Genomic DNA, 136,332 nt, shown 5'->3' on the forward strand with positions numbered 1-136,332 from the left:
CTGTGGTGTCAGCTGTGCTCTGGCCCCAGCCAGAGGACGGGCACACGACTTGTTTTTTCGGCCTGCTGAGCCTATTTGCTGCCTGCGGTGAAGGGACAGCATGCTGGGGTTTAATTGAGGGCTGCTTTCCCAGGGGAGGGATTTTTGTCAGGGATATTAACTCCCTGCTGGTTCAAGCCGAGTGCTTTGAGTGGTTCTCATTCATATCTTAAAGATAGAGATATTCTTATTAATATATTCCAAAGACTGAGGAATTCTTTGGTCTTCAGCAAAATACATTCTTGCCCACACACCAAGCACCATCTTTCCCACCAAAGCCTTGTGTGTTGGGCAGGAATTTGCCTGCTTTTTCCCAGGTGGCCATTACTTTGTCACAGAAGACTTTGGGCTCGTTGAAACCCTAAGGGATTTCACACACCTTGGAATTATTTTGATGCCTCTGAAGAAAGCCAATGAGTTACATCTTTGTGTTCCCCTGTGTGTTACAGTGAACGGGCTGGTGACCAGTTGGCCTTCACACCTGGCCACTTACAAATGGCAAGCATGGAAGAACAAGCTGTGGGTGAAGTGCTACCTCTCTTCTCTGCCCAGATTGCACCTGGGATCATCAGCTCAAGCTTTGAGAACAGCCAGGGATGGGGCGGTGTGGGGGGCTCAAGGAGGACGGTTACTGGCCCCAATGGGGCTAAAGCACCCGTGACTTTTAGGTTTCTCCACACCTTCAGATGTCTCTTCTCTCTCTAAAACAATGCACGTAAATGAAGTCTTCGTCACAGGCAAAAATCACCTGTTGAGCAAACATATAATGGCTCTGCTTGGTCTTGTCTCCTGCCTGACCGCAATTTATTTAATTTTGTCAGGAGGAGCAACTTATTGCCTTGATGTAATCCTATTCTCAACAATATCTCTACTGCCTGAATGGGGAGTCAGCTGAAGATATTTTTCCTTCTGTACTAGGGCAGGGTACTGCTGCCGTGTGTCCCACCTGCTGTAACGGGTCTGCTGGGGAGAGAATTGGCTTCCAAGTCCACAAAGATCACCCCTGGAACCAGTCTTGACTATGGTACAGTTCTGTTTCAATTGCCTCCTTTTCTGTATCGTCAGAGCAAGTTACTTCAGACCAGGTTTCCCAGGTCCAGAAATGCTGATGGATGAAAATGCTTGGTGTGTTTTCCATCAAAGTCTTGGCCAAATCATGCCATGAATTACCACTGAAAGATGCAACAGCTTCTAGATGTGTCTGCCTGCCTCTTCCAGACACATAAAATCATGCACCCCCTTTCATATTGATGCGAGTGTACCAGGGATGCCCGTGGAGATTTTTCTGCATGCAAACTGAATTGCATGATGGAAATGCATGTGAGGGTCCCAGTGGGTGTCTGGGAGGGACTGGTCCTGTGGCAGCCCTCAGAGGCAAGGTTTTCTCTGTCATCCGAGGAGAGGCAGCAGCATGGGGAAGGGGAGGCTGAATTTGGGGTGCTGACTGCAGTCAGAGGTCCATCCTCCTTGCCTCTTACTTGCTGGTTTTGGCCAGCTCTGCACCTGTCTGGGTCCTCAAGAGCCCAGCTTTGGGTGTAGGGGCTCAGGTGTGCATGGGAAAGGGCTCTGTCTGCATGGTAGAAGAGCTGTGGCCAGCCTTCACATATTGTTTATCTAAATTTCCACCCCCAGGATTTTGCATTATTTTTGTCCTCCATTCACATTTACTGTCTCTCCTAATCTTCTCTGCTTTACAGAGGCACTAGGTGGGTATTTCAAGCACCTAGTTGCAGCTCTGACCCCCAAAGACTAAACCCCATGGAGAAATGCCCTGGCTGGTTTGGCTGCGGGCTCTTTAGGCTTTGAGTGTTGGAAACTGGCAATCCTAGCAATGGGCCCAGCTGCTGTTCCCAGTTTATGCAGTTCCTAGTGACCAGTTCATGCTGTGGAGATGCCAGGTATCCCAATTGGAACACTGAAGGAGGGAGCTTAGAAATACCTTCTTGGATGCATGCTTACAAGATTCCTAGATGGAAGATGCTAAGTGTGTCACCATGCTTTTGCATGATCAGCTTTTAAGGCAAAGCTGTCCACAATTAGGTTTCCTCCCAGCTTTGCACCAAAATAGAGGTGTAAGGGCTGGGGGAAGCAGTGCTCCCCTGGGTCTGTGTACCAGGACCTCTGCAGGGAGATGTGGTTTTCCAGCTTTTTTCCCACCACAAATTCCATATGGCCAAAGAGGATGTCCCAAAAGCTCCACGCCCCAGACTTCTGAGGCTGGCCAGGAGCAGAGTGAAGGGCCAGCGTTCACTGGGCTAGGATTTCAATGCTGTATATAAAAAAGGGCGTTATAACGGTTAGAGATGGTCTGAAGGGCCTCATTCTATGCATATAACAAAAGGAATCTTTCAAGGAAATAATACAGTGGAGGAAAAAAATACTTCTTTCTCTGACATGTGGTGGATGGGGATGGCTCTGCCCCTCCAGAGCTGCTGGTGCTTTCTACTGCCCTGAAGCAGCACATCAGTTTGTGACCCTCTAGGAGATGCCTAGGGGTGAGAGGGAGCTTGCCCTACCCAGGAGAAAAGATGTTCAGCAAATGCAGAGGCTACCTCTCTCGAGGATATTCCCCAAACTGAGGAAAAATTAGGGATACTACATCTATTACAGGCAAAACGAAAGTAAAAGTTTGGGAACATCTCCTATGTGGGAAACATGAGAGCTGTGGGATTTCTTTCCTGTTGCATACATAGTCTTTCTTAAACCACAAGCTTCATCCATGTTTATTTCTGTTGTTAACTACTTTCTAACAATACTAAAATGAAGATGGCAGGAGAAGGAAAGCCAGTCTCTGAAACAAATGGTGGACGAGAGCAGGCAGGAAGACTTGTGTGATCCCACCCCAATGAGCTGCAGGAGCTGTTGGAGGGGAACAGGGAATCCGATAGCCCCTATCCCTAGCAGCAGCTCCTCGACTCCTCCCACACACACGTTCCCTGGGGTTTGGCAGGATCTTTGCTGTGGGCAGCACTTCTGAGCAGCTGCCTTTGGCCAGGGGCTGGAGGTGGCATGAAGTTTGGGCACCTGTGTTGAGTAAGATGAGTCGCATAAACAGAGCAGAAAACCCATCATGACCTTGACTTCACTTAACCTCAACTTCCTGCAAGTGCTTTCTCTGTCTGCTCAGAGCCCTGCAGTGGCTGTGCTTTTCCTCAGTGTAGATGCAAAGGGATCTGGTAGATATGTAGCCAAATATGCACTGAAGTAGCTCGATTGTGCCGAGACCTCAGCAGCCTGGCCATCAGCAAAAGGCATTTTTGTGTCTCGCCAGTGCTGTCCCAAACAAGCAGCAGCTGTTGAACCTCCCCAGTGATGTTGGTGCATCTTCTTCTGTCACTTCCCCAGGCTCAACAGGGAGCACAGCACAGGAAGTTATGGAAGGCTGCTTTATTAGTAGTTTTCTTGTTAACTCCTGGAAGATGAGCTTGGACCGTTCCCCATCTGGAAAAGGCAGCAGGGCTGCAGCCAAGGGAATAACAGGATGAACGCTGTGTCCTTGGCAGCTCTGGATTTTGAGTTACTACCTTAGGGAGGCATTATCCTGTGAAAAATGCCTCTAAAATCCAGTTCTCAGATAACCATCAGGTGAAGCAAGATGAAGCTTGGGTCACCTGCCTTGCAGTTGAGTACCAGGGCTGCTCTCCACAGCTGACTCTCACCCAGCAGGAGCGTAGCTCCCCTTTGGTGAACAGGTGGTGTAGCTGGCACTGCCACAGGGTGCTTGGCTCCCAGTGCTGCTGCCGCTCTCCTGCCCCCACCACCTCCTCGTGAGCCAAGCTCCTCACACAGGGGAAAAAGGTCTCCTCTCCCAGCCAAGGTGGCTGAGATACGCATAATGGGGTGGGGGGCAGAGAGCACCCCAGTCCTGCCCCATGCTTAGACTTGAGATCTCTTGGCAGCACTTGCCCATGTTATCTTATCTAATGTGTGGGTATGGGGAAAAAACAAATAACTAAAAATATCTGCATGCTGTGCAATGTCAGCTTGCCCCTCTCCAGGAACAGCTGCTGCGGAAAGCCGTCCTTCTCAGGGAACCACCGTTACAGCACAGTCAAGGGCCCAGTGGCTGGGAAATCGCAGGAAGGAATAGTAAATTAGGAATCGGCACCCCTCCAATTTAATTTTAGCAGCAGCCAGTGGTGTTTACGGGAATTTCTTCTTTCTCTGTGTTGCTGTTGACTTCCTTCTTGGTGATGTTAACAGCTTAGGAAAGTGTGACCTGCAAGCAAATGAAAGGCAGTGAACAAGCCTTTGCTTTGCCATGGGGAGGCATGGGACAAGGGGCTCTAGTGGGGTCACCGATGTGGGATGCTTCTGTCTTTTGGGCACTCACTCTTAGCCTGAAGGGTTTAATCCTCAGAGAGGCTGATCACAGCTTTCCTCAAATCAGATCTTTATAAGAATTCAAATTGTCCCCCCCAAACAGTAAATGTCTTCAAATCTCAATCCCCACCTGCCTGTGAGAGACAGTGAGCCAAAGCAAACGCTGGCTGCAGGAGGTGTTCATGCCCCGGCCCTTGGTCACTGGTGGCAGTAGGGGATGCTCCATCAGGATGCTCTTTCCGGGCACAAATGGAAAAGTAATCACAATTTTCCAATGTGTTCACTGCAGAGGGAACAAGGCTGGAAATGCACCTGCAGCTGCCCTGCACCTACCCACGGGCCTTGTCTGGTGCAGGCAAAGCCCAGAAGCAGCCCCTGCACGCAGGCAGTGTGAGGAAGGCAGATCTGCTCTCAGCCCAGTCTCTGCACAGTGCCAGCCATGTTTTGCTATTGCATCTACCTGTTGTTACTGATCAGGTAACATACGCTTACCTTACCTCCTGCTGGGCTTTGCTCCGGGTGCTGCAGAGGGAGTGCACAGAATTACAACAAGGAAAAACTCCACCTCCACCTCCACCCCCATCCCATCCCATCCCCCCCCCCCCCTAGGTCCAGAGCACTTCCCTGCTTCTTTCTGGCCCAGGGCATCCCCTCCTAGCTCAGAGATCTTGACACCTTTCTGGGGTGGTGATTGTGAATTACTGCTGACCTCCATCAGCTGGGACTTAATCCTCAGCAGATGCTGGCTGTGGGGATGGGTTATATAGGGATGTGAAGACCCTCTCCTAGGTAAGAGTTAGAGGTTGTTTTAGTGTTGTGCGTGAGTTTTTAAGTCCACTCAGTGCTGTTGTACTGGAGACCACAGGAGAGATAATTCAGCACCTGAGAGCAGTGATGGCAGGTAAGTCGCTCTGCAAAAAGCACTGGAGAAATGGAAGGTTTTAGACCAAAAATGTTGGTTCTCATATTTGTTCCCTACAGGCTAAACCCTAGAACTTTAGATGTTTCTGTTCTTGTTTTAAATGCTCTTCGTGAAAGGTTTGGGATGTGAGCTGTTGTGTTAAATCTCATGCAACACGTTTTACCCTCTGTCTGTCTGGGGGTCATTGTGCCTGCAATGGAAGCCAAAACACAAGCAGATGGTGGGGCTTGGTGGTAAAATGAAGAAGTGATGTCTAAGGTTTCAAATACCTCCTTCTGTGGGGCAGCTGGCACACAGCTCAATACCTGGCCTGTGGGGAGTGAAAGGGTTTATCTGCCATGAGGAGGAAGGGATGGAGGGTGTGATGGGATGCTTTGTGGCTCACCAGGAAACCGTTTCAGACAGATGTAAGGAGTAACAACTTTCTGCCTGAGCAGAGAGGATGAAAATAATCGTTTGTAAAACGGCCTTTGGGGGTGAATAGGAGGTTTCTTCATGTGCCAAACCACCTGTTGGAACGCAGCATAGCTGGAGGAGTGTTTGAAGAGGTTTTGGCAGCGCTCCCAACCAAGAGGTGTGGAAGAAGCTACATACCTGGATACATATTTCTGTGCAGCTGAACTTGGAAAGCCACTGATTTGTCTGCTCTGATTACCTGGCCCAGCTGGTTCCATGTAGCTGTGTAAACTCCTAGTGGCTTTCTGTCCTCTGGAGAATTCTTTCTTTCTTCCCCACCCTAGTAAAGCAGTAAAAGCTTTCGGCATAATGATTTGGATCATGAAGGTTGGTGAGCGGTCCTGGGTGGAATTTTGTGGAAAAAGTCACCTGTGCTCCTTGTCTCTTTTCTGTGGATAGATACTGTGGGGAAGGCATGGTCATGTGTCCATGCCTGTGAAATATGCAAGAGCTGTATAAATCACAGGGCATGCCTGCTGTATTCAGCACCAGATCCTCTTACTGATTTGAGCCTTTGGACACAAACAGTTGTGTTGGCATTGATGGCTAAGTCCCTTTGGTGGCTGAGGTTTTCATTCACAGGTTTGTGTACAGCTCCTGGATGCTGGGTTTGGGTAAGGCTTTTAAGCTGCTTTTGGAATAAGAACAACTAGCTGCTTCTGGTATTGTGCAGAGTGAAAAAAACTCTTATGCCCAGCTTTTATGGGGAGAAAAGGGAGCAGTGGTTTGTCTTTTTTTCAGATATTGCAATGACAAAGCTCCCCGCTGTGGTGAGCAATGCTGTCACGCCTGCTCTGCTCACTGAGTCACAAGGGCACAGAAGAGTTGTTTTGGTGGGAGGTTCTGGCTATGTTACTCTCTTTCTTTAAAGTGTTTTGGGATCATCATGTTCCAAGTTGCTACTGGATGGAGGACAAAAGGGACCTTGAAAGCCCCTGTGCTGAGGTCAGTCACCTCTTGACTGAGTGGGTCATGAAACAAACTGCCCTTGAGCCTGCTCAGGGGAGGCTGTCATAAAATATTGCCTCACCTGCTGTGCCCAGGGGATCTCTGCTGTCCCACGCCCTACAAACAAGTGCAGGGCTCTAGGTGAACTTAGGAGCAATAACAGCAAAACAAGTCCTACCACCCCTCCAAAAGAAGTCTTGTTTGGGCAAGAAACAGAGTCTTTCCCTGTCTGCACCACTCACCAGCTCCTGGCACCTTGTTGCCCTTCTTGCAAGCAAGAAGCACAGACTTGTTTTTTTGGAAAACACTGGTGTTTTGTAATTTTTTTGGCAAGCGAGACAAGTTATTTGCAATTGTCTGAACTTTGCATCTGTTTAGGGTGTTTACAGCCATGTCCCTCAGAGGGGTCATTTGTCCGAACCTAAATAGCTGCAGGGTCAGAGAATAGCTGTTGGCCTCTCTGCTCTTGCCTCTGCCCAGGTATTGGCCAGCTGCGGGTGATGTGAGATGAGCTTAGCTTCACCCTATTTGCTTAATGAGTCAATGAACCCCATATCTCTCCTGACTTCTGGTGTGACCTTTAAAATGATCGCTGGTCTCCCTGGCCTGCCTGTCCCCTGGGTGCAGGTGGCACTGGGAGCCATGAGCCCCAGTGCAACAGTGGGGTAAGCAGAAAGCCTGGTTCTGTGGTCCCAGAAAAGGCCAAGGTTACATGGTAACCTGTCCCCAGAGGCCTTGCAGCAGTTGTTTTTTATTCTAAATAAAGCCACTTTGGAGATGGTGACAAACAGAACTATTAAGCACTTGCAGGCAGGAAAGGCTTGTGCCAGAGCCAGGATCGGAGCACCTTTGTTCTTGTTCACAGGCCAAGGCTGATTTTCTCTGGGTCTTGTAACCATCTTTGTCCCTACGAGAAGCCTTTAAAATCTGCAGGAAATCTCTTTTACCACATCCTCCAGGTCAGAGACAAAACCTCTGCCAGGTGTGTAGGGATACTTCGGATGGCGCTTTTTCTGAGACCTAAAGTGACAGCCTGGGTGAATCGTCTTTATCCATGAGATGGAAATATCATCAACTAGCACAGGGTTGTTCAATATTTATAGATACATAAATAATTGCTGATGTTATTGAGCACTATTACTACTTAGAGATCAGGCAGCTTTAGGACTGGTGGTGTCCTGCTGTTTCACTCCAGAAAGGGCTGCCTCAATGCAGCAGCATCTCTCAGAGCATGCAGACAAGACTCCCTATCGCTTGCCATTTATAACTAGCAGAGCCCTGATGATAGTGACTTCTCAGCTTAAAATAAGAAGGAACCATCTGAAGCTAGTAGGCTGTGCTGGGCAGTAAGACCCACAGCTTTGATGGTGCAGTGTACTTCACTGGCTGACGAGCTACGTGTTTGCTGATTTGGGACCCCTTTTGTGTCCCAGCTGCACCGCAGAGCCCAATTTCAGCAATATGCTCTGTGGCTGAAAAGCAAAAGACTGGCTACCCTGAAAATTGCCAGGCTGCTCAGCTAGTTTGCATGCCAAAAGGACATAGGGCTTCCCCAAAATACCTTCAGTGCATCTCTCTGCAGCTAGTGCAGGGAAATGAAACCTTTCTCAGATGCATATGCTTCCACATGTATACGTCTGCACGCACACGCACGTCTCCTGCCTGCCACAACAGACAGCACACCAGCAGAGGATGGGCTGAGTGAAATATAGAACTGGGCTTCTTGCTTTATGTTGAGCCAAGCCCTAACTTCTGCTTTGCACCGTGTCAGGTAGCACTGCTCCCCTGTCCCACTTGGTAACTTAGATCTTGTGGTGCATGCCAGGAGAGAAAAACCCAAAGCTTGTAAAACCCTCCCAGCTGGCTGACACTCTTCACTTGCAGTTCATGAATCTTTTTTGGGTTTATGAAGCAGCGTGGTGGCAGCATCTCTGCAGGTACCTCTTTGCCACTACTGTGTGCTGTTTGCAGTGTTATGCCCTATATGTTTTTAGGTCTCCCACATGGAGTGGCACAGAAGCAGAGGCACAACTTGCCTTATGGATGTGCTAGAACACAGTAGAAGGCGCACAGGTCCTTTTGGTCTCTTGAAATGAGTGCAAGGTGCCTGTGATGGACAAAGAATAATGTGGGAGGTGTTTCTGGCTCTTGCAGAATGACCACAACAGCGTCAGGGAATGCATAGAGCTCCCCGTGCCACCAGTGGCAAGATCAGAGCCGCCAGTGTGACTCAGGGCTGTGGAAGTAGCACAAATCACTGGTGAGAGCTCAGACTGTGCAATGTCTCATCAGGGCAAGAAGGAAATAACATGAACACTCACCTCATTAAACCCCCCAGGAAAAGTCCCGGATTTTTTTCTAGCAAGACTGAAACCCCAATGTGCACAGCACAATGCCAGCCTGGCACGCTGCCCAGTAGCATATTTGCGAGCCCTGAACTGGCAGGAGAGCCCCACTCCCCCAGAACATTGCTCCATGCAGGTAAGCTTTGCAACCAGGCAGCCTTCCTGCAGCCTCTGTATAACAGACACGTAACTACAGCACCTGATTCCAGATGTGCAGCCTCCAACATGCCACAAATGGGACGCTTTGGCTTTACCAAGAAAAACAATGCTCTGCTCATGCATGTGGCAAGCTGGGGTTTCTGTTCCAGCCCCAACAGGGCTGGTGACTCATGATGCTGCTTTGAAAACTGTGGCTGGATTAGTTGCAACAGGCTAATTGGTTGTTTTTAGACTTGTCCTTTGTGCTTAACTTACCAGTTTATTGTCCCTTCCGAGGCTACCTCTGTATCTATCCTCCATCCAGAGTCCTGCAGAGGCCTTTTACCCCATCTTCCTGCTGTGGCTTTGCCTTGACAAACCTTATTTACTCATTCCACTCCCGTTTGTTGACTCTTTTGCATCATTCTCTGGTCCGTTTCAGTAAAAAGTCACTTGGGGGCTTCTAGAAACCCCCCTCTAGGAAAAGAGAGAAGGTGTCAGGGTGCATCTGTCCACTCAGGGACACGAATACACTACTCCACGGACAGTCCTGGCACAGAGCACGGGGCTGTGTATGGGGCAATGTGCTGGCAGGGCTCTCGGGGAGGCTGAGGCTGGTTTTCTCAGGAGGGATTTATGAGCAAGCGCGACCGGGCTTGCTCTGCTAAGGGCAAATTGCTACTTTTGCTCTTATCTGCCCTCTTGCCACCTGCTATGCAACAGCGGTACTGAAACTAGTTGTCTAGTCCTTCAAATTTTCCTACGTAGACTTGTATGGCAAAACCATATTGTGATGTGTTTTGGGAAGAGGAATCGGACATTTCTCAAGTGAGTATTGCAACCCCTCTTCATGAGCAGGGCTGCTGGTGCCTAGCCAGTGCCACACTGCGTGGTTTGCTACTTCAGCAGAGCAGGAAAGGGGGTGGGTTGCCAAAGTGCTGCCACAGAGAGAGAAAAGTCACATGATTTAAAAAGAAAGAAAGAAGACAAATGCAACAACGCATCTGGGGACCTGGTACCTACAGAAACAGTGTCCAGACTTAGCCCACGCTCTCCCCTCTCTCCAGGAGAAGAGCCTCCAGATGTCAGGAAATATTCTCCATCAATGGCTGAGGCCAATGGAGATGGTTGCTCAGGCCATTATTGGGACCCCAGGAATGTGCTTCCTACTGTGCGCATACTCATGTTTGACATCCCTTGTAGCAAATGGAGAATTGACACTCTAGCAAGCACCCGGGCGGTTATTGCCCTTGGTCTGAAGCAGAGTCAGTGGTCAGATGTAGATGATGAATGACCTGTTCAGGAGATAAACATGCCATTAGGTCAATGGCCAGAGCATTATTTAGCATTTACGTGAGGAGAGTTCAGACCCACAGAAGATGGTGTGTGACTGATGTAATCAAAAGCACAGGGACAGGCAGACCTGAGAACAATGTCTGCTGGCTTTGTCTGCAGGAGGATTTTCTCTAAGCACAGCTGGCAGATCCCGTACAGCTTATCCAGTCCTCCAGGAAGCATCCGAAGTGGCGAGACACTGGATCTGGAAACATGATACGTGGAAGCAAAGGTCTTTCTGAGCTGAATAAAGCTGCAAAAGAAGCCAGATGCCTATGTTATTACAAGGTTTAGCGAGCTTGTGTTTTAGGAGTCTTTTTCTCAAAACACATGCTACCCTTCCTGAGCAATAAGCTGGGCATGCACCAGACCCTTGCAAGGGAGACCCATCTATATTATCACAGCTACTATGATTATCTTCCACAGTTACTGGCTGTGTGTATCTCTGCAAGCAGCAGAACTCAGAGATGCGATGCTGCAAAAGAAGAAAGGCGCATTTCACAGCTGGGGAAGCAAAAGCAGGCAGGAAGGCTGGTGCTCAAGGGTCACTAAACTCTTCTCCCCCATGTCTCCATCCTCTGATGGGCCCCACTACTGGCTGCTGCTCTAAAGCAAGAACAGCTGTTGCCTGTCATGGGATCAGGAGAGTGGGGCAGTGTATTGATGCTTCTTAATTAACGGAATTGTCTGAGTTTCTTTGCTGGCCTTGGAATGGATTCTTCACATAGCTGCGTTCTCTGCATTGCAAAATGGTTGCTGCAGCTATTTTTATCTATCTTTTCCCAACAATTGCTTATTTTTCTGTGTATCTGCTCCTTGCCTGATTTTGCTGGGTAGCCAGAAGCAAGGATGAAGTAAGAAAAGGGAAAATGATGCAGTTTTCCATTTGGGCAGCTGTCTAGAGGCTTTCTTAAAATGTTAGGTAGCTCTTGAAACTTTGATATTTTTTAACTGTTTATGCTGGCTGCCCCCCAAAATGGCATCATCTCAACTCATGGCTGTCTTTGGAAAGTGAAGGCCAGGCTGTGATGGTTAGCAGAGATGGCTGACAGTAGGCATGGTAACTGGTGCAAACGTCCCTCCAAAACCCTTATGGGCCCTCTGCTTCTCCCACTTTCTTGTTGCTCTTCTCCACCAGCTGCTGTATGAAGGGGTGAAGATGAGGGGAACTGGATGTAACTCGTTTAAACTTACATCCTTGTTCATAGCTACTCCTCCAATGTGACAACCTGTTCTTGGTAAAAGGAAGAGCTGCACAATGAAGGCTCTTTCAGTCCATGTGTGATGTGCCTCTGTGTGGTGGGAACTGGGCTTGTGTTGGGTGGGAGATGCCACCTTGCCAAGCACTTGAGATACTGCTCTTGGGGAAAAGCAGCCCTAGGAGCGAGGCTATGCTACCTATTTCAGAGCAGAATGCCAAAACACAGATGGGCCTTCTCCCTCCCTCTCTTGTACTTTTTCTTTATAAGGGATTTTGATTTCTTGGGAGCAAACAGTATATGATATTTCTTTACTAGGATGGCCCTGATGTATCCTGTGGCTGGCAGATCTTGACATTTTATATGTGTGAGCGAGTCTACCTGCTACCAAACATTTCACAAGCGACTATTTTCCTCACAAATTGCCTTCAGGCACAGGATGTTGCCAGGTCCCATCCGTAGCTGATGGAGAGACATTCCTCCTGCGCGTGATTCCTTCTCAAAATAATGCTTTAATAATTTTTCCCTTCACATATTGCAATCTTTAATAATAACAACTAAAAATAATCTCTAACAAGAATGATTAAATCGTTGCCTTGGTCTCCTAGGCTAAATTCAGCCTCTGTACATTCAGGAGGTGCCCTTTAGTAATTCAGTCCCAGCAAAGCACTGGCAGGAAGCCATCGCAGCAGAGGCTGCAGCACAGAGTAGAGCCACTTGGCTTTTTCTAGTACAGAGTGGCACAGACGCTGCTGTGCAGTGTGGCAAGAAAGACTGAAGAAGCTGGAGGTGAAGACTGGCTGCATGGCAGCAGATAACTTTGGAAATCATTGGCGGAGTGTGGGGAAGTTTTGATTTTACGTACAAGTGGTGATACCTGCAGGGAAAGTGCTGGGCTCGTCTATGCAATTCTGTCACTGTCTGACTTCTGAAGGGGGAATTATTTCTTCACTCAGCCTGTATTGCTATCCAGGCTTGTATTTCAGACTTGGTTCAGGGAGAGTGGAAACCTAGACAAAATGCTGAGAGGCTCCTTACCATAACCTCTGTATCGGAGGAGCTCAGAGATGGACTTTTTTGCCCTGCTCTGTCTTCTAAGGCTTTTTCACACTCCCTGTGGGCACAACACAAGCATGCTTGTTTGCATTCTTCCCTTGTCTCTTCAGAGCTGTGCACAAAGTATGGTTTGTTCCCTTAAGACAAAAGGACAAAGAAACTAAAGTTACTCGGCCATAAAGTTGCTCAGCCACAGACATATAAAGTATCTGTCAAACTCGACTTTTCTATTGCTGGCGATTCCAGCACTTGGTTAGGACTGGTTCACAAACCAAAGCTTCAATCTAGGCTTTGGTCCCAGAGGACTTTTGGTCCCAGCAGTTTAACTTCTCACTGTCTCAGAGGGAGGGAATAAACCTCCTCATCCCGAGTGAGAGCTCCCCATATTTAGGGGTAAAGGCAGGAGAGTGGTACATCTCTGAACTCAAGGAAAGAGTTTGGAAAGCACAAAACGTCGGCTTGACTCTGGTACCCCTACAGTCAGGTGTAAAACTCCAGCTGACTTTCCTGGAAATTGTTAGGCCAATGCTCAGCAGTTTTGAAAAATACTGCTCCTTTGAAGCCATCTTCTCTGTGGGCATCTCCGATTGTCACAGTTATTTCAGCCTTTGCTCTTAGAGTGGTGAGCAATGGGAGGTCTGCATGGTCAGGAGAATGACTGAGGTTGGTGGCCTTACGCACTCATTTCCATGCAGTGTGGCAAGAGCTCAGCCCTGGATGCTGCATGGCTGGGGCTGAATTGGCTCTGCCCAGATCTGCTGCTGTGGCTCTCCATGTCTGAAAGAGCACAGAGAACGCACTGTATGGCCAAAGCCTTCCCGACAAACATCAGGCTCTCATGGCAGTGGGTTGCCCTGCGCTGCTGTTGAACATGCACACTTCTATGTGGGATGAGGAGGCTCTGAAAGTAGCTTTCCACATGGCATCTTTGTTGTTAGCGAACTAACCCAAGACACAACATCACAACAGGAAAGAGAAAAGGGGAGATGTCTATTTGAAAGGAAAGCGGAATTTCACGGGGCTTTATTTCATCAGGAATTATTAATATTCCCTTGCTGGTATAGCTCCTCTGGGGCTATTTCTTCCTGCCTTGATATTAATTCAGCAAGTTTTTAATGCACTCTGTCTATATCTGCTATCTATGTTAGAAAGATACCTCTGCAATACATAGCAAACAGGCAACTAAAAGAGGGAAGAGGAGGAAGATGGAGAGGTGTGAGCACAGATGCCTTTTCAAAGTGCACTGGGTGGCTGGCTCTGCTAGAAAGGACTGGCTGGCAGGTAGTCCTGGGAAGCTGGTGAAAAGCTTCCCACATGGCATGCTGAGCTGTAAGCCAGCAGGCAGGGACCTGGGAGCACGGCAGGCACTTCAGCATGTCCCAGTTGACATCTGGTGCAGGGAAAGAGTGGGAGGAGAGGAGGGAGAAAAGCAGCCTGATTTCTTAGAGTTACGTGCCAACTAATTTGCCTTCGCCGCCTTGCCAACTCCTAGCATTCAAAGTCGTGAGGCAGCCCGTCCTTTGCTTGAAACCATAAGATGTTTTTACAACATAAAATATCCTAATCTCCTTAGCAAAAAAGCAATAGTAAATGCCTGCCTCTTTCTGGTGTGAGAGGTAAGGGCACATTTTTAAGCTCTGCTCTGCAAGTAGGAGGGCCAGAAAGGCAGGGGTGACGATTGAGAGCTGATATCCTCTCAGAGCGGACGTAGCAACCAAGCCCCACTGCTGGGGAGCTGCCTGCCAGTCAGGGAAGCAGCATAGATTTCAGGCAGTATGTGTTGCATGGGTGTCCAGATCCTCCATACATCCTTCAGATTTCTTGGATTTGGATGGCCCCAACCCAAAAGTCTGACATACTAAAACTCTGAAGTTGTATATAGATGTACTCCAAGATGGAGTGAGGGCAGAAATGTGGCCTTGTTTCTGTACTTCTAACACCAACACAATTTCTGACAAGGCTGAGGGGTTTTGGTATTAAAATTTCTCTCTGCTTTCAATGAAATTTTGTTTCTAAGCAGTAAACACTGTGTTTGATCAACTGTTCCTGTCTGCTGCTGCCTCCTCCGCATCTTATGTTTCCAGCACCTGCCAGCACAGCCAAAATCTGTCAGCAGAAGTCCAAGTGCACTTCCTGACCTGCCAGCCCACCCAAAACATCCTAGCCATCCCAGCTGGCTTTCCTTGACCTTCACGCAGGGCTTACTGGAGCAGATAAATTTCTTTTTGTTGATGATCTATATCTAAATGGGAAACCAATGCAAGCCTGAAAATTATGTACAAAAAAAAAAAAAAAAAACACAAAACCCCTAAGTGTCAGCCACTGGGAGTAAAGGGTCTCCTTGGTAATTCCAGGAACAGTGTGACATTATAACGCTCTTCTTTTGGAAAAGAGATTGTGGTCAATTCTGTACCCCCAGTGCAGGGTTAGTAAGTGTCTGTGATTGCCCTTTTTCACTCCCTGCCAGCAGGGACAAGGCGAGGGTCTTTCAACCTTCATGTGCAAATCTGTTGATGTTATTCCTGTTTGTTTGTGGGTTTTGCTCCTCTTCATCTCCTCCAATGAATGCTGTGTTTTAGCAGATGCATGTGTGTATTACAGACCACCTCTGTATATAGAACTGAGCTGCAGACTATATAACAGATCTTTTATGCAGATATTCACATCACTGCAGCTTTTGAGAACAGAGATACCAACAATATCTCTGGGATAAATCTAAGTTGTAAAGGATTTGCAGCAGTCTTGAAGAAAATCAGCTGTAGCCTTATGTTCCTCACTTATTTCTGGGCTGAAATACTGAGAGCAAGATTTGGTTCAAGGGGCCACGATGTTTACCGTCACTGGCTACGTACTGAAAAACAAGCCTATTTGGTCATTCATTAACCAGAAAGAAGCGAACAAAATAGAAAACTGTTCATTCAAGAGCAGTTTATGCTCACCCAGTTGAAACAAATGTCTCTATTTCATTTTGTGAAGTAATTTTCTAAGCAATTAGTTTCATCCTCAGCCCTTATAGTCATGATATGCTGACAAACGTTTTCCCACAGCCCAGATATTTGTTGTTGGCAAATGACTTTTCCATAAACCCCCAGCTGGCTTACTGGGAATCCTGCTTTATAAGAAGATAACAGTTGAGTGAAAACTGTTTCCCCAAACACTTTTTACAATTTTAGCTTGGTTGGACAACATTGTTGGAGACAATTTGTTCATCAGTTTCAAGAATTCCTGCAGACACTTGAGCTTGTGGGATAATGAATAATTCAGCTTGATGTGGTTACATCCACCAGAGCTCTACTGCTGCTCTTGTAAGACCTTTAGTTTGTAGGAGAAGGTTTGGGGCCTTTTAATCTGTGTGTAACTCATACACTGAATAAAGTTTTGGAGTGCTGAAGCACTTGAGCACATTCATTGACTTGAGTCTTATTAGTCAAAATACGTAATGTGTTTAATGTCAAGGTGGTCTCCAGGAAACATTTATTTCTAAGAGACTTTATTAGGGGCCTTTGGAAACCAAAAGTCCCTCTCTGTAGGAAGAGCACTGCAGTAATCTTTGTGTGATGATGGGCAACTTCAAAGGTAATCTTGTTCTCAGGGGCTGTGTTGGATCAGGGCTCAGGAAAATGCGGAAGAATGTTTTCTGTTATTGAAGACTTGTTGCTACTGAAGACCTGCTGCAGCAGCTTTTACAGCAAAGATGCTCACACTGTGCAATGTGCCTTGTGTGAAGTTCATGGGTATGGTAATGAAAATGTTAGTTCTTGCAGGCAGACACTAGGGTCACCCAAGGCAGGGCAACCTTCTTACATGAAATCTGTTGAATATCGATCACACATCCTTCTTTTAAGAACATTAAATGCTGGCAGATTTTGATGGAGGAAAAGTAAACAAGAAAGGGTTGGATCCAGCACACTGATGTTTCACCATGAAATTTTTAGTTTACTTGATTCTGGGAAAATACCAGTGTTTTAACTGTTGCCTAGAGACTGGCAAAGACAGTGCTTATACCTGAGGAGTTTACGCCTGAGGGGTTTGCAGGATTCCTGTCTTTTGTTTTTTTAATTGAGAAAAATTAACAAATAAGACAATCCCTAGAAATTTCTCAAGTTTGTACCAAAATGAATGGCAGCTGAAGGCAAATGTCTTGATCTCTTCTTGACATCTGTGGTGGTGGATCACCTAAGGAATGGACCAACTCCCTGTCAGTTAGCTGTGTGGGTAGCCAGGTACTGGTACCTACTGGGAGCCAGCCGGGATGAGTTCAATCCAGAGGCATGGGAAGGAGGAGGTAACATGGGCAGTGAGACTTGGGCTTCTTGATGAGGATCCCCTCCTGCATAGCTCAGCTCTGGCTATGCACCCCGTAGGCTCACCCCCCAGCCTTTGCCTTCGGTCTCCTGTCCCCGTGTTTCCAGATACCCAGCATACTGGAAGCAGAGGATGGTGACTCCGTAAGGGCAACAGAGATCTATTTTGGGGAAGCAAGTCAGATTTATGAGCACGAGTGCATTGATTCCCTGCATGTCTGCCATGGTAAAGCCCACGGATGGGCTGACATTTCGGTGCATCCTGTTTACACTGCAGCCCAGACAGTGGGAGAAGTATTTTTAAACAAAAATGCAGATTGCATTGTAATCACTCTCTGTTAAGGAAGCAAACATTTTTGCCACAATGCAAAAACAAACATTTGCTCAAGATTTAGGATTCCTTTCCCTTAAGCTATCTGCAAAACAAACACTGACATTTTTCCTCCTCTTCCACCAGTTTCCTCACTGCAGTCCTGTGATACATCCGATGAAGAAATGTTTGCCATAGGTGAAGGTTTAACATTTTTGCATTTTATAGCATGCCAGGAATTTGATTGCTGAGCATTCCTTGTTTTGAAATGTCAGTTGTATCTATCCAAATCGACTGACTGCTGCATGCCCCATGAGCAATGCCTGTATTCTGACTATGTCTTTAGACTGAAAGAGGGGAAAAAAAAAAAAAAAAAAGGCTAAAAATGACCCTGCTTGCTAAAAATACTGCAGACAGGAATAGAGAATTCACCACACTGTTTTGCAGACTCACGTGTGCTTTGGATTTATTATAGGATTAGAGCTGCCAACCTATGCTGAAGGCTGTGGTTAAGCTCCCATTATAAGTCTGCTTTTGGCTTCTCCTCCAAACGGGGGAAGGTTTTACAGATGTTGCAAAACCCACGTGTAGGGAGTCTTTAAGATGAAGGTGTGGGTGTATCGGAGTTGCTTTGCTTTCTCTGGCTAAATGTTGAACCAGAGTGCTTGGAGCATCCCAGCTGCATGGAGCACTGTGCCACAGTGTGTGCCTTACTCATGACCACTTGGCCAGGGACCAACTGCTGCCTTCCACTTTGGATGGAAAGAGCTCTTGTCCCCACAACGGGGGAAAAACTCATCTGAAAATTGGTCTTTAGGAGGACCTTTGTCCTCCCAATGCTGGTGAAAGGCAGGTGGGTCAAAAGACCCTTTTGTAGAAGACAATTAATTGGAACACATAGAAAAAAAAAAAAAAAAAAAAGAAGAAAAGGATATATTAAAAAAAACCCTCATGCCATTGTTGCCTCTTCATATGACAAAGTTGAAGCAGTAAAAGTTTCAGAATACCTTCCAAGTGGAGATCCCCTTGGGGTGCTGCATTGGTCTGATGCTGCCTCATCATCCTTCCTGCTTTCCCATTTTATTAAGATGTGGGTTTATTTTTCAATACACAGAATACACTATTTTGCAAGAGCTTAATCTATAAAAAGCAACAAGTATGCTGAAGTCTGACTCAGCTGGGAACAGCTCTGCCACTCCAAGTTATCCATCTCCATTTTCAGAGCATGTGCAGAGAGGGGAAGCAGCAATACTAGAGGGGACTAACCCAGATAATTCAAACAGCACCGTCTCTTTTGTTACTAGCAATGAAAAATAGCTGCTGCAGGTCATTACTGTAAAAAGCCAAGCAGGAAGACTGGTGCCATCAGCTTTCCCAGTGTTGAAACTGCTTAGAAGCCAGCTCATCACCCTCACTTGCGCTATAATATCTCTTGGTCTGGCTAAAACTGCAGTGCACAAGGGATTTGAAACACCTTGCAGCTGGCAGTAATGATAATAAGGTTAATAAATGGATACGTTGCTTGCAAAATAATCATTTGTTCAAAAATTGTCCTTATTAGTGGCACAGGGGTGGCAGTGGTCATCTGGGGCCTCAGCTATGCAAACTGCTACAAGAATTTGTTCCAGCTTTTCTTCGCTCTGCCACTGGTGGGGAGTTACAGTTGCTGCTGTTTTTGTCTTAGGTCAAATGAGTGCCAAAATTGTGGAATATTTCCTTGATGAAATCTATTTCCAGTCAAAATATCTACTTGTTGCTCTACATATTTCATAACATGGCCACAAAAAGCATGAAGGAGAATATTGACCCCCTTGAGTAACGCAGCTGGCTCCAGACTTACCCTCTTGACAAACTTGGCCTGCTTTATTTCTTACTGGCATTTTGGAGCTAATTAAAACTCTCCCAGGCAGATAAGCAAGAAGTGTGGGGTAGAGGGGGAGTATCCCCAAGTCTCCCCCAAAGTTCAAGTGACACCACAAGCTATTATGAATGAGTCCACTTGTCACCTTGAGCACGAGGCTATCCAGAGCCATGACATTTCCCCAGTAAAAGTCAATAGCAAGTCTGAGGTTTGTAATGCAGCATATCACCTGCCTGCCTTTTCTTTCTCCTTCTCCTGTTTCCAGTTTAAAGATGTGATAGTCTGTAGCAATCCCCATCTCTCTACCAATGACATCAGCTGCCCTCATGCGTGTGGGATACGGAGAGCTGCAGGAACACCCCAAAGAGACCTGCTCTACCCAGGACATGGCAGGACTGAGGAACCAGCTGCTGGGACAGGGCAGATCTGTGCCTCCAGTTTAACTGTGGATGCGGGCAGTTATATGCAAGCACTGTGTATTAGCAACAGCATGGAGCCAGGGCCTGTGTCTTTCTGCTTGACGCCCATTTTCCTCCAGAGCAGAGATGCAAGTTTGAGAGCCTGGGGATGCATCTCCTTTGCCTCTTGTTCACCCTGTGGTTTGAAGCAGTTGTGTGTTGGGATGTGAGCACTGGATGCACTGACAGAGTACTTTGGTGTATGTGATCCAGCCACCTGGGGAGGAAACCAAACCAAAAGCTGCCTCCACGTGCATATCAAAATTGGTCCAGCTCTATCTGGCGTTGCCCAGAACAATTCTCAGTCCTTGTGGCAGGGACACCCAGTCGGCGGGACCAGACCAGACCTCATCTGAAATAAAAACCTCTGAGCTGCTTATAGCTGGGAGCACCAGCTGCTTTGGCCCTTTAACCCATTCCAATTGTGTTGAATTACTTGCTAATTATAGCGAGGAGGCAGATCTTTCCTTTCCCTGCCCTGCTGAGCTATGCCAGTCCTCCCAGTGAGCTGCTGGTAAAGTTTACTGATATCTGTTACTGTCAAGTTGCCAGGACTTCATCCCAGTTCACAGCTGGCTCTGCCTGCGCTATGCCAGAGAGGACCTATCACATTTAAAGCTTGCCAGGTTTTAGTTTTAGAAGCAAAGGCTGAAGCTCTGAGGCCTTCTTACACTCCCCACTTCCCCCTGGAATATGGCTACGGGGATGCCTGAAGAGATTCATGGGGAAGTGATGGCAGGAGGGGAGACAATTAGAACAGGAGGGGGAAAAAAAATTCAATGGCAAGTGAGAAGTGTGTGAGTAAACCCAGAGCTGTGTCACTACCCCCACTTCTCTGCACCCTCGGTGTCTGTTTTGGGAGATGTTAAAAAGAGACACGAGCTTTTCTATAGTTGAAGTCAAAGCTGCCTGCCAATAATAGATACACTCTTTCTCTTCCTTTCACCCACGCAGGTTGATCTGTGTTTTTTTTATTAAATATCAAGGGAAGCATTTTAAAGTTACAATGATTAAAAAAAAAAAAACAAAAAAAACCAAAGGCCAACCAAACCCACCACTGAATTATTCCTCATGTTGTTATGTTTGGGGTTTATTTGGCTCAACCATATTTTTGGCTTGGTTTAGAAAGTCTGTGCTTGTCTGGTCTGCTGCTTTGGCCTTTCTGAGAATACAGGCTTTGCACACAGTGGAGAAAATGAATAGCAAAATGTAGTTTTCCCCAGGGTTTCTGAACCATGTCTAAGCGTGTGCTTCGACCCAACTGGCAAGAAGCAGGTTAGCTGCTGTGGTAAGCTGGCAGGAGGCGGTATCTTTATTTTCTCTTCTTTCTGTGGCTGCCACCTCTGTTATAGTAGCTGGGAGCTGCTTTTCTGGGCACACAACGTCACTGAGGGATTGCATGGGAAGGGCTACAAGAGGCGGTACACTGAAGCCTAGACAAGGATGAAAGGGATGAGAGAAACGGGAATGGGCTAAGTGAAGTGAAAAGGAAGGAAATACGGGTGAGAGTACAAAGAAATGGGGGCCTCAGAGCTGCATAACACACTTTCAAGTAGAGGTTAATGGGGGTACCATGCAGACAGATATATATGCATGCCGTCTACAGACACACCTACAGATGCATGCAGATAAATGTCTCTGAAGACATTATAAATGATATGAGCACAATGTATCTACATACACACACATCATCTAATAACAAATGACTTTTGAAATTGGTACTTGCCAGTGCTCACATCAGTACTGATCTATAAATCCAGCACAACAGGTCCATTGTTCTCTAAATAGCTGCTTATATTGACCCTCTATAATGTCTGTAAAAATTGAGAGACGATGTAATGTAGGTAAGTGAAGGAAATTACATTGAAATAGGGATGAATGATGCCCTACAGGGCATGTGCTGGAGGAAACTCAGTGCTTGCAATCCTTTATCTCTGGACACTCTGAAGATGATGTCTCTAACTGCATGAAACGTTGTGAGGGAAGGACCTATTTGAGACATTAGCTGGGCACTTTAGACTTCCTCACTGAAATCTATTCTCTGGCTGCACGCCTTGTTCACCTGAGAGCCCCCAGGGATTGGAGAAATTAAAATCATTGGGGGAAAAAAATAGCAAAGCAAAGGAAAAAAAAAAAGCTCTAAAGCACTAGCTAGGCTGAACACACTTTTCAGGTATCCTCTGATGTTTGCTTACAAGAGGCTGTTTTAGAAAAAGGTGAAACAAGGTGCCCAAATTCTAGTGTCTATTCTGCAGAGAGATTCCTGCAGCAGGGACAAAGCTGTCCCTCACAGGGGGAGATACTCTGTGCCAGAGCAGACAGCCATTTGTAATTAAAGGACAGCAAATACAGTGGGATTTGATCCTTTTCTCAGAATCCAAGGAAGCTCCTGAACTGGTAGTAAATTAATACTCAAAATTTCAAGTGTCTATTATTTATTGCCTGTGCTCTAGTAGGATGTAGGAATTTTGCCAGGGCTCTGAACAAGCAGAAGAGAAAGATGTCTTATACTTCCAAGAGCTTATGCAGGGGTAAAAACTTACTGGTATACGCAATGTTGCCCATAAAGAGACACAAACCCCCAGAGAAGTTTAATCCCATTGTGTGCAGAGTAAGAAAGTATAGGAAATGGAGAGATTTTCTGTAAGACCCACCTTCTGAGCTATGGAAATGATGTCCCCTGAGGACCCGAGTTCTTCATTTTGACAAAAATGGTTTCACAGCAGTGCCTGAAGCAGGGGCTGAGGCTCGGGATGCCCATGTCGGGCTTCCTTACAGAGGGAGAAACTTGTACCAGGATGCAGGTATCTTCTGCAATGAAATATGCAAATGATTTAAATTGTTTTTACCGTATTGGTTTTGCTTCTTTATGAAGAAACGCTCTGAGGACCCTTCCCTTTTTTTGTTACAAACTTGTGTTTTGATCCTATATCTCCTTCTTTCAAAGAAGGACCCCAGTGCCTGGCTCATGCCTTTAGCTCTTTACTCGCTGAAGGTAGAAGTAAAACATTGAAATCACAAGGTAATCCTGACCTAGCATCTGCCTGTTTGTCACTGAGATATATTATCTTTGAAGAAGTGCTTCAATTAAATATGAAAGCCCTCTGGTCTTTTTAATACAGTTGTTTAAGACTCTTTTAATACACAGGTATATATATATATATATATTTTATTATTGCTTTCTTTAATGCCTGTCCAAAACAATCTGTCCCCCCTGTTTTTGCATTTTGGCCATGGGTCAGCATTTCCTTTCTGGCTTGAGAAAAGCTGATGTCAAAATCTGGGCTGCAGCCAGGTAATCAGGTCACCGAGGCAAAATTAAATCAAATGTCTTTTTGGTCAGTGTCACTCTGGCCCCTGAACCCACAGCTGCCTGGCAGGTCTTGACCCCGGTAAGCTCAGTTTTGGCATCCATTTAACTGTTTAGCTCTTGCTGCATGGGTTTCAGTGATGGGTTTGCCTTGCTCTGCTCACACAGGGGATTGGTAGCAGATAGAGTCCCCATCCGGGGCTGTGCTGCCCCATCCCTAGCTCAGTTCATAGCTCTAAACTGATCTGACATACAGGCTATTTGGCCATCTCATGAGTCTTTGTGAACTGATAGGGTCTGTACTATTAGGCAGCAAGAGATGACATAGCTTGATGAGGCTTTGCATGAAGGACTGCTTCTTTTTCTTCATCTTAAAGCTGCCACCTTCATTTAATGTCCAGAAAAAAGTAGCAAAGGGGCTGCATGGCTCATGCACCTCAACAGATTTCGAAGTGATACTTTCTTCTTCTGTCAGTGACTTGAATTTTGCTCTCCAGACTGGCCCTGTCAGGAAAATTAGCTTCTCCTGCTAGCGTCTAATCTGGAGCCAAAGCTGAAAGATGAGACAAGTCAATTTCCCGCAGGGTGCATCTTAATATTTCATTGCCAGCATTGCACAAGCTGCGGTTCCCCTGCATTATAAAGCAGCATAAGAAGGATGCAGCTCACAGAAACAGTCTTTCTTAACTTACATCTCACAAGTATTGTTTGTCAAATACAACTGTAGTAATTGCTTGCTTTCTATTTTTATAAAGTGTTAACAATAAACTGAAAATATAATAGGATACATATATTTGGCAAGCTCTTTCCAAGGTTTTGTGTCAGACCCACTGCTGAATTCAATGACTGCAGATGATTTGAATTTTTCACTCAAATTCTTCTTAAAAATGTCTCCTTTCAAAATCAAAGCCCTCAAAATAATTTGTGAAAACATTTGAGGTGTTTTAAACCTTTTCCAAAGTTTTTCATGTAGCGTGAAATTGGATTTTTTGGTAAGTGGAAAACAGTGTTCTTGTTAGATTAGAACATCTCCAGCATTTCTGGTTAAATGTGTATGTACTGAGCCAGAGGAAAATGGAATTAATTTCTTAACATCCTCCTCCTCTGGTGCATTGTAATGAAATAGCTAGTCAGCATCCAGCTGCATTGCCCATTGCAGCTTGAGCACTATCCAGATAGATACTTTCCCAAATTAATTATCAGAGCACCCGATGGTGAATTTAGAAAACCAGGAACCTGTGATTAAAGGCTAGCTTTTCTAAGGTGTGAGGATCTTGCATTTGCAAAAAAAAAAAAGTGTTTGCTGGGGTGCTCAAAAGCATTATAACTTCTACTGAAATAGGTAATACCTCTGAGAATCGTGCATTGGGCCATTTTGGTGTTTATTGCAATTCCCAGAGGGTGGCTTGGAGGACATCAGAAGTCTTACAGTCTGCTTATCCTTTTGGTTTACCTCCTTAGTGAGGCTTTGAGTTAATTTGCTTTCTGAAAAGATGTTGTTTAAAGTGAATGAAGCAGTCATCACTCATCCTAATTGATTGTAGGAAAAGTTAACAGTGCTAATTATCTCCCTCACACCTCTTTCCTATTTTTATCCACTGCTGTTGAATGCAGCAGAGAAGCCATCAGATGAAAGTCCTACAGTATGGTGGATTTCTCTGCTTAAACCTCTCCTGTGCAGTGAGGCGATTAATAGTAGATGATGTTATTAGCTGTAAAACCAAGTCCCCAGGCTGGGTCTACTTCAGTACGACTGAATGTTCCCTTTTACCACTCGGCTCTTCTCTCTCTGTAATTTTTAACTAATACCACCCCACCCATTGCTGATCCTCTTTTATAACAGGCTGTCTCTCAAGGCAGATCTGACCAGTGACCTACATGACAGGGAAGGCAGCAAGGATGTTAGTACACTGCACCCTCAGGGTCTGCATAAGGGTGTCTCTCCAGCTGTGGGCACGCAGCACAGCTGTTCTGATCACCTCTCTCATCAGCTCTTCCATGTTTGGTCACCACCATATGTGCTGCTATGAAAACCTGAGCTTCCAGTCAAACACATTTCTCCTTTACCTGTTTCCCGTCACTGGCAGGTTATAATTTTAAAGGTCACATAGGCACAGAGTGAAATATGAAACTCCTGCCTGTTGCAGCTTTGGGCAGTGCTGGTGGAGATGTCTAATTTCTCTGGGAAAGGCAAGGAGAGGGGTGGGCTGGGGGCAGGGCTGTAAATTTTCCTGCTAGAAGCACAACCACTTGAGAGAGAAAATGCAGGGAGAAGAAAAATAACATAGCATTGCAATATATAACAGTCCTGCAGAGATGATCGCTTCTTGTTCAGCCTTTATTTGCTGATTGATATCACTAGTGCCTCCCTGATGCAATATTTAAGATTCCTATGGCATTCCATGTCCATATGCCATGCATTTCCCTACCATTTATCTCTGCAGATGTGGACACATAAAAGGTGAAATGCCCTTGCCAAGGTCACAGAGCAGATGTAGAAATTTGGAACAGAAGGTGGTTTCTCTGATACTTTCTCCTTTGAAGCAGGACAAGGCAATGAATTTTGATCAAGGCCCTCCAGATGGTTTTAGTGGGGCAAACACAGCAGCTCCTGCTCCGTTAGATGCTTCCTACTTCTGTTGTGCAGCTTTCTGAGATGCTGAAATAAAGGTAACCATAAGGAAGGTTCCACAGGCATGAAAAGGGTTATCACATGTATCTGGAAAATATAACCTTGGGAGCAGTGTTGCAGGGCTTACCAATCCCACCTGAGCATTGTGTGAGGTGGGACATGGGATCCCATGTGATACACAGGTCTGGGTGTGGGATATGTCAAAATACTCCAACGGACAGATTTGGAGACAAAAAGCTTTGAGATTTGTCTGGTGGCAACAGCAGTTTGCCCACATCACAGGCTTGGTCCTTGATCTTACTTTCCAGTAATTTAGAAAGGTCCCTGCTTCAAAGAACTAGAAGTTTCTGGTGAGAACTTTTTGTGGCTGAAGTTCAGGGAGAAAGAGCACTCCATCAGCCCAAACAGAGTAATCTCTGACAATTGTCATGGGCTGTGGTTGAGAAGAAGGATTAGGGTTTGCTAGAGTGGAAAGTGAGATTTTACATGGTGACCAGGCTTAATTGAAAACAAACAAAAAAAAATGATGGGCTTTGGTTTTTTTTTACAAAATCTTTGAAGAATTAAAGAAAGGTCCTAATTAAAAACAAAACAGCAAGGAAAAATAAACTAAATATTCAAAGAGTTAATAAACATCAGAAAAAGATAAGAATGGCCTTTGCTTTTCTTTTTAAAGAGCACAGGTGAGCATGAGGTGGGCAGAATGAGCATACCCTAAATTGGAAGGAGCCCTAATGCCTGTCCCCCTGCAGCCCCGGGCAGTGCTGGACCCACCACTGCAGAAGGCTCAGTCTTCTTCCTACCACTTCATCCAAAGAGAGAGGGAAAGACATCCCAGTGCACCAAGGTGGTCTGCAACGCCTTTATGGTCAGCTGAATAATGAAATACAGCTTCATTTTTGCAACTGGATCAAATCTCTTGTGTGCGCAGCTACCGATAATTCAGCACCAGGGGAATTTTGCCACTCTATGCAGGCAATGAATTGGGCTTGAATTGTATGTTTATTGTGTCCTTTTGTCCCAAGTCTTTTAATCTACTCTTTTCCATAAGCTTTGTACTTTCTTCCTGGACCTTATATGTTTAATGTGTTTCTCAGGTTTTGTCTTTGGAGGGAAGCAATAGGCACACTTACACAAGTACTTATGTAGGCTTACTTTGGTATCTAATGCAGACTGCTTTATTCCAACCTGTGCTCTTTGGGAGGGGGGTTAAGATAAACCACAACTAGGCTGCTCTAGAACACATAGAATATGTATTCTGTCACAGTTATACCAGTATAACTTCTATTAATAAAGTTAAACATATTTCATATAAGTGGCAAAACTTGCCCAGAGAGCTGAGCCTTTGGTGTATTCTCCCCTGAGGCTGCCCTTCAGTTTGTTTCTTCTAATTCAAAGTCGACACACAAATGTTCTGAGCCACGAATGAAACTATAATGAAAAAAAGCAGAACACAGAGAAACTCTGTTATCAGACTGACCTTTCCCGGCAGAGATTCCGAGTGACAGAGGCTGGAAGGACTGACCCTGTGGCTTTGACTACAATATCTAACCTCAATATCTTGAAACTCACTTTTTTGGCACAAATTACAGGAGTAAACTTCTGAGTTCAGGGAAGCCAGCAGATACTTTTCAGCTCCTTGATGGGAAAGCAGCATCCAGACATCTCGTTAAGCACAGGGATATTTTTGTGTAGTTTCTATCAGATGTAAGGGAATTTGTAAAATTTAGTTCATAGGTGCATGAGGCAGCACTCAGGAGATTAAAAGAAAAACGAACTAGAGGCACTTTCTTGCCCTGGGTCTCTTGTAACTACAAAAATGTGCAAAGGAGAGCAGGGAGAGAACTTAAAAATGCGCACAGGGCTGTAGGGGTGTTCCCACAGTATCTGCCCCACAGTGATGACATCAATGATAGAATTATTTTCTCCTCTTCTGATCTGGCTGCAGGACCGCTGACTGCCTTGGGAGGTGACTTGAAGTGGGTTCATAGAAAATGGACTGCAAAGGCTTCAGTGGCACAGGGCTTTCTGTCTTTTGGCACATCTCTGAGTCTGGTCCTTGGACATGCAGCAGGGAGAGAAGTGTAGCCACATTATGAAATCTTAACCTGACTGTATCACCGGGCTGTATTTGATCCCTTCATGTTGCACCGTGACGTTAAGCTCTACAGGCTAAATACTAATTTTAAAATCAGCTGCAATTCTGCGGTTTGTAGATTAGGTTCCCTTTAAAACAGTGTAAGCCTTAAAGAGTTTTAAAAATGAGAGAATCTGCCGGATTGGGCAAAGCCAGCAAAGATTTATAACCCAGTGATTTTTTTAAATTTCCCTTTGTTCCAATGTTAAACATTTTCCCTTACAGTCACTTTCACTGGGTTACCAGTGCCAAAAGGAAGGAATAGGAGGACTCCAGGGCATTAACTGGCACTGATTTGAGTCTTCCTTCACCTTACACATGCTGAGCTTAAGAAGTGGTGACTTTCCATCCTGGACCTCCTGAGTTTTTCAGTTGGGTTTAGAAACTCGTGTGAAGTTCAAATGAGAATGTGGGTCTGGAAGGTACGAAGTACATTGTGGAAACAGGAGTGAGGTGGAAGCCACCCAGCTTTCTATATTTGGAAATGAGAGTATGTGCACTTCCAGCAGCTGTGAGTAATTATATTATAGGGGCGGGAAGAAAGGCCTAATTGTTTCCAGCCTGCCTGTGGCTGCACCGCACTTTTGAACAGCCAGGGTACAAATTGCAGTGGCTCCAAATTTTCATTTATAACCCAGGGGTCGGCTGGAAATTTGCAGGATGTACCACTAGCGTACAGCCATGTGCTGCCAAAAGTGTCCACTGTCCTTCTAATGAATCGCTGTCAGAAAGATTCTGTTTGCCTCTGGAGTAGGGACAAAGCTTGCTACTGCCACGGTTCTGTGCTTAGCCCTTTCTCACATCTCCAATTAATGAATTTGAGGACAAGTATAGTTGTGGTTTGTCAGGGCTTTTTTTTCCTCTTGGAAGGCAAGTTTTACGTTCCTACTGTAACGTGCCATGCCTTCAGATTTCAAGGTGCAAAGCACTAGCAAGAAAAGGAGGAATGTGTATAACATTTTTGGGAGGATGTCAGTCTGGCAAGTTGAGATGTACTTAGTGGGGCCAGGTTTGTGGTAATCTCATGATCTTTACTGTGCCTAACATAACCGTGAGTGTTGGGATGCCAAAGACTTCTGAGCAGCTAAACCTTAGTGACAAAGGAATGGCTTGGGGCTGGGGGGTGAATAAATGAAAAAAATCCATCTAGCAGATGACCAGCTGCAAAAAAGTCAGTGCAGAATTTTCTAACTGCCCATAATAAAAAAATCTTAAAAAGTGAAAAATTATATTTGTATAGAATCCGCATGATGAAAACTATCTGTCTGGTTTGCCTGAAAGCTGGAAGCAAACCCACAGCCCAGCACAGCGACACCCTCCTCTTCTGTTTTCATGCTCTCCTGCCTGCCCAATCCCATCACAGCTAGTGATGGGCACTGTGACTCCTAACCTCATCTCCTGGCTACTGCCAGCCGCAGATAATGGAGGGCTTTATTTTATTTAGCATTAAATGAGTGTTTCTGGCATTGACGACATTAAATTGAGCTCAAATATAGCTCCCCCTCCCTGGGATGCATCGGAGGATTATGTGCCTTCTGCCTCCATTGTTAACGCTGTTTGAACTTTTTGGACCATTCTGTCCACGCGGAACTACAGTCGACCAACAGACGTCATCTTTTTGCTCAAAGGTTATCATCATAATGTGGGTAAGTGGGTGTTGGAGAGCAATGTACTAACAGATCATCCTGGCCCCAGAGAGCCTAGTTCTGCTCTTCATACCCTTGCTGAACTCATCAAGCCATGACCCAGCCTGTACAGGTCCTAAGAGCCTGCAGCCACAGGTAAGCTGGATTTTCAGACTAACCATGGGAGCTGGTAGGTATCCTGCCCAGATAGGAGAAAGGCATCTGCCCAGATAGGAGAAAGGTCCTTGGTGCAGGACCCGCAGTAGGAGTCCAGGGGCCGAGCACCAGAGTAGAGGCAGCTGCAGGAGGACGCATTTAGCCGTCAAAGCACCGTGGGTCATTAGAAAAGCATTAGAAAAGCTAGTAGGGCTTTAAATATAACGAAGCACAACTGTATGGCTTTAAAATTGAAAGGTATGTTTTTATCTGGGAAAAAGGTAAGCTGTGGAGAAATCAGCTGGGTGAAAATGGAGGTATTTAGGACAGTCAGTGATCAGAGGGACTCTGGAGAGGAGAATTTCCTTCTTGCTTAATGAAACTTTATACACTGCCATCTACCCAGGTAGACTCATATTTCAGGGAAGCGCTAAAGACCAGACAGATCTTCTTTTTAACTTCACTTCAATTTCTTTCACCAGACATACAAGGCTGTAACAAAATATATTTTGGAGAAAAAGATCTCTGGCATGACAGAACTGAAGCAAAATTACTTCAATTTTTTTTATGGCCTATGTTTCTATAAATATAAATGACTAATAGAAATCATAAAATATTCACAAAAGTCAGTAATCCACATTTACAGATGATGCCAAATTACCTTCAAAGAAATTCTTGAATGGGAATTTAATGGATGTTTTTGAACATAATGAGCAGCTTTCTTCTCCTAAGCTTCAGTCCTCAGAGGGAATTGCTAAAGACTATCTTAGCCTTGCCAAGAGCCATCACACAGTCCTGAGCAGCACATCATGCTACAGCCACAGAGCACCTCCTGCAACAAGAGCTGGCTGCCTATTTAGCTGGTCCTGTACGGTGCCGGTGACTTTGGCAGCACACAAATTTCCCACTATAAGGGAATGTAAAATAGCACTTTACTTTTCAGCACCAGTGGATGAGAAGAAATTTGTACCAAGGTATCACCAGATGTTAGATTGCGACTTTGGGACAGAGAAGCAGCTCCGATGTCGCTCTCCACTCCTGTGCAGGCTGTCCGGCTTTGGGGCTGTTGTAGGATGGGAAGGGCTGCTATCCTGAAGAGTTCCTGCTGAAGGGTCCTAAGCAGACGGATGTGTGCAACTGGCTACCCTGAAGCAAGTTCCATTTCAGAGCAGAAAGTATCAACCTGGACTTGTAAAGCCCTGGATTTGCTATCAGGTCCTGTCCCTGACCAGCCGTGTAGCTTTAAGCAAGTGGCTGCACTTCCCCACAACTCACTTTTTCACCTGCAAAACCTACCTGACTGAGATTTGCATCCCCCAGTGGGGGTGAAGTACTGCCGGAAGTCACCTGTGACTTGAGAGTAGGGAAGCAGTGAGCACTAGCCTGATCCAGGGCACTGTGGGGAATCAGGCTGGCCCAGGACTACAGATGCTGCTGGGGAAGAGTCTCAGGAAGACTGACTGAAAATTAACTTCAAAGGAGCAAGCTACCTCAGTGACTGTGTGTTTTCATTACCAAAATTCTGGTACTGAAAGTAGATATTTTGGAACACATGGCTTTACAAACTGCTCAAAATGCTATTTGAAGAGGACTGCAAATCTACTTAGCTTTCAAAATGTTGTGTCTTATGGTTTCTATGGTGCTCCATTAATCTGGAATGAGAATGTGCTCTAGCTAGAGGAAAGATGATGATCCAGGGGTGAAATAACCTTCCTTTTTCCTTCTGAGAGCCAATACCTGTTCTCCCCAGGGCACAGGTAATTAGGGTTTTATTAGACTGTTTCTCTTTCCTCTTTTGGCTTCTAATTTCATAATAATTTTTATACTGTTTGCTTCATAGGCTGAGTACCATTTTCCTCTGCATTCTTTCCTCCTTGTTTACTTTTTATTAATCTGCATCTAGAAAAGCATCAGTCTGAGCCAAACTTTCCAATCCACCATACCCGAGGGGACCTGAAATGGGGGCAGACAAGTTCACCCACTTGTACAGGGTAATCCTGCTGCTCTACAACATTTCTGGATGTACTGCAGATGCCACAGGCTACTGTTGGAGATTGTTGTCCGCAGGACTGAAAAGAGAAACAGGGACATATTAAATAGAGATAGTTCAAGCATGGGAAACCCAGCTGCAATCCTGCTGCTGGGGAGTGTGTGCTCTAGTCATCCCCTTTCTGGAAATGATGCTGTGCTGAACTTCTCTGCCTTCCTTGCAGTAAATCTGGAAATGACACTGCTGTAGCAAACCAGTCAGATGGGTCTTAGTGGTTGTCACACCACTGCATGCTAAAGTCATTCAGAAAGTCACTACTGACAGACAGGGAAAAGCAGTTACAGGCTGCTGCCGTTGGAGCTAGCTTCTCTTCTTCACACTGGGCCTGGGTGCTTGCCACCAAGCATGAAAGCAAATCTGCAAACTAAGTCAATGTTTGCTGTTTCAGAACACAAGGAATAATTTCCTCCACTGTTGCCAAGGCAGGACTGAAGGCAAGAAACTGAATGGCACTGACTCCCTCCAGCCAAGGGCAGCAGCAGGCACTTGCCTCACTTGTTGCTTTGCAAGATAAACCGCTACCATTTCTGATGTTGGGCATTGGCTGCTTCTGGAAGCACAGTGTCAAAGGAAATTGCAGTATGTTACCAAGGTCCAATGCTTCCCTTAAGGAAATACATAGCTCTGAAGAAAGCTTCATATTGCATTCAAAGCAATGCAGCAATAAAACACACGCACTGGCTGGAACAGACCTTGATGTTGGATGCAGATGCACACAGTTAGGGCTGAGGCTGCCTCAGACGGTCCTGGCAGTTTCCAAATGCTCACTTAAAGAGGTATTTCCGCCCCTTTTTGGGTGTCCCTCCTGGTGGCCCAGCCTGCTTAAGCCAGGGTCAGTGGAACCCACCAACCTCCTTTTCTCTCTTGGGCTAACCTTCCCCCATGCCCTCTCTGTGGGGCTGGTAACACTGCTTGTGAGGGCATGGGTTAGCCCTTCGTAGCAGTGATGGGAGTTAAAAATAGCCCCCCAGAGAAGCCTCTGGGGAGAGGGAGGCTAATGGAAGATTTGGCACTGAAACTGATTATTATAAACCAGTTTTTATTCACTCCAGGGAGATGGAGAAGCCTCCAAGTCTTTTTTTTTCCCAATTTTTCTTTATCTTTTTCTCTTCTTCTTCTTTCTTCATCCCTTAGGATCTGGACTGTTTCTGAGAGGTAAGGTAGTTGCTGTTTGGCAAATCAGAAAGCCTTACTGGGCCATGAAAATGCATTGTTCCCATCCAGGAGACATCAGTGAGATCAGATAGGAAATCTCCTGTTCTTGCACAGTTTCCAAAACACACAAGCTTCTCTGAGAAGGACCATGCTGATGAACAAGATAAATGCATGGATTTTTGAAAACTCGAGCAGAGTTCACACCTCGTTACACACTGCCAGCTTGAGTGAAGTCAGAGCTATTTTCTCCATTTTGGATCTGATGCTCTATCTGTATTGCCCCTCGCAGGTCAAATCTTGGTACCTGGACATTGTGGTGGGCTCAGGCATTCACAGAGGTTACCGGAGTTTGCCAAAGGGTAACTTAAGTGACACAGACTTGAACATAAAGCAGAAGAAGGATGGTGGCTGCCATTTGGTTGAGAAAGCAAGATTTTGGCAGAGCAGCTCCACTCTGTTGCTGCCATGAAGTGTAAGTGGGAATGCATGTGTCGGAAGGAGGAATACGCAGCTCTTCCCTACTTAAGGAAAGGTCTTTAAGCTCTGAAAGGCAGTTCTGGGTCAAGCAGTGGAAGGATTGATCATTTAGCTTTACAATTGAGCTAAGACACAATTCTAAACCAGTTTGGTCCAATATATCCTGTCTGAGGAAATTGCATCAACTAGACTAATGTTTTTTAAAAAAGAAGGAACTGTGCTCCACACACACTACAAAACACATTCTCCCACCCCTTCCTAGTAGCAGGATAAAGTCACCTTCCTTCAACCCAAATCTCTTCTTGGATCTGTTGGTGAAAGAAGACCTCCTTAGCAAATTAACCCAGTGACACTCAACCTTTGGAGAAGATCCAGCTTGCCAGTGAAGCTGAATGGCTAACAAACAACACCCTCTCTTGCCAGGGAATGCTGTGGGCGACAGCACCCTGTTGTGGGCGACAACTGTGTTTTCATAAATGAGCCACAGCCTTGAGGTTATGCAGAGGACAGCTGAGACATTGTGGTGAACCCACAGTGAAGAAGAGCGCTGCACCCTCTCCTTCAGAGGTGCCACTGTGGTTGTGCCTGTGGTCAGGTGGAATCCACAAAGATGGCAAGCTATGTCCAGCCTAAAAGCTGCAGCAGCCCAGGCTGTCTGTTCATCTCACCCAGTAAGTCCAAGCCCAAAGTGGAAAAAATCTGCTTCCAAGAAGAAACTCCAGACTTACTTGAATATTTTGTGCCATTCATACTGCTGATAGGAAGACTTGTACACATGGGATCTACATTTTTGCCTCCTACTTCTATTGCTACAGTAAAGAGCATCAAAAGCTGGTGTATAGTTCAAAGCAGTTGCTTTGACACAGTTTTGGGTCTTCACGGATTCGGATATTAAATTTTAGTTTTCAGTAATAGGTCACACTATGTTTGCAGATTATATTAACTTGACTAAAATAAGATAAATCTTATTTAGCTTTCACAATGTACCCACCATGCAAATGCCAAGTGATCTGGGTTTAAAAACAATCAAAACCTCCAAAAAAAAAAGGAAGATAAGTATTTATAGCTCTGCTTCAGTGCACAGAAGCAAGACCCCTGCATATCAAAACTAGGAGGGAGGAGAGAGACAGGGATGAACAGACTTGGAGAAAAGAGTGAAAATAAAGGAGAAGAGGAACTTCTTAAGCTATTATTGCTGCTGCAGTCTTCTTATCTTGAACCAAGTATGAGAAACAATTGAATTACAGTGAAATAATTATTGCGCTAATGAGGGCAGACAGGCAATTGCAATATTCCCAGAGTTTTCTTCCTTCCCTTTCCTGAAAATACTTAAAAATAATGGTAAACAAAGTTGGGTTATTTATAAATACAGACAGACTATACAGCCCAACCAGGACAGATAAGCAGGGAAAATGGACAACATTATTTGCCTGGAATTTTGAGTGATTTAAAGGAAAAACTTCCCTTAAGGAAATGGTGCTGTATACCCTCAGCACTAAGTTCCCAGCTCGGCATCAAACAACCAAGCTACATTAAAAAACAACTTGGAGATGCTGAATATATAGTCTTAACTCCTAAAGAGGTGTTAAGCAGCCCAGTAATTTATTTCTTTCCCATGGGCTAACTATCATGTTTGAAGGGAAAGGGCAGCTACCAGCTTTGACATTTTGGTGATCCCCATAAAGACAGGAAGCGTTTTTATTGCCTTGTTTACCACAGGGCAATGAGCTCACCTGGTGTCAGCAGCACAGTGGGATTTTTTTTTCTTATTCATATCATAGCAGCCTCTGTTATTCCTATCCAGGGCTAAACACTGCAGGAAGGATGACAAAGTGGGGAAGCTTGTCAGGCAATCTCAGCAAGATGAGGAGCTCCCACTGAAAGCCAATGCTGTGCCAGCTCGTTAGGCACTAGGGGGAAAACATCTCCTAATGACATGAGATGCTACCTACTTGCCGCTTTTTTAAGCATCAGGTTTTCTAACTCAGTGCAGGCCCTCTCTAATCACTGTGGTTTTTAAGCCTCAGCTGTCAGCTGCTTTTGAGTAAAGCCTCTGAGAGCAAAGCTGGGAAGGGTTTGCAAAGGCTCTTAGCACAGACTAGGCTGAAGTCAGGAGGAGGTAAATATTTCATTTTGTTTCGGTTGTCTTGCACCTATGTAGGTGCTGCTTTGCTGAAACATAGTCTAGTGGGCCAAGCAGCAGGGTTTGTAGCCTTGTCTGGCCTTGGATCTCTATCGGAGTTTCTCTGTCAGAGCTGGCCATTTGGTGAGATGAGGCTGGATGTTAATGATTTCTGTGATGAGGGCAATACAAGAAGTCAGTTTGCCTGCAAGGTTGGAAGCACCTTGAAAAAGTTACTACTAAATTATACTCATAATGATGAAGTACAGGTAAGTTCTTGTTGTTCTGGACTTTTTCTTGACTCTGTAAAGACGAGCTGTGTGAGCTCTCATATATGTTCTCCCTTGGTGATAAGGTAAAGGTAGCCTGTTGTGCTGACACCTAATACTTTATGTGCTCTTCAGAGTGTGATTGTGTACAGTCATGTTTGCAGATGGGACTCTAAATGGGAATCTGCAAACAGAAGCCAGCTGCCTAGGACAGAAGATTGCTGAAAGGTGAATATCCAGATCAGAAATAGGTTGAGCTTTTTCCCCTTTTTTCTGTTTTCTTTTTTTTTTTTTCGTGTACCCTATGACTCGTGTCTTCTGTTTATAACTGGTTTCTAGGAAATTGCCAGCATGAAACATCACTAAGGTTCTGAGTCTTAAAATGAGGTAGCTTTGGTGGGACCGGTATTAACTTCAGAGAAAGAAGAATGTGGCCTCCTGATTTCCCCAGGTTAGATAGGCTTTCTCCATGCTGTGTTGTTTGGCAGAGTCATCCTCTCCTACAATAGACTCTGGCCCAATAAAGATAACATCACAGTAAAGGCCTGTCATACCTTTTGTCTAATTATGTCAGTCTGTTAAAACAGTTCCAAGAGAAAAAAGAGTTTTGATGATATGAATTGTAGTGCTCTGTTTTATGACTAATTTCAGTGCCTTCTTGTGATAACTTCGATGCTGTCACAGTTAACACTATATAATACCTTGGTAACAGGTATAAAATCCAGGGTTAGGCCTATCTCAGCTCTTTCTGTGCTTCTGAAATGGACTTGGCCAAATGTCTTTTCTACCCTGCAGTCTAAGCTAGGAAGAGATTTAGTATTTTTCCTCCTCTATCATCACAGGCATTTAAAAAGTGTCATTTATTGACTTTAATCCATCTGTCCCCCAGTTCTGACTGCTTTTTTCACCTCATAGACTGTTTCTCCCAGAGGACAGTGCCAACAACTGTTCCACACGTTGCTTGGTACCCTGGTGAAAATCTCAGCTCCTATAACTTAGTAAGTCATGTTGCTGAGATCACCCAGCCTCTTAAAAGCCAGGAAAAGACAGATGTCTGAAGAAGACTTCTTCCATCAAAAGAAACACAAGCACACACTCAGGACCAATAAGTCAGTAAAGCCAATGGGACCAAACACATGCTGCAAAATGAGCAGCTGCTTGGAAGTTTTCTTGCGTGGAGAGTGGTGTCTCATCTAAGACAGATCTTCCAACTTATTCAAATGCACTTTATGATCTTGAGTGACTTCACGGAGAGCGGCACCAGGATGGGAGATTGGTGTATGGAGGGCATCTTTGTGTTGTGCAAAGAAACAACCCCTGCCACAGAACTGGATCAAAGTTCTCATTTGGACTATTCCCTTTGGTGGTCTGTGGTATGGTTCCGTGCGAGCAGCATATTGCATGAACATAGCTGAGGACGTTGGCTTTCACTTGGTTGCTTGCCTACTTAGTCATGGGGTTAGAGGGTGCCAACTTCAAGGGGTATATTCCTTTTTTTAATTGCCTCTGCATTACTCATTTGTACTCTGTCATTTATTGCACTGCGGGAGACTGTTTTCCAGTAACTATGCTCCATTCTGTTGCATGTCACCTCATCTAAAATTAAACTCCAAAATAAAATAAGTATTATCCTATCTGTTGAGCATTAAGTATTGAATAGGGGTTTTAGCTGAAGGGTTAGATGCTACAATTAACTCTGACATAGGGAAGGATAAAAAGGATAATAGGAAGCCCCCACATAGCTAAGCTTTTTATTTAAGCCTTATGGTATATAGTTTTTTCTTGTTAATATATTAATCTAAGAGTCAGGTGGCCAAGATTTCACAGTTCAGAAATAAAAAAACATTATAAGCAATGATTCAAATGCAATGCACGTCCACGCCAAAAGCTATTACAGCTCAATAATGTTTCATTTTTGTATCCCTACAGATATTCCAGCCTATGGATATTGCCTTGGGGAGCTGGCAGGAGAGAGTGCTGAGGGATGAAAATATTTGCTTTAAGTCATACAGGTTAAATGCAGCATCTGGATGATGTTTCTCAAAACAAACAGCTCTCCCCACTCTCTCTCCTGTCTGTCTTGACTTTACATAGTGGTCTGTATACAGCATATGTGATGGAGTAGTTACATGGACAAGGGGAAATTCTGGGACAGATCAAGCTCTGTGATTTCAGAAATTTTATTTATTTTCTAGTTTTTCATTTGTGAAAAGAAATTAATGACACTTCCATGATACTATGAGGAAAGATTTCTGCGATGTTCCTGAGGCACTGAGGGGGGACAACCACAGCAGATGGCTTCCAATCCCATATTGCTAGCTTCTTATTTCTCAGACCAGCTCCTTTTTAAGGTGTAGCCGAGCAGGTATCTCTGAGCATTTGTTCTGTGACCTCGGCTCATCAGACATTTCCAGGGAAACAATTTCACTTCTGTTTTCCCAAAGGGTTTCCTCCTTCCGTGTCCTATCCTGGAAGTACAGGAGACACATGTAGTACATCTGAACCTTGCTGTTAGGAGAAAGGAGAGGAGATGAAATGCTTTGTGTGAACCTATGTTAAGCCTCTGGCTATTTTCAGAGATCCATCATTCCCTGCTTCACTTGCATTAGCACTGGTCACTGCCCTGCTCACCACGATCTGCAAGAGATCCTTCTTGGGGTTTTCTGTACACTCAGAAGACATATCAAGGCCATAGGGTCCTTCGCCCCACTCAAAAACATTTATTCTCAAATCTTCCAGGCAGTTTACTTTCCTTATTATCCACCACTATCAAATAATTTCTGAAGTGAAGAGACTGAAAACCTGACATCTTTCTAGCAGAGGAACACTGAGGCATCTCTGTTCTTCCAAGGCTCAGGGGCTCATTACAGGGGCAGTAGGCTGGGAACAGAAGTGAAAAGACAAAGCTCTGAGTGTTTAATGTCTTCATTAAAAATGAATGTATTTTATGAATGTTCTCTTCTATGTGCAACTTCACACTTTGCTATGAAATCCCAAGTTCTCAGCAATGTGATCCTGCTGGAGTAGCATTCCTCAAGCAACACAAAGGCTTTTACTGAAATTTCTAGGGCTGTATGGATTTCTGGTGTCTGGCAGACTGAACTGAGTACAGCAGATACTTTACAGGAATCCCCACAGATTTGAGGAGATGGCAATAACAATTTAAAAAAAAGTACTCAAGAAGAGCCTCGCAAAAGAATCCATCTGGCCTTTATGTAAGAGAGAACCAGGACCACAGTCTTCTGTACAGCCTGCTGGTTGGAGAAATTGCATGATTAAAAGAACTACAGCGTAGGACTCCTTCTGCTAGCAGGGACCGTACGTGTATCCAGTTTCTGTATTCTCTCAGCTGGAAGCACCATGTGTCTAGTCTCAGTCTGACAGATCATGAGTGTCCTGAAGGTACAAGTTTCTGAGCTACGTGGCTCAAGAAACAAGGAGCTGAATGTAAGCAGCAGCTCTCTACAGTCGCTCTTATCGTGCAGGCAGAGCACTAGCTATGTCAGCCCCAAGTGCATCTACTCCTTGCAAAAGACTGAAAGCTCCTCCCCAAACAACTACTAAGGTTAAATGGAGCATGGTTGGTAGTCCGGAGGCATCAGAAGAGATCCGTTTTATCCCCGCCATGATTTTAATTATCAAACAACATTCCAGTCAACAAAATATGTTGGAAGTGGTAGCTAAATTTGATTAGCTTCAACTGTTTAGAAAGCTGGAGGCAAGGGGATTTCAAGACTGAACACACTAATGTTTTGTTGATAGTATAGCATGAGCAAGAAAAATGGAGTTGGTTCTTCACTGGGAATCCAAATCAGGCATTTAACTTGTATGCGTTTCATCTGTCTCCATTCTCAGTTCCGACTTTTTTTCTTTCTCAGTCCTTTCTTGACATTTTTAAGCGTTAAATGTTAATGTAATTAAATGCTAATTTGACTGCAGCCTCTAACAAGCCCAGCATGCATATTTTTCATACTCGGAAAGCTTCATAGGAATGTGGGAGTTTCCTTATTTTCCTTCAGTTTCCTCAAGTTTTGGAATCTCTCTATTCAAAAGTGGTGTCAGGAACCAGTACGTGTATTACCAGCCTGCGATGTGACCATGAAAGAGTAGAGGAGTGTAGCTATGGAATGAACTGTGGACTTTTTAAGCTTGCAAAACCTGGCCAGAGTGATGTATTGTATCACGTGTGTTGATCCCTGGGCTATCCTATTAATGGAACTACTCATAATCCGATTATCTGTCACAGGCGCTACCAAATACAATGGCCACAAGCTAGCAAGGACTGCTTCATCTGGCATTGAGCAGGATCTTAACATGACTTTAGTATTTGATATCTGCTCTAAGTTATAGCAGATCCTTTTTACAGTAGGAGATGGAGATCCATTTGTGGTTACTTCTCATCTGGACCGTGCTCTCAAATGAAGAAACGATCCCTTTCCTGAAGCAGAGGTAATTGTCCCTTCCTGTAATGCTGTAGTATACCACACATTGACTATGCACACATCATGGTATCTGTGTTTGGTCCTTAAGACTAGGAAGTTAAAGGAAAACATTCCTGTTCTCAATTATGGAAATTTATACAAAGTAGCTGGCTGAAGTTAAACCCAACTATATTGCTAGGACACCTAAAGGCACACATCCCCTTCACATAGTAATCACAGCAACAAAGAAAACCCTCAAACTTTTTTAGTAAGGAAATGTTCTATTGTTTCAATTTGTTGTAATTAAAGCCTTCTCTTTGCATTAGAAAATCAAATTCTATTTAGAAGATGAATAATTCCCTTGAGTTCTCTTTTCTTCCATTGTTCTGAAGCGTTCGAACTTCTCCCTACCTGGCAAAAAAAAAAAAAAAAGCACACCATTGTTTTTTTCTCTCTTAAAATGAACCCCATATATCATGGAGAGTGACAGCAGAATAAAAGCCCGCTGATGTTGGTTGAAGGCTGCCTTGTTCCTCCCTCCCTAGAGAAGCACCTCTCCTTGACTAGGGAATCTCCTTGCTGGACTTTCATTTCAACTGAGCTTTTGTTCAGGACTCATGGATTTACTTGTACAGTATTAACAACCCAACTATTTCTGTAGAATCAGAAAAAAAATCTTAATTATTTGAGAGCAGATGGATGAGGATTTTTTTCATTTTTTTATTGATCCAGTTTAGATCACACATCATCTTTAACTATCAAAAATAACATACAACTGTAAGCTACTTCAGAATAACTGAGGTCAGAAGGGAGATAATCTAATCTGACCCCCTGATCAAAGTTGGTCAGGACCACATATGGTTGAGTTTTAAATATGTCCAAGGATGATGATTCCTCAGGTTCTCTGGACTCCTGCTCCAGGGTTGCACAACTCTAATGGGGATATTTGGTGGGGAAAGACTGCTCAGAATTTTCTCCTGAAATTGAATACACTGAAAGACTTAAATAATATTAAACTATTATAGTTTTATTAGTTTTAATAAAAACAGCTAGATTCTGGCTAGCAGTGACAGATTTTATCTTCTTGTACCCAGAAACAAGAACCTCTCCCTTATTTTAGCAATCCTAGCACTGAGTTTAAATCTTAACACAGCTTTAATGTTTCAGAGGCATGGAAAAGGGTCTCTCAGTTGACAGTAAGAACCAAAAAAACCACAGCAGTGAGCAGAGCTGTGAAAATGAGATAAAACCGAGGCAATTAGGTGCTGAGAGGCTTGTGCTTTCTGATGCTTCCTCACCCAGCTCAACCTTTGCTGCTGCTCCTCTGCTAGCTCCATGTCATAAACAGCTCTAAAGGGTGGAAGTGGATGCCAAGACAAAGGAAAGCAGGTGGCACAGAAGGTGGGAAGCAAAGAAAATAGTTTCTCCTGGATAATTTACTGCTGGAACTAAAATGCCTCTCAATGGGCCTAACTATGAGCCCCTTGCTGTGCTATCATATGAGTCAGGGAGCTGTTAAGTGAAGCCATAGGTAACTCAGAAGACAGCATGGAGAGTGTTGGATATCACATCTGTGGGCAGTCCCTGTGCTTTATTCACAAATGTCTGACACTGTTAGCAAGAGGCCCATTTCTAATCACGGAAATTTTATTGGGATATTCCATTTTTCAAAGTTTTTTTTTTTTAAAGCTTAATTCAACATTTAAAATCAAGATTATAGTTGAGTTTTTATGACACGTTCCAGTTTTGGAAAGTGAAAAAACATGATACATTCTTTTTGAACATTTTGATTTAAAAATGTAAGTCTTGGCTTTTATTGTTGTTTGGATGATGGTTTTTTTTTTCTTTTCTTTGATTGGATTTTTTTCTTTCCTTTTTTAAATTTTTTTTCCTATCCACTTGATTTAAGGTAATGCCAATTGTTATCTGGCCTAGTCTGATTTCCTGGGAATCTCTAACACTTCCTGAGACCCAAAGGGAAGTATGCTCCTGGTACTGCCAAGGGACTTGCGAACACTTCAGAGAACTTGTCTCTGTGTATTGTATTTACTTTGGTTTATGATCCTGCAGTAAGTTGGTTGGAAAATTTCTACTGGACACTGCACCTGCCAGAGCTTCTGCCCAGGAAAATCAAATGCAATGAGGAGCTTAACGAAGGAGAAAATACAGAGCCTTCCCCGACTTGAGAGTTTTCCTCTCTAACAATGTTTCTTTCATCATTTGTTCTCATGATACAGAGTCATCATTGTGCCTTAAACAATGACCAGCTTAAATCCAAAGGGAGTCAGCAAATTTGTGTCACCTTATCTAAAAGCAGTGAGGATAAAAGAATAGAGATGGAGCAAAAATCCTCCATTTCTTTCTCTATCTCCCACAAAGACAGCAAGTTGTCTTTGGCAGAATTAGCCCTTTCAAAACCAGATGGTATCAAGATCAGTTGATGTGAATGCAATCCAGCATCCCTGCCAACTATTAGCATGTGTGGCTGCCTATCTCAAACACGTCCTATGAAGGCCACGTGCTGATATCTTTCTTCATGTTGGGCAATTCTCTACTCTCCCACTAGTCATAATCACACTAGAGAAAGCTGGATTCAATGAGGAACCGTGCAGATGGCAGATCCTCATGCACAGCATGCAAAGGCAGACTCGGGTCCAAAGACCTCGCTGAGCCTGGCCAGCAGCCACTAGGAACCTGCAGACCCCTATATGGTAGAAAATTTCTGTATTGAAGTTCTCTGAAATAAATTCCACATTCTCTTTTAACCTGCCTTTCTAAACCCCTACTGTCCTATGCTATTAGGAGTAATGGCTGTAAGCAGTCAAATGCAATGGAAAAAACTCCAGGGAATAAACCAACGTGAGTGATGCCTTGATTTGCTGAAAATCAGTCTCCCCATCCTTGTGCAGCATGAAGGCTGTAATGCACCTAATAACAACTGTTTGCTTAGTTTGGGTAACTCATACCTGCCAAATATAATGGTCTGAGAGGTGAACTGTGAGCAGCTTGACAATTTGCCTAGAAGGGATGGGTATCAAGCAGACCAAGGGAATCAACACATCCAGAAGAGGTACATGACACCCTGAGGTCCAAGCCAAGAATTTCACCATGCAGTCAGCCCTAAGTTAAGTGCAGCATTAGTTCACGCCCAGTTTGGAATGACAGTATGGTATATACACTGAAGGAGCAACATTTGTGTTTGAGGTGTTTGACTGCCACCGCTTGCATGTATGTGCACATGAAAAACAGTCAGATTCAGCAGATGGCACCTTTGGGATGGGGTCTTAGTCAGCTTAGGCAAGTCATTCATCCAACTATTTAGCTGAGCTTATTGTCCTTGACTGAGTGTCCTATCTTTCTTTTGTCCTGTCTTAGGAGTCACACTGGTGAGATAGGAGCATTCATTCCCTGGTGTCACTTGGTAGGCGGCAGGATAGGAACATCCAGCACCTTGCAGTGTCAGGAGAGAAGAATGTTTCCTGAGTCAAGGGAGGAGAACCCCGTGACCCATAATTGTGTGCCACCGCATAGGTTAAAGGCAGATGTGATCCATGACTAACACAGGAAGAATGTGGTTCGTGTACCTGCTGGCAGGGGTATGTATGTGACACAGCTATCTGTGACATGAAAGCAGAATTAATAAAGTGCCTACTTTGGGACACATGGGAAAAGGATTAATATCTGATTTCAGAGTAAGTAGTGAGATAGTTTGCAAAGCAGGAGGTGCTGGGAGCCATTCCCGAACTACAGCAAAGTCTGAGAATCCAACACACGAAAACCAAAAGTCCCACAGTATTCAGAACAATGTTTGCATAGAAATTACAGCCAACCAATATCAGCTGTGTTGTTTTCATATTGAGTCACACTAACGAATATACCAGGTAAATAAGAATGAATGTCCTGCAGAGTGCATGAAGCTCACGCTGCTGACACAACGCAAAAGCTTGTGTAAGATGGTTACAGCTGTCTTTCTTCATGGCTCTTCAAACTTTGGAAAAGCTTCTCCAAAGCAGATGATGTTTGCTAGAACAGGGTTTTGAGTTGTTGACATGACCTCAGCCATAACATGACATACAGTAAAAAGAACACTCTGAAATCATATGTAATTTAAGCCCTTATTAAGGAAGCAAACTGCTTACCCCAGGCCATGTCCTGTCCTTTATTCCTGTCCAGCAGTGCTTCATAATCCCTGTGATTCCAATTAGGCTGTTTATCAGAGTATACATTATTTGGTATAAGCAAGGATAGAACTTAGGATTAAAATAGGAAGGACTTCAGGCCTGCAGGTTTTGTTTTGGGGTAACTGTTAGGGTTTTGCAGTAATGAGTTGGCAGGAATTCATCAATACTTTGGTATGGTGGCTCTAAGCATCATGTTCTTGACAGTAATTGTGTCATTGCATAGCTATCTTCCTGATCATGTTGTTAGGATTCATGAGATCAGCTACAAACAGCCTTTAGTCTCTACCTAATTGCCCACTCTGCTGACTCCCGCTTATGCTGTTGATCTTTTTCTGCCCCATCTGTGGCTCAGTTATTCCTCAGTTTGAATGGATGTTGTGGATTTCTCTTCCCTAGTTCTCTAACAAAAGTCATCTTGTCAGTTATGGAACATCCCTCTGATCTGTGAAGACTGTTTGGAATTTTGATCCCACCCACCAAAGTCCTTGTTGGCCCTCCAGCCTGGTGCCACCCACACACTTTGTAAGTATACTCTCTTCCACCCCCTCTGTCATTAACGTCCTGTTTCTGTCCTATCCCTCAAGCCAGTTGCCCTGTTGAAGGAAAATCTCAGTTTTGTAAAGCCATGCTGATGAGGTTTTTTTTTTAACACTTAGTTATCTTCCAAGTACTTAAAATCCTTATTTATGTCAGGGTCTTTCCAGAGATCAAAGCTGGGTTTAATGGGTCCTTTGTTTTCTATTTTAAATAGCTCAGTGGTGTTCACCTCCAGGTGCTTAGGGACTTGCTTGTCCTCCAGTGGTCCAGTACTGCTCAGATGCTCTGCTGCAAATTCCCTGAGATTCTGCTGATCCGAGCTCACCTGCCTCCTCCAAGTAGCAATCCTACAGGACCTGATTCTAGAGGAAGACCTACGTACTGTCCTGCTCTCCTACCTTATTTATGCTCTTATTTGAACAAACCTGACTTTCTGATGGAGACCCACATGAGTCCACTCCACCAACAGTGCAGGTTCACCTGCTCGTGTAAATCAGCAGAGCACCCTTTTGAATCGTTCTGGGCATCCTTCCTCTGTCTTTATGGGAACTGGATTAAACCTGCACAGAAGTTGTACCGATTAGGCAGCTAGGTGTCACTCGCCAGGGAGGTTCCTCAGAGAAGTTCAAAGTTTGCTAGGAGTGGTTGAGATCATAAAACCATTTTAATTATTGGTGCAGGACTTAAAATGTGAGAGACAGATTTTCTCAAGATAGTAGTGCAGAGATGCTCATTTATGCCAGATGCTATGTTTTAGTGAAAAGTCTTACGAAACAGTAAGTGTTTTGTTTAAACCGATGACCTGATCCTTTGCACAGCTATGGCTTTATACTGAGGCTCTGTCTTCTGCAGATCTCCTCTGAGAATTTGGGGCTAAGGGAAAATTTGGCTCTGTTTTGAGGTTTATTTTCTTCTTAACAAAGAGAAATTTACACATGAAGAGGCAGACACAGGAAACAAACGAATCTTAGCACAAGTAAACAACACTGAGACCTGACTGACTCCTCTTTAAAACAACTAAGAGTCCAGGTTTTTTATTTCTGAATAATTTCAGGACCTGAAGCACAACTGTTCACGTGAATGAGACATATAGACTGAGCTCTTACACCTTTATTAAAAAAGGCTCCAAAGCAAAACCTGCAAATAGCAGAATTTATAAGCAATACTAAAGTCTGGGCAGAATTGCATTGGCTGCTAGAGTAACTGCAGAATGGCACTGAGTTAAAAAACTGCTGTAGGAGCTTACTAATTAACATTCATTAAACTCTTTGAGAAGTCAAAAGTAAACATGAAATGGATTTTTCTTAACATTTCTTTAAAATCTGTTAACAAGACAATTACGTTTTCACATAGTAGAAGGTAGCCTAGAAACTACAGGTAAGGTATAAATGACAAATAATGCATAATAACAATTTATTCAGTGAAACAACGGAATGATCAGGAGACAGGACTCGATATTTATCATTATTTCTGGCACTAAGCATCAACAAATTATACCGCTTTTCAAATGCAAATGTTTAGAAACGACTAATGAAACACACTGCCTGTAAAGTCTATGGTTCACTATAAGTTAGCAAGCTGACTTGCTTGCACTTGAAATTCCTATCTGCCACCAAGAGGCATCATCTGAAGACAGGGTAAAGAATTCTTTAGACATCAACTAAAGAAAGGTAAAAGGTCTTTATGAGAGGCAATGTTTGAGAGGCTGTCTGTCCAATTGTAAGTTGGTACTGTATGAAGTACTGGATGCTATACATAGAACATCCCTTTCCAGCATGTTGGCTTATCTTTCTTCTCCTCTTGGCTGGCTCTCGAGGTGCCTAAAGTCTCATTTCCCGCATCTTCCTCACAAAAATCCACTTGATGCTTGCTTCTGTGTGGAACAACTGAAAGCTTGCCCAGGCTGAGAACTCAGACACCAACCTCCCAAGTCACAGAGTCTGACTTTCTTCCCTGACAAAATCACATAGTGATTTGCGGGCATTTTTACAAGTCTTGCCAGATTGGACCTCAAAGAAAACATTAATTGTGACTCAGGTCCACTGTGTTCCCCATCTCTCATCCAGGAAGTTCAGGAGATGCCAGGGTTGGAGACCCAGAGGATGGAAGTCTCTACAAGCATAGCTTTGGTAATTCTGCCTGGGGTGAAGGAAGGACTAGATTTTTTAATTCCTTTCTGGCCCTGTGACCGAAGGGATATCTGAATAACTGACAGTGTCACCTCAGATATAGAGGATGGGAATCAAATTCCCCTGCTGTCTAAAGAAGCTGGAAACCACACCTAAAGCTCTGCTGGAGAACGTCCTCTCTAGCGTGGCTTTCTCTTATTTCCCTCCAGGAAAAGCTATTCCCACACACACTGATGAAAGAAAATGGTGACCCAGTGGTTGGGATCTCCTGTGGGAGGGAGAGGTCCGATTTCAGACCCAATAATAACCAAAAAGAGGCTCTAATCAGGGTGTAAGATGAGTCACTTCTGCTCACCCTTCTGACTGTATTTCTCTGTAGGACGTGACACTCGTAACTTGGCAAACCAGCACCGGTGACATCACTTAATCTTTTTACAACAAGTCTGGCAGCCATATAAAATGCCTTACAGGAAAAAGAGCTCACAACATAGACATTAGATTCCTAAGAAAAAACTCATGTGATTGTGTTCTCTGCTATTCTGCTTGTCATCCCCTCCCTAGGGATTTTAGTAACGTGTGGGATAATTCCGAGAAAATTTGACAGAGAGGTTAAATATCTCAAAAAATGCAGAGTTCCTATGAGTGCCACAAAAATTGATGGCTACGTAGAACAGAGACATCCAAATTAGTGACCCCACTGAGAGACTTAATGGATAGTCAGCTTTATTATTTTACATCAGAAAATCAACAGAGGAAAGAGTCACCGGAAATCAGACTTCATAAATCCCACTGCTCAAGAAATTTCTAATTCCTACTTGTTATTACTTGTCTTTGTAAAAACACTGTCTGTCTTCTGCCTCAGGCATCTGTTACAAGTGTTACTGAAGACGTCCTCTCAGAAGGAAAACAATTATTTTAACAGCTCCTTTAAATAAAAATACAGGCATTGCAGTTAATCAGCTGCCTTTTCAAGTCCTTGCCCATTTAAGAGCTTCGTGCAGCAGGTCTGAAATCATAGTCCCTGGGAGGGTGACTGCTCCTCAGTGCCAAGTCCTCAGCTCCCAAAAAACATGTGAATGAGAACGGGAAAGGGTGCTGCTATCACATGGTGCGCTGGTAGGAATTGCAATTGCAAAAGCAAATTGAAGGCAAACTCTGTGGTATTGTGTTGAGCAACATCTCCTGGCTCCCTCTAGCCCTTACCATGAAAAAGAGTTTATTTGTTTAGAGTCCCTGCAATGTAGGTGATGCATTTTGGGAAATGTGAAAATAGATTAATATGTGTATTTTTAAGACCATCTTAAAATACTGAGAAGTTAAGCCTTTAAAATGTAGTGCCCTCTAGGCTGATTTTTTTGCCTGACTTAAGACAAAGGACATTGACCAGCAGTATCTGCATCCACCCCATCATTAAATGTTCAAGCAATTCCGTATCTTTCTTAAGCATTGCATTCAAAAGTTTTAATAGCTGGAGAACCGCTTCCCTATGGAAAAATTTTAGGTTTCTTCTTTCCATTTTGAACAATTCCTCCAGAGAAGAGGAATTTGAGACCCAGGAGCTGGCAAGCAGACAACACTACCCTACCTCTGGTTTTCCTGTGTGGCCAGCTACTAGTCCCAGTGTCTGCCCGGGAACCTGTTTCACTAGCTGCTTGGAGGGACAGGGTACAAGCTGGTCAGCTTAGGAGGGCCCTAGATAGTGGCAAAGCAAGTCCAAGATCAACAAACGGCTGCTGGGCAGTGACAAAAACATTGCTCCCCTGTTTTGCAACACTATACAGCGATACGAAAAACTGCTCTGTGTGATGGGTGATGGCTGCTCCTGAGGGCCTTTTGCAGGTGCTCTCCTTTCTCCTCTCACAGCTGAAGCCTGCCTGGCCCTGTGAGGTCTTCCCTAGATTCGTAACCTCAGAATGACAAAACTCGATTTTGTCTTTGCTGAGAGGTTTTTAAGCCAGTCCTGGCAGGCAGCCAGTTGCTCGGTAATCAGCCAGCTGCGGATCCTGAGGACTAAGCCACCCACAGCGTCTCAGAGCCCTCTAACCTGTTTGGGCTGACAGAGATCCAGGAATCCTGGATTTGTGGCCACTTGCCACGTTAGGTGCTGGGCATCCTGGGGAAGCTGCCTGCCAGCCATTGAGCACCAGCAGAACACAGTCAATGACATCTTGAATAAATTTAAATACACTGAGCTTGGGATTAGATCAAAGATAAAATTTAGTATCTACCTGGTTTCACAAGATTTATTTTCTTTTGCCTACGCTGGCTGTCAGTAATTTCGCCATTGTTTTGTCAGTCGTTTACTGACTGCACCTCAAAGTTGGCTTTCTCATGTTGATGGATTGCCTAACACTGATGTCAAGCCAGCCGACTCAGCTGTTTGGGGTTCGGGTTTTAACCTTTTAAATATAAAACACATCTGTACCTTTTCAAGTCTTTTGTTACTTCCCTAAAATACCAAGATGTGTCAAAAGGTAACGCAGAGCTCAATAAGCTCCTTGTAACTTTCATTTTCATAGTGTTGACAAAGAAAATAAGGGTAAAGGGCTAATGGAGTGATCCACCCCACCCCTTCTTGGCCCTGAACCTCACATTAGCATGGGCCATACTCTGGATTAGGTGATGGGACACTCATTGCATCCCTCTGAGCTCCAGTTCCTCTGTTGCTTCCAGCCTTGCAAGTTATCTTGGTGCTGCAGATTCAAAAAATGTTGAGTAGTTGCTGACAATAGAAAGTGCTGGATGAGAGGGACATCTGTTATTTTCCTTCTGGATATGCGCTGGCTTTCTCTCTGAAACAGAAAATCTAGTGCTGCCTTTAGTGTAGATGATGCCTCAGATGGATTTTGTTGCTTTTCAGCTTCAAAACTTATTTAATGAGCCTCATTCAATTTGAAACAACCTGCTGTAGAAAGCAGAAGAGTGTGTTCTCCATTGAGATAGCAGCTTGTGGAGCTATTACCGTAATAATATTGCCTCACAAAGAATACTTGTTTCAATGGTTAATTGTTTCCAGCTCTTTGCTGATATCATCCCAGCAGGATTAGGCCCAGCACGACTCCTGCTGCATTGGCCGCTGTTATCACAGTGCACAGAGCACTTTCCAGTAGATGTGGAAGCATTTAATCACCTAAGCGAGCACTTTCTCCACTCCAACAGTCAGCAGAGAGCCAATACTCTAATGCAGCCAGTACCCATTCCGGTAATGATAATGTGCTAACTCTTTTGCTCAGCCAAACTGAAGAGAAATGTGTGATCCACAGCAGAATATGTGCAAATGTTAAAGCAGCAGTGCCCCTGTGCAATGTGAAAGCCTCGTGCAGCCTGAACTCCCTTATACACATCATGTTCTCCTTCCCCAAGAAGCTGAACAAATCCAGTCTTTTACTTTAGATGAACCCAACTCATTTCCATTACTTTGCCACGAAAAAATTGTGTACAAGCTGCCTATTTACACACTGTTTAATTTTCATGAGAGGGCCATCCGAGAGCTGAAAATATATGTGCACCATATTCTATCCAGATATAAGAAATGCGTGTATACTGTCAGCATCAGGCAGCACCAGGGTGTGTAGCAGGCATCTGCAAGCATATGCTGCTCTTTCTTTCAGTATTCCTCCCCCTTCCTTTCAACTACACCCACCAATTATATTTCGGATTCATTGACATTGCAGTCACTCTTGTGTGGGCACAGTCAAGTTTTAAATGAGCTAATTTGGCTAGAGATAGCATTGCAGACAGCGCAGCGGGGGACTTGATGCAGTAGAAGCCGGGTAAATACTTTGGTGGCTTTACCAACACGGACTGTGGTGGCTGGTGTGGCTCTCAGAGCATGAAAAAAACTATGTTCAAGTGAGGCGTACAGTGATACTCAACCACAGTTTCCGTGCAGAATGGTGGTACTGTGTCTCAGGGAAAGGCTGTGCATGCGGCAGACCAGGGACCCACGGGCTGCAGCAGACCTAGTGTGCACATCTAAAATGCCCCAAAGCACTGCTCTGCAGGGAGTTTCTGAGCACTGTCACGATTACCGAAGATGTGAAGGAAAAAAAAAAGGAAAGAAAGCAGACTTTACTCAGATGCATGAAGGCATTCTGCCTGCAACAGCAAAAATAAAAAATAAAATAAAAAAAAAAAAAAAACAAACCAAAAACCAAAAAAAAAACCCAAACCCAAAAAAAAAAACCAAAACCAAAAAACAAACCTAGTGGAGATGACTGATGAGGCTTTCATGAGGTTTGGAAACACATTTATGCCCTGCCAGCTGCAGAGAGGCGAGCCCGAGGAACTTCAGGGATGGGAATGCTGCAGAGAGCGTCTGAGCTCCTGAGACCCCGGTGTCTCGTTCACCCGGAGGAAGAGAAAAGCCTGATTCCAGCGGCCGTGGGGCCATTCTGGCTGCCCCTGCGAGCCCGACCGCACCTTTCGGGGGTGAACGCGGGGAAGGAGCACCCCCACGCCCCACACCCCGCGCTCGGGACGGAGCCCGGGCAGAGGTGGGCGGTGCGGGTGACGCCCCGGGAGGCGGTGGCGGTGTGTGCTGGCCCCGCCTCGCCCTGCCAAGGGGGCGGGAGCTCCTCCCGAGCTACTACTACCGCCGGCGGGGCGAGGGCGAGCGGCTGCAGCCGCCGGGAGCGGCGGAGCGGCGCGCAGGGTGGGCAGCGCCGGGGGAGCGGCGGTGCCCGGGGCAGCAGGGTGGGGAGAAAGAGGCACAGGAGGAGTGGTAGGAGGGATAAGGGCAGGGTCTCCGGGGTCCGCCTGACCGTGCGTGCGGTGCCGGGTGTGTCCGCAGCATCCCCGGAGGCGCGGAGCATCCCCGAGCCCCGCGGTGGTCCATGAGCGGCCGCCGCGGCTCCCCGGCGGTGAGATGGGAGGCAGCCTGGGCTGCCACCGCTCCATCCCCCGCGACCCGGCGGATCTGTGCCACAGCCGCAAGTTCAGCGCGGCGTGCAACTTCAGCAACATCCTCGTCAACCAGGAGAGGCTCAACATCAACACGGCCACGGAGGAGGAGTTGATGACCCTGCCCGGGGTCTCGCGGGTGGTCGCCCAGAACATCGTGGAGTATCGGGAGTACATCGGGGGCTTCAAGAAAGTGGAGGACCTGGCGTTGGTGAGCGGGGTGGGGGCGGCCAAGCTGGAGCAGGTGAAGTTCGAGATCTGTGTGAGCAGCAAGGGCAGCTCGGCGCAGCACTCGCCCAGCTCCCTGCGCAAGGACCTGGCCTCCGAGCATCACCTCTCCGCCACCAAGATCAACATCAACACTGCCACCCCGGCCCAGCTCATGAGCATCCGTGGCATCACCGAGAAGATTGCCAACAGCATCGTGGACTACCGTAAAGAGCACGGGCCCTTCAAAAGTATCGAGGACTTGGTGAGGATGGACTGCATCAATTCCTCCTTCCTGGACAAAATCAGGCATCAGATTTTTGCGGAGAGGTCCCGGCCTCCTTCGACGAACACCAATGGTGGCCTCAACTTCACGGCCAAGCCTCACCCCAGCCCCACTTCTCTGAGCCTCCAGAGCGAGGACTTGGACTTTCCTCCTGGGGGTCCAACCCAGATCATATCGACTCGCCCCTCTGTGGAGATGTTTGGAGGGGTGAGAGACGGTAGACCTGTGCTGAGGATGGCCACCTGGAACCTGCAAAGCTGCTCCGTTGAGAAAGCCAACAACCCAGGCGTGCGGGAAGTTGTGTGCATGACGCTGCTGGAGAACAGGTAAGAGGCAGCACCTGTCCTCGGAGCATTGCAGGTTAATGCCTTTGGGGTTTGAACAATCTGGAGTCCTGTTGTGATTCTACTGAGACTTGTTCCTTCTTGGGATTATTAAATGTTTCTTGCTTCTTGCATGGCACCCCAGTTAGTTCTTAACACTGGGGCTGTAGTGACTGTACCCTGATAGTCCTTGAAAGGTGGTGGACCTTCTGAGGACTTATGTGTGTATTTACACACATCTGTGCAGGGAGGGCTGTGCTGTTATGGTTGGTCGTTTTGGACCTGTTTAATAGTTGGTCAAGGGCTGTTACTGTCTCAAGAGACTTTTAAGCAAGTTTCAGAGGCCTATCTTTCCTGCCATAATCAGGGCAGGAGGGAATAGCAGGGGAAGGGCTGCTCTGTATGTTTCCCAGAGCATCTTACTACTACTCTGGGAAGCAGGTTGCAGCACTACATTAGCCTATCTCAGCGCTGCCAAGCTGAGACCTTGCAGTTCCTCCTCTCCAGAAAGTCTTGTTTGGGTGGTGACTTCCTTAACCTCAGCATTAGGGCTGCAGTCCACTCACTATTGAATCTGGTCCTCCAATCAAAAAGGCTACAGAACACAGTCAAGATGTTTTGGGATGTGTAACAAGCGTGGAATGCCATGTCTTGTCCTGCAGGGGTGACACAACTCATTAATGAGTGGTCATGGGGTATCTGCTGAGCTGGAGGGACCACTCATCCTTGGAGATGAGAGACACAGGGCAGTTACCAGGGGAGGCTGTGCAGTCCCTGCGCCAGGCAGGCCCCTAATTGTTCTAAGCTGGTAGGCATGAAGCAAATTCTATTTGTGGTGTGGTCAAGCAGGATGGTGCTTCTGGTGTTAATGGCTGAGAAGCCAAGAGAGATGCTTTGGTTTTGTTCGAGTAAAGTAATCAAGCAGCAGTGCTGGGGATGTCTTTCTTGCTGAACTTTCTGCTTGATACAGAAATACAAGAATGCAATAAGGATTTTGAAGGAATTTTCATCCTTTCCTCTCCACCTGTGAAATCTTTCCCAGCTGGTCTGGCATTTAGTTTATGGCATTGGGAAACTGACTTTTCTCTTTGGCTTCTATTCAGACTTCCAGCTGGAAATAAATGGAGTCAATGGACTCCTGGACTTATGCAGAAAGGATGTTGTGGGGAAGGGAAGTGCTGATGAACCGTTATCTCTGGCAGCACTGAGAGCTCTGTCCTTTCCCAGTAATATGCTGAATAATGGCTCTTGTCAGTGTGGTTACAGAGATCAGGAACACGAGAAGGACGGTGACAATGGTGTGACATCTTGTGCTGTGGCACACTATTTGTTGGGTACACCTCTGCTGTGAACTGCTTGGGAGCCTGATGCTCCTACATAGGAAACATCTGTCATCTCTTGTCCTTCGCTGTTTGATGGCCAGAATGGAGATGACAGCCCAGTGGGGGTATTCAGATGTTACGCTGATGGCTTCAGCCTAATATCTTTCAGTATTCCTCAACTGCTCCACTAGGTCAGGTATCCTGTGCTTCTTCCTTTACCATTACTCTTGTTCTCTCGTGAGCAGTTGGTTGGCTGGAGAAGACCTTAGAATGGAGTCTGGTGGGGCTGGGCATCTGGATAGGAAACAGAGGCAGACAGACCTGCTGAGAAAAGACACTTCTCTAATTATCACTATTCTCAGTATTATTTTAATAGTTCAGTCTTGGAAGAAAAGTGACTGGTGATTTATTTTTATTTTTTTTACATATAAATATATGTATTAAAGATCTCATCCAGTAAAGTGTTAACTGTCTGTGACTTCTGCATCTTCAACAGTTTTTTTGGGAGGGGGCGGGGAGCTCAAACAGTCCACATATAAAAAAAGCTAGGCAGAGAAAGTGACATAAAATAAGCCTGCATTAGCCCAAGTTTGCCACTGTAAATGCAGAGTGTGACCCTAGCAGTTTGTTTTATTTATGCTTTTAAAATGCATGGTACTTTGGTTCCATCCAGCTTAGCAAACAGGTACTTAGGTGTACTGGGTGGTATGAAAGGCCTTTCTGATACTTTGAAATCCAAAAGGAGCCTGATATAAGGACTCGGTTTTGTCCTGTTTTATTGCACGTATATGTACCATCAATCACACAGGGAGAGTACGATGCAATTGTTTTCTGTACTTGATCCTATTTGTGATAGCGTGAGAAGTGGGAAAGAAATGAGACTAATGTGCAACCACAGACAAGCCTGCAGAACTTCCCTGGGAAAATAAATGTGGGAACAGAAAAAAAAAAAATCAACGCGATGCAGGAAAAAAGTGTACATTGGGTAAAGTTGTGCTCAGCACCTCAGGGAGGAATTTCCTCTTGCTTGTGCTAGCATTGCTAAGGTCTATAAAGCTTTGCAGCTGTAAAACAGCCTCAGCTGAGGCCAGAAATTGCCTTCTTTCTGTATGTGATCTCCATGGTCTCCCTGCCAGCTCCGCTAAAGTAGCCCGAGAACTGATAAAATGCCTTGCAAATTAATCTTTGCCTGGGTGAATCAACTTCAGTTGATAATCAGCTGGAGAAATTAATCTCTCGCTTCTGCAAGCAAGAATACACCATTGCACGGGATGCACCAACACTTGAGCCTCATGAAATCCATGGAGTGTGTTTTCAAGGCGCACTGTGTGGTCAGTGGATATCCCGTAAATGTTGCTGAAGTCTTCACCTGTGACCCAAGCTGTTGCCCAGTGGATCTAAAGGTTGATTAAGCTGACAGTAGGCAGAGGCTGTCGTGATCTGTGCTGATGGGCATCTGTTTGCTGATGTACTTTGTGCACATGTGTCGCCCTCGCACACATGAGCTTGCTCCTGCATACCAGTCCCTCGTAGTCCAGGGTGTTCTGAGGTAGACTGGGGTGGTCTCAGGTGCTCGAGTACTGCCTTGTTGAAGTACTTCTGTTAGAGGACCTGCCTCACCTAGCTTTTTAAGTCCAGGAATAAAGCAGGGCAAGTAAGGAATACAGTATTGTGTAAAGGGCAATGAAGAATCTTAATTTGAGATGTTGGAGACTTTCATGGCAGTTGAAATGCTGGTTTAGGGTTTACTTTGGAGTTTGGTGGGGGTTTTTTGTGACAAGTTCACAGCAGGTAGCTTTGAAACCCCCTGGGCTTGCTTTTTCAGGCTTTAACAATGGGAAAAATTACAGATAAATTTCCAGATGAGGCTAGAAGATGAAGGTCCTCCTGTCTTCCAGCCCTGCATAGCCTTTGCACTGAGGGAACAGTTACGCAGGAAGCAAAGAGGAGGCCGTGCCTTCATTCAAAACAAACAAAAAGCAAGAAAGTGTCCTTGTGTAGAGTAATCTGCTAAAGGGAGGAGGGGAAAAAAAACCCAAACCTTTCACACTTCTGCATAGAAGTGCAAAATTTCTGAAGAGCAGCAAAAGGAACATATACCAAATCAGTAAGCATGACTACTACTGCTAAGCTATTTTGAAATTCATTGCTGCAGTACAAAAATAATGAAATACAGCAAGGTCCTCACCCTTCTTCTCATATTAGAAGGATCTATGCTTATCATAGTGTTTGGAGTGGAGGAACAACGTGTTTTCATTCAGAGGACTAGAGAGTAAATTTAGAAGAGATTAACATGATGAATGTGGAGACAAGCATGACACATAATTGGATTAAAGTATTGCAGGTGAATTGAATTTGCCCAAACCTGCGATGTTTCTTGAAGGTGCGGTTCAGCAAATCTGGGATTTGCTGATAGGGTCAGAGCTGGCCTGTCTCTGAGATTGCAGGTGATCCCCTTCAGCTGAACTCCATGTCCTCCCCATTCTTGTAGGGGTGAAGAAACCAACAGCATCTTCTCACCAGAAACAAAGAAAAATGTCAAGTTAGGGTAGCACGCGTCAAAAGGGCAATCAAGTTCAAGTCAAAGGCAGCAAGTGTTTTCATGGGGAAGATAAGTACCCCCACTAGAGGTGTTTCCTCTGGCTGAGGTCAGTGGAGGTGGCTCAGAGCTGTCCTGTACTCCAGGCCCATAGGGAAAGGCATTCTTTCCTCATCCATACCTTCCTCGAGCCTGTCCCTCCTGGCCATTATCTGAGCTCATGTCTCCCGTGACACCTTGTGACCGCTCTCTCCCTCTGTTATGACCTGAGGCGCCTTCTGGGTGACTGCATCAAGCAGCATGACGCAGGCATGTGCAACATGCATACTAAAGGTACATCCTGTAGTTTAATTGCTTGCTTAAGAGTTTGGTAGTAGCCGAGGGGAGTGATCAGTTGTGCACCTTTCCCAGCATGGTTTGTGGCATAAGTTTTCCAACTGTTTTTTTTTGTTATGCTTTATAATATGAAACAGTAACTTTGTGAGGACCTCAATTATTATCTTTTCTTCCTTATAAGCACACTTCGCAGCTGAGTAAATGAAAATTGATAGAGGGTCCAGAAGTCAGAACTTGCACTCTCTCTCAAAAAAAACTTCTAAAACATTGAGGGGGCAGGGGAAAGGGGTACTAAAGTTGAGGCTTAGGTCCACGGACTCCAGCTTTGTTTCTTTCCAGATGTTAAGCAGTTGGGGCTGCTCTTTCCCTCTGCTGCTTGCTTTGGTCAGTTTCTTGGTGAAGTTACATCTTTTAGATGTGAAAAATGTAAGTAAGAAAGCTTCAGCATCTGTTGCAAAAATGACAGAACCTTAGATGAGCCCAGATTGTAAAGGGCCTCAGAAGATCATCTAGTCCAACCTCTCATGGGAAAGGGAGCCTAGATTAAACTAGCTATTATGCTGTCCAGTCACACCTTGAAGACCTCCAGCGGTGGGGGCTCAGTTCCCAGGTAGCCCTCACTGCACCACCATACTTGGTGGTAATTCTGTCTAGTCCAACCTACCTCAGCCAGGTCTCCCAGGGGAGCAGTTGCCCTAAGCACATCCTTTAGTCACCTAGAAAAAAAGGTAAGCTCCTGAACCACTCTCTGGAGCAGCCTCCTACTGTGCACAACAAGGTAAGAAGAAAGCCATCTCATTCAGGCCCCCGCACCAGGCACTGGAGGCAGGAGAAGCATGTTGCTGTCACTCTGCTATGTTGCATAGAGTAGAGGCTTTGTTTTTGCATCCAATCTCTTAATCTGGACCAAGAGGTGGTGCAATGCTTACAAGGACCAATTGTTTACTACTGGGGCTTGATTGTTTGGTTGGGAAGGGATGCAATGTGGTGCCTTGCCTGCTGGCTTATAGCCTTTTATCCTGGCAAGATGATGGAAAGGGATCACACCCCACAGACAGACAGTGTTGCTTTTTCCTAACAGTGATGTATTATAGTAGTAGTGATGGTTGCACTTGCATGCTTTGGAGGGTCAACGCCAGCCTGTATTTGTTATTTCTGCTTTGTTGCTGCAGCTCTCTGTGGCCCAGCAAAGCCCTAAAGGTGCATCTGTTTTGTGTTTTTTTTTCTTTATATAGCCACTCGTTTTTTCTCCCTCAAATTAATACTAGACTGGAGCCCTGCCAAGAATAATTCCCCTGCAAAAATAGATCAGGAAAGAGGGCCTGGCTTGACTAACCTGACTGTGCTAATAAGACTTAAATGGCAAAAGAACAAATACACCCTCTTCTCCTTATGTAATAGAGAGGAAATCCTGCCTCCTCCAACTTCAGGAAAAACTTGAGAAAAAAGGAATTCTTAGATGATATCTTCTATGTGCGCTTCACGAAGTGGTTTTTATGAGCAGTAGGAATATGGATGCATGCAAAGCCCACATTAATTTACACTTTCTAATATCTCTGGGGACAAAAAAAAAATAGGGTGATGGAAGACCTGTTGTATTTGGGGGTTTTGGGGGTTGGCATTTTTCTCGGTTTAGGGTTGTTTTTGTTTTTGGCCTCTACCTACGAGATCAACAATATTTTGCTGGCTGGAGATCAGTAGAAGACTGAAGCTGCCTTCTGCGTACTGTCTGGCAGGGGAAAGCAGCAAAATTTTCTCAGGGCAGACCCTGAGTTAGATAGTTTTCCAGTGAAATGAAACTCTGCTGATTTACTCCTGATCTGGATTTGTCCCATTCCTTTGTCTATGTCAAATCACATGGAGGCTGTGGAGCTCAGTGCTCCCTGGGGTTTAGGGCTCCTCTCAGTACTGCTCCCATCCTGGATAAGATTCCAGCCTCTTTAGGGACTGCCCTTGGGGGAATAGATGATGTCAGTGAATTACATTAAATTAAATAAATTCCATTTCCGAACCTCTGCTTTATATGGATGCAGTACTGATACCCTCTATATGGGCAGTACCTGCTTCTCCTGTAGGAGGTGGGTCACTTGCTCAAAATACTTTGCAACTTTGGAGTCTTTGCAGGTGAGATCAAAAGCAGTGGATGGACTTAGAGCAGGAAAGCCCCCACAGCTTTCCTCCCTCAGACATGATACAGGAATGTAGGAGAAGCCCTTGAAATCACCCCTGAATAACCTTCCCAATTTTTTTTGTCTTTTAAAGGGAGTTTTGTTGACTTTGGACAACTGTCTTCAATATATTCTTTGAACGTCTGAGAGGCTACTCATCTACTTCAAAGCTGTCAATGTGGCTAGGAAAATGGTGTCGTTAAAGGCCAGTTTATACATAGAAAATAAATGTTATTTTTCTCCTTTATAAAATTATAGTTTTTCCCTGCCACTGTTACTCATGCCATTTAAAGCCTGATGAAAATGGAACAGATCAGTGGGGAAAGTGTTTATTGATATATTATTTTTTTTCACTCAAAATGTGTACCTAATACATCTGGCAAGACTTAATGGCTGCGTAGTTTCAATCCATTCCTTCTGGGCTATTCTGCATATTTATTTCATGTCACTGGATTAATGTTGCAGATGGCAGGTATTTTGGTAAACCAGAGCTGCCAGCTCACTCCTGCAGGTCCTGCACAGTTTGTTGTGTTCCACACAGCAAAGATTAAATGGATTGGCTGATTTATGGTAATAAATCAGTGAATTAGTAAGTGGTGCTTTACTGCGTACTCCTGAATCACAAGCAGAGGCCACAAGGCTATAACCTCATCCTGCTAGACTTCTAAGGAAGCTTGTGCCACACGACTGTAGGAGACAGACTAGGTATCTATGTATAGGGCTCCATCCTGTAAACAGAATTTTTTAATGCTCTGTGATTCTTCTGCGGTTTAGGAACTCACAGTACAGCTGCAGAAGCGGTGTTTTTTTTAGTTTTGGCTTTAAAAAGAGTAATAGGACCATTCCTGAGGGCAAAGGATACTGCTGCTGCTGTTCTTACTTGGAAAGAAAGATCAAGAAATCAACCTGATCAACATGGCAATTAAATACTTCAAGTTTCTGAGAAAGTTCGAGTATAAAGTCAGTCCCTCCTAACTAGAAGAAAACACTGTCTCTGTGTCTAAGTGCTGGTCGGGGTCACTGTGAAACATGAGTCTACAGCTGTGTTGAACAAAGACATTTAAGATGGAATATGGTTTTACAGATTTAGCTGTATCCTTCTTCGTGGCATTGGGTAACAGCATGTTTCCTACAGCTGCGTTGTTAGGAGGACCCTGCCTCTTCAGTTTCTAATTAGCATTTCTCTGGGAGTTTTGCCCAAATAATGATTTTAAGGCTTGACTGGATGAGCAGAGAAAAGTTGATAGGACACTGATTACAGTGTGCATGTAACTTATTTTTAAATCACATTGTTCTTCATTGTGATGCAGGTGTAAGCTGACAGAGGGAAGCACAGTGTCCTTACTGAAATAATTACAATATGCTGCAGTAATTTTTCAACACTATTATATTGTGTGGTGATAGAGAGAAGAGCATGGCACATTATTAATAACAGCGCTTAAAAATAGGAACTCAGTAGCTTCTTAATTTCCTTTTTTTTTTTTTTAATTTATTGTTTTAAATGAAGGACTTTGCTTTCTTTGAATAATAGCCGGCAATTCCCACTGATTTACTGGAAAATGAAAGCAGTTGGTAGCGTTGAGAGGAGAGTGAGACCTACTGAAGACCTTCTGTCCAACACTGGAAGTCTGGATGTGCTTTCCACCCTGCTTCAGTTTGTTCCCCTCCCTCATCTCTGGCCTGGGTGATTCATGGTGGATTCTGAAATGCTCAATAAGGTGCCAAGAGCAGGATGGGCATCATATCAAGAGCAGATGAACAGTAAAGTGGATACGTAGCTGTGGTGAAAAGGATGTTTTCTGTTGATAAACAATTTCATCTCACCCTTGGCATATGCAGCTTAGCCATGTCCTGAGCAAGCTGCATGGCATTTTTAAATGGCATGCGTGTTTTAAACTGCTCGGTCACCGTCAGGGCAGATCAGTGCTGCTGACCTCCTTTCCATCCTCCTCTCCATCCCCGCTTCTGGGGCTTTGTGCAGGCAGGAGCCTGGCATGAGCACTGAACTGTTATTTTCAGTGCCTGTTGTAAAATTATTAGAGGCCAGCAAGTAAGAGAAATACATTTACCCTGCTTGTGCCCCCCACACATGCATGTTCTAGAAGTTGAACTGTGTATAAAAATAGTTTAAAAAAAATTAATTCATATGGAAAAATACATTTGGGATTGTACTGTCATGTATGCTAAGGATGGCTAGGAATAAATTGGTTATTAAATGCACTGTTTTTGCAGTGGAATAAATGCAGCTGACTTATGCAGAGCGCGTTGGAGTCCCTCTGTCTGACGCCACTTGGTACCTCCTGGCTAGCAGGCTGTCTGTCTGTCCTAAATCAGAGTAGGGGTGAGAGCACAGTAATGCCCTCCTGCTCTTTGTGGGGAACATCCCACGGGGCAAAGCTATTTTTTGGAGCATTTCATGCTGAAGGTTTTTGGATAAGGAGGAGGAACTGGGAAATTTCCTTTTCCTTCTGCATGGCTATTTTTTGCCGTGTTTTTATAGGCATTTCAGGTAACGTGCTCAAGCTCCTGCGCAAATTTAGCTACAACAGCTGTCCAAGCCGTTCACAGCTGAACGGGTTTTTAATGGGTTACTGAACAGCTAATTGATCAACAAGGTTTTTGCTGTGTGGTGCAGCCGCAGCCTTCCTGCCCTAAATCCCTTGTGCTCGTGACACACTGCCAGTCCTGCAAAATTGCGTGCCCCTTGCTTAACAAGGGGGAGGGAAGCATAAACCTCTCCCAGCTACAGGATAAAGAGGCTGCTGCTTTTGCTTTCAGACTTATCCTTCGAATCCTTTTATATTTATAGCTCCTTTTTTCCCCCCTCTGCTTACTTGTCAGTCCGTCTGTCGCACAACTGTGTTTGCGGTGTCCCACTGGCTGCCTAAGACTGGCTCCAGCCTTGCTTGGGGTAATTGCCGGTCAGTGTCCTCCCTTGCCCGAGCTCACGTTTGGTTGGTGTAAAGGTTAACCAGCTTTCTGCTGACCTGGAAGTGGTGTGCTGTTGGATGCGCATTGGTTGTTAACTTAGAAACCTTGTGTTTGGTTTCTTTGTTTATTCTACTCAAGCAAATGAGACAGAGTTCAGCTCTAGCTTAATGGCACTGAATTGCAGGGTGTTGTAGCAGAAGCCATTCTAACCTGGTATTAGAAAATGAGCTGTGAAATAGGCAAGTTTGTTGCTTTTATGTATGTAAAGTCAGGTTCTATAGGTTTACTATAGTCACAGCGTGTTAGCATGACTACCTAACTACTTTTCTCTTTTTTTTTTTTCTTTTTCCCTTCCCTCTAAGCAGATAAGAAGATGGTAAAGTGTGAAGCCCTGTCAAGGAGGATAGTCTGAGCTTGGAAGGATCCATATTACATAAGTTAAAACAGTTTGCATTTTAAACAAGGCAGCAGTAATACTGTCTTAAGTTAACATAGGCTGATGTGGCTCTTCCACTGCAGGCAGTGTTGGAGGACCACCTTAAGGAAGTCTTTGGATTGTTCCCCTCTAGTGGTGTGTGGGGCTGACAGTGATGAGACGCACACTGGCACCACAACACGTGGAAGAGGAAGTGCTCTGTGTCTACATGAGATCCCTGCCACATATAAAACATCAGAGCTGCTGCTGAATTTAGTGTGAGAGTAAACGTTGTTGTCAGAAGAATGCCACAGTGGGACCTGGCTACTCTTTGCAACCTTAACACTGACCCTAAGTTTACCAATGATTTTGGCAGCAATGGCAGTGCAATTTTTGCCTCTCTATCTGTCTATCCTAACCTTCCTGCTAGTCCTGTGCAGAGCTCTTTCTCTTATTTCTAGCTTTGTTTACACTCCCCTTTTGTAATCAATGGAGACAGCACTTCTGACTGTCCTCCGTGCTGGCCACCCTCTGAAAACATGGCATTGATCAATGCGCAGCATGTGGCTTGGCATGGGGCAAAGGGGTTGGTACCGCTGGCAGATAGCTCAGCCTTACTTCCAACACATCTTGGAGGGACTCTCTCCTTAAAGAGTACCCTCTGGTTACCAAAAAAATCCCCATGATTTCTTCTTTTAATTGCTTCTGAGTTCCGTGGTGCAAAGTAGCACCACAGAGAAGGAAACTGTGGCTTAAAGGGTAGTGTAAAAGTTCAGGGATTGAACAGTCCTCAGCAGCTTGTGGATTTAACAGCTGTTCGGACAATTTCCATGCAGAGCTGCTGGCAGTAAAAATTCTGGAAACATTGCCTGTAGATGAAGGTTGTGCTGCACAAGCAAAAGCCATCTCTAAGCATGTGATGTTTTGCATTTCTTTTTTAAACTGAGACTGCTTGGACTTGGCTGTGGTTTAAATTGCTTCTCCTTTCCTTATTGATTTTGTGTGTGAGTACACCACCTTTTTTGAGGGACTATGTGCAAGAATGATGGTAGCATTTTACTTTGCTTAGCTGTGCACTCAAATTTGGCAAAAAGAAAGTGAAAGTAAGGAGAGGGACAGATTCCTGTATATTGATTTTTGATAGATTGGAAGGCAATTGCCTCAAAACCTGCCTCTATCTTTGACCTGACCTTCAAAGCTCGCTCTTGTAACCTGAACGTGACCCCTTCCTTGTCTCTCCAGTCTGACTGAACTAAAGCCTTTTCACTGACTTCGTTTGGATTTTAAATTGTTTTGCTACACCTTGAACACTTCAAGTTATTGCAAATGTATTTTAATCAAGCATTGGCTTTCACATCATGAGGGTTGAATCGTATCATCTCTCGCCTACAAGGCTGAGAACTTAAGTTTCCTTGTATCATCTGTGATATTTCTCCCAAAATCATTCTAATGCTGTTTTCTCTTTCCAAGATGTGCTGCAGCATTTCTTTCTCTTCCATTGAAGCCTCTTGCCAGGTAGTTTGAAAATCAGTACCGTTTAAGATATCTCAAGTTTCAAGCAAAACCTGCTTGAAAACTACAGCCTTGCCTTTTATTCCAGAGAGTGTTACAAGCTCTTGCAAATAGAGGAGGCTCCTGTATCATTGCTTTAAAGGGGGGAAAAAAAAAATTTGTTTTTGATTTCTGTTCCTCGGAGGTTCTTAAATCTCTGCAGAAAAATACCTTATTAAATTCCCGATGTGTTGGACGTGGAATTATTTTTAACTTGCAAGAGTAGTTGTTTAAAAGGAGTTTGTATGGGGTTTTTACCAGCACAAGCACTCAGCGTTTTTTTTCCTGTCTTCAACTGAGCCTATCTGATTATGCCGTACGGGTGTATGCTGCACTGATAATTTACAATTCCTCTTCCATATGCATCTTATCTTCCTAAAGATAGTGTGTAGAGATGTCAGCTCTGTGAGGAGAGACTGATGAATTTATATTAGAAGAATCTTTTTGTCTAGCAGCTCTTCAGCATGGGTCACTGTTCAGAATATCTCTTAAAAATGAAGTGCTGGAGGAATAACAGTTTTGTCAAGACAGTGTCGTTTGTCTTCAGTGCTTAGGTATGGCTTAATGTGTCTAAACCCTAATATTTGTAGAAGAAAGTATGAGTTGTCCATGCAAGACTCCACGTGCCCCAGTTCTTAGAATTTATATGTTTTGGGGAGTTGTTTGGAATCTACAGCCAGATCAATACTAAGTGTAGGTACTTTCTTAGTACGTAAGTGTCTCTTTCTCTAGGAATGCAGGTATGATGGTCTGAAAACTTCAGTTCTTCTGGAGGTCAGATTTCACAGTTGTCTATATTGTCATTCTACTTTTTTAGGGGATGATTTTCTCTTTCTGATTGTGAAGTCTTCCCAGGTTCATTGTACCCTAAAAGCTTGATCAAGTGTTGTCCATAAACTTTGCACATGTATTTATTTGCTGCAGGAAAATTTCATGTTATTGGGGAGCAAGGGTCATGCGATAGCTTGAATCCACTGCCAAAAGAAAGCACAGATTGTTGCTTCCATTTTTATTATTCCCAGTGCTTGGCTCAAGTATCACCTCCCAGGTCTGCTCTTGAAAATGCTGCCAAATCCGAAAGTTTGTTCCCATTGAACTGCTAGTTAAGCTTTGAGCAATTCTCTTATTCCTTGTTTCCATCTTCCTGGATGCTGCATGCAGTCAAACTCTTCTGTATGTTTCCCTGTCATCTTATTTTTATATCCAGCTTTTCATATTGTCTTTTGGGCAAGCTTGATATTTTAGTACTGTTTTACTGCTCATAGGTATTAAAATAATTGGTTTGATTGTTTCAATGCTTTAGGAGGCAGTCAAAACCTGTGCGAATTTCACCTCTTCAAATAATCTGAAATGCTTCCCATGGAGCAATGATTATTTTATCCTCAGAATAATCCAGAAATGGGAATGCGAATGATGTTGTAAAAGGCTTATAATTTCTGCTTCATCTACTTTGTAGGCCTGCAGGTGCATAAACACCGTTGAGAAGAATCACTGGAGCCCTCTTTATATTGCTTTAAGCCAAATATTGAATCCAATAAAACAGACACCGCAGCTCAGTATGCAGTGTTCTCATTCCTGCTCCTTCGAGTCCCAGCGTTCCCACCTTCACCATTTCTCTGCTGATTTTGGGGGGTTATCACCTATTCAAACTGGAGAAGAACAGTGGCAGAGTGGAGGAAAGCATGGCATTGTGGTGGTTGGCAGGGCATCAGGGCGAACCAATGGAGAATGTCTTTGCGAGCATCTGTACAATTCTGGTTTGTGCTCTGCATGTAGTTTAAGAGCTGTTTTGTCACCTTTGGAGCTTGTTACAAAATTTGAAAATCATATATAAAGGTGCACGAGGCATAATTTTGCACTGCCGTTTGGAGCCCAGCACAACTCATCAAATCTTTCTGCTCCTGTCATCCCTTTCTAACATACGATTGCACTTAGCTCCAATATCTGGAGAGCTCTGCGTCTGGCCAAGCAGACTTTCTCATTCCCACAGAAGACTGGCATTTCTAAGACTGTTTTGTGTTGAAGCCTCTGACCTAAATAAGATTAAAGATCTGGACTACACAATTAGCACTTGATGCCAGAAAAAAGAAAGCTGAGCTCAGGCCACCATTCCTACTTTGCCAGGGCTGATCTGCGTGCAGAGCTCTGCAGTTCTCTTGCATCCTTATGCTTTAAAAGCCATTCTTATGTCCAGACATCCGAGCCTGGCACGCAAGGGTCCTCTGTGGCTGGGAAGCTTTCAAAACTCCTTCCTGCATGTCATTGTGCATCTGGAAGCTGGGATGGCTTCCAGCTCACTGAAGACACTCTGACATTGTTCCTTCCTAATACCCTCTTCCTTGTGGAGTATGGCCTTTCAGGAGGCTAGCATGTTCCCTTGTTGGCTTTCCACACAGGAACACAAGCAGTAGTTCATGGGAATAACGTAACCCCGAATTGGCGATGAGCCAAAGTGGAGGGTGGCTATATGGCGTGATGGTGGTACGAGCACTCAGCTCTTCGGTGCACTAGCAAGGATGCTTAGCTAGCAGGGCTAGCTCGTGGCAGTGCTCCATTTATCTGCTTGCTGGCATCAAGTAGCAAAAGTGTTCAAGAAACAATGCCTCCCTCTCAACCCTATTTGCAGTCGCTTTGGGGGGTGGTGGGATGTTGCTTGCTGCTGCTTTGCTGTTTCTTTCTGTGTGCAGGTAGCCAGGGGAAATAAAAGCAGGTTAATGGGACAGGGAGGAGGATGCTTGCTACTGAACCGGCCTTTTTTCTTCCCAAACCCGGGTACAAGGAGAGAGCGAGAACAAGGTAATGAATCTATAGATATATTCAAATGTCTTTACAAGGATATCTTTCAGTGCAGGGATTTGACCTTGGACATTTGGATTGCATAATTTATAAGTAGGTGGCCTTGGGGTCAGCCCACCTGATACCTGAAGGGGCTTCTGCAGAAGACTTTGCACACCTCTTGAAGCATTCACAGGACTAAGGAGACAAAGCAAATAAAGGACAAAAAGGAAACCAATTTCAGCTAAGTTGTTCCACCTCTTCCTGCCTCCTAACAGATCAGGAGCTCAGATGAAGTGAGAATTTCTCCTGGTACACCTGGCTGTGCTGCTGTTCACTGTGCTGCCCCTTCCAGTATTATTAGCTGTGAGTGTCTGGAGTGCTAAAAGCATTGATTTGAGGAGAGGGAAGCTGGGGTAGAATTAAAGCTATGGTCTGAAGCACGCAGAGGTGTGCTAGAGAAGCTCATGCAGACAGTTTGATAGCTTGGTTTTTCTTCAGGATGTTTCCTTCTAATTATAATAACTGGTAAACAGCTTTACCCATGAGTACCAGCCAGCTCAAATGAGATCCCTAAATCTGTGGTGTATACATGTAGGAGTCCTCTTTGCAGGTCTGGACCCTAGCCTTCAAGTATCACCTGTTTTGAACATTCAAAATTAATGAAGATGGTCTCTAAAAAAATAACAGGATTGATTCAGAGTTACATTTACAAATTTTGCATACTGTTGTGATCCATAATCTCACACCTTTTGCATTCATCCCTCACAGCTGTGTCCTCTGGAAAAGGCTGTATTCTGTGCTGAGAAAGGAAAGTTAAAATAGGAGGAGGATGCTTAACAGCCAAGTATCGTGTTGATGTGCAAGATATAGCGTTGTCTGCTGTGGGCTTTGAGGCATATCCTAGTATGAACCAAAAGGCATGGCAGTCAGGGGTGTGTTACTGCACCTCCTCCAGCTAACCCACATCCCTTTTGCCTCTCACATCCTGTAGACATGATGGGTGTTCCCCTTCTTGAAAGAGTGTTTTGGAGCGTTATTGTTTTTTGAATGGGGGTTGGGGAGAGAGGAAAGCGAAAGCCCAACACCCCGACTCTGCTGGTTTAGGAAATCTGATGTTTTGCCTGCCCTGTGAAAGATTTCTTTAGCACAGAGCTGGCGGTGAGGTCGTTTGTGGCAGTGTGACTAATTTGTGATAGCAGTGTTTTCCTGACAAGGGGGGGTTGACCCCATGAAACTGTTGGCGCACCTTATTGTGTTATCCAACTGACTTTGCACACTGCCCTTCCGTCTGTACAGGCATGCGTCACCCCTGCTTACTCATCAGAAGAGGTTGTCTCCCTGGTGCTGGCTTTCTTGCAGTATGTCAGGACAACATGCATTTATTTAAGTGTTTTATTGCTGAGCAGAAATTCCACCATCATTACTGTGTATGCAGATGGATAATGGCTTCTTACATGGCTGGAAAAAAGCTGAATTTTCTTTTTCTTTCATAAAATGATTCTATGATTCTGTGTCTCTATGAAAATAGCAAGTAGTATTAAATAACCCGAGTGGAAGAGAGGACTCTACTGCCTAGCTGGAGCCCTGCCCTTTGCAGTGAAGGGGAAGCATCTCTGCTGAAGACCTGTTCCAGTGATTGCTCAGCCTCTTTTTCTGTCCATCCTGACTATTAAGTTGTGCTTTAGCCCTAGCAGCACAATTTTTGCCTGAGCTGTTTGTGCTTTTCTCTGAAAAGAAAAAAGATTCTCCTTGCTGCTCCTTTCTTGTACCCTGCTTTTCTCGGAAAGCTGTCCTTAGCATTTTTCTGTGCAGTTGTGTCATGAGGTGCTACTGGTGTTGTCATCTCTTCCCCATGCTCTCCTAAGAGAGGAAGGGGTGACTGTTGCCTCTTTTTGTTTGTAGTCTTCCATCCCTAAGGGTACTGCTGTCCTCATGCTTCTGTGTCACTATGTGGTCATTTGCACTAGCAGCACTGTCCCAGGTGGGCTCACCCAGTCTCACACCTGGCCGGGGAACGTACCTCACTGAGCACCCTGGAGACTCAATTAACAGATTGACTTTGCTCTACAGTGTCACCCAGAGACCTATCATGCTCCTCCACTCCATTAGGACTATTTTTCCTTCGATTGAGCTCATCCCCTTGAGGATGGTACTGCTTCACGTTGACCTTTTTCCAAATGAGGTGCCAAATTGCAATCTTGCACTCGGCTTTCTTGTTCAGTGAATTGCAGGTTGTTTGGGTTTTTTTCCGATCATTGGTGACGTGGCTGGTCTTTTCTTGAGTGTTGAGGTTTGAGTCATTGGGGAGAGTCTTTATCATCTTGTACATATATGCTATAGTAATAATTTTAATTGAGTTTGATTGTTTACACTAGTGAAAGATTGCTGTGTATGCAAAGGGCCGTAGGCAGGTCTGTTCTAGGACAAAGTTGGTGCCATGTTCTGGAAGCTGCAGGTGCCTGGATGGCACGGTGCTGGGAGAGCAGCCAGCCAGCTGGGGCACAAACAGGTGCCTTCTGAAATGCTGCTCTGTGGGCTTCCCTTCCTCAGGAGAAAGCGTGGAAACTTTCCTTCTCCCTGGATATCCTGGTCATGTAAATTGTAAACCAAAATCGGTCCTATCTGGGGAATTAAAATGTTGCCATGTCTATGATCTTCCGTACCCTGACATGTGCTACACAGCTGCATAAAGCTGCTCTGCTTAGTGAAGGTGAATGGGAAGGGGAATTGTTAGCTCAGAAAGGACAATGGGCTTGGAGACGGAGGCTTTGAGTTTAGTCACGGAGAAATAAACAAGAAAACAAATGAAATCACTGTTTTGATGCATGTGAGCTGTGAGGAAATGGTGGAGTTCTGCACTATTAGAAGTCTGATAAACTTTGTTAACCTTTCTTACACTGCTAAGACTTGCATAACATCAGCAACATTTTTTTTTGCTCGCCTCTTACATTAGCACAGAGGCTGTGGTTGGGTGGTGGGTGCTATTTTTCTGTTGTCAAGCAAAAAAGACATGGGGTTTTTTTTTGCCTAACCAAGAGAGATAAGAGAACTTCCTCTTATTATATCCTGAGGCAATGCAATCCCAACCACATAATATCCGACTGAATTTAAGCACGTGGAGACATCTGCCTTTAGCAGTTTTTATTTTTATTAGAGAGAGAGAGATGAGTGTGTGTCAGTATTTCTCCTCTTTAAATGTGAATCGTAGTAACCCCTAAGACGTCTGGCTGGATCCCTGCCTGTGCAGGGTTACTTCAGTTCAGGCAGTTCATGCTACCCAGAGCTTGCAGCAGGCTGCATCCACTCACAGGCAAAGCACCTTAAATCTTTGCCCTGCTCACACTGTGTAGCACAAATACGAAGATGGTGAGAATCATGTGTTTAACAAAATCTCATTTTCATGGCTCTTTGAAAGGCTTTAAAAAGATTTCTTTTTTTTTTTTTTTATTCCCCGACGAGCTCACAGCCTTTTAAAATCAGGTTTTGGTTTTAAGTTTACCTGTGTGCTCTCTAAAAGAAAACCTTTGATGACAGAGCTGACACTGCACAATCATATTTATTGTCCCCTGTTATACATCTGGTTGATGCTGTGAAAAGCCGGACTCAATAATCAATGCTACTTTGATTATTAAGTAAGGTGTTCTTCAATGCGATGCTGGACATGCAGGGGATCGCTCCTCCTAATATGCATGCAACATCCAGTACAATTCACGAAGGCGGTATACAGTCAAAGCATACATATTCATCTCTTTTCTTGGAACAGGTGTCTATTATAATCAGTTCCTGGAACTTATTTATGTAAATTTTCTCCCCTTTGCACACATGCTGTGCCCTCGGAGGGTTGTCTTCAGGGATCTCTAAATGAAGGATGTAGATCTTCCTCACAGTTGAGCTTTTCAACTCTCCTCCTTCCACATGCTCTTAGACTCCTTGGGCACCTCTTCAAGGCTGCATCTGGTCCTAGCTGATTCTTCTTTCTCTTATTATTGCACTAGTCCTTGTTATCTGGCTTAATTACATACAGTCACATTCTTTCCCATCCTTTCTAACTGCAGCCTTGTTAAAATTCTTTGTTTAAGCATAAGTATCCAGGCACAGGCTAGCTAAAAGTTAGCATTCAAGCTAATCCTACATTTTAGTTCTAAAATCACAAAAACTATACATAATATTCAAACATCTAATAGGTTAGCAACTTATAACCAATCATTTCTTCCTTCATGGTGAAGCAGATATGACAAGTCCTCCTTGCTTTAGACCTTAAACCTCACTTTAGAGCTTAGTGGATACTAGCTCTAGTATGGTTAAAGAAAATTCCTCCATAAATGCAGCCCTCTGCAGTTTGTATAATGGTAATTTCTGTAACTTTCTATAGTAACTGGGTTATGTACCTGTATGCTGGCTATATACTGTGACAGTTGTGGTAGTATGCAGGCAGCTGTGTTTAATGAGAGCTGTCTAATAAAGTTAATGTCCCTTTCCATCCTCCCAGCACATGTGATTCCTTAGGTGCTCTGCTTTTGGTTTGAATTTTTATTTATTTTAATTTTTTTTTAAACAGCATATGGCCTTTTAAGACTAAGCTGTAGCTGTTCAGTGTTTGGGGATTTACTTGTTGCGCTTTGAGAAAGAAATAGCCTAAAACTGCTGGTTGACCCAAGCTTGCTGAGAAGAACATGAGAAGAGCATTGCTGTCCTGTGCTTCCAGACTAGCACTGATCATCCACCAGATTTTTCCTTTCCCTCCACCACCATAATTAATCCTTCACAAACCAGCATTTGCAAATGGTGATCAAAATTATAGCTAGGAACTATTTGGCTACATGAAAAAGGGAGGGCAATGAGACTACCACGTTAGTATAATAATCAGAGCAATGGTCCAAATACCGAAGAGTAAATGCTGAAGTAATGAATAATGTATTAATACTTCCCTTAAATCTGAAGTAGGAGCTATGTATGCTGTGTAAATTAGCACTTGTATGATGCATATGCTTTCATACACTGTAAAATGTCTAAATGAGGCATTAAGTGAGGTGGTCTAAGAACGAAGCTCTGGCCTGGGACTGTAGCCACGGTGGCTCTGTCCCATCACCGTCTCTGACGTGATGTTGGACAAGTGTCACTCCTCTGGAACTCCTGGCGTATTCCCATCACCACTTAAGAAGCACGTGTTTCTGAGATCCTCCCAGTAGCTGCTTGTTACTCTTTCTCAGCACCCGGACCTGATCCAGGTTAATCTGGGAGCTTCTTGTCTGCCAAGTAAATTGGCTTCGCTTAAACAGCTGCTGAACGTGCAGCTTGCTGAATGGGAACAGGGACTGCTCAAACCACTTTATCTGCAGTTGCAAAAGAAAGCCAGGCTATGCCCTGACTGTACATGTTGGGGACAGCCCTGCTTGCTACCTGAAGGTCTGCAGGAAATAGTGAATGAAGACCCCAACTTTAAAATACTCGGGCAGGAGAGTTGCTACATGGTGGGAACATGGTGTGGGGAAAGGTCCACCAAGTGGTCTGATCAGCACTGCTGCCTGGCCGGGGGAGATGGAGCGCTGCCACGCAGCCATCCCAGGAGGTTGGGTGCAGCTAGCATGGTTGTGGTGCCTGTGCTGGGATTAGGATACCTGGGCTATCGTGTTGTATTTCAGCTCAGTGCTGCTCTGCCTAATGAGTTCCAGCCATGCCATGATTCCTTATCAGATCAGAGCACTTCGTGACTGGCACTGCAGCACATTTTTTTTTTTCCTTTTTATTATTCTGAGAAATGCCGCAGTTGTATTATATGGGAAAGTCACTACTTGCTCCTGTGTACAGTACTTAGCTGCATTTACTGTGTCCTATTGTGTACAAGCTCTTTTTTGCAGTCATGAATTGAAGATGGTTAATCCGCCTTGCAACAGGACCCATTATTGCTAGCGACATAAGCGTCTGTGTGTGCACCCGTATGACACTCTTGATTTGAAACTTGTTATTCCACAATCTAAAACTCAGTGCTATCTTCCATGATATAAAATTCAGATTTCTCCTCTCTGCAGAAGAAATAGGTCATTTTAATGAGATTCCTTAACTGATGAAGTTTGTTCTGATCTCAAAGTTATGAGATACTGGAACAAAAAGCTACTGTGATAAGTAAATGTAAAATAACTCAACTGTGCTATTTTCTAAGTATGTTTTAGAACAAGGGGAAAACCTTCTGCTGTGCTTGCTTCAAGGGAGTTGTTAACATGATACGCTAATAAACCCATGGCAGAAAATGCCACGCTGGTTAGGAGCTCAGCAGAAACTTAAGTAAAGGATTAGTTACCCCCCCACCTCTCTCATTCCTGAGGCATGACTGATGTGACTGCGGTTTCATGGTGGGTGACAAGTCCATCCCTTTTGTAGTGTCTTTTGGTCAGAAGTTTCACAATTGTGTGTAATCATCCACGAAGAGCAACTTCAGTCTTGAAGGCAGCTCACAGCTCAGGAAGCTTGGGAACCACCAATTCAGACATTATATAGACAGCAGTGACATCCCATTATGTGAGATGAATGGGAGGAAAAGCAGAGAAGCCGTTTGGTTTGTTTACTAGGTGTGTCTCTCTCTGTCCTCTGAAGAATCTGGTACAAGCCATTATTGGGGTGGGAAAAAGAAAACATTTGATCGATCTATCTAGTCAGATAAACCTATCCCTATGTCAACAAAGATGATTGTGGTGGTATACATTTGCTACACTGAATTTATTCCTAGGATGGGTAGTAATTTGTTTTGCACTGTAACAGTATCTAATTTGGGGAGTGGCTAGGATGGCAGATGTAGCCCTTCAATCCAGAAGATCCTGGGGAAACTTGGCTGGGTAAATAGAAGCCTTAAGAAATTCAACAGCAATCCCACAGCCCAACACTGCAAGTGAAATAACCCCTTGTTTTATTGCAGCTGGGCAATTGGCTGCTTCAGGATCTTCAGAACATATATGAGAAGAAGATTGCTCCACCAACTTCTGAGCAAGCACTGGAAGAGACTATCGTGAGGCCATGGAGACTTATGGTTTAGGAGGTTTTCAAGACTCAGCTGGATGAAGCCACAGCTGACCTTATGACAGTCCTGTGTTGGGGGGGGGGGTGTTGCATCGGATGATCTCTTTTGACTGATGGTTCTGTATTTGTGGTTCTGTAGTGTACCTGGGGATAGATATCCAGGATTTGATTGATAGAAGATTCCTTTCTTTACCATGCACAATCTCTAGGAATTTTCTGGAGTGTGGAGGAAAAAGTGAATGGTAGCAGCCTCTGAAGATAGGTCATAATCTGCTCTACTATATGTCCATGTTGCGTACTTTCTTTTTGAGTGGTCTGTCCCTTCTGCTTAGTGTAGTTCTGCTGGAAAATTCTGCTAGCAAGCGGAGCAGAGGCTGGTTTGAGGATTGCAGTTGGCTGGGTGAGTGCTGACTCAGCCAGTTTTTCCGACTTTGAAATTGCGGAACAATTACATTCTCTCCTGGATTAGAGTTGCAGCTATGTGATGCATCCCCTGGAGGTTTAAATCAAAACCTTTCCCTGTTACTCTGATACTCAGAGCAAAGGCTATATGAGGTTATGAGTTTTGACTGGCTGGAGGGTTAAACTTCACGTAGCCCCTGTCACGCTTCAAAGTTGTTAGTAAAAAGTAGCTGGACTGAGAGAAAGACCATCTGGTCTGCTATTTGGGTTTAAGTTATATAGACGGCACTCCAAATGTCCCATAAGCATAATTCCCTGTTCGGATGCAGTATCAGCTGATGTTGTAGATGAAGCTAGTAGGGTATTTTTGTAATTAGCTCTTGACAAGGAGGCTTTTAACTTCTTACACTTACATGATAGCAATTTGTGCTTTCTGAGGGCTCTAGCAGATATGACCTCAATATCTGTCTGTTTGTTATCTTCTGACTGCAATATTCTTGGCATTTCTGGTGACCTAAGACTAGCATCAGCTTTAACAAAATTCCTTATGGCTTGACATCAACTCCACTTTGAGTAGTGTTACTCGGTAGTCTTCCGTGGTGTTTCTGACAGTTAAAGATTTGGGAGCATGCAAGACGAAGGAGTGTCATCTTCACTGGTATGTGAAACTCAGGTTTTCTGCATTTGCTGTCTCTGGCATGGTTCTTTTCACAGTTTTCCATTTCTTTACTTCACATTTTGGAATGTGCAACTGACCTCAGTTTTAGGAAGGTGGATGTACGTTCATATTCTTTCAAAGCTTGGGTACCAAGTTGTTCTGTTTTCTGTAATTTTTAAGTGGGCCAGCCAAGTGACAGTTTTGTGAAAGTCTCATCTTCTGCATTCTTTCCTTCACCGTATGGTATAGATGCTATAAAGAGAATGACCTAATTGTTGGCAGTGGATCCTGCCACCCTTCCTGTTTGTGGTGCAGTAGATGGCTGTGCTGACTGACACGCTTAGCTCTGTTGACCTGTAAACTTGAGAATGTTAGGCTAAGCCTGCACTGGAAACTTTTGCCAGAGTAGTAACGAGGGAAGGTTGACAAAGTAACACTCCTGCTTTTTTCCCCTCTCATGGTGACAAGGCCTTAGTCACCTTGGCAAAGTTTCTTCTTCATTCTTTGACGCCTGCCACTTGCTCTTACAGAGCACTGCAGCATCAAGGTCTTGTCACCAGCTTCCTGAGCTCCACTCTAGAAATACAGTTGGGCTGACTCTTAGCCATGCAGTGGGAACTCCTTAAAACATACAGGCCATCTGCTGATACAGTTTCTGCTTTAATCTCTACCTGTTTGTAGTGATGCACTTTGCTGTCAAAATGTCTTTGAATTTGTAGGGCAACATATGCTGCTCATGGAAGAGCCGAAAAGTACAGTTGACCAAAGCACTGCTCTTGATTTCTGTAATGCACCTTTCCCCGCATTGCACTGCCTCACCTCAGTGATTTCAGAGAATCCCTCCAAGCATCTCTTGAGTACGTTTCAATCCCTGTGTTAATCCCTGGTGTTCGGCCTCTTCCACCATTTAAATAGTTCCACCTTGGCATGAAGTCTTCCGCAAGATTCTCATACAAAATGCACAATTGCTGTGATGCTCTGCCAGCCTCTTCAAAGTAGGAGCCAACTTTTGCGGGTCAGTCTCTTTGCTAAGAGCATGCTATAAAAGACTTTAAAGTTATGTGTCCAGATTCAGCCAGAAAGCTTCAAGACTCTTGGCATAATGCCAGGCTAAATTCTACCAGTAGTCGAATGCCACAAGCTGATTGTGGTTCTCCGGCCACCAAACTGCACCTGTGCTCTTCAGCTTGCATTTAACAAAACAAACTGGCTTCCACTGGCTTCCCTTGTAAGGTTTTTAAATGGATAAACCCATTTCTCTGAGAGGAGGATGTGTTTGCATGACAAGGTGATATTTCATTAAGTTTCTGAGAGCAAATAAGGGGACATGAGGAGCTTTCACGTAAAAGCTCGATAGCATATTGTTCACATACCTGATGGAGAAAAGGCCTGCAACCTATTTCAAATTGTATTTTATTTCCTCCCAAGTTCAAGTCTGTTTTGCAGGGACACAGAGGTAAATTCTTCAAGCAGAGTCCCTGCTGCCTGCTTTGCATCTCAAGCCCCCATAATTTTATTGGTAGCTTTGTTCTTCATGGCAGAATGATAGTACGGTGGTGTGCGCTTTCCCAAACATGCCCACTTGATGTAATTAAGGACTACTCAGTTTTTCTGTTGCTGCAGGATTGGATTGGAAATGGTGCCGTTTCTGGAACTAAGAAGCTCTACCCCAGCAGGGAATGATTCAGAAAATCCGGAAAAGGAGCCAAATGCCAGAAACCACTTACACTGTAACGTAATGCCTATATTTGGAAGCTCTAAGTCACCTTTGATTTTTCTGAGCTTCTGATTTGTGTTTTCAGTCTTGGTCTCCTCCCTTATTGGATGGATTTGAATAATTCAGTGTGAGTTAAATATCTCGCTCATGTCCAGTTTTAATGACTCAGAAGAAATCAATGTTGTGGCAAACATAACACTCTTTGTAAGACTCTCTCATCCTGCAGAATTATGAGGCATCCTTTGGAAAAAATAAAAAATAATAATAATAAAAAATCCTAACACTGTGGACCTCAGATAGAGCATTTTCCCTAATTTCAAAACCACTGGACATAAGGTGAACTGGTTTGAAACGAGACATTATTACAACTAGCTAAATATAGTAAGAAATGCAATATGGAATAAGGAAAAAACATTTTTATCACTGTGTAGATTAAACTAAAAGCCAACTCCCTTCTTTTTTAATATGGGCAACTAGTTTGTTGTCTGTCAACAAGTGAGTTGAAACAACTTGTGTTTTTTGTGAATAAATATAATTGTCATCAGATTATTTCTCTACCACCACCGCTTGCAGCAGTATTATCTTCTGCTGCCTGAATTATCATGTAGTGAGGACTTTGGCACAGGAATAATCAATGAAAGCATACATGGAAGGCATACAGAGAAGACTTCTGGTTTGTCACCTCAAGTTTTGAGTAATGTTGGAAGTTAAGCTTCATTGCCACTGTCTGTACCTGGTCCCCTTAGCAGATATATGCAGACAAGATTGCTGTGTTCCATATAATTTAATATAGATATTTGATTTGCTTGTTCTTTATTCATTAAGCTCTACTCTGTAATTGTTATGTTACTGGCAGTCTCAGGCCTTCTGTGGTTTTATCTCATGCGTTTGGGATTTTTTTTTTTTTTTCCAAATGCCTGGTCTATTTTAAACTCTCTTTTAAAATTAAAAAAAAAATCAAAAATTAATGAGTTAGAACAGTTTGATCCTTTTGAGCCATTTGTCTAATTAACCTTTGCCTCATAGGAATCATCTTTGGTTCTGTTCAATCAAATGGAATGTATCTCAGCCCTTAATAACGAGCATTTCTTTTGAGGACCTTGGAAGTCTTCCATGATGCTTACTTTTCTAACTGCTGCCACTCTCTTGGCATTGCACCAGTTTGTGGAGAGACAATTGGAGAAGGATAGGAAAGAAGAATAAGAGGATAGCAAAAGAAAGGGCCACAGGTTGGCCTATTACTTAGCAAACAAAGCGTTTCTAGAAAGAGAAGTTAGTTCTGGGCTTCTGACTTCAGTACTCTGCACCCAAAATTGAGATGGGACAGCAAATCTGTATGGACATAATAATGGATGAGAGTGTTTATGTGCACACGCATGCTAAATGCACCCAAAAGGATGCTCCTTCAGCACTTCGTCTGGTTTAAAAGTTTGAGGGAATCTTCAGAAAGGGAGACTTTATGCAAGTGGAAATGAGTAGACAGTATTCAGTCTGCTCCTCCCTTTCCTGGAAAAGGAAAGAATTGGTCCCGAGATGTCATCCTCTGTATGGAGGAGGAGGCTGTGAAGGATGCTTCCCTGCTGCTCTTAATCTCTTTACGGTGGAATCTCCCAGAATTTGTAGAAATGGCCTGCAAGGCACTGATGCTTGACAACTCAGGAGACACCTTTTCTGAGTAGGTAGACAAGAAAATAGTTATTTTTCTTTAAAGTCACAGAGAATCTAGGAGCTTTGAGCAGCTCCTCTCTTAACGTGACTGTGCATGACCCGCATTGCTTACTGATGTGGGAAATGTCCTTATATACACCAGCATGGATTTCATCTCTTTGGAAAGAGCTTGGAATGGGTGTTCCCAAGGAGAAGGTCAAGAAGGCTTGCAAGTCTTGTTATACATTGGCATTCATGCTTTCTGCTAGTGGTTGTGGTTTGGGTCATTTGGTGAGCATGTCTTACTCCCTTCCAGAGTGTTAGGAGTAAGTCTGCTGGTTTTGCCCCTTCCCTTTTTGCACTCGAACATTGGGCATACACAGAGTCCAGGATTCATGAATAATTGTTCTCTTCCTGCAGTAATACAACTGTGGAGTTGGACATAAATCAGACATTTAATTCAAAGCTGGTAGGTCCTGCAAAATGATAGCTTTGCCTCAGATGTAGGAAAGAGAATAGAAAGAAGGGAGCTGTGTGTGAGAGAGGATTGAGAGAGCATCTCTGGATCCAGGGAACCACTGAAACGGAACAAGAAGGGAGTGAACTATTTCAGTTGCTTCCTGCATGTTAACTTGGATAATGCTGCTGTTTCCCCCCTTCAACTCTCACTAGTAACCATCCATAATTCATGTTTTCCTCCTCTTAGTTCCATTACAGTTTTCTTTCCCCCATGACATCCAGTCACTCACTTAATGTAATAAGATCTGTAAATGCAAACATCAAAGGAACAGTTGTCTGGCCTGTGCTACACCGCCAGTTTGCTTGATGTATTTCAAGTTCTCTACTCCTTCCATTTACTCCTGGTTCCCTTTTCAGCTGCAGAACCTTCATCTGCTTTTTGGCTTCAAACCATTCTGCAGGCAGATCGATAATTGCTAGACATCAAAGAACGGATGTTTTCATCCAAACTAGGAAGCTGCAAAAAAATTAGCCCTAAATAGATTTACATATGTATGTTGTGGCTTATATATACACACACTTATAAAATTATCTAAGTATAAATTTTATATATATTAATATACAAGTATATATGTGTGTATATAAATACATCCTATTATATATATATATATATATATGAAGCAAGTATAAATATGTTGTGTGGGGTTTTTTTAAAGGAAATGCAGCTGCCTAGTTTTATCGTAATTTCTAGTTACTGTAGATATATTTTTCCTGAAAATCTTCCAAATCATTTTGTTGTGTCATTAGCTGGCAGCTAGTCCCAAAGCAGTATGACATGGTATTCCCATCCAAGCCCGTCAGCTTACTTTGTAAGCTCTCTGGTGACTCCCAGCAGCCATTAAGATGTGGCAGCAAGTGTGACTTCTCCCTCCATTTAAGGAGTGATTGAGAAGACACAGATGCTTTTAGTGGAATAATGAGAAACCAATTTTATTTCCTGGTCAGGCTTTGTAGGGGTAGACAGAGGAAGTTTATGCGGCTGAAAGTCATTAAGAGTGCTTTTTTGCTTTCTTCTGTCTGCTTTTGTTTTCACTGGGGTTTGAGTGATCAGGGTCTTGGATGGAAAGACAACTTTGTAAATGGGTCATACTAGCAAAAATGAGATGTTTTTTCATGGCATGCATAAAAAATCCCACCCCAAACATACACACCCCTATGTTGCCATAAGCAGCAAGATGTATGTTTTTTTTGTGTGTCCGTCACTTTTTGGCTGTTACTATTCCCTGCCCTCCATGTACTTCCCAAAGCAGCACATGGTTGCTGCCTAAGTTTCTGCCTGCACATTAAAAACCCATTAATCACAGCCCTTAACATCGGACTGTCGACAGCTGGCTGTAACGGGGACGCGCCACAGCCCTCGCAGTGAACACATACCTACAAGGGCTGCTTCCCCAGCCTGTAAGCAATGATCATCCTTGTTGTTACTCACTCTGTCATCTGGCAAATGCCAAAGGAGAAACTGGGGCTGTGGTGTGAACGGTGATGAAATGGAACATGCCCTTTTGGCAGGAGAGCAGGGGACTGAGGTCAGGCATGGGGATGGTGGGTAAGAATGGGCAGCTGATAGGGAGCACTTCCTCCCATGCACTAAAGGCCGTTAGCACAGCTCAGCTGCATATTTTTTGGCTTTTTTACTTCCAACTTTCATGTTTCGTGCCCATCTTGTTGAGCAGAATTGATTGAGTGAGAATTGAGTGAGGTCGGTTTGTATAGGTATGCAAATAAAATTTTAGCACAGAGATTTGATGACCCGAGGATTCTTGTCCTCATTTGTGTTAACTAACCCCGACATGAGTTGGGGTCGCTTTTGATATGTTCATGCATGCTCTACCGTGGATATGAAAGCCATTTATAAAACTTCACTGTGGGCTCTAGCATAGTTATGGAATCTTATTTCAAGAACAAAGGGGAAAAGTTTGTTGACCAAAAGGGAGGGAGGAGAGAGTGGTTTAATGATGCTCAAAGTAATGGTTTGGGGTTGAGTGGGTTTTGCACAGGCTATTTTAAATAAAGTCTGTGAGTCTAGCCGAAGTGTGATTTGGTACAGCTGTATGCTGAAGACGGAGCCAAAAGACGAAGGGAAGTCAAATGGCATTTTTTCATGTTGTTAATTTTAGTCAGGCTTATTCACTGACTAGTAGAAAGCATGAAGATTTTGGAAAAACTTAAGCACCAAGTGAAGACACATAAATTTCTGAAGCAAATTGAGACCAATACTCAGTTTATGTTGCTGCTAAGTGACAAATGTTTCTTGATGATGACTGCCGCTGAGCCATGTGCCTTACTGATCCACAGGTGGGAGACAGGCAGCACTGCCTGTTTGCTCTGCTCTCCCATACTGAGGAGGGAAACTGGCTACCAGGAAGGAAAAGCAAAGCAGTAGGAAACCCAGCTGTGCTGTCGTGCCTGGAGGCTCACCGTCCACCAGCTGGTTGCTGGTTAACAAGGTGTGGAGGGCTGAGGGCAGGTGCCAGGAGTTCCAATGTCCAGCCAGGGTCTTGCAGCTCTAACTTTGCACCCGCCCTGTATCACAGCACTTGGCTCCTTCTGCAGGATGCTGTCATGAGGCCGTGTTTGCTTAAACACCTTGACTCTCTGATGATGAAACTCGATACTTCACGTTTTCCTCCTCTTTCATTTTATCCCCAAATTTCCAGGTTCTGCACTGAATGGGAATCTCCACTCCAGTGTAGGCTCAGCAGATGAAGGTCACTGTGCTTGTTGATGCGGGGCTCTGCTCTGGAGACCTTCTCCTTTGAAAGTGTCAGCTAAGTGACGTGTCCATTGTGGCTGCAAGTCCGGTGCTGTGCAAGGATGGACCAGAAACTGGCTGTGATCCTAAGTCCTCTCTACTCCTATCCTAGAGTACCCTTCGAGCTGGTTTAGGGGAAAGCATCTTTTCTTCCTCAGGTGAAGACAGCCTGCATGGCTGGAACTTGGATCTGCCTTGCATGGTGGTTTCTGTCTATCCCATCTGCCTTGCTAAAGAACTGTAGGTTCGCTGGTATGTGGGCAGGTGACCCTGCAGTAGTTCTTAGGAAAGCCTTGACATCACCTATTGCAAGAGCAGATGGGATTTTGTGGGCAATGCAAACTCAAGCTCGAAAGTGGAGCACAGTACAAATAAAATGCGATGATGGCTCATAGTGAATAGGAACACAGCAACTAGCAAGGCATCTATTGGCAAGTTTGCAGTATTGCAAAAGGTTTCTAAAAAGGCTTAAATTATTCCTAGGTATATGGCTTTAGAGAGGGGAACTTAATGCTATGTGGTTTTAAGTAAGAAGACTTCGAGGAAAGGATTGCAACGCTGCCCTGAGGAGCAGAAATGTGCTGTAGCTGTAGATGTTTGCTTAGCACCATGACTCATCTTCTGGAAACCAAAAGGAATTCCCTTAGAGGAGAACGCCATGCGTCAACCACGGCCAAAAAAAGAGGGAATCGTGTGTTTCCTTGACAGCACATCATGTTTGCATATTTTTACTGCTGAAAAGAGTCCTTCATCCTGATCACTGCATGTTTTCAAGTATTTTGAGTGTGCCTGGGGTGCCAGGATATTAATCTCAAAAGATTTGTTTAAATACATTGTGTAACTACTTGAGTCAGTATTTTTAACAGCATTTCAAATAAAAGCAGGACCATTTCCTTCAAGTCAGGATAGTTACTTGCATTACAGGTTTCTTACCAGTATACCTTAAAGCTGGTAAATCACACCAGGTTCTTCAGTAACCAAAAGGCTTCTTCAGGAAATACATTTTTCTACAACTTTATTCATCAGTTAATGTTCACATTCTGCAGGTGAGGATGAAAAAGAGATTATAACACAGTATATAAAGAGAGTACGTAAGTAGACAGCAAGACCTGGGGCTTCAGCATTGGCTTTTGATAACTCTCTTTGCATTTCTGCTTTATTAGAGACTTTTTTTCCCCTCTTTCTTTTAGTTACTGAGTAGCTATATTCCCATCTACTTGGAAATCCTTGGTGAACACAAGCTTCAAACGGGATATGTAGTTAGAAGCCTCTTTCAGTTTTTGCGGGATTGCTGATGTAGAGCCTAATTAAACAGTCTGTTTTGTTTTGTTTTGTTTTGTTTTTTTCTCAAGCACCAAAGAAGCAGCCTTGGAAGAAGCTCTATTTCCAAGCTGACATTGCATAAGGTAGCACATCCAAGTGTCACTTGGAATTGCTGGAAGAAATAGCAGTAAATTACTGGCTATTAAGAGCAATTTTTCAGGTAGTGAACTGTAATCGATTGGGCAGACACAATATACATGGTGGCACTTCTGGGAAAGAAGTGTCCTGTCACTGGTTGTATGAAGGCTGATATTTTCATTTGCTGTTTCCTTTTGACCCAGAAAAAACATCAGGTGTCACCTGAGGAGGAAAAAAAACTGAAGTACTGGGCAAACATTGATCTCTGTAAATTTATAACAGTAGATGGAAGTATTTTTACTCACCAAGAATGAAACCAATATTGCTGCAAATTATTTTACAATGTTGAATTCAGATTTGCAGTATCTCTGCTGGACATAAACATTTTGTAGGGGTTCTTCACTTATGAAGAAGAGAGCACCGCTCCCATAAATATGAGATGAACTAAAAGGACTCCTGCTCCTTGTTTTATTATTTGCTTCCGTGTAACTCTGTCTACTTTGTTTTAAATAAGAGCTTACCAGTTGAAGGAGTTCTTGTGGGGCTTTACTAGTGTAAGTGAGCAGGAGGGTAGATTTGTACAATAAGATAATGATTTCTAATGAAAACACCTTTTGTATTTGGGACAGTCTGCATCTTTCTTCTGCAGCTATTGAGTACCAGATAATCCACAATTAATATTCTAGAAATTAGCCTGTCAATAGATAGAAGTATCAGCTAACTAGATTGATAAATGCCACCTTTCGGTCATTAAATCATCAAAAGGTCTCTGTCCTCAAAAGGAAGAATACTAAAGTAATTTGCATGACAAAACCCACATTGTTACGGAATGGCAAAATGTTAGATTTTACTACGTACACACAGACTTGAAGCAGGTTTTACAGAACGCCAGTCGGCTGTGAGCACCCTGGATGCCTCCGCATGCGTGTTACGCTACCTCCTTTTTGTCAGATCTGTGTCTCTCTAAAGTGTACTGCAGTCGAGGCGGTACTAAAGCAAGGCAAGCCCTGAATTCTGTGACAGATCCTGATTGTGGCCACATTGCTGCTGCCTGTGTTATTTGGAAGACTTCATTCTCCAAGATGCATGAGCCTGGGCTGCCTCTGAAGTTCAGGGCTGTGTACAACATTGCAATGATTTTAAATGGACGTGCCTTCCTTGCTTGGTGTCCCTCCTGTTTTTGCTTTCTGGCTCAGTTACAAGCAAAATGTTAAAAATTACCTTGTATTTGCTTTGTACTTTCCCTAAGTACTTACCAGTTCAGCAGAATGCTTATTTGCAGCCTAGTGTGTTCACCAAACAGTAACAGAAAATCATGTGCACCCTGCTACTGTAGTGGTTGGGCTTCAATGGAATGCTTATTTTTATCCCTGATTGTCTTGTTGTCTTCTGAACCGTGTCCATCTTCTCTCTCTTAGTAATAACAGCTTCTGCAGACTGGAAATGTATGGTCTGGGGCTATTTTATAATTCATTTGATATAGACCTTTTATGATGCTTTGAAGATATCTGAAAACTAGAAGTACATTGAAGTGAAAGCACATTTGTGTTTAGGGATTAGGCTGTGGTTACTTGTAGTGGAAAGCATTGTAACACAGTAGAAGGACAGGAATAAAGTTATGTTTTGCCAGCTGCTGTTACAGAATGGGCATGCATAATTAATGTATAAGATGTCAGTGGACATTCAAAAATTATGGAACATTGCTCTGAGGTTTTGAAAGCCTAATAAACCTTCTTGCAGTACATGGGAAACTATATCCTTTGGCAGACTTGTACATCAACTCTTTGCCCAGTCTTGAATAGCAGCTTTTAACTATAGTGGCTCATTGCTTTGTCTTTCTAGAGTCATGAGAGTCATTTAAACACCACTTATATACATCATTTTATTCTTCCACTGCCACACCAACGTTTTGTATCTCTGGGCAAAGGAAGTTATCCTCTGGAGTCCAAGGATAATATATTGAGTAATTGGTTCTAAGACTGGGTAAGGAAGGTGAGCAGAGTTGCGGGAGAGAGTCTACTCCACGGGTAAAAAGCCTGCCAAGCTTTCTGCAAGCCTGACTTGTGGCAGTGTAGCATGACAGCAGCTTCTGCCCTTGTTGGAGGACATGGAGGATGATGCCAGCATAGGCAGGTTGGACTGCCCTTGAGAAGTGAGGTCCCTCTCTCCTTTCATTAGTCATATCTGAATGTTAACTTTCATTAGATACAGAGCTGTAGAGAGCTGAAATTTAGGTGGGCTGAATCATAACCATGCCATCCTGGAGCAGACACACAGCTTTGTAAGCGAATGTGTTTTTTATCCCTTGTGCTCTCTGGCTAAGGCAGCTACTGTAGATGGTTGATGGAGGGTGCTCAGGAGTGGGGAACATGCCTATGGTGCTTCTCCACCCCTTCAGGGAAGGATGCCTTCTGCTTGTTTTTAACTTAACTTGGTAATCAGATTTACCTACTCTGGTGGGCTCCCTCTATAGAAAATCCCTCTGAGTTTGGGATTGAATGGATTTTAAAATCTGCAAAGACTGAAGAAGGATGGGGAATGACACTAGGTCCTCCCCTTGTCATAGTCTTAATTAAAATTAATTGTAATTGGTAAGAGTATAGGACATCCTTAGAGTTTCATCTGCTTTCACAGACTCACAGAAGGGGTCAGATTGGAAGGGACTTGTGGAGGTCATCTGGTCCAACACATCTGCTCGAGCAGGATTACATAGAACTGACTGCCCAGGACCGTCTCTAGATGGCTCTGAGTATCTCCAAGGATGGAGGCTCCACAGCCTTCCTGAACAACCTGTGCCAGTGCTCAGTCAGCACTGCCTGTGTCAGTGCTCTGCACACCAGTGAAGTTTCCCCTGAACCTTGTCTTCTCCAGTCCCAGCTCTCTCCAGCTTTGCTCTGTGTGCTCCAGACCCTTATCCATTTTTGTAGCCCTTCACTGGACTTTCTCCAATGTGTCCATCTTTCTCTTGTCCTAAGGAGCCCAGAACGGGACCCCGCATTCCAGCTATGGCCTCAGCAGTGCTGCATAGAGGAACAGAATCATCTCCCTTGACCTGCTGGCAATACTTCCCAATACTTTTTAGATTCTTATTTGTTCTGTGAGCCTTGCAGCTTGGTGGGGATGCCACAAGATCTTTTCCTGAAATTTCTTAGTGTGGAAAGGACCGGGCTTTTGTGCTATGTGGGGACACGTACAATTAACAGAAGTTGATAAAGAATAAGCATTATTCATTATTTTTTCTTCATCCTATTTTTCAAACAATCATGCATGTTTCCCACTTATCTCCCTCAAATGTGTTGAGCTGGGTTGACTTAATTATTGTACCTCATATATAATGTTGTAAATCCCTGGGAATGGCTGCTGCTGGACTCATAGAAACCTGTTTATACTGAAGAACAAAGCAACAGGAATGTTTAGAGTTGTTCTCTGTGTTTGTCCTTCAGAAGATGCTTCGGTGTTAATTTCAGGTATTAAGATTGTAGTGATTAATACACTTCCTCTGTAAGGTGAATTCAGATACACTTGTAAATAAAAAACTAGAAAATCTGTTTGGGACACCAAAATCAAAGAAGAGTAACGCTGGTTCTCTCTTGATTTAATTCATTATATCTTGAGCACTCTGTGTATCTGTGCCTCTATAGACCCTTTATGTGAAGTAAGAAGATGAAAACAGAGCTTCAGTTTTGCTCTTACTTGTGTTTCTGTAATGCTTGCAATGGAGTGGTTAATTCTTTTTTCTGCCTCTTTTTCTTACAGCATCAAGCTTTTGGCTGTGCAGGAGCTGGTTGATAGAGAAGCACTGGACAAGGTATTTAAAATATATCTAATGCAACTGTCAAAATACATGCAAGCTTTTAAAGCCCTCTGTGTTAGTTGGGCTTCCTAACCTTTTGGAAAATCATGCAGCATAAACCGGGAAATCTTTCTAGCTATACAGTACCTGAAATCAGAAAGGTGATGTTTCATCCAAGCTGACCACATGCTTTAGATGTTTTCTGATTTTACAGTGGGCTTGGGGTAAGCAACTCAGAAAGGAACTATTTTGGAGGTGATTGTAGTTAATTTTCTTAAGGTGTTAAATAAAAAGAGTTACAGGCACAGTCTCATTTTGTTTGTGTCAGAACTCATATTCACAAATTGTTGTCGTTTGCAGCAGTGAGCTCCTCTGGCACCTTACAGCCTGTACACTTCTCACCTTTCTGTCAGGCCTGCACCTCCCTTTGGCCCAATGCCTCCTAAAACATAGCTTTGCAAGGGTGAGTGACCTCAGCCTGGTGGAAATGGCTGTTTGAGGCATTGTCTGGAAGCTCTGCAGGAAGCTCTTCAGAGAGGTTCAGCCTCAGAAAAATGATCCTTTTAAATTGAGCTCTCTGAATATTTGATATCTGCTTTCATACAATGCCAAGCTTAAAGAATTTAAAAGGCATGTTTAGCCCTCTGGAAAATAACAGGGTGGAATTATGTAAGTTCAAAGAAATTCGATGTCTTTTATTTTTTAAGTACAGGAGGGAAAAATAAGTAGACTAGAAGAAAATCCCTTGTCCTGCCTGCTTATGGGATCAGGTTTTGAGAACACATGCTGAGTTTTGTGTTCGTGAAACATTATTTGTCTGAATTATCTTGCAGGAATACACTATTATTAAATCATAATATTTTAATAGTCATTGCAAGATTGATTTTTCTTGGGGTTCAGGGAAATTTTATTTAAGATAGCCATGGGCATGATAACCTAAAAGCGTTTTTCCTATAGGACACTTTCTAGTCTGTCATATATGATTTTGAAATTTTGTACCTTATTTCTAAAATTCAGTGCGCTGCTTTGAAAGTGTTGTTACATATTTTTGATACTATCATGGAAACCCAGAGTGGGTAGAAGCACGCTGGTGATCAGCAGTGCTCCCTGAAAACCAGTCACATGCTAAGGTGTGCTGCAAACTACCTCCATTAAATAATGGGTTGAGAGTAGCCCTGAAGGAAAGCACTTGGGGGTGCTGGTGTGTGAGAAGCTCAACATAATCTGGCAATGTGCACTTAGAAAGCCAACCATATCCTGGGCTGCATCAAAAGAAGCGTGGCCAGCAGGTCGAGGGAGGTTGATTCTGCCCCTCTACTCTGCTGTCATGAGACACCAGCTGGAATACTGCATTCAATTCTGGAGTCCTCACAGCACAGGGAGGACATGGATCTGTTTGAGTCCAGAGGAGGGCCACGAAGATGATGAGAGGGCTGGAGCACCTCCTGTGTGAGGACAAGCTGAGAGAGCTGGAGAGGAGAAGGCTCAGGGGAGACCTTATAGCAGCCTTCCGGTACTTAAAGGGGGCCTGTAGGAAAGTAGGGGAGGGGGCTTTTTTTCAGGGAGTGTAGTGATAGGACAAGGGCTAGTAATTTTAAACTGAAAGATTAAGATGGTAGATTTTGACTAGATATTAGGAAGAAATTTTTTTACTGTGAAGGTGGTGAGCGCTCTCTGAAGGTGTTCAAGGACAGGCTGGATGAAACTTTGAGCAACCTAATTCAGTGGAAAGTGTCCCTGCCCATGGCAGGATGGTTAGAACTGGATGATCTTTAAGGTCCCTTCCAACCCAAACCATTCTATAATTCTATGATGTGATTCTATAAATCAAATCACATTGAAGTTAAGTGTATAGCGAGTCTCTTGAGAATCAAAGCCTTGATCAGTATCAGAAAATTATCTGGCACTGCAAAATATAGTTTACTGTCATGTGTTTGAAACAGGATGGTGGTCTGGGGGCTGAGGCACATGAAACAGCAGGCTGTTGGAGCAGACTGGGAGAACCTACATGATCCATTGGGGTCTTGAGAAGGTTGCAAACCTCTGTGAGTTTGTAGTGGAAAGCTTTGTGCTTTTCTAGTGGATGACCGCAGTGTTTCAAAAGCTGCACATTAGGAAAACGGTTTAATGCCATTCTGACTGTCTTAGATACTTTTAAAAATATTTTTTCAACCTTGGCCATTGAAAAGAAATTGATGGCACCACGAGAAGCTTTGTGAGACTTGGCCAAAATGACCTTATAAAGCCAAAGTTCTATCACATTTGGCTGCATTTATGCCTGGGGTTGCTGAGGCAGAAAAGATGATTGGCTGGGTTTAATTACAGCTCGTTCTGGCTCAGGACAAGCTTCTCTGACCCTTCGACACTGCTGATGAGGTGGTTTGTTTCTCGGGTTGACATGGGTGCCTGTAAGCACTGCAGAAGATGGTGCTGTTTGTGCAGCTAGACCCCAGCACCATGCTTGCTGTCATTGAGAACAATAGGAGAATAAGTTTGTCTCGATGAAACAGGAAGAGGTTATGTAAGAACAACAGGAGTCTTTACCTGGAGAAAATTCTGGGTCAGAGACAGGCTTGTTTGTGTTTGTTTTGGCCGTAGTCCATCAGACCTATTCCAGCACATACTCCATGTTACCGGTCTCATCGACAGTTTGAAACTAAGCACGTACTTAGCTGCATTTTGTCTTACCTTGAACCTTCTAATCGATCTGTTTGCTTCCCCCGCCTCCTCACTAAGCTTGCCTCAGCTGCCGTGGGATTGCATTGCTGGTGTGCCTTAGCTTCAGAAGTGCTCCTGCTGTTTGCTGGGGGGCAGAAACAAACACTGATGGCAAGATGCCACGGGAGGGCTTGCAGTCATGACAGCCTCGTCCCCACAAGGGTTCAAGGCCACTCAGGCTTTAGAAAGAAGTTTCTCAGGCACGCAGGTTTGTTAGCACTGCATCATGTATGAAGAATCTCTTCCTCTTCCAGAAGCACAACTCTAGGAGTTGGGAAGTTTTGGGAAGTTCTTAATTGCAGATGAAGAACTCTGCTTGGCAAGTGTTAATTGTATTTATTTAGGGAAGGGGAAAAAATAATTCTCCTGAGGAACATGTTGTTTTTATAGTTTAAAAACAAATCTGTTTAAGTAATTAGCAGATTGAACTGCCTAGCTAGGTGACATTTCGCATTTGTTACTGTTTTAGTATTTATATCTGTTGCCTTTAAATTTGTTGCCTTTTCCATAGGCAACAAATATGCCAAAGTGATTGTTCTCACTGGTGTTTGAGGCCAATAGGATGTGCAGGAGGAGTTGTCCATATTGTAAGAAAAGTAAAAATATTATTTGTGTTCTGTTAAATATTCCCCCCCCCACACACACATCGCCCCATGCCTTTCAGGTGTTAACATGGGCTCTCAAGCTCATTTCTTCTTCAGAGGTAGGTGTTGAGGAAAACTAAATATCTGTTTAGTGACCCTCTGATAGATTTTTGTAAGGTAAGTCTCGTTTGGGAGCAAACAGCAGTAACCCATTGGTTTCCTATTTGTGTATTAATGATCAAATGTGTTAGTTGTTAGTCAGGATGGGAAACAACTGTCCACCTAGCTCCAAAGACAGAATGTTTTTTCAGCTTCTCATCTAGGAAATGCAAATCACGTAATTCTGATCAGCACTTTTTGAAAGTGTGGGGTTCATCTGCGAAGTGATGCTTGTTCTGGTTGAAGTTGGAAGTGATCTGTTTAGAATGGCATGACAGAGGTGCTGGGCTGGCTGAAGCATGGTAGTGGTTGGGGTGAGAATTGTGATTTTGTTCAGGGATGATGTTCTTGAAGTTCTTGCAGCTTGAAAATCAGGATAAGTAACATGAGTTTGACTATCAAGGTTGGTCTGTGCCAGTGATGCAAATTTATGTACTGTAAAGCTACGTCCAAGAGATCAGTGAGAAAAAGTGAGGAGAATGAAGTAATTATTAGTACGCTTGCATTGTCTGTATGGGGATTTTCACTTTCATTGGAGATTACAAATCAAGAGGGATTGAAAGTCTTTCAGCTGGTGTTCGGAGGTCCTGTAGCTGTGAAGAACAGGACATATTAGCTAGGCACCAGGAGAGTCAGCAACATAGCTTCTAGCCATCTTTGTACATGAAGGGATCTCTTCTGTCTGCTGGCCAGATGTTACATCATCATCCACTGGGATTTACTGCAGATGTGGACATGAAGAGTTGGGATGATGGAATGAGAAAACTCTGATCAGCCTTCTCCTCCAGGTGGGTTTCCCTCCCCACCCAGCCCTGTCATATGAAGAGTTAGTTCTGCTTCCCCAAAGAGAACATCTTTATCCTGATGGGAATGTTTAGCACTGTAAGCAAGTAATATCTAGGGTCTGTGCTCATTTTTTTACTTTTTCCACCTCCCTCCACAGTACTAATGTCTGAGGTTGTCTCCCATGGTGTAGAATCTGTTTCCTGTGTTTCCTCACCCATAGGAAAGACCAGGTGTCTGTATCTGGGAAGTGTTCGCTACATACAATCCCTTCCCATCGTGTAGAATCTTTGTACTGTGCCCTGTGACACTGAGGAGGTGGCATTATTTTAGTAAAAGAAAATTAACCTGCCTGTCATCGCTCAGAAGCAGCCTTTGTCTGAGGGGAAATGCAATTATTAATGTTGAACACTATTACATGGTAGGACCCATGGAGATGAAGACAAAAAAGGAGTGCTTGTTTCTTTCTAGAGGCATCACTGTAATAGTGCAATTTCAGCTACAGTCAAAAATGGGTTCATAAAATGCTGAGCTGCATTGTGCATGCCCTGCTGTAGCCTTCTCTCTACACAGAGAATTTTAACTAGAAATTTTCTTTTGTTTTCTTGATCTAGCGTCTTGTTTCCTCCAGATATTATCTGAACATAGAAAGTATGACGTCAATTGAAGTTCCAGAATTTCCAGTATAAAATGCATCTGTTGGAGGTTTTTATTTATCTTTTGTCCGCTTTTGGGTAGATTGAGCCAGATTAGTGTTTAATCATGATTAAGCCCATTGTAATTTCTGTTCTTTATAAAATCCCTCTTGGAGCAGAGCATGTTGTTTATTTGTGAAAGGTTATCCCTAGAAGCTTTTTTGTATTTGGAGAGGTGCTGTTTTCCATTTGCAGGGGTAAGCACGGGCATGTTGGTTCTTGTTTGTGTGGATATAAATATGTTTGTGTGTGCATTTGCTAGGGCAGTTGGAAGTAAGCTATAATACGCCTTGACATGGAGCAGCTGGTCACTCAAGGTCATTTTTCTGGCCCATCACAGTTTCTTTGCTACAAGCACCAAGTGGTTGGTCATACAGTCAGTGCTGCCCTTGCCAGCAAACATTATTCCCTGTGTATAAGCCGGCAGTGACATGGGAGCTGCCATCTGTGTCTTCTGATGTAAGAGCAGGGAAGGGCTGTTGATACTCCCATGCAGGGTGAGGGTCTACCATTGCAGTTTGCGTTCTGCAGCTACTGGGATTGGACCACCTGTAATACATCTGTTGCCCACATAGCCAAAACGTCCTGTCCTATTGCTGCTGTTCAGTTTTTTGGGTAGTGCAATCACACAGCAGTCCTAGAGAGGTAGGGAAGAAGTGTTGTTTTCCTTGATTTGTGTAGGCATGCTGGAGTTTCATGGAAATCACATGATTTTGGCAGAAAGATGACCAACTCCAGAGTTTGAAAATGAACCTCAGTCTGCTGAGTCCCTGAGTCTTCTTTTAATTCCAAGACAGTCCTTTCTCTTTAATGGTTTGGGGTTTTTTTTTGGTTTTTTTTTTTTTTATTTTTATGGTAGTATATGCATACCCCAGAAATGCAGTTAGTTCAGGACTCAGTCTTTGTGTGCATATTTTTAAATGCCATAATCCCTCTGTACAGTGTGAGCCCCATCTTGCAATCTTGCTTTGCTTCAGAGCTGTTAATTAAAGAATATTATAAGGCAATTGTCAGTGAATGAATCAGTTGCTGTAAATGAGTTATATTTACTGCCTGTTCCTAGACCAGTTTTCCTGGAAAGATGTTGACTCCTTTGAAACTGAAGTTTGTTTGAATGTCCTCTAGAGTCAGATAAGGAAACAGCAGTCTTGTCTTCAGAGAACAGGGAAAAGAGATGTAGACTTCGCCACTGATTCACTTAGGTCGTTTGATAAATAACTTCCAACCCTGTTGATGCCTCATTTTTCTGTTCCTCATTCTCAGAGAGGAGAGGTGAAATCAAGGTATGTTGAGAACATACCCTTTGCCTAATTCAGCCTTGGAATCGGTTTCAGCCTAATTTGTCAGCTGAATTATGTCCTTCTGTCTTGTTCCTTCAAAAGCACCGTGGAGTCAGTGATTGACAGCTCAGAGTAAAAGGAAATTATTCCAAATAGTCTAATTCTTTTTCTCACCTTATTCCCTGTTACTTACTTTTTTGCTCTCCCACACCCTTACTATCTCTTCCTCTTGTCTTGCTTGTTCATCTGAGTGCAGATAATACTCAGGGGTGCAAAGTCTTTTTTTCAGTCTTCACCCCCTGGGACCAGGGAGACTCTGGGTGAAGGGAAGTATAGCTGTTATTGTGAAGGAACCATTTTTGGATGACTGAAGCCAGAAACAATGTTGACACCATTTCTTACAATGTGGGAGACTTCTTTGGGATATCCCATCCACTGAATTGATCTAGGAACACTGCAGCTGTATAGTATTTGACTTTGGCCTTCCACTTTTTTTCCTCCTTTCTTTCCTTTATAAGGGATCTAGATGGCTAGAAGTTTAAGGAGATCGTATGGGTGCATCTTATCACTCTGGCCATCTCCATGATCATTTCAGTAGCTCTCTGCCATGACTACTTTGTCTTTCCAAGCTCCTCTACTGCAAAGTATTGTCAAGTGATCAGCAGCATTGGAAGCATAGGCTCTCATCTGCTAGTATGTCCAGCATCTTTCATCTTGGTTGGATTTTTTTTTCCTTTAATTTCATCATCCATCTGTTTTCTGATCATCAGTGGACTTCAACAAACAAAACACTAGAAGCCATGCCATACGCATCACTGGGAGTACACAGGTTGCTCTTAAAATGCTGTTCTTTAGGTGCTTTCTTCTTCCCTACAGCGTACAGTGCCTCTCTGAGAAGTGATTGTATGGAGACTGCTTGTTGTACTGGCTTGTTACACTAGTTTGGCATTCTTTTGTGAGGCATCTAGTCCTGTACCTGGACAGAAGCCAAACTTACCTGTTAATGAAATTATTCTTTGTACTTCCAGGACAAGGAGAAACATGTTTGCAAATACTGTCATGTGTTTTAAGTTGTGTTTGTGGGTGGTAGAAGTGATGAGGGTCCTTAGTCAGTCCTTTTTGTCCTGGCTTTCTTCTACAAGATAGCAGAAGGCAAAGCAAGTTCATAGAATAGCTGAAGAAAAAGCAATCTGGAGGTAGCGTAGGATTTTATTTTTTCTTTGTTAATAGATTGACACAGCAGTAATAGTGTTTTAATGTCAGCCAAATAATGTTTTGGTGCTTCATGTAGATTAAGTAATGTATATGCTCTTTATGGGGAGACAGAGAGCATTGCATCTGTTAGAGCAGAACTTTGGTCAGGTTTGGAGCACAGCCCTGTAGACTCTCTGGAGGGCCTGCTAGTGGGTGAAGACAGAAAACCAATAAGTAAAGAAACCTATAAATAAAGAATGTACTATTTCAGTGATGAATCAGTGTAAAACTGGGATATTAAATTAAAGCTAGAGGCGTGAAAACAAATATAGACTTGTATGAATTTTTTTTTTAAAAAAGGTGAGATGACATATCCTAATGCTAGCAGCCTGGAAGAGGTCCTCCTAATAATAAAAAACAGCGAGAAAAAAGTAATGGAGTACAATAAGAGACAGATATAAATAACTTTACAGGAGCTTACACAGTATTCTGTACAGTGGTGTAATCAATGCCTGAAGGAAGAATATTGAGATTTGAGCCTGACAATGATTGTGAGTCATAGTATATATTTTTCTCTTCCTTGTTCTGGTGTTTTTATCGTGGGAAAGAATGCTTGCTCTAAGAAGAGATGTAAATCAGTTTAGGGAAAACAGTAATATTAACTGTAGGAAATAAATGGATGGAAGCAAAAATAACTATTTGTGTTGCAAGGCTCTTTAGAGGTGGCCAAGCTGTGATCCTGTAGTAATGGGGGCTGTACCTTTTTTTCTTGTGCCACAGCAGTTTTCTTAATGTATTGCTATTATTCTTTCTTATACTGCACATCAGCACAGTCCCATCTGTCTTTACCAGCACGTATATGCCAGAAGGGCACCATTCTTAAAATAAGAAGGCCACAAAACCACACAAATCACTTGCTAAAATCTCTAGAAAGGAGTAGATTTTTAACATGGGAGTGGAGAGGAACCTAGTTATTTTATGTGCTTGAGCAGTTTCCCTTGATTAGCGGCATTCAGAGCTGTGATTTCCATGCTCCCTTTTGGGTATTTTTGTTCTTTTGTATTAGCATTCTTTTTTTTACCCTCCTCTTTTCCTCTGGCTGAAGGCACTGTGCAGGTAAGGAGATTCATAGAATCACAGAACAGAATTATAGAATTGTTTAGGCTGGAAAACGGTTTTAAGTCCAATTGTAAACTTAACACTGCCAAGTCCACCACTAAACCATATCCCTATGCACAACATCTACACATATTTTAAGTATCTCCAGCAAGGTGACTCAGCCACTTCCCTGGACAGTCTGTTCCAATTCTTGACAACCTCTTTGGTGAACTAATTTTTCCTAATATCCAGTCTAAACCTCCCCTAGCGATTCAGATCATGGTAAATTGATATATGTCACTGGTAGGTTTGCTAGTTTTGGGGATTTTTAAATTGGTGAACAAGAAACTTTCTTATCAGTTATGGGTCTCAGGTTTCATAGGATGATTTTCTAATTGTTTTCCATATCAAGGGCCAGGTTCTGATAAACTGATTTTCACTTTCTGTAGTCCAAGTGGTTCCTGGGTGGTAGGATTGTACTCAGCAGCGAAATGTTTTTATGTTGCACCACAGAAATTGATTGCTGTGTTTCATATTTCATGAGGAAAGAACCGGCCCAGGAATTAAAACAAAAAGAAAATAAGAGTTCCCAGGAAGCCACTGACTCCTGGTTGCCTGGTGCCTTATACCTAGTGCAAATGAGCATGCAGCTTAGGTCTCAGTGTGCCAAGTGGTGGCCGTAACAGGTCAAGACAAAGTACATATGCACTGGCTAAATGTGCAATAGTTCACTCTGTGTAAGACTTGGATCTCTCTGTGTCAGTCACTACTTGAAAGAGTAGCTGTAATTACACACTTATGGTAGTATTTCTAAATTATCTGATGCCACATTGCTCTAATAATCTTGATCCCTTCCCCAAGCATACACCTGTGTTCCCAGAGAGGTCTGAAGCGGCAGCAAAATGAAACTCGTCTTCTTCCTTTGGAAATAATGAGTTGGGAAGAAAGACTTGGAAAAGCACCTGAATATTTACAAGAGACAACATAGTAATAAGTGAATACTTCAGTCATGGGGTGGCAACGATTTGTAGCACAGCTGACCAGTTGAGCAAACCGTTTTATTACAATGTAGGGAAAGTATGTGAAGTCAACTACTCATTTCTCGTAAAAGCAGCTTGATGAAAAAGATAGCCTCACAGTCGTGAGGGCTTCTTTTTCTTCTTCTTTATATCACATTAATTCCCTTAGCACGTCATTATTGCTGTTAATGATTATACTGCCTATTTATCCAGAATGAAACGCTCTCTTGAAAAGGCTTCAAGGGTAAATTGCAAAGATTTGTGACCATCCTTGACAACCTCTTGAGCCCTAATTCCTATATTATGTTTAAAAATAAAAAAAAGTCCTTAAGGGTACAAAAAGAAGTAGTCAGGAAATGTCTTCTGCAAAATTACTCTGTCCCATGAAGCACAAGGAAAAAGCTCAGCTTGTGAATGGAAACATGAGAAGTTGAGAGCCCATGAAACTTCTCCTGCATGGAGATTGGCCCATATAGGTGCTCTCTTCCATAGGGAGAGAGCAGCATAGATCTCCACCAACCATCTGTGAAGACAATTCCTCATTAAGTGGCAAATTGGCATAGGCAGTTAAGCATTCTATAATTCCTTAGTAGTGGCCCCAGCACTTAAAATGTGTTAGGGGAGTTATTTTATTGCCTCTTTCAGTTGTTGTTGGTTTGCTCCTCTGTACCAAAAGTTTCTGTGTCTCCCTTTGAAGATCTATAAAAAGACACTGTTTATATAAATAATCACATTTGCTTAGGATGAAGGTAGGAGATCGTGCCAGTGAATGATCTTCATTGTTATCCCTGGAACACTATGATGAAAGGTGGGCAGAGAACTGGTTTCATGGACTGCAGTCTGTTTTTTTAATCATATATTCCAAGATAAAGAAAGTAATTTCCTCTTAGATATTACAAAGAATTAAGCAGTTGGGTGACTGTGGTGAGCTGTAATTCATCTGGGAGGACAGCGTAGAAACTGCTATTTTTTTTCCAAAATAAATACTCAAAAAGGGAAGTAAATAACTTGGGAGTGCAAACTTCAGCTCGTACCACTCCCCAACTGATCCTGTAAAGCCTGACTTAAAAAAAAAAAAAAAAAGCTGATTTGACTCCAACAGGTTCATATATGGAAACAAATCATTAGGAGCTTTTGATAATTGAGATAATGTTAAGCTTATCAGCATAATTATTTCCTGCACATTCATAAAGTACAATGGGTGAGTAACGCAAGAGAGAGGCTCATGTCCAGCTGGATTCACATCCATGGGTTGGTTCAAAACAGGGCCAAGCTTATGAAGGGTCTCAGATACCTCGCAGGGGTACGATATGGAAACTATGCCTTCAGTTTGAAAAACTTTCCAATCCTGCCAGGCGTCCTTCAGCTGCTATGTAACCCCAGAGGTGCCTGAATGACAGAGTCATTTGATGCTTTGCTTTCATGCTTCTCAGGAAACCAGAGCAGTGCCTTTTTGCAGACTCAGAATTGCCCTCATCTGAAGCAGTGGGGGTGGACCTGGACAACTTGTTTGTGTATAATTTGGTTTGAAAAATGAGGATTCCTCACCATATCTCCTCTGAAGACCTCAGTCCTGGAGTTTTCCTTTATTAAAGAATTAAGCTTAGAAGTAGTCTTTGCAGCAAAGCTAGGAATTTGGGTCGCTATGCAGTTCCTGAGCAGCAAGGGCTCTCCAGTCCATAATGTGGTGCAAGGAGCACTCAGTTAAGAGCTGCCAACCTGATCCTTCCTCCATGGGTGGCTGTCTCAATTATTGGAATGCTCATTAAGAAGCAGAAGCAGCACATTTTCCAGGAAAAAATAAGTCCTGCTCGAGTTGAAAAAGCCGTAGATGCTTGCCTTCAGATGCACCAGCACTTGGAACTCCGATATGCTTGCACATTATTGCAACAAATGAGCTGTGTATGTCCATAGCATGCAAAGTCACATAGAGGCAATGACTATGCCTTATAGGTGCTCTGTTATTTCTAAGGGCAACAATTGAGGATTTGGCTGTGCTGCCAGGCTCTGCCTCAGTTTCACTGCTCATAATGAGTTTGTAGAGCTTTTGAAGAATGCTTTGGAGAGTGTGGAGAAAGTGGAGGATGGCAAGTATTTATTTGGCCATCGATCTGGATGTTTTGGTTTAGATCTAGGAACAACAAACTAATACATAAAGGATGGAAAGTTATTGCACCAGGTCTCAACAACCCAGTGCACACAAGACATGCTATCACGGCAGAATGGGCAGATAAGCTTTCCAGGAGTAGTTCCGTGGCTGCTGCGTTTACAGTAAATTGGTTCCTTATCTTTTCTTTCCTCCAAAACTTTATATTTTTTTTTTATTATTTCTTTAATTTCATTGTAGATTTATGTACAGTTATGTGCAAGATGGACTAGAAAACTTTTTCCAACACAAATGTATACATATGTCAGAGACTGAAACTGATTGCCTGGGGGAGTTGTACTCCTTTGAAAATGCTCGTAATTATCTGTCTGTCAGACCCCAATCTGCCTGCCAAGCTTTATTTACCTTTATGTAATATCAGTACTTGAACAACACAAGCAATAAACATTGTGCAATTTTTACTGGAGTGATCATGGAAGGGTCTAGTTGAATGGGTATGTGAAAAACATTTTATCTTAGCATAGGGCCACCCTGACTTTCCCTAGTGTTATTTATATAATTCCTCTGAAGAGCATCTGCGAATGCATCTCCCACACCAGTGGATGCGTCTCCTTCTTGTGTGTGTGTTTTTTGGCTACTTTTGCAAATAGGAAAGGGATACACTTGAGGGAAAGGCAAACAAGCAGTGAAAGCCTGAGACAACATTGTTGTGGGTGGGAAATGGGATCCAATGCCGAGTCTCTGTTGCAGGCTTTAGCAATAATAACACTTCCTTCCCTGCTATTACATTTGGTTACAGGAGAATCCAGATGTAACTGAAAGGCCTGATGCTCCTCTGCGTCCTTTTCCTTAGTTGCTGTTGCCTGTGCCAATGTGGATGTGGTGTTAGAATTGCACTGAGCATCCTGGCCCCACTGCATCTTGCATGCCCTCTTGACTCACCTTGCTCTGTCATGCGTGGCTGCACTACGGCAACAGTCCCGAGCCCTTTGACCTTTCCTTACCTCAGTAGCCAGTTCAGTAAAATACAACAGTCAGAAACCTCTCTGCCCCCTAACTCTGCTTCTTCCTCCTCTGGAACATGACCTAACAAAACATCTTCTGGAGCATCATTGTCAAATCAGGTTGCTTTACTTGAAAACCAAAGGTGTTGATTTCAAGTTCTCAGAAATATTTTTAACTTTTCTGCTCCTGGCTTTCTAGGTCAGGCTTCATGAGGGTGCACCACCTGTAGCTGTGTCCTGAATGTGGTAGATTGGAATAGAATTACAGACGTTCGAGTCTGCTTTTTCAATTGGAAATAAAAGTACAGTTCACTTGGGTGAAGAAAGAAAAGAAAATGTACATTTAAAGGATGGATTAAAAAAGAGCAGTACCAGACAGTCTCATGAAGCCACTGCCAATTTTGTTGTATCTTCTATCAGAAATATATTAGATAGTGTTTCAGGATGGGATTTTTGGAAAGGGTTCAGGGGCTTCTCCTTAAGTTCCATTGCACCATTTACAAGCTATATCTTAGAGTTCTTCTTTTACCCTTTCCTGCATAATGAAGTCCATCACTGGGAGATGCTCTGGCATAGAACAGCCCTTACCCTGGTGTTTTCCAGCCCATGACCTGCAAATTCCTGTAGTCCATAAACTACAACTAAGAGGTCTCTCAAAAGTAACAGGAAAGTGAGCTTGCTAAATTTTTCGTGCACAGATACAGATTGCTACTTCCGGATTTATCCAGGATCTACAATTTGAAAAAAGGTGGTGAATTTTCACCTAATGATATAGTTTAACATCTTTCTTTGCTGGGCAGGGTCTCCCTTTCAACTGTTGCCAGCTCTCGCATTTGAACTGCAAGTCTCTTTCACCAATATGATGTCAAATCTTTATTAATATGACACCTCGACATAGCTGAAATGATAAGGAATTGATGAAAGTTTCATATGCATCTCCGGTACTCATTAAAGCTGCTCCCTCTAGTGCCTGTTAAAATTAAAGGAACTATGTATATGTGACACTTAGAAATGAATATTTATTCCATAGCTGTCGTCTCTCCTCTTGGATAAAAGGAATCAAAATCACCTTAGCTTTAATGAAGTAAGTTGTCGTTTATCTTTACTGCAGTGCCCTTTTGGCCTGAAATCTTCTGTGTTAATTAACCAAAATGGACAGTTAATTGCTTTGAGTGCCTTTCTAAAGTCCAGGTGTGCCAAGACGTACCATGCTGTAACAAGCTCGCTCTGGACGCTCCTCCTCACTGTTCCTTCTCTCCTCGCATTCCTATAGCCTCTGCTCTGACTCTGGGTCTGAAGTGAAAGTGTCCTTCAAAGAGGACTGGCTAATAAGAAATGTGTAATTTATTAAGCCCTAAATCGATATTTTCCTGAGTCACATTTAGTTTCCTCAGGTTTTAGGAGTAGTGCACCCTCTTTTCAAGTAAGAAATGCTCACCTTAAGTGAGGTCATTGGCTCCATGTGGTCCCTAGTGCTGGTAATATAGGAGTGACACTTGACAGTCAAAAATGTTCAGCATTGGGTGGTGTCGTCATCTAGAAAAAATGACCGCTCTGTGCCTGATTTGTGACCAGCTGCACAGATAGCACCCTAAAAGAAAAGAAAGATCAGCCAGGACATCCTGAACAAGATGTGATGAGATCTGCTTGGGGCCTAACTCAGCATGCTCACTGGCGTCTCCTCTAGTGTGCAGTTACTGAACTGGAGAGATTTAACTTCATGTACAAATTAGATGCTCTTGCTGGCAATGCTTGGAGTGTCTTGGCGGGTGACAAGGTGTGTTAGGGAGCCTGTAACAATATTATGATCTCTAGCACTTGCCAGCCCAGTATACATCCTTCTCCCTGCTCCCAAATTAGTTCAAGGCCCCTTACTTTCCCCTTTTCAATCCCTCCTCAAACGTTCATTTGTCCATCTTCTTACAACTGCCCTCCATTCTGTTCCAGTGTCAGCTATAAACTCATTCCTGTATCCATGTCTCCTTCTGGAAAGGCTGGGAGTGACAGACATTGGCTGCTTATCAGGGTGAACAAAGAGTAATTAGGTCTTTGAACATGTTCCTGTTCTCTGGAATTGCTGCCTGTCCCACAAAACCAGGTACCCAGCTGCAAGAAAGACTGCAATGGCATGGGTGTAATACAGGGTATCCTTGTAAATAAGCCCTGGTGCTATTGGTATTATGGCATATGTGTGAGTTTTGACTCAGTATGTGTAGGATTTAATTAGGAAGCTGATTGCATTCCAGGAAACTTTCAGCCTGAAAGGGTCTAGAGAAAAACAAAATTAGAACTTTTTTCCTTAGGAGGACTTTTTTGGGAAAAAAAAAAAAAGTTTAAAGGAGGAAAGGCATTTTATTGATTCCCAGTGTGGGCTAGGAGTTTGCGTATATATTTTTACTATGCAAGGAAAAGTTTAATGTTGCTTGAGGTTGGGGCTTCTGGGCAGCACAACATGTTTTGAGAAATGCCCTTCTGACTTCAGTTAAAAGACATGACCTAAACAAATATGCTGTCACAGCTTCAAAATCTGTGTGCCTATAAGCCCTGGAAAATGGACACAGATTAAAGTCAGCTGATGTAGGCCAAGTTCTCTGTTGCTGCTACCATACCCTGAATAGGCTGATGGCTTTTTTTTCTAAACAAAAGTGTAACCTTATTTGTCATCTTTTCTGTAAGCAAAGTTAAATGAAGGTCTTAAAAAATAATCAATTTGGAGGAAACAAAATATTCAAACTAGTCAACTGCAGATGCTCTTTTAAAAAAAGCAGTGGTTTCTGTAGGATTTATTCAGCCCTGTCATATATTTTGTTCTGGCTGGACTTTCTAGGCAACTGCAATCCAGAGATAAGTTATGTCTTTTGTAGGGGTTACAGTTGAACTCCTAATTTCAACTACTTTTTTTTTTTTTTTTGCTGATTTAAGTTATTTAAATATTAGAAAACTCATTAACTTAACTCATGCTGTTTAAAGTCATCAGAATAACATCAGGAATGAATAATTTTTGGTGCCATGATTTATTGTGTTTATTAGGATAGCATCTGGCAATCAATTCAGAGCAGATCTGTGTTCCCAGGCTGTGGAAGCATGTTGTGTGCCTCCTTGTTTAATAAATCATCCCAGCCCTAGCGCTGCCCGAAGGTATATAATGGACACTAACGCGGTATGTTAATGCAGCTTCTTGAATAAGAAGCCCCAGCCAACCTCTGCATTTCAGAAAATTGTTTTTGAAGTGTGCCGAGCATTTTCACTTCAGTTGTGCAACCAAAATGACTCTCAGCCTTGTGAGGCAAAATAGGATTGCCGGGTAGCGTGTGTCTGAGAAGTCAGTGCTTGCAGCCTCAGCCTCCAGGATGCTGAACTTGCAGGTTTGATTTTTATCTTTAAATCTAAAGATAAAATAAGCATGAGAGTAGTTGTCCCATCATTTTGCTGATACCCCTGTAGAAAACACTTATATTTGTGCAGTTTACCACTGTAGCTCTTCAAACTGTTTGGCATGTCCCACTGTAAGGAGTCATTGTGTGCAGAAAGTATTCTGTATTGTCTCCATCGAGGGGTTTCAGGTTCCAGACTTTCCAGAGCATAGTTATTGTATTATTGTTATTATTATAGTAATATTTTATTTAAATCTCAAAACATTACCCACACATTGAAGGCTTTCCAATGTGTCCACAGCTCCAGCATCCGTGATCTGTTGGGCTTTAGAGGGCAGCCTCTATAGCTCTGACCCTGTGCTTGAACATGTAAAGATGTCTGGGTGCTGTGGCTTTACAGAAGTGTCCGGGAAGACTTAATGCCTCTGGGGAACATCAGAAGGATCTGCTGTGCATGCAAGTCTGCAGCCGATCCCTTTGTGCGTGGGGAGTCTCAAGCACGTGTCGCTGGCATAAAGTCAGAGGAGCCCAAACCCCGGGAGATCAGCTACTGAGGTGGCTTATATCCTTCCTTTTGCGTTGTACCAGAAGCCTCCGTGTTGGACCAGAGCCAGCCACACTACAGGGGCTTCCTGCCCCCTGGCAGCATGTGGAGGCCCGCAGGAGATGGGGTATGGTGCAGTCAGCATCTTTGAAAGCAGCACAGAAGAAACCCCGTTCCAATCAAAAAAGTAATTTTGGAGGAAAAATAAGAGTCTGAGGGAGAAACGTTCTACTTGCAGCATTTGCACTGAGCTATTCTAATTTTTATTTATCTCCGAGAAATGTCCAGTTGGGGTTGACTCAACCTGGGATGTGGCCCGGACCACCTCCTTTGTGAGCCTTCAGGGAGGGCAGAGAGCACAGCCTGTGCTTCAAAGTGTCTCTTACCAATGACCCCTACCTGCTTTATTTTGCGTTTTTTTTTTTTAAACCACTACAAAGCTAATCTTTTTTTTTTTCTTTTCCTTTTCCTCTCTCTCTAGTTTTGTATGGAGCTGAACCAGCCAACACTGCCAAACATCCGCAAGTGGAAGGGCCCTAGAGGATGTTGGAAGGGTGTTGTTTCCGAAAAACCCTCAGGCCAGCTACACAAGGTACATTAATCCCTAAGTCTGAACTTCAGCTTTGCTTCCCCCCCACACACAACTAAGGACATATTTTGAATGTTTAAGGCAAAACAATTTGCAAATCTTTTTTTGGCAAGGTTTACTTCTCTTGGGTTTTTAGCTGTTTGTTCCTATAGCTTTCAAGTTCACTGTGCAATTGATTTTTTTGGAAGAATTGTTTTCCTCAGCCTGTGGCACACTTGTAAGGGGGAAGGAGTGTGTGTTTGGAGGAGGTATGGTGGGTAAAACCAGCATAGAAATAGAAGTAAGGCTACACATTAGGACAAGGAAAGAGTCCTTGATTTTGCCCCTGGCAGACTGCAGTACTTCTGAATTTTTTTGTACTAGTCAGCTGAGCTTGTTCCCTAGCAGAGCACTGGCCGGCATTTGCAAGAGCTCCTCGTTTCCCTAGTTCGCAAGTGAAGATCCCACAGAGGGGCCCCAGGCAGGCTGCCATCCTTGTCTGGAAGAGAAGGTTATCTCACATGTTCTCCAGAGTGCTCTGCATGGGTATTTAAAATACACTGTGGATTCCCTTTGAAATCAGCACTGTGTTGCACTGTGCTTTTCCCTGCAGCATCTTCTGCTGTGGGAATGTATATACTGTAGCGAGGTACTAATTTATAAGGTGGCGACAGCTACATCTGCTAACCTTGACAATATTCAAGGCACAGCTTCATTGGACTGGGCACCACTAACGGTGCCCAAAAGCAGTCTGTCCCAAGGAAAATCTCTCTTTTTTCCATTTAAGAGTGCTAATAAGAGTTCAGAGCAAAGTCCTCCTCATGCTCGAGCTGTTGTTGCTGAACGAGATCATTCTCGTAAGGCAGTTATTGCAGCATGGATGTGGTTGCGGGATGGAAGTAGGACCTGAGACCTGTCATGTAATGAGTGATGCTTAGCAGTGCATTGTGCTGTCTTCATCTATTCTAAGCACTGTTGTTATTAAAGATGTGGCTGCAGTTCTATCCTGCAATCGTGCTGCTTAGAATCCACGTTTTCTTAATCTGGCTGTTCAAAATTAAGTTCTATCTCCATTCACACCCAAGGCTGTTGTTGGACTCGGATGTTTTGGGAGCTGCAGCAAATTTTGCTGCCCTTCTGCGTAAAACCTGAGAATGACAAATAATGGGAGAGAAAAAAAAAAAACCCAAACAAAACCCCACCACTTGAGCAGCACAAGGACTGGACTCTAGCTACCACTAGAAAGACAGAAAAGGTCCAAGGTTTAACACAATTCACAATTCATTCCAATGCAAAGTGCAAATTCCCTTCAGGACATTTTTATTCCTGGCTGGAGTTTTCCTTTAGGATCTTTTGTTAGGCCAGATGATTAAAACACTGAATATAAAAAATTGTGCAAAGTTATTGAAATTTTTCCTCTGCTGTTTCTTTTTTTCCAAGAATTATTAGTAATTGTCTCAGAGTTTCTATATTAAATCCGGAGCCTTTAGTTTATTTTTTCCTGAGCTGCATTTCCAAAGATAACAATGACAGTTTTGACTGTGGACTGAGTAATTTAAAAATCATCATCTACCGTGTTTTACTGGTAAGAGTGTAAGGATGAATGGTTCCCAAAATCATGGGAAAAGTCTGAGTCCAAGCTAAGAATAGAAGAGGTATCTACTGACTCTTCCTTTTAGCTGCTTTAACAGAATCTGGCTATGCTGGAGAACCCTCCACTAAGCCAAGAAGTCTGCTCTGCCCCTTGGGTTAGTCAAGGGGCTCAGGTGAGTTAATGAGTCCATCAGGTTTGAAGATTCTGTACAGAAGTGCAATACAGTGCAGTAAGGCAGTGTAACACTGATCACATAGAATCTTTGGCACAAGCTGATCTCGGTATGCTCTACAGGGCTAAATAATGCAAAATGGTGGATGATGCTTCAGGCTTGTACTTTCATATGCCTTCAACCAAGAAATGACTTTTAACCACGTTGATGTGAAATCTGGAGTCAGAGAATAGTGAACAGCTGCTGAAATCGGTTTTATTCTTCCAGGTCTTTTCCTATAGCAGTTTTCAGACCTTAGGCTTCTGACTGGCAGAATAATTTTGTCAGTATTTTGAAGATGAGTTATCTAGAGGATACACCAAAGTATTTTAGCCAGCCTTAATGCTTTCTTTCAAGGCTCACAGGAAGTTAGCAGAGCAGACACTTAAGTATTGCAGCTGAAATGGAAAAAACTCTTCCTGAGATGGATTTAACTATAATTCACAAAGGGAAGCAATATTGAATGATATCAAGGAAAATGGTGTCTGACTGATGGAAGGAGAAGCTGACAGGCTTTGAATTAGATATTGCTGCTGGTGCAGCCAGGGCAGGCAGCTTTCTGAAAATGCCGATTCTGAAGTAATAAAAAAAAAAAAGAAAAAAAGCATGCAGGATAATAGAACCAGAGCTGAAAGGAGCAGAGAGCTGAGCGCAAAACATTTGAGCTGGAAAAGAGACAGAGAAGACTGACAGGGCTGAGAGGTCTAGACCGGATTTCATGCCAAGAGACTTAAGGAGCCTGGATATTTTTAGTTTGTGGGTGTCTGAAATCTGTGAGATGGCGTATGGCATGGGGAGAAGGAACAACTGTGCAGCATTGTCTGCCACAGCCCTTGCAGTTGCCCAATGAGACCAAGAAGCACTGAGCTCAGGGTTAGACAAACAGTCATTATTTACCTATGGGTAATAAACTACCTTGTTACTGATGACGTTCAGAAGAATCTGATGCCTTCCCTAGACTAGAAGGAAACAAAGACTGTATCAGCCCAAACACGTATATGAGAGGTAGCATCTTTATCTCTCACCCCTACAGTTGTCCTGAATACACTCCACCTGTATAAGATAAAACAGTGTGTTAAATCTCGGCTGGACTGAGCAGTGCTGAAGTTACCTGGGTGTCCAATAGCCAGTGTACAGGTGTGAGGGACTGTGAGTAGCAGAGCAACATGTGTTGCTCAGCATGCTCAGTTTTCCTTGGGCCTTCCTATAGAGTGTTCCTCCCACATCTGGTGGGCCTTTTGGCCAGGGTGAGATAAGGAAGAATTTCTACCTCTTTCTTTGTCTCCTACTGATAGCCTAAGATGCTGCTTCTCCTTTACGCTTGTGCACAGCAAGTTGGGCTTCCTGCGCTCAGCAGGCACCAAGCCTAGATATAAACCTCCATCATCTTTAACTGCCCCTGCCTATTTTGGAAGTGATGTAAACCACTGCCAATACCAGCAGTGGTACTGAAACTTGCAGGCTAAAGTTTCACCTGGGGAGGGACTGGATTTGGGCAGAATGTTTATGTTTTACCTTCTTACTAGTAGCTTTTCTTTCTTTTTTATTTTTTTCTTTTCAATTCCAGGGAGTTGAATATTCTGGCTTCCTCTGGGATACAACAGCTGGCATTGAACTGAAAGATGCTTCATCTCAGGAGAGTGCACAGACTAATGGCAATGGGAGACATTCCTACCCTCACCCATATCTTGCACATTTCAAGGTAAGTGCTGTTGTGCCAACTGCCCCTTGCAGGATTGAGCTTTTATTAAAAAAATTGGTGTAAGAAGCCGGAAAGACACACAGTCTTCTAAGAGATAAAAATTTGCATGAGGCACTAACCCATCTCATCATTTCAGCACTGCCTCATGGCCTGATTATAGGTCAAAGTCATGAGACATACCCATATAGGGCTTTTGTGGGTATGGCAGGTCACCAGAATCAGTCTTTTCCTCTGCTTCTGTGGGTGCAAACCTTGCTGCAAAGCAGCATTTGAGCATATGAGTGTCAGTGGATCTTCAGTAGCATCTGCGGCCACTGAGTTTTGTCACTTTGTTCCACTTTTGTCACCTTGTTCTGCTTTTACCAAATTAACATGGCAAGAACAAGGTGCAGCCTGCCACAGGGCTGTAATTCTTGTCAGTGCCACAGACTCTGAGTGGAGAGGGGTAGTCAAAATGGGTATATATAAATATAGAAGGCACAGTGCTCCTGCGAGACGAGGGCTGATCTCTCACATGTTGCTGGCATATTGCAGTTTCCATTTAAAGCTTTTTCACTAGGCTGAATCCATCTAAAAGAACATCAGGCATTTTGGAAACTGTTCTTGTACATACGCTTGAGTGAGCACACAGCCCCCTTCTGCGCACAGGCTGTGATGGAGGGGTCCAGTTTGGGGAACTTGACATCTCTGGTAACGCTTTGAGACAATAGTTATTAAAATAAACATAGATGCATAAAATTGTTATCTGTAATTAATATTAATTAATGAATGGTGTAAACAGGTATATATTAGGAGCAAGCATTACTCATGCCATATGACACAGTGAGTTCCACGAGGTAAGCAGAAGATTGCAGGCAGCCAACAGCCACTTTCAAGGTACATTAAGTTTCTTGATTAGACTCTGATAGTCCAGAGCTAATCACAAGAGAGTCATAATTAGCCCCTGTAATGACCACAACATTATTTGTAGCTTATTAACAACTGGTTTTGCATAAACTGATTTTCATAAGCAGACAGCTGCTTTCTGCAGCCCTGATGGAAAGAAGCTGTTTGCTTATACAGATCACTTTCCCCAGAACTGAAAGGGTACTAGGTTATTGCAAACAGCTACAAAATACCTTCCTCGTCTTCCTCCTCAAAACAAGACCAACCAAAACACACCACACACATAGGGAAGTAAGTCCTAAACACCCAGATTTACTCCTGAAAGTACTGGGAACAGGCACATGGTTTTGCTTTGTGACCTTCTGTTCCCTGTCTGCATGGCACTGATTTCTCCTTCCTTCTCCAGGTTGGGATGAATGATTTAACACTGGTTAACCTTCATCTGGCCCTGTCACCCTCAGTAGGAGAGAATACCGGGAAAAACCACGACAGCCACAAGCTGGCAGCCTTTGCACAGACTTTGCAGGAGACTCTGAAAGGTATGGTGTATTTTTCCTGCCAGCAATCACATGCACACTGATCATCTGAGCTAATCAAAAGGAGTTTTTTAAAGAAATAAAATCTGTCTCCGTGCAGGTTTCACAAACATCCTCATCAGCTTCGCATTGTCGTTACTGGTATTTGAATTGATCCGTAGCATGGCAGGTATGCTTTTCCCCTGCTCAGTGTCTTTTAGTCCTTATAATTAACACAAACAGCACAGAGGATCCTGCCGGCTTTGACACCATTTTTTCAAATGAAGTTCCTTCTGATTTTTTGCTAGTGTAAGAGCAAGTTCAGCCAAAAAAAAAAAAAAAGCACTGAGGTTAAGACTCTATTTTAAGTGCTTTGTGGAAATGATATCTATATGGTATCTGAACGAAGCTTAATGGCTTTTATTTCCCAAATAAATAGATCCTATCTATTAACTTTTGTATAATTGGAAGCACTTTGGAAAACCCAGTGTAAAACAGGAGATGGTAGCTAACGAGAAAAGAGCCAGCCACCAAATCCTGGTTTGGTACCTGAGTGTAACATGCAGGATAATTGTTTTCTTTTCAAATATGTTGCTCTAGTTTTACACCAGCATGAGGGAACCAGAATTTAGACCTGAACTTGAGCAATGTAATATCCATCTGAATTTCTTTACTTAATTTCTGAGAATTTGCTTCTTACTTCGAAGGTTGCAAATTAAATTCAACTTTCTATGAAGCAGAACAGCACATTCAGATTCTAAAAGTTGCTGATCTTGTTATAGGAATAGAAAAATCTACCCCTTCATTAACTGTTTCACAAAGATGTAGCAGGGTTACAAGGTTATATGCGTGATGATTTTCAGCTTGGCTCAGGTTAGCAAGGCTGGTCACTTGGAAGCATTAATATCCCTCTTTTGTAACACAAGAGTTATTTGCAGTTTTTATGTGTATTCTATTGTTTTTCCTTTTGAGCTGCAAGAAGTCAGTCAGAGCTATTTTTAAATGCTACTGATTTAAGTATTTGTCCACGTACCTTGAAATTGGAAAGGATAGAAGTAAACAAAAAGATCGTTTGTTTAATCCCCAAAGGCTGAACAGAGGCACGAGTAAATGTGTAGCTCTTCCGAAATCAACAGAGTTGCATTTCCACTGCATCTAAATTAAGACTTCTGGCATCAGGGCTTCTCCTTATTTCATGTTTTTATTTTCATATGGTAAGCACATTATTGGAGCGTGCTTATTCTTGACTTAGTCTTTCACAAAAGAAGACATTCAGATTCCTCGAAACCTGTGGGATGCCAGTCTTGTTTCCTAAAGAAATGGTTGAGCACACATGTTTCTTTGAAGTGTTGAATTACCCTGCCAAAATCAAGGTCATGCTTAAAATTACCACTATCCTTCTATTTCTTCCAAATCAATCCATAAAATATGGGTAATAAAGACTGATTTTCAGTGGGTACTGCAGTAAATTGGGAGTTTCTGCTTCCATTTTGCTAACAGATGCCTACTCTGCTGTTTTTCATTCTTAAGAGGCATGTGAGCATCTGAGGATATTTGGTTACTATCCAGAGTGTCCTGTAATGCAGAGCACTAGTGTCCTCCCATATTTCTCCCATCAGACCAGTAGGCTCTGGTTCCTTTTTCCTGCTCTTTCTTTCCCTTCAGCAGGACTGGAGTGATGTCGTTGCTGTTGGTTGCTCATAGCTAATTCTTTGCAGCAGCCCTTCTGCCTTGTCTCAAGAGTTCCACCAGTTTGTCTACAGTGTGGTGGCCATGGGCAGCACACAGATGATATTCTGGATGCACTGGTAGTGCTTGGACCCAGGGACCAGAGTATTGTCTTAGTCATCCTCTCCCAACCAACTTGACCATATTACATAGGTTACTTATGCCTTGGGCAATAAGCTTAGAAGACCTCTCAGAGGTGGTAAGAAGTCTCATAACAGTCGATATACCATCACATCCCTCTCATCATCTGCTTCTCACTTTCTCCAGGGAGAATTTGGGGGTTTAAGGGTCTGTCTAATTCGTGAAGGGACTCATCTGGGACATGGGAAGGCCAAGGAGAATATCCTACAGGTGTCTCTCTTTGGACTGCCAAAGAGCAAAGGAGGGTTTCTTGGTTCCCGCAGGAAGGCAGATTGCAACACTGCAGGCTTCTTTAGGCACTGAAAGTCCCTCAGCTGATTGCATTGGCATGCTGGTTCTTAGCCGCTGCGGCACAGAGCTGATTTAAGGCAGCACTTTGCTTTGCTGGCCAAGAGCCACCTGCAGACACTGCTAAAAGTTGCTGGGGCTTCAGTGAATTTGCAGATGCATTTGCAACAGACTGGAACTTTTCCACATCTGAAGAGTCTTCCCTTAACAAGGGCAGTGTTACTTTGAGCCCAAGGGGTCTGAATATGTGTGGGAGCACCCCTGAGAGGTAATGGGACATGCATCTGTCTGCTGTGGGCTGTATGCTGCCACATCCCAGCAGATGGAGGCTCTGGGTCCTCGTAGGACAGTGTAGTCTATGGGAGGGACCTTCGCAGCAGAAGATGGGTTGGTAAAGGACCCTCTGCTGCTGTCTTCTGCAGAAGGAAAAGGAGGATAAGATTGCGTCAGCTGAGGAGCCTCTGGCTCAGGCAGCCTCTGCTGCTCAGTCCTGAGGAGGAACGAGCCCTGCCAGTCTCAAACTATCATTTCCTCCAAAAGAGGAAAGGCACATCACAGCACCAGTAGCATTGTCTCAATTTTCATTTTTCTGCTCTCTGATTGTAAATGTGGACATTGTGACTACCGTTTCTAATCAGTTATCATCCCTTGTTCTGAGCAAGGGCATGAATTCTTCTAGACCTTTTGCTATATTGGGCCAAGAGCCATTGGGGCTGATTTGTGAGACCCCTGAGACCTGCAGCTGCTGTGTGGCGGCTGTGCTCCCTGCCTTGGCTGAGGGACCCCAGGGACGACTGATTAGGTGCAGTCATACACACAAAAGGATCCAAGCAGGTTTTCTGCTTTCCCTGCTTGATGCCTTTTGAGGGCTACAGCAGGTGGATGAGACACAAAGCGCCTGTGTATGGCATTGCTGTCGCAGGAGCTGGCAGAGGCAGGAGCAGAGCTGAGAGCGAGCCAGGACAAGGGGAAATGAAGTTGGTGGTTATCTAGACAATTGGTGTTGCCTGCTTTTCCTGCTTAGCGCAGAGCTGCCCACCCTTTTCCCCGGTGATTCACAGTCATCAGAAGCAAGAGGGTATCAGAAGCAATCCTTTGCCTCCCCAGTGGTAAATCAGGCTTCAGCTTCTTTAACACAACCCAGCCCATTCTGTCTGTCAGCTCTACACTGCATTTTGATTTTATGCTTAGTTATTCTGCATGCAAGAATTTGAGTGGGTGAAGAATACAGTGACTGACTCCCTGTGCACACAGCAGGCTGACTTCTTACCTCCCTTCTGAGCACAGATCTAGGGGCTGGGTCTTTTAGCTTCTGCTTTTTCTAAGCCATCGATAACGAAACAGTCAGTTAAAATTCTCACTTTTGAGTATTTTTTTTCATAGGTTTTCCACATAAGGGAAATAGGCTTGATGATTTGCTAGAAGTGTGAGTATTTTAAGAATAGAATAGGGTAGAACAGAATGTATTTTGTATGGTATTGAGGTACTATTGTTCAGATGCCTGCCTCTCTGTCATCTTTAAACACCAGCCCCCAAGGATGTGCTCCAGAACTTTCTGTAATGGCCTTTCCCCTAAACTTATATGGCTGAGCCAAAAGCATGGAAAGATCTGAGTGGTGCTTGGGCCATTAAACAAGCATTAGTCTTGTAGAACCAAGACGGTGCGGTCGCATTTCAGGCTTCCTGCTCCTGCTAAGCAAGAGATCTTAGGGTTTTTGCATGCAAAGCTGCCAGCTCCTAGCAAGCGTTATTGTCCCATTAGACAAGCACTGATATTTTTGGGGAGGGTCTGATGGAGCTTAAAATAGCTCAGGTTCAGATTTGGGCTTTTTGTTTCCTTTAAATGTCGGATGGCTGTTGTCATGAACACTTCATGGAATATACTATGGAATAATATTTAAAACTCGTGTCATTTCCATTATAGTTTGTGTAGAGAAACCGCAAAGAGTTTCATCAGCTTTTCATCACCCCTCTGCATCTTATCAAGCAGCATGTTTTGAAGTATTTGGTTTTGTAAGTCAGACGTTTACAGTCTCGCAGCTCTCCTGCCCATTCCCGATTCATCTTTCATGTAGTGCTAGGCAGGCGTGGAGTAGATTTTGTTGTTAAACTTGCGCTCCCTCTCCTGGCTGGCTGCCTGTACAGCAACAGCATGAAACGAGGAGATTTATCTGTGAACACTAGATGTGGTAGAGAAACCCCATCTCCTTCCACACTTCAGTCCCAGGAAGGAAAAAGCTTGTAGACTCTCATAGTTCTCTTCTCTGAAGATTTCTAAAAGCCTCTAAGACCAGAACTGCCTGTCTTTGAGTTTGTCACTAACAGTGAATAGCAAGCAAAGAACACCACTATAAAGAAGATGATAGTTAAAAACAAGCATGAAATGTGTACTGGCTGTTTTTAAACAAGAAGAGAATGGCCGTGAGTAAATAGCTGAAAAGGCTTTAAACAGCATTTATTCCAGAAGTTCAGAGTTAGGTCAGCTTTGCTATTCAGTATCTGTATTTTTCCTCCTCCCATTTATCCTCTCTCCTTCTTGTACTTAAGCAATGGATGTAATTTGATTCATTTATATTATTCCTGTTTTCTAGGAGAAAAAGACGTGATCATCCTCGGAGATTTTAACCAGGCCCCAGACAGCAGTGACCATGACATCCTGAGGAAGGAGAAGTTCCATCACCTGGTCCCTTCCAGCACCTTCACAAATATCAGCACAAAGAACCCACAAGGGTCCAAGTCGCTGGATAACATCTGGATCAGTCGGAGCTTGAAAAAGGTTTTCACAGGTAGAGTTGCTTTTTAGTGAGATTGTGTAACTTTTAGTTAGGTTAGCGGCGTGTGTCAAATTTGGGCAATATTACTTATCTTTTTGTCTGTGATTCTCTTTCATGCAGGCCACTGGGCTGTTGTGCGAGAAGGTCTTACAAATCCATGGATCCCTGATAACTGGTCCTGGGGTGGGGTGGCTTCTGACCACTGTCCTGTGCTTGCCGAATTTTACTTGGAAAAGGACTGGAACAAGAAGGAGGTGACACGGAATGGCAATGGGGTGATGGTCGAACGCAGCGACTCCCACACTAAGCATGAACGATGATGTGAACTTAAGGGTGCCTCTTCTGCTCCCCAGAGAGCAGTCAAAGGCTCTATTTTCTCACTGCTTGGTGGAGCAGGTCTGTCTCCCCCTCTCCCTCCTTCTGCTCTCCTCCCCACAAGTAGAAAGCATCAGCACTTGATTTTGGTGGCTCTGGCTTTGTGGCCCTCCTGGACAATTGTGGAGTGTCTCACGGCAGTGGAGCAATCTGCAACTTTTTCTGGGGACACAGTGGACATTTCCGTACCTGGAGATTTGGATGAGAATTGTACAAAAAATAAAGTGTACTTTTAATACTGTATGGGATCTTTGCTATTACGCAGCTAAGCAGGGCTTTGCTGCGAGCATGAGGGGGGAATGATGGTTATTTCCCTTTGCCTTCTTGTAAATATAGGGAATAAGAGAGGCTCCAAAAAAAGAGATGCCATGGAAATTCTTGTGAACTTGCAAATGCTGTTCAGCACTTAGAAAAGCTGCCGGAGCTGGTCCCTACATGACCTTAAATGAGGCCTGACTGGTGCCTGTGGCTCAGCCCACAAAAGCCATGCTCCTCTACAGCCCCATGAGGTTGTGAGTGCCTTTCCTCCTTCCCTTTCTTTCTCCTTATGCTTACAGAAGGGTGCATTTTGCCCCAGAAGGGCTTTCTGGAGCCTGGTTTAGGCTGTTTGTTTGGTGTGCAGCATTCAGTGTTGTTTTTTTCCCGCACACTGGCGCTGGGGAGCTGGGAAGCCGCTGACTTGTCTCTGCAGAACCTGGCCCACTTCTCCAGTGCCCTTTGCTTTGCTCCCCCTTGGGGATCTTGCAGGAGCAGCCCTTATCCTCTGGCTCTGTGACCAGCCCTGCAACTGGAGCAAGAAGGGATGATCAAGAAGGAGATGTAGCCCCAGGTCTTTTTCTAGGAGTCAGTGTTATAAGCAGGGATCTGCATCCAGGAGAAATAGGCCACATATCACTGGGATCTCTATAGACTAACCAACATTTGCATGATCACTGCAAACACTGCTGCGCATGTTGCACTGACCTCTGCTCATCAGTTCTTTAGGAGAGCCTTGTTTTCTGTTTCCCTCTGGAAGACCAGGCAGTTATGGAATTGTAGAATCATTTAAGTTGGAAAAGACCTTTAAGATCATCAAGTCCACCACTAAACCATGTCCCTAGGCACCACGTTTACATGTCTTTTAAATACCCCTAGGGATGGTGACTCAAGCACTTCCCTGGACAGCCTCTTCCAATTCTTGACCGCCCTTTTGGATCCTTGCTGCTGCTTTTTTGTCCTTTTCCACCAGGCATAATTTTGCTGCCCCACTCTCAATTTGAGCAGCACCAAATCCCCCAAGAAACTCTCCCTGGACCACTTAAAAATATAGGAAAGGATGCAATAGAGTTGCCCCAGTCAAATGAATATCACATGAGGTGAGCAGCAGTAAAATTCCCAAGAACAGACTCCTTCTGTTGTACCAACCAGTGTTTGGTAGCGTTTCCCTGCTATAAATATATTTGGAGGCTGAAATAATGTTCTAGCTCTAGAAATGAAACTTGAAAGAGCCAGATCCCATTTCATCTGCTGCAGGTGTAAATAGATGCAGTGGCACCAAAGTCTAGAGACGCACCTGCAGTCTCCTGTGGGGGTGGTGGTCTGCAAGCAGCAGCTCTTGCAGTTGCAAGAAGGCCCTTGCTTTGACTGATTAGTAGCCTATTAACATGAGCTGCCCATGAGAGAAATGAGCTGAGCCACTCTTGTAACCTGTGTGTGAGCTGTAGGACAGGTTTTTGAGGCTGGTCTGTAGCCTGGAGGAACTCGAAAAAGGGGGTTATTTGGTGAACGGAAAGATGTCTTGGAGTAAGATGGGCCACAGAAGGAATGGTGAAGAAGTTTGATACCTGCTGGCGGAGTTCTGCCTTGCTTGGAACATCAGTATGAGGTATGTTCCTGGTTCCTTCATACTGGAAATCAACAGTGCCTGAGCGTCTTGATGGTTTCACTGGTTTTAAAAATCTTGCTTTGCTTTTTGTGTGTGATGTCCTTGGTGGATGCTGAGGTGCTTGTGAGCCTGATGGATTTTGGAGGTCCCAAAAACATTTTTCATACTATGGTGGTTTAGAAGCTTGAAGTGGTGGCTGGCTTCCTCCTGTGACTGTGGGAGCAACTTTATTTGAAAATGCTTACAGTAGAAGCTAGGCTAGCTCTGCTTTTTGTAGCTGTATTGCCCTGACAGCACCATGGAAGGCAGCACAGAAACAATGAGCCTTTCAGGCAAAAGGCCTGATGCAGGCTCTACACCTTGCATGTTTTGGGCTCCCCTTAGGAGCCCAACTTTTGTGAGACTGGATCCTGCCTCATAAGTAAAGTGCTGCAAACGCATTTGGTCCAGGTTTATTTTTTCTTAAGTCATTTCTGGAATGCAATTCAGCTCACCTGTGCATGGCAAATGGTGGTGGAGCAATTCCCTGCACATGGAGCCTGGCTGCTTCCTTTCAATTACACTGCCTCTTGTCTCCTTCTGACATGGAACAGCCCCAGACCTCCCCTGGCCAGGTGACATGGTGACAGCTGATGGACAGCCCATGGTCCCCGAGGTGGCTTCGCCTGGTGAGACTCTGCACTGGTGGCTTCTACAGGTGAGTTCTAGTCTCCTCCTGGCAGCCTCTGAGAGGGAGCTCCTGGTAGGGCACTGTTGAGTTTTCAAGTTGAGTTTCTACCGTTTAGTACCTGCTGGAAGAAAAGCTTAAAGCAATGCCTCACCCACCAAGGCTGAGGCGGAAGCAGCTGGTGTTTGGCCTCTCCTCTTTGCTCCCTTTTGACAAGGCTTTTAAGAATATCCAAGTTTTTCTCCTTCCCAGTTCATTTTGACCTGTTTGCTTCATGGCAAACACTCTGCTTTGTCCTGTGCGCTTGTTAGGAGCATTTCTTTGACAAATGTCCAATTGGTCACTTGGCTTTGCAGTGTTGTTGCAAAAAACGGTGCTGCAAATGGTCTAAAAAGAGGAGTTGCAATACAGGAGGAGTGTTTTGGAGAGCTGCTAAAAACCTCTGAAGAGCAAACACAACTAAATAACTGTCCTGGAAATGGACTTGCAAGAACCAGCTCGTGCCAGCAACAGGTTGAATGGTTCCTGGTGCAGCAGGGGTGAAAGCTTCATCACGCACAGTTCCAAAACTGAGGCTGCTTACTCTTGAGCCCTTGCAGGAATTGGTGTTCGGTGTTCCTAGAAAAGCACAAAAAATTGTCAGCCCAAGAGATTCGGAGATTTTCCTAGATACCTCAATGCCACCTTTAGAGAATGAGTTTGTTTTGGGGTTTAAAACTAGTGTCTGGAAAGAGCATGGCAGGAGTAAGTAATGGCAGGATGCTGCAACTCTGCGATCAAGTTTGTCTTATGAGGTGCTCCATGTGTATTGGACAGTATATAATGTAAATACCCACGCACATTCAAGCAGACCCTTTTCTCATAAGGTTGTAACGTGAGATTTTTGATTGGTTGGTTTTCAGCTTTCAAGTCTTAAGCAATTTTTAAGTGGAAGTCAAAAATGTCCTGCGTAGAATCAAAGGACACAAAAGGACTTACTGCAGAGTACCTGCAGACTAAGCAGGAAAAACGTGGCTGGGTGACCCTTTAATCACCCCTCCTTTTGGCCATTCATAAGTGGTGAGATGTTTCCAGCCTGGGGGACTTCCAAAGGTGCCTTTTTGTCAGCTGTGTGAAAGCATGGGCCTTGTTTCAAAAGAAAATAAAATGGAATGTACACAGACTCGAACTGCAATATTGCTCAAACGTTGTCTGAAGAGAGAACACAAGGAGCACCAACACCAACCTTTCAGAGCACTTTCCCACGATTTTGTAGGGAGTGGCTTCCAAGGAAGCTCTTCCTTCTCCAGACCAACACTCTTGTCTTGTTTCATTTGAGGAGACCTTAACCCGATTCTTTCAATTGTAGGACTGTAACTCATTTTTCTCGTGGTTTTGTGGCCATGCTACTCTTCCCCTTTGCGTGTGAGGTTTTCCCATCTGTTTGGAAAGGATTTCTCACCCAGTCCTCGTCCACCCAAGTGCTTCCTTCTGTCAGAAAGGTGCCAGAGGAGAAGTGCTTGTGCTAGATTTCTTCCCTGCCCTTTTTCCTGTGCCTAAGGGGGGATGTATGGAGGCGTATGTGGAGACCCAAAGGGTCAGCTGAAAAAACACCATGCTTTTTCCCTGTCCGTCATTTCTGGGATGGAGGGAGTAGTATGTCTGCTTGTAGCACCATGCTCTGCTTTTATGCTTAGAGATAAGCCTGTCCCACCAGGCTGGGGACTCAGCGTCGCTCCTTTCTGTCACCAGCAGCAAGGTGCCAACGGAGCAGGCAGGGCTCTGTTTGGCAAGGTGTGCACCCAGAGTCACACTTCACCATGTTTTTAACTTCAAAACAGAAGGAAAAAGATTTCTTTTGCTCTAGAGACAGTTGAGGACCCGTGAAGGAACCTCAAAGTGTCAAAAGAGTAGAGGGAGTAGAGAGGATGTGTGAGAGATTGCAAATGCCCGGGAAGTAGGGAGATAGCAGAAGCAGGCCAGCGGACAGGCAGGAACGGCCCATGGGCTCCCCAAAGTGACACACGTCTAGGACATGGACACGGATGTGGCTGCAACATGGAGAGTCCTAGGGAGAAAGGTAGAGAGATGTCTGAAGAAGGATGCTGGTTGCTGGAGGAGTGTGGAGCAGAGAGAGGCTGGTAAAGGAGGAAGGGAGAGTAGATGGAAAAGACAATTGCAACTGGAGGCTTCCCCACGTGGTACTGTGTGTCTGGTGACAAATCTTGCCAAAACCTGCAAAAGCCTCTTTTCTGAAAGCTGTAATACAGGAAGATAAAAAAATGCAGGGGAGCTCAGCTTTAAGATATTGCTGCGGGGAGAGGAATGACAAGAGGTTGACTCATAGATGGCAGGTGGATTCTTTTGGTGGGTGGGAGAGAATTGAGTTACTTTCTAGGCTGAGAGACGGATTCTATAGTAGTGGATGTATTCTTGAGATAAAAAGGCAGGTGAAAGACTGGAATTAAAGAAACACTGCCCGAAGGATGAGTGCTAGAGACCAGGGCAAAATCTGAGCAGGAGAAATAAGCAAGTAAGCTGGAGGAGACAGCCCAAGTGGTCTCTTGTTTGGGCTATGTCATGAGATGGAAATTGGGCCCCTAGGTATGTATTACCCATGAGACAATCCAAGCCCAATTTTCAGGGTGCTGCTGTGACAAGAACTGAATGTGAGTCCAGCTTGGCTGTATTAGAGCAGCTGTGCTGGGGGGCTGGTGCTGGTGTGTGCCCCCTGTTTCTCCTCCAAAGCTGCAAAGCATCACACATTCAGGCCAGTGGAGATGGTCCCTGCTAGAAGGCATCTGCTCTGCTCTGATTCTACGGCACAAGGGGAGAATTCTGTGGCCTGAAGCCACTCCTGTGTTACTGGCCACATTTCTCCTGCCACTGAGTTTCCTTAGGAAGTTTCTCTTCTAAACCATGCCTGTCCAACCCCGTCCTGCTCATTTGTGTGAGCCCTAGCTGTGTGGTCTCCATCTGTGTTCTTTCTTGCTTCACAGAATCAGAATTATACAATCCTAGAACAGTTAGTGTTGGAAGGGGCCTTAAAGATCATCCAGTTTCAACGCCCCTGCCATGGGCAGGGACATCCCTCCAGACCAGGCTGCCCAAGGCCCCATCCAACCTGGCCTTGAACACCTCCAGGGGTGGGGCATCCACAACTTCCCTTGGCAGCCTGTTCCGGTGTCTCACTACTCTCATGGTGAAGAACGTCTTCCTAATGGCTAGTCTAAATCTGCCCCTTTCCAGTTTATACCCATTCCCCCTTGTCCTATCACCGCAAGCCTTTATGAAAAGCCCCTCTCTAGCTTTCCCGTAGGCTCCCTTCCGCTACTGGAAGTTTGCTCTAAGATCTCCTCTGATCCTTCTCTTCTCCAGGCTGAGCAAGCCCAACTCTCTCAGCCTGTCCTGGTAGGGAAGGTACTCCAGCCTTCCGATCATCTTTGTAGCCCTCCTCTGGGCCTGTTCCAACAGCTTCATATCCTTCTTATGTTGAGGATTCCAGAGCTGGACACAGTGTTCTGGATGAGGTTTCCCAAGAGAGGAATAGAGGGGCAGAATCACTTCCCTCACCCTGCTGGCCACGCTTCTTTTGATGCAGCCCAGGGTACGGTTGGCCTTCTGGGCTGCAAGCGCACATTGCTGCCTCACGTTGAGCTTCTCATCGACCAGCACCCCTTCTCCACAGGACTGCTCTCAATGACATCATCTCCCATCGGATACTGAAAATGGGGATCGCCCCGACCCAGGTGTAGGACCTTACACTTGGACTTGTTAAACCTCATGAGGTTCTTGGATACCCGCTTCTCCAGTCTGTCCGGGTCCCTCCGGATGACATCCCATCCTTCCAGTGTGGCAACTACACCACTCAGCTTGGTGTCATCTGCAAACTTGCTGAGGGTGCACTCAATCTCGATGACAATACCATTGATAAAGACATGAAACAGCATCGGTCCCAGTACAAACCTCTGAGGGACACCACTCATCACAGATCTCCATCTGGACTTTGAACCATTGACCACCACTCTTTGAATACTACCATCCAACCAGTTTTTATCCACCAGTAGATAGAAAAGAAAATGATGGAGAACCTCATACTGGGTGCTACTGAAAGGCATGACAACACAGTCATCAGGCACAGTCAACGAGTTCACAAAGGGAAAGTCTTGTTTAACTCTTCCGAAATCCTTCTACAAAGGTAGAGGATGTTGTTTCTCTGCCTTTTTGTACAGCTTTTGATATTGTCCCTCACAACATCCTTCTGGACAAGTTGGGCAACTGTGAGATGTGCAGGTAGGTGACTGAAGGACAGGGCTGAAGGCTTGTTGTGAATGGGGCCACAACAGTCTGGCAACCAGTCACCAGCAGTGTTCTGCAGAGCTCAATGCTAGGGCCAGTTCTCTTCCATATTTTTATCAATGATCTGTATGCAGGAGTTGAGTGCACCCTTAAGAAGTTTGCTGAGGATACTGGCATGGCATTAAACAAAACCAAGTCCTGAGTTCTGCACCTGGGACGGAGTAACGCCAGATCCTAGTATAAACAGAAGAGGAGTGGCTGGAGAGATGCCCTGCAGAAAGGGATCGGGGGGTGCTGGTCGACAGCAGGCTCAATGTGAGCCATCAGCGCATCCTGGTAGCCAAGAGGGCAAACCACAAACCGGGGCATATTAAAGACAGCATGATCAGCTGGTCAAAAGAGGAGATTACCCCACTGCATTTAGCGTTGGTGCAGCCTCGCCTTGAGTTTGCTGTGCAGATCTGGGCCCCACAATTTAAGGAGGATGGGAAGGTACTCAAACAGTCCCAAGGAAGGCACCAAAGCGGGGGAAAGGACTGGAAGGCATGTCCTCTGAGGAGCACCTCAGGACAAGGGGTTTGCCTGTGGAGAGAAGGAGGCTGAGGGCTGACCTGATTGCTCTCTACAGCTTCCCGAGAAGGGGAAGTGGAGAGGGAGGGGCTGATCGCTTCTGCTTGGTACCCAGTGCCAGGCTGTGTGGGAGTGTCTGAAAAGCTGTGCCTGTCAGGGGAGGTTCGGCCTTGATGTGAGGAAACATTTCTTGACTGAGAGAGAGGTCAAACCTTGGAACAGGCTTCTTAGGATGTTGGTCAATGCCTCATACCTGTCAGTGTTTAAGAGGCATTTGGAAAATGCCCATAATACCATGCTTTATCTTTTGCTGAGCCCTGAAGCGATCAGGCAGTTGGACTAGAGATCCTTCTGGGTCCCTTCCAGGTGAACTGCGCTGGCTTATGCTCGTCTGTGCTAATGTATTCTTCTTCCTACCTCCTCTTCCCCTTGCAGTACATGCTGAGGAAATCGCTGATGCCACCTCTTCCCAGCCGCCCCGCCCCGAGCAGAAGGCATGGAATGGGCAGCCGTGCCTCAGCCCGGGCATTGGCTCAGTCATGCTGTGGGAAAGAAGCACGGAGCTGCTGGTGGAGGAGACAGCTGCGGATCACCTTGAGGTAATTGGAGCATCTGACAAATTGGCAAAAAGCATGTGTGGAGTGCAGTTTTTGAAAGGCTCTCTATTCATCCAGTTGAGGTGGGTTTCCAGAGGACAGCAAACCTGCCCCATCTCTGGCACGAGTGAGGCCCAGTCTGAAGCACGATGTGCTCCTTCATTAAATGGTTCCAGATGTTGTTGAGGTGAGCAAGAGCTGTTGGTCAGGGTCCTGGCAGGGCTCACAGGCCTCCGTGGCTGGCCTTGTGCTCCCCTGGGACCCCGACCCTCACTGTCTCTTGCCAAGGGCCCAGGGGAGGTGGTGTCTCGGCTCAGCCCAGGGCGCTCAGCCCCTGCCTGAGCGATGCTGCAGGGGTGCCCGTCTCTGCCCCTGTGCCCTGGATGGGCCTGGAGCGTGCATTGCAAAGAGCCTCTCTCCTGGATGGAGCCCTCAGTCCTAGCTCAGAGCTTGTCCTGCATACCATTAAGTGTAGCACCACATAAACCTTCCTCTTCTTTTTCCTCTTTTTTCCTCTTCTTTTTCTTCTTCTTTTTCCCCTCCTTTTCCCCTCCTTTCCCCCCCTTTCTCCCCACTTTCCCTTCCCCCTCTTTCCCCATCTTTCCCCCCTCTTTCCCCCATCTTTCCCCCCTCTTTCCCCCCTCTCTCCCCCTCTTCCCCCCTCTTCCCCCCTCTTTCCCCCTCTCTTCCCCCCTCCTTTCCCCCTCCCTTCCCCCCTCCCTTTCCCCCCCTCCCTTTTCCCCCTCCCTTTTCCCCCCTCCCTTTTCCCCCCTCCCTTTTCCCCCCTCCCTTTTCCCCCCTCCCTTTTTCCCCCTCCCTTTCCTCCCTTTTCCCCCACCCCCTTTTCCCTTTCCCCTTCCCCTTATTTGACTCCACTTGAGTCAAATAGCAACAATATTCTTGGCCTGAAATGCCAGGAGATTTCAGCTCCAAAATCTCTTTCAAGGACACATAACACAAACAATACAAGTGGAAACGGGATTTTATTTTATGTTATTTTCTGTTATTTTTCTGACTCTGTTTCAGAGCCGATGCTCACAAGCATTAACACAATGCACTCGGGTGGCCAGGAGCTGCCTAATGTGCTCTTTAGTTTAGCTTGGAAAAACATCCCTGGCAGCCTGGCAAAAGGCAAGCCATGGAGCTACAGAAAGTAGCAACAGGAATAGAGACCAAACTGCCCCTGTTTCTTCAAGAGCAAGAATGGGACAAATGAGGATCAGGAATGACCACACACACAGAAGAGAAGGAAGAAGTAATAGTAGTAGTGCGTGGTACCGTGTGATATTTTCCGAAGTCTAAGATGCATTGATGACAAGCATACTTTTTGCCTCCCAAAACCTGCTCCACCGTGCTTCTTCACTGGTGATGCATGAAAAGCGCTCTCGTGCCTGTCCGGTGCTTGTATTGTAGGCAGGGAGGGCTGTAAAGTGTCAGCTCCTGATGGTGGGGCGAGCCTGGGCCCTTCCAAGCGTAAGGTGGTTTGCACGAGCAAGAACCCGTGGGGAAATGCAGCCAAGGGAAGAGCAGAGCTCACTCCTGCTGGAAATTTGCAACGGGCAAGAGAGCCAGAGAAAGCCCGGGCACAAGTGGTGCCTTGGGGATGCAAGAGCAGCGGGCAAGAAGCCAGCTGGAAAGGCTCAAAGGAGCCCTGACTAGGGGCTGTGCTCAATGCTACAGAGGAAAAGAAGCAATTCCCACGGGCCACCCTTGGGGCCTGCGCTGGGACTCTAAGAAAGATTCCTCCCCCCAGATGTGGGGCACGAGGGCCACGTGCGTGGAGCGTGAGCAGCAGGCACTCAGCCAAAACGGCCCAAAGAAGCCCTGGCGAGGGCCTGTGCTCAGTGCTGCAGAGGAAGGCAAAAAAACCCCGGGGACACTGGCTAGCCCACCGTGGGGAAAAAAAAGCCTTCCTCCACCCAGCTGCAGGTCACGACAGGCCACCTTCGTGGTGCATGAGCAGCAGGCGGTGAGCCAGCCACAGTGGACCAGAGGAGCCCTGACAAGTGGTCATGCTCAGTGCTGCAGAGGAAGGCAAAAAACCCCCAGGGACCAGTGCCAATCTGCCCTGGGGGAAAAAATTCCTTCCTGACCCCAGAGCTGGCGATCGGCTATTCCCTGAGCATGTGAGCAAGACCTGCTTCCTCATCCCACAGCCTGGTCACGCCTCCCAGGAGATGCCCAAGCCCTGGTCTCCCTCAACCTAGACCCATGTCAGGGGGTTTCCAAGAGTGGCCTGATGCGACTGGCCTGATCAACCTTCTCTGATCCTCCTCCGATTCCAATATGATCCTCGGCCAACCTTGTGCTAATCCGCTTCTTTGCTCTTCTGTTCCACTCTTCTCCTCTAGGCTCTTTTCTTCTGCTCGGCTCCTGTCCTTTTCTGCACACCTCTGCTTCTCATTTCCTCTATTTCCGCTGCTCGTCTGCCTTCCTCTATCCTCCACTGCTCTTCTCATCCCTTTCTCAACGTTCTGAGCCTTCTCCTCACTTCTGATCTTAGCTTTGCATTCCTCTTGCCTCTTCTCTAGGCTCATCACTACCGCTCCGCTTGTCTCCTGTGCCATCTGCTCCTCACTCTTGTTCTTTTCTGTGGCCCATTGCTTCTCTGTTCCTCTGTTACCTCTACTCCTCTCTGCTACTCTGCTTTCCTCTCTGTGCTCCTCTCTTCTCTGCAATCCTGTTTTCCTTCCTGCACTCTTGCACTCCTCTCTGTGATCTTATCTGCTCCTTCCTTTCTGCTCCTCTGCATTCCTCTCTGCTCCTTTGTCCTCTAACATTCTCCTCTCTGCACTCCTACCTGTTCTTCTGTGCTGCAAGCTGTGCTCCTCTCTCATTCCTCTGCTCTCTTTCTGTACTGCTTCCTGCATTCCTCTGTGCTTTTCTCTGCTCCTCTTCACTCCGCCATGTCATTCTCTGCACCTTCGTGCTCCTCTAAGTTTCCCTCTGTGCTCTTCCCAAAAGCTCTGTGCTCCTACTCGCGCTCCTCTCTGGTCTTCTGCTCTCTTTCCTTCTGTCTTTGCTGCACTCCTCTGTGTGTTTTTCTCTGCTCCTCTTTGCTCCTCTGTGTTCCTTTCCGCTACTTCATCTTCCTCAATGCTCCTCTCTGCTCTCCTACCGGCCCCTCCACGCACTTACCTGCACTCCTGCCTCCTGTTCTGCTCTCCTCTCTGGTACTCTGCTCTCCTCTCTGGGCTCCTTCCTGCATTCCTCTGCACTTTTCTCTGCTCCTCTTTTCTTCTCTGCATTCCTCTCTGCTCTTTGTTCTCCTTCATGCTCCTCTCTGCACTCCTTCCTGCTCTTCTGTCTTCTTATCTGCACTCTCCTTGCTACTCTGCTCTCCTCTCTGCACACCTCTCTGGTGCTCTGTGTTCCTCTCCGATCCTGTTCTCTGATTCCTGCACTTCTTCCTGCATTTTTCTTTGCTTTTCTCTGCTCCTCTTCACTCCGCCATGTCATTCTCTGCACCTTCGTGCTCCTCTAAGTTTCCCTCTGTGCTCTTCCCAAAAGCTCTGTGCTCCTACTCGCGCTCCTCTCTGGTCTTCTGCTCTCTTTCCTTCTGTCTTTGCTGCACTCCTCTGTGTGTTTTTCTCTGCTCCTCTTTGCTCCTCTGTGTTCCTTTCCGCTACTTCATCTTCCTCAATGCTCCTCTGTGCTCTCCTACCGGCCCCTCCACGCACTTACCTGCACTCCTGCCTCCTGTTCTGCTCTCCTCTCTGGTACTCTGCTCTCCTCTCTGGGCTCCTTCCTGCATTCCTCTGCACTTTTCTCTGCTCCTCTTTTCTTCTCTGCATTCCTCTCTGCTCTTTGTTCTCCTTCATGCTCCTCTCTGCACTCCTTCCTGCTCTTCTGTCTTCTTATCTGCACTCTCCTTGCTACTCTGCTCTCCTCTCTGCACACCTCTCTGGTGCTCTGTGTTCCTCTCCGATCCTGTTCTCTGATTCCTGCACTTCTTCCTGCATTTTTCTTTGCTTTTCTCTGCTCCTCTTCACTCCGCCATGTCATTCTCTGCACCTTCGTGCTCCTCTAAGTTTCCCTCTGTGCTCTTCCCAAAAGCTCTGTGCTCCTACTCGCGCTCCTCTCTGGTCTTCTGCTCTCTTTCCTTCTGTCTTTGCTGCACTCCTCTGTGTGTTTTTCTCTGCTCCTCTTTGCTCCTCTGTGTTCCTTTCCGCTACTTCATGTTCCTCAATGCTCCTCTGTGCTCTCCTACCGGCCCCTCCACGCACTTACCTGCACTCCCGCCTCCTGTTCTGCTCTCCTCTCTGGTACTCTGCTCTCCTCTCTGGGCTCCTTCCTGCATTCCTCTGCACTTTTCTCTGCTCCTCTTTTCTTCTCTGCATTCCTCTCTGCTCTTTGTTCTCCTTCATGCTCCTCTCTGCACTCCTTCCTGCTCTTCTGTCTTCTTATCTGCACTCTCCTTGCTACTCTGCTCTCCTCTCTGCACACCTCTCTGGTGCTCTGTGTTCCTCTCCGATCCTGTTCTCTGATTCCTGCACTTCTTCCTGCATTTTTCTTTGCTTTTCTCTGCTCCTCTTCACTCCGCCATGTCATTCTCTGCACCTTCGTGCTCCTCTAAGTTTCCCTCTGTGCTCTTCCCAAAAGCTCTGTGCTCCTACTCGCGCTCCTCTCTGGTCTTCTGCTCTCTTTCCTTCTGTCTTTGCTGCACTCCTCTGTGTGTTTTTCTCTGCTCCTCTTTGCTCCTCTGTGTTCCTTTCCGCTACTTCATGTTCCTCAATGCTCCTCTGTGCTCTCCTACCGGCCCCTCCACGCACTTACCTGCACTCCTGCCTCCTGTTCTGCTCTCCTCTCTGGTACTCTGCTCTCCTCTCTGGGCTCCTTCCTGCATTCCTCTGCACTTTTCTCTGCTCCTCTTTTCTTCTCTGCATTCCTCTCTGCTCTTTGTTCTCCTTCATGCTCCTCTCTGCACTCCTTCCTGCTCTTCTGTCTTCTTATCTGCACTCTCCTTGCTACTCTGCTCTCCTCTCTGCACACCTCTCTGGTGCTCTGTGTTCCTCTCCGATCCTGTTCTCTGATTCCTGCACTTCTTCCTGCATTTTTCTTTGCTTTTCTCTGCTCCTCTTCACTCCGCCATGTCATTCTCTGCACCTTCGTGCTCCTCTAAGTTTCCCTCTGTGCTCTTCCCAAAAGCTCTGTGCTCCTACTCGCGCTCCTCTCTGGTCTTCTGCTCTCTTTCCTTCTGTCTTTGCTGCACTCCTCTGTGTGTTTTTCTCTGCTCCTCTTTGCTCCTCTGTGTTCCTTTCCGCTACTTCATCTTCCTCAGTGCTCCTCTGTGCTCTCCTACCGGCCCCTCCACGCACTTACCTGCACTCCTGCCTCCTGTTCTGCTCTCCTCTCTGGTACTCTGCTCTCCTCTCTGGGCTCCTTCCTGCATTCCTCTGCACTTTTCTCTGCTCCTCTTTTCTTCTCTGCATTCCTCTCTGCTCTTTCTTCTCCTTCATGCTCCTCTCTGCACTCCTTCCTGCTCTTCTGTCTTCTTATCTGCACTCTCCTTGCTACTCTGCTCTCCTCTCTGCACACCTCTCTGGTGCTCTGTGTTCCTCTCCGATCCTGTTCTCTGATTCCTGCACTTCTTCCTGCATTTTTCTTTGCTTTTCTCTGCTCCTCTTCACTCCGCCATGTCATTCTCTGCACCTTCGTGCTCCTCTAAGTTTCCCTCTGTGCTCTTCCCAAAAGCTCTGTGCTCCTACTCGCGCTCCTCTCTGGTCTTCTGCTCTCTTTCCTTCTGTCTTTGCTGCACTCCTCTGTGTGTTTTTCTCTGCTCCTCTTTGCTCCTCTGTGTTCCTTTCCGCTACTTCATCTTCCTCAGTGCTCCTCTCTGCTCTCCTACCGGCCCCTCCACGCACTTACCTGCACTCCTGCCTCCTGTTCTGCTCTCCTCTCTGGTACTCTGCTCTCCTCTCTGGGCTCCTTCCTGCATTCCTCTGCACTTTTCTCTGCTCCTCTTTTCTTCTCTGCATTCCTCTCTGCTCTTTGTTCTCCTTCATGCTCCTCTCTGCACTCCTTCCTGCTCTTCTGTCTTCTTATCTGCACTCTCCTTGCTACTCTGCTCTCCTCTCTGCACACCTCTCTGGTGCTCTGTGTTCCTCTCCGATCCTGTTCTCTGATTCCTGCACTTCTTCCTGCATTTTTCTTTGCTTTTCTCTGCTCCTCTTCACTCCGCCATGTCATTCTCTGCACCTTCGTGCTCCTCTAAGTTTCCCTCTGTGCTCTTCCCAAAAGCTCTGTGCTCCTACTCGCGCTCCTCTCTGGTCTTCTGCTCTCTTTCCTTCTGTCTTTGCTGCACTCCTCTGTGTGTTTTTCTCTGCTCCTCTTTGCTCCTCTGTGTTCCTTTCCGCTACTTCATCTTCCTCAGTGCTCCTCTGTGCTCTCCTACCGGCCCCTCCACGCACTTACCTGCACTCCTGCCTCCTGTTCTGCTCTCCTCTCTGGTACTCTGCTCTCCTCTCTGGGCTCCTTCCTGCATTCCTCTGCACTTTTCTCTGCTCCTCTTTTCTTCTCTGCATTCCTCTCTGCTCTTTGTTCTCCTTCATGCTCCTCTCTGCACTCCTTCCTGCTCTTCTGTCTTCTTATCTGCACTCTCCTTGCTACTCTGCTCTCCTCTCTGCACACCTCTCTGGTGCTCTGTGTTCCTCTCCGATCCTGTTCTCTGATTCCTGCACTTCTTCCTGCATTTTTCTTTGCTTTTCTCTGCTCCTCTTCACTCCGCCATGTCATTCTCTGCACCTTCGTGCTCCTCTAAGTTTCCCTCTGTGCTCTTCCCAAAAGCTCTGTGCTCCTACTCGCGCTCCTCTCTGGTCTTCTGCTCTCTTTCCTTCTGTCTTTGCTGCACTCCTCTGTGTGTTTTTCTCTGCTCCTCTTTGCTCCTCTGTGTTCCTTTCCGCTACTTCATGTTCCTCAGTGCTCCTCTGTGCTCTCCTACCGGCCCCTCCACGCACTTACCTGCACTCCTGCCTCCTGTTCTGCTCTCCTCTCTGGTACTCTGCTCTCCTCTCTGGGCTCCTTCCTGCATTCCTCTGCACTTTTCTCTGCTCCTCTTTTCTTCTCTGCATTCCTCTCTGCTCTTTGTTCTCCTTCATGCTCCTCTCTGCACTCCTTCCTGCTCTTCTGTCTTCTTATCTGCACTCTCCTTGCTACTCTGCTCTCCTCTCTGCACACCTCTCTGGTGCTCTGTGTTCCTCTCCGATCCTGTTCTCTGATTCCTGCACTTCTTCCTGCATTTTTCTTTGCTTTTCTCTGCTCCTCTTCACTCCGCCATGTCATTCTCTGCACCTTCGTGCTCCTCTAAGTTTCCCTCTGTGCTCTTCCCAAAAGCTCTGTGCTCCTACTCGCGCTCCTCTCTGGTCTTCTGCTCTCTTTCCTTCTGTCTTTGCTGCACTCCTCTGTGTGTTTTTCTCTGCTCCTCTTTGCTCCTCTGTGTTCCTTTCCGCTACTTCATCTTCCTCAAGTGCTCCTCTGTGCTCTCCTACCGGCCCCTCCACGCACTTACCTGCACTCCTGCCTCCTGTTCTGCTCTCCTCTCTGGTACTCTGCTCTCCTCTCTGGGCTCCTTCCTGCATTCCTCTGCACTTTTCTCTGCTCCTCTTTTCTTCTCTGCATTCCTCTCTGCTCTTTGTTCTCCTTCATGCTCCTCTCTGCACTCCTTCCTGCTCTTCTGTCTTCTTATCTGCACTCTCCTTGCTACTCTGCTCTCCTCTCTGCACACCTCTCTGGTGCTCTGTGTTCCTCTCCGATCCTGTTCTCTGATTCCTGCACTTCTTCCTGCATTTTTCTTTGCTTTTCTCTGCTCCTCTTCACTCCGCCATGTCATTCTCTGCACCTTCGTGCTCCTCTAAGTTTCCCTCTGTGCTCTTCCCAAAAGCTCTGTGCTCCTACTCGCGCTCCTCTCTGGTCTTCTGCTCTCTTTCCTTCTGTCTTTGCTGCACTCCTCTGTGTGTTTTTCTCTGCTCCTCTTTGCTCCTCTGTGTTCCTTTCCGCTACTTCATCTTCCTCAATGCTCCTCTGTGCTCTCCTACCGGCCCCTCCACGCACTTACCTGCACTCCTGCCTCCTGTTCTGCTCTCCTCTCTGGTACTCTGCTCTCCTCTCTGGGCTCCTTCCTGCATTCCTCTGCACTTTTCTCTGCTCCTCTTTTCTTCTCTGCATTTCGCTCTGCTCCTTTGTGCTCCTCTGTGCTCATCTTTGCACTCCTATCTGCTCATCTGCATTCCTTCCTGTTGCTCTGCACTACTCTCTGCCACTCTTCCGTTATTCCTGGGCTCCTCTGCACTTTTCTCTGCTCGTCTTTGCTCTCTTGCGTTCTTCTCTTTTCCTTTGTGCTCCTGCACGCTCCTCTCTGTGCTCCTCTCTGCTCCTCTTCTCTCATTGCTGCACGCCTTTCTGCACTCCTTCGTGCGATATTCTCTGCCTGCCTTTGCTCGTCTGTGTTCCTCTCTGCTTCTTGGTGCTCCTCCATGCTCCTGTCTGTGCCGCCACCTGCTCCTCTGCACTCCTACCTGCTCCTCTGCACTCCTACCTGCTCCTCTGTGCTACTCCTCTATGCTATTCTGCTCTCCTCTCTGTGTTCCTCTCTGGTTCTCTGCTCTCCTTCCTGCACTCCTCTGTGTGATTTTCTCTGCTCTTCTTCTCTCCTTTGCGTTCCTCTCTGCTCCTTTTCCTCATCCATGCTCAATGGTACTCTGTGTACCTCTCTGGTCCTCTGCGTTCCTCTCCCGCTCCTCTTCTCTCATTTCTGCTCTCCTTCCTGCACTCCTCTCTGGGACTTGCTCTGCTCCTCTTTGCTCCTCTATGTTCTTCTCTGCTCCTTCGTGCTCCTCCACACTCCTCTCCATGCTCCTACCTGATCTTCCATGCTCCCTCCATCCTACCTGTGCTCCTTCCTGCTCCTTCCCTCTCAGCTTCTCTCTTCTCCTCTGCATTCCTTTCTACTCCTTTGTGCTTGTCAAAAATTTTCCTACCTCCTCATCTTTGGTCCTCCATTCTCCTCTGCACTCTCTTAAGTAAGGCCAAGCCCTCAAAAGTGCTCATGCTCAGTTCTGCAGAGGAAGACAAAACCCCCCAGAGACCAGTGTCAATCTGCCCTGGGGGAAAATTCTTTCCAGAGCCCAGAGCTAGCTCCCTCCTGCTCCTGCACACTCCTCTCTGCGCACCAAACTGCTCCTCTGCTCTCCTCTCTGCACTTCTCTCTGGTCCTCTAATCTCCTCTCTGGTTCTTACTTAAAACACCATAGAAGAGCCTAAATTACCAAAAATACCATAAATGTGTCAGAAAATAACCTAATAGAACATAAACCAACAGAAACCTTCTTCTTCAAATATCATAAAGGATTGTAAAAACCACTCCTAAAATACCATCAAAGAGTGAAAGATAACCTAAAGACCATAAAAGAGTCAAAATAACCTGAAACAAGTGCAAGAGCAGCGGGCAAGAAGCCAGCTGGAAAGGCTCAAAGGAGCCCTGACTAGGGGCTGTGCTCAATGCTACAGAGGAAAAGAAGCAATTCCCACGGGCCACCCTTGGGGCCTGCGCTGGGACTCTAAGAAAGATTCCTCCCCCCAGATGTGGGGCACGAGGGCCATTTTCGTGGAGCGTGAGCAGCAGGCACTCAGCCAAAACGGCCCAAAGAAGCCCTGGCGAGGGCCTGTGCTCAGTGCTGCAGAGGAAGGCAAAAAAAACCCCGGGGACACTGGCTAGCTCACCGTGGGGAAAAAAAGCCTTCCTCCACCAGGCTGGAGGTCACGACAGGCCACCTTCGTGGTGCATGAGCAGCAGGCGGTGAGCCAGCCACAGTGGACCAGAGGAGCCCTGACAAGTGGTCATGCTCAGTGCTGCAGAGGAAGGCAAAAAAAAGACCCCAGGGACCAGTGCCAATCTGCCCTGGGGGAAAAAATTCCTTCCTGATCCCAGAGCTGGTGATGGGCTGTTTTCTGAGCATGTGAGCAAGACATACCTTCTCCTCCCACAGGCTGGTCATGCCTCCCAGGAGATCCCCGAGCCCTGTTCTCCTTCATTTGAGCCTTCTGACAATGGCCCTCCGTGTAATTCCACTGGCATTCCTAGGACTTACTCTGCGATGTGTTCAGGCTACCTGCCTGGCCAGGTCTGCCAGCAGAACACAGGTCGATGTCAGTTTGTGTTGCCCCAGGGGACGGTACCATCTGCGTTGCCGGGTGACGGCTTTGTGACATGGGGGTGATGCCCCGCCCCCTTCCTCCTCACACCCCACCCCCCCCCGCAACCCCTCCCCCATGCACAGCCTCATGCACCCACCCCCCTTCCATCCAGCATCCTTCAGAAAAAGACCTATGGGTTGCCGGCCCCGAGGCAGACCCTCTTCCTAGGGGTCACACATATATATACCCATTCCTCCTGGTCCTGTCACCACAAGCCTTTAGGAATAGCCCCTCTCCAGCTTTCCTGTAGGCATCCTTCCCTTCTGGTACTGGAAGGTCGCTAGAAGGTCTCCTCGGAGCCTTCTCTTCTCCAGGCTCAACAAGATCAAGTCTCTCTGCCTGTGCTCATATAAGAGGTGCTCCAGCCCTCCCATCATCTTTGTAGTCCTCGGCTGGAAGGGTGCCCAGTAGAATTGTAACTTCAGCCCTGGTTTCTTCATCATCTAAAGGGCTGAAATAACACCCTACTTTGCACTAGGTTTCCATAGACACTTCAGGAAAACGGGTTACATTGTCTCAGAGGCACTTGGCACTTGGGGAAGACACAAAAATCTTTCAGCAGCACCATAAGAAATGAATTTGGACAACTTTAATGGGAAGGGTATTGGTATGCCTTGAAAGGTAATCCTGATGGCATGTTTCTTTTTTTTTTATTGAATCAATGCAAATGAACATGTTTGAGTTTCAATATCCAGATTTTCTGAATTGAATCTAATATAGCCTTTCAGCTGTGAAAGTCCATAATTGTTCAGTGAAGCCAAAATAGATTCTTCCCTCTGTAAGTGTTTTAAAGACACACAATCTCATTTGAAGCTGCATCCTGTAAAGAACTTGAATAACTTCTGCATTTGGGGCTAATATACTATGAAAATTATGAAGACACTCGAATGAACACTGCCTTAAAAACTCCAGTTGTTTCAGCTGTTTCCTTCTGCTTTTCTCTTGCCTTAGACAGGGTCCCTCTCAACTTTCACCCTGACGGTTCTGTATAGAAATAACGCAGAAATAGCGAGACTTGGACATAGAGCAAAGCAACAGAGCCGGACTGCTAGGAAAGGCTGTCATCCCATCACTGACGTCAGAAAACTGTGTAATGATGTGAGCTCACACGCACTACTGTCCATACAATTGATTACAGAACTTCAGTATCATGATTTAGCAACCAGGCTCTTCACAGTGGGGGAAAAAAAAAAAATATCAGGAAAATTTACAAAAGCTACGCTTCCGAATTGGAAACACTTTTACAAAAGAGGAAAGGCAAATCTGATGTCAAAATCAGAAGCTGACAGCTTCATCTATTGCTACAGTATTACTTTGCTACTGACCACTTCCAGACTCCAAATTTGGACAAGACAAATCTATTTCTAGAGTAACGAAGAACAGAAGTTGAATGGTAGCTACTGCTTTGAAGAAAAGACGATGCAGGTTGTCAGTTAAAGCCAAAAGGCCTGCAGTGGCGTTTCACACTACAGAGTGGTAGAGGAGTCAACTCGCTGTTGGATGTAGGGCTGTAGGCATGGCATTTCATGGCAAAGCAGGGTGACTAGCACAGCCTCTTGGTTTCAAGGACATGTTATGTACACACGCTTAGATTATAAGACATTACTATTGAGGGAGGAGGAAAAGCACTTTGTTTATGGAGAAGTCACTGGAGGAAAGCAGGGATCCCTCCTGTAAGAGAACAATCCATTCAGAATTGTCTCTTTCATAAAGGAGAGGTGCTTTTGCGTACCCCTGGGTCAGCAAAGTGAGCCAGATTCTTCCATGGGGTAGCTCAAACAACCTCTGCCCAATTTACTCCAAAGGCAGCTTTTGACTGCAATCTTGACCTCATCCTTGCTGCTTCTGGCAAAGGAACCAAAACCTGGACCACATGCATGTGGGACTGAAAATGGTTCCTCTCAGGCTGCCGAAATACCATGTCTACTCAGCACAGCTCTGAAACTGTGTTGGGCAGCCAAAGTTATCAGGGATCAATCCAGACAGCCTGAAGATGAGAAGGAGAGGAAAAGGTCTTTGATTTCTGTATACAGAGGCTGAAAGGCGTTCAGCTCGTCAACAATACTGACAATACAAAATGAAGGCTGCTGGAAGCAGTCCTTGGTCCCTGCCTTGAAAAGAACCAAATGGAGTACATTTATGCTAGTTGAATGAATTTTCTTGTTCTAAGCAGTCAGCCAGCCAGGCACTGCAAATGCACCTGCAACACTATCTAAAAGGCAGCGGCTTTCATGGGATTATTCAAAAACTTTCAGCCCTCTTAGCCAACTGAGAGCTTTTCCTCACAGATTTTGCTATGGATTAGAAAATGTGTTCTTAAGACTTTGCTGTCGTGGCTGATAATATCCTGCGTGTAAATTAGGGTGGGAGGGTAATTCCACCCATTTCATTAAAGAACGGGATAAGTGGGGAGGGAGGGAGGGAGGGATATCGGGGCTCCGGTCCATGCAATTGCGGTGCAGAGGATACCTGGGCTCCATCTACTCCCCTTTTGCAATGCCAGGCCTGTTATCAGTGGGCCAAAGCATAAGAGGAATAAATGGCAAATGCCCTGTCCAAATCTCTCCCTAGTTTCCGCCTAGCCTTTCCTACCACAGCTGCTTCCCAAGAGTTTAGAGGAGTAAAATGGCAGCTACTAAAATAAAACCCTTTATCGAGGTACTTAGAGGTGCAAAACTCAATTTGCTTCCATAATTCCATAATACCCTGGCATCAGGAAATGCAGTTTATGTAGCGGGTCCTCCTGCGTCACCTAAGCTATTGCTCATGTGACTGGCTATGCCTTACGGTAAGGTGCCTTCTCTTCTTGGTTCTGGATATAGCACCGTCAATTGAAACAGAGGTAAGGTTGCTTCAGAGTGGTGCAGCACTTCTCTTGGAACACAGCAAGAGGGCACTTGAGAGTGTTCCTTTCCTTCCATTCACATCTTGTTTCTTCAAGGAGCTCTGCAAGCTCAAAGTTGCTGTAGCATGGAGGTACTGCTCAAAAAGTTGACTCGACCCTTTGTAGCCTCAGATGGCTGAAGAAGAAGTGGCTGTTGCCTGCTGTGCTGAGTCACGTCCCTGTGTTCCTGAATTTATTTAAAACACTTGAGTCATGAAATCACAGTTCTGCCTGATCTTTCTTCCAAAACACTGCCTTGTGGAACTTGGTACACATGCTTGTCCTCAAAGGAGGGAAACCCTTTCCAGAATTCAGCTTCCTCAGACGCATACTACACAGATAATGATGTGGAACAGCAAAACTTTTTCAGGGTATAAAGGGGGATAGCTTTGCAACCTGTTTACAGTCATGAAAACAGTGCTACCATTTTCTAAATGCTAAGTCTCCAGGTAAAAGAATCCCCCAAACTCCTCTAATTCTCCTCTAATTTCTCCTCTTTCTCCTTTCCTCCACCTCTAAACCTGTGTGGGAAAAGACAGTATATTACAAAAGACAGCATCAAGCACTATACGTAGCATACAGAAGAGAGCACGCGATTGGACAGACCACTGCAAAGGAATTCCTAAGCCAATTTTTAAAAAATGCACAAACCCTTTGAAAAATAATCAGTATACAATCACAATGCAAAAGGAACACAAAGGGACTTCTTTTGAATTCCACAGATTCTGGCAACCCTTCCCTCTCACTCCAGCTCTCATAAGTCCATTTCTGCAAGCTCTGGGAAATCCAGTTCTACATCCTCACGGAGTAAATGAATGGTGGGCTAATCCTGTTCATTTATGTGTCAGCTCATTGACTTCCATGATCTTTTGCAAGTGCTCCATATAACGGGCATGGTCTTGCAAAAAGTGTGGTACCCTCATCTTCTCAATCACAGCCAATCCTTTCAAGCGGTCCACATCCTCACATGAGATCTGTAAGGAAAATTTCTGCACTTAGTAAGACTTGGAGAACAAACAAGAAATGGCAGTTGGAATGGACATAATATCCTGTTACGTGACTGCAGAAAAAACATGTATTCTGGGGGAAGAAAAAAAAATGACTTTTTTAAAAACATCCAAGGTACCACCAGTGAAAGAAATTTGAGATGTAAAACTCCTCATGGTGGAAAGGAATGCATTAGCATCAAATGGTTAATTTTGTTTTCTACTTGGACCACCACCTTCTCGAGCACCTGTCACGCTCCCCCAACAGTCCGTTGTACTGTAGGTTAGGTAGTACCTTGTAAAGGGAGGAAAGGAAAGTTTGAGCGGTATGACCGTAAAATCTTAGGCTGATAGGTGAGGGATGAGGAAAAGTCAGTAGAAATTTTTAGGACCTCTAAATATT

At 44.7% G+C, this 136,332-nt stretch overlaps 1 protein-coding gene and 1 long non-coding RNA gene across 3 annotated transcripts; both read left to right on the forward strand.

Annotated features, from left to right (window-relative positions):
* Nucleotides 1–35,361: 35,361 nt before the first annotated feature.
* Nucleotides 35,362–47,809, forward strand: LOC128851357 (uncharacterized). Its single transcript, XR_008448716.1, has 3 exons — nt 35,362–35,627; nt 44,626–44,751; nt 44,981–47,809. It is a non-coding gene; the product is annotated as an uncharacterized LOC128851357 (long non-coding RNA).
* A 3,693-nt stretch (nt 47,810–51,502) lies between these two features.
* EEPD1 (endonuclease/exonuclease/phosphatase family domain containing 1) lies at nt 51,503–114,134 on the forward strand. 2 transcript variants are annotated; one of them, XM_054058560.1, is made up of 8 exons: nt 51,503–52,616; nt 86,517–86,568; nt 103,594–103,704; nt 107,053–107,187; nt 108,479–108,611; nt 108,709–108,777; nt 113,336–113,530; nt 113,639–114,134. In XM_054058560.1, the coding sequence occupies exons 1-8, from the start codon at nt 51,763–51,765 to the stop codon at nt 113,836–113,838; spliced, it is 1,749 nt and encodes a 582-aa protein (XP_053914535.1). In that variant the 5' UTR covers nt 51,503–51,762; the 3' UTR covers nt 113,839–114,134. The 2 variants fall into 2 exon arrangements, with proteins under 2 accessions (XP_053914535.1, XP_009566137.2); XM_009567842.2 differs by lacking the exon at nt 108,709–108,777 and having other exon boundaries at nt 51,505–52,616.
* The last annotated feature ends 22,198 nt before the right edge of the window (nt 114,135–136,332 follow it).

This window comes from Cuculus canorus, chromosome 2, assembly GCF_017976375.1.
Source record: "Cuculus canorus isolate bCucCan1 chromosome 2, bCucCan1.pri, whole genome shotgun sequence".
Lineage (NCBI taxonomy): Eukaryota > Metazoa > Chordata > Aves > Cuculiformes > Cuculidae > Cuculus > Cuculus canorus.

Coding starts and splice junctions, on each gene's coding strand:
- EEPD1 (XM_054058560.1), top strand. CDS start 51,763: ATGGGAGGCAGCCTGGGCTGCCACCGCTCCATCCCCCGCGACCCGGCG. Junction 52,617..86,516: donor ATGACGCTGCTGGAGAACAG/GTAAGAGGCAGC, acceptor TTTTTCTTACAG/CATCAAGCTTTTGGCTGTGC. Junction 86,569..103,593: donor ATAGAGAAGCACTGGACAAG/GTATTTAAAATA, acceptor CTCTCTCTCTAG/TTTTGTATGGAGCTGAACCA.